Source organism: Salmo trutta, chromosome 34, assembly GCF_901001165.1.
Source record: "Salmo trutta chromosome 34, fSalTru1.1, whole genome shotgun sequence".
Taxonomy (NCBI): domain Eukaryota; kingdom Metazoa; phylum Chordata; class Actinopteri; order Salmoniformes; family Salmonidae; genus Salmo; species Salmo trutta.
In genome coordinates, this window is record NC_042990.1 from 15878156 (window position 1) to 16022334 (window position 144179).

At 42.7% G+C, this 144179-nt stretch overlaps 3 protein-coding genes across 4 annotated transcripts; 1 reads left to right on the top strand and 2 right to left on the bottom strand.

Moving 5' to 3' along the window:
- Positions 1 to 23006: 23006 nt before the first annotated feature.
- On the bottom strand, positions 23007 to 37176 carry polr3gla (RNA polymerase III subunit GL a). The gene is made up of 8 exons (XM_029731996.1): positions 36966 to 37176; positions 36349 to 36484; positions 35853 to 35982; positions 34969 to 35037; positions 34539 to 34595; positions 25084 to 25154; positions 24828 to 24947; positions 23007 to 23806 (listed from the first exon to the last, which is right to left on the bottom strand). Exons 2-8 carry the CDS (start codon positions 36466 to 36468, stop codon positions 23720 to 23722), a joined length of 654 nt encoding a protein of 217 aa, XP_029587856.1. The 5' UTR covers positions 36469 to 36484; positions 36966 to 37176; the 3' UTR covers positions 23007 to 23719.
- Positions 37177 to 37695: 519 nt separating this feature from the next.
- LOC115173688 (transcriptional repressor p66-beta) lies at positions 37696 to 87938 on the bottom strand. 2 transcript variants are annotated; one of them, XM_029731994.1, is made up of 11 exons: positions 87555 to 87937; positions 59026 to 59400; positions 58432 to 58561; positions 58093 to 58224; positions 57338 to 57466; positions 56453 to 56620; positions 55763 to 56147; positions 55197 to 55399; positions 52030 to 52140; positions 46276 to 46516; positions 37696 to 42512 (listed from the first exon to the last, which is right to left on the bottom strand). In XM_029731994.1, exons 2-11 carry the CDS (start codon positions 59397 to 59399, stop codon positions 42376 to 42378), a joined length of 2010 nt encoding a protein of 669 aa, XP_029587854.1. In that variant the 5' UTR covers position 59400; positions 87555 to 87937; the 3' UTR covers positions 37696 to 42375. The 2 variants fall into 2 exon arrangements, with proteins under 2 accessions (XP_029587854.1, XP_029587855.1); XM_029731995.1 differs by having other exon boundaries at positions 42376 to 42512; positions 46300 to 46516; positions 87555 to 87938.
- A 22327-nt stretch (positions 87939 to 110265) lies between these two features.
- LOC115173691 (gonadotropin-releasing hormone II receptor-like) lies at positions 110266 to 132305 on the top strand. The gene is made up of 4 exons (XM_029731997.1): positions 110266 to 110539; positions 122294 to 122837; positions 130218 to 130419; positions 130737 to 132305. Exons 2-4 carry the CDS (start codon positions 122295 to 122297, stop codon positions 131153 to 131155), a joined length of 1164 nt encoding a protein of 387 aa, XP_029587857.1. The 5' UTR covers positions 110266 to 110539; position 122294; the 3' UTR covers positions 131156 to 132305.
- Positions 132306 to 144179: the final 11874 nt, after the last annotated feature.

The window sequence follows — 144179 nt, forward strand, 5'->3', positions numbered from 1 at the left end:
GATAAATGCGTAGGCCTACTTGGCATGCTGGCTTTACATTACATCACAGTTCGGTTCTACAAGTTTGACTATTGAACATTGTAAATACTGACCCAAGACTACCCCTCAGGCCTTTTTCACTTGTAACAATTAACTTGACAAATTAGTGAGGTAGTCCTACTGTATGTAGACTACATGACACACATGATATTTGATGGGTAGGTGAATGTTAACTTGACAACCATTTTGACATGGGCATTAGATAACTAGAGTCACAGTGTGACACAGAAGAGCGAGTATAGGGTAACTGTTTTCCTCTTATGCAAGCATGGCCCCTTTCATTCCCATTATGGCCCAGTCTGACTCCGAAATAGGAAACTGAGCAGGTCAGTGTAAATGCTGAAAAAGGAGAGCTGATCTGACAGCAGTATAGGATCTCACGCCAGGGATGATCAAAGTCAAAGTAGAGCCTTTTTGTACATATTTTTCACTGATTAAATGGGGAATTACTAATTGAAATATATATGGAATTGTTGGTGAAAAGGAATGGGCTAAAAATGAATTTATCACAGGTTAAAGTTGATTTAAATGTGTAAAGGTTATATTGTTTTAGAAGAATCTAACAAATAAACATCATGTACTGTATGAAGTGATGGAATTTGTATGACCTTCAGAACATTTGCTACAGTACAACAGGCCCTTGCTTGAGGTGAACTCAGCGTATTCCTCTCTGCATATCCTCAACAGAAATGAAGTGAGACCCCATTGGCCGACACGCACTATCACTCAATCTCTGATTGGCTGAAGGGTGTACGCATGTGGCTGCCATGCGAGGACGGCATGCAAGCATCCCGTACACTGATCAGTTCAGGCTCTGGTCTTGAGACATAGCTTTTTTTGTTTGGAGAGAGGCTTTCTTAAGGGCCTCCCTCATGCCACTAAGGGAGTGAACGTTATTTATAATAAGGGTTACATGGAGAAAATCTGTCTTCTCTGAAATGAAAATGGATGGCCCTCCCTTCAGCAAAATATATTTGACCTAAACCCTCTTTGAACGCTTGAAAAAAAACAAGTGATCCTCCTCTGTACCCAAAATAATAATAATTAAAACATAAAGTGGATAGCGGAGAAAGTCTACTGTTTACCCTCACTTCTTGGACAGACCAGAGCCTTGATATGCAGTTTTAGAAAATGTTCTTCATCCTATAAGCATTACATTTCCCTTCTGGAAACAAAGCTAATATTATAAGGAGGATGGGATCCACCCAAATCACTTGGGTTCATGGATCCTTTCACAGCATTATAACGCTGCGTTGAGACAATGACTTATCAATGACCCAAGCCCAGCTCATTTAATCCCTACCATTGTGTCGCTGAGTTGTCATAATGCTTCAGAAAATGTACATTTTCCTAGGGGTGTTGGAAGACACAATATAAGGAACCTTATTTATGTCCCTCTTACTGCCCTGAATTTTTTTATTTAACCTTTATTTAACTAGATACTGCACTTGACACATTTATGAAATTGCTTTCGCAGTTACTAATAAGCATGCACCCATTAAGAAAATTACTGTAAAATTGTTAAATCCCCATGGATTGATGAGGAATTTAACAATTGTATGGTTGAGAGGGATGAGGCAAAATAAATGGCAAATAGGTCTGGCTGTAGAACTCCGCTCCATCATTCATTGACTCAGATGGCCCATTCATCACAAAACCCACTGATATTGCCAACTACTTTAAGGATTTTTTTTATTGGCAAGATTAGCACATTTAGGCATGACATGCCAGGAGCAAACGCTGACACTACCCATCCAAGTATATCTGACCAAATTATGAAAGACAAGAATTGTAGTTTAGAATTCCGTAAAGTGAGGTGAAAAAATGTATGTTGTCTATCAACAACGACAAGCCACTGGGGTTTGAAAACTTGGATAGAAAATTACTGAGGATAATAGTGAACGATATTGCCATATCTTTAATTTAAGCCTACTAGGCCCTCAGGCTTGGAGGGAAGCAAAAGTTATTCCCCTACTGTCACGTCCTGGCCAGTATATAAGGTTAATTGTTTTGTAGTTTGGTCAGGGCGTGGCAGAGGGTATTTGTTTTATGTGGTTCAGGGTGGTGTGTTTGTTCAAAGGGGGGTTTGATTTAGTATTTCCGGGGTTTTGGGTTGATGTTCTATGTTTATGTATTTCTATGTGTAGTCTGGTGAGTGTGTTTCTATGTTGTGCTGATTGGGGTTGGGACTCTCAGTTGAAGGCAGGTGTTGTCTATCTGCCTTTGATTGAGAGTCCCATATATTAGGGTGTGTTTGTGTTTGTTATTCGTGGGTGATTGTTCTGTGTTGAGCTTAGGCTTTGCCAGACTGTTTGTTGTTGTTGTTGTTGTTGTTGTTGTTGTTGTCGTCGTTCGTTCGTTTCGTTTTTGTTATTTTTGTATGTTCATTTTTGTAGTTAAATAAATCATCAAAATGAGCATACACGTACCTGCTGCGTTTTGGTCCTCCTTCACCGACGACAACCGTGACAGAATCACCCACCACCAAAGGACCAAGCAGCAGAGGAAGGAGCAGACGGCGTTCGAGTTGGACTGGCGGGAGAAGTGGACTTGGGAGGAAATTCTGGACGGGGCCGGACCTTGGCATCAGGCTGGGGATTATCAGCGCCCGCAGTGGGAAATTGAGGCAGCCAAGGCGGAGAGGCGATGGTACGAGGCCAGAGACGCGCTGAGGGAGAAGCACGAGAGGCACCCCCAAGAAATCTTTTTGGGGGGCACACGGGTAGTTTGGCTAGGCGAAGGAAGAGCCGGAAGCCAGCTACCCGTGGTTATATGGAGGAGCGTATGGGGTGGAGAGCGCTATGTTTCGCTGAGAAGCGCACTATCTCACCCATACGCACGCACAGTCCGGTGCGAGTTATTCCAGCCCCTCGCAGGTGCCGTGCTAGAGCGGGCATCCAGCCTGGTAGGAGGATGCCTGTGCATCTGGTCGCCGGTACGCCCCCGAGGACCAGGCTACCCAACTCCCGCTCTACGCACGGCTACCATCAGGCCCCTGCACAGCCCAGTCTGCCCTGTACGAGCACCCCGCTCGTACGGGGCTACTAGTTCCATCCAGCCAAGGCGGGTTGTGCAGGAGGTAAGATCTAGACCGGCTGTGCGCCTCCATAGCCCTGGGTTTCCAGCTCCTGTCTCTCGTGCGGACCCGGAAGTGCGTCCACCCAGTCCGACTCGTCCTGTTCCCGCTCCCCGCACTAAACTGCAAGTGCGTAAACCCAGCCTCGCCAGTCAACAGTCGTCGGAGCTGCCCGCCAGTCAACAGTCGTCGGAGCTGCCCGCCAGTCAACAGTCGTCGGAGCTGCCCGCCAGTCAACAGTCGTCGGAGCTGCCCACCAGTCAACAGTCATCGGAGCTGCCCGCCAGTCAACAGTCGTCGGAGCTGCCCGCCAGTCAACAGTCGTCGGAGCTGCCCGCCAGTCAACAGTCGTCGGAGCTGCCCGTCAGTCAACAGTCGTCGGAGCTGCCCGTCAGTCAACAGTCGTCGGAGCTGCCCGCCAGTCAACAGTCGCCGGAGTGGTCAGACTGCGCTGAACTGCCGGAGTGGCCAGACTGCGCTGAACTGCCGGAGTGGCCAGACTGCGCTGAACTGCCGGAGTGGCCAGACTGCCCTGAACTGCCGGAGTGGCCAGACTGCCCTGAACTGCCGGAGTGGCCAGACTGCCCTGAACTGCCGGGGTGGCCAGACTGCCCTGAACTGCCGGGGTGGCCAGACTGCCCTGAACTGCCGGGGTGGCCAGACTGCCCTGAACTGCCGGGGTGGCCAGACTGCCCTGAACTGCCGGAGTGGCCAGACTGCCCTGAACTGCCGGAGTGGCCAGACTGCCCAGACTGTCCCGAGTTGCCAGACTGCCCAGACTGTCCCGAGTTGCCAGACTGCCCAGACTGTCCCGAGTTGCCAGACTGCCCAGACTGTCCCGAGTTGCCAGACTGCCCAGACTGTCCCGAGTTGCCAGACTGCCCAGACTGTCCCGAGCTGCCAGACTGCCCAGACTGTCCCGAGCTGCCAGACTGCCCAGACTGTCCCGAGCTGCCAGACTGCCCAGACTGTCCCGAGCTGCCAGACTGCCCAGACTGTCCCGAGCTGCCAGACTGCCCAGACTGTCCCGAGCTGCCAGACTGCCCAGACTGCCCAGACTGTCCCGAGCTGCCAGACTGCCCTGACAGCCTGGAACGGCCTGAGCCGGAGCCACCTCCAAAAATAGGTGGGTTGGGGAGGGGGGGTGTAGCACAGTGCCGTCGTTGACGGCAGCCACCCTCCCTTCCCTCCCTTTAGTAAGGGGGAATTTTTCTTTTGGGTATTGTTTGGGGTTATTTTTTTTTTTGTTAAGGTGCTTCCGGGGTAGCATCTTTAACTTCTTACATCTACACGTTCCGCTAGCGGAACGTCTGCTCCAATATCCAATGATGGGCGGGGCGCGAAATTCAAACTCCTCTAAATCCGAAAACTTACACTTTTCAAACATATGACTATGTTACAGCTATTTAAAGACAAGACTCTCCTTTATCTAACCAAACTGTCCGATTTCAAAAAGGCTTTACAGCGAAAGCAAAACATTAGATTATGTCAGCAGAGTACCCAGCCAGGAATAATCACACAGCCATTTTTCAAGCTAGCATATCATGTCACATAAACCCAAACCATATCTAAATGCAGCACTAACCTTTGATGATCTTCATCAGATGACACACCTAGGACATTGTGTTATACAATACATGCATGTCTGTTCAATCAAGTTCATATTTATATCAAAAACCAGCTTTTTACATTAGCATGTGACGTTCAGAACTAGCATTCCCACCGAACACTTCCGGTGATTTTACTAAATTACTCACGATAAACGTTCACAAAAAGCATAACAATTATTTTAAGAATTATAGATACAGAACTCCTCTATGCACTCGATATGTCCGATTTTAAAATAGCTTTTCGGATGAAGCACATTTTGCAATAATGTAAGTACATAGCCCGGCGTTACAGGGCTAGCTATTTAGACACCCACCCAGTGTAGCCTTCACCAAAATCACATTTCCTATAAGAAAAATGTTCTTACCTTGCTTGTTCTTCATCAGAATACACTGCCAGGACTTCTACTTCAATAACAAATGTAGGTTTGGTCCCAAATAATCCATCGTTATATCCAAACAGCGACGTTTTGTTCGTGCGTTCTAGACACTATCCCAACGCTAAATCTCGGCCACGAGCATGACGCAAAATATGACAAAAAATTTCGAAATATTCCATTACCGTACTTCGAAGCATGTCAACCGCTGTTTAAAACCAATATTTATGCAATTTATCTCGTAGAGAAGCGATAATATTCCGACCGGGAATCTGCCTGTCTGTAAACTGAGGAAAAAACCAAAAGCCGGGGGCGGGGCGTGTCACGCGCCTAAGGCTTAGTCCATTGACTGACCACTCAGCATTTGCTCTCGTGTGCTTCAGCCAGGGCTTTGAATGACATCATTCCTGTTTTTCCCGGGCTGTGAGACTCCATTGTTGACGTGAGAATTGTCACGTAAGAGCAGAGATCCTTTGTAAACGACAGAGATAATAAAGAAGGGCAAGAAATGTTCAGACAGGGTACTTCCTGAACAGAAGCATCTCAGGTTTTTGCCTGCCATAGGAGTTCTGTTATACTCACAGACACCATTCAAACAGTTTCAGAAACTTTGGAGTGTTTTCTCTCCAAAGCTAATAATTATATGCATATTCCAGTTTCTGGGCAGGACTAATAATCAGATTAAATCGGGTACGTTTTTTATCCAGCCGTGAAATTACTGCCCCCTAGATGTAACAGGTTAAGGGGGGGGTACTGTCACGTCCTGGCCAGTATATAAGGTTAATTGTTTTGTAGTTTGGTCAGGGCGTGGCAGAGGGTATTTGTTTTATGTGGTTCAGGGTGGTGTGTTTGTTCAAAGGGGGGTTTGATTTAGTATTTCCGGGGTTTTGGGTTGATGTTCTATGTTTATGTATTTCTATGTGTAGTCTGGTGAGTGTGTTTCTATGTTGTGCTGATTGGGGTTGGGACTCTCAGTTGAAGGCAGGTGTTGTCTATCTGCCTTTGATTGAGAGTCCCATATATTAGGGTGTGTTTGTGTTTGTTATTCGTGGGTGATTGTTCTGTGTTGAGCTTAGGCTTTGCCAGACTGTTTGTTGTTGTCGTTTGTTCGTTCGTTTCGTTTTTGTTATTTTTGTATGTTCATTTTTGTAGTTAAATAAATCATCAAAATGAGCATACACGTACCTGCTGCGTTTTGGTCCTCCTTCACCGACGACAACCGTGACACCTACCTAAGGATAGTAAAGCCCCCTTTACAGGCTCAAATAGCCAACCAATCAGCCTGTTACCAACCCTTTGTAAACTTTTGGAAATAATGTGTGTTTGACCAGATACAATGCTATTTTACAGTAAACAAATTGACAACAGACTTTCAGCACGCTTATAGGGAAGGACATTCAAAAAGCACAACACTTACACAAATTATTGATGATTGGCTGAGAGAAATTGATGATAAAAAGATCGTGGGGGCTGTTGTGTTAGACTTCAGTGCGGCTTTTGACATTATTGATCATAGCCTGTTGCTGGAAAAACGTATGTGTTATATGGCTTTACACCCCCTGCTATACTGTGGATAAAAAGTTATCTGTCTAACAGAACACAGAGGTTGTTCTTTAATGGAAGCCTCTCCAACAAAATCCAGGGAGAATCAGGAATTCGCCAGGGCAGCTGTCTAGGCCCCTTACTTTTTTCAGTCTTTATTAACGACATGCCCTGGCTTTGAGTAAAGCCAGTCTATGTATGCGGATGATTCGACACTATACACGTCAGCTACCACAGCGACTGAAATTACTTCAACACTTAACAAAGAGCTGCAGTTAGTGGTGTCAAGGAATAAGTTAGACCTAAATATTTCAAAAACTAAAAGCATTGTATTTGGGACAAATCATTCACTAAACCTCAACTAAATATTGTAATGAATAATGTGGTAATTGAGAAAGTTGAGGAGACAACTGCTTGGAGTAACCCTGGATTGTAAACTCTCATGGTCAAAACATATTGATACAACAGTACCTAGGATTAGGAGAAGTCTGTTCATAATAAAGCGTTACTCTGCATTCTTAACAGCACTATCAACAAGGCAGGTCCTACAGGCCCTAGTTTTGTCGCACCTAGACTACTGTTCAGCCGTGTGGTCATGCGCCACAAAGAGGGACTTAGGAAAATTGCAATTGGCTCAGAACAGGGCAGCACGGCTGGCCCTTGGAAGTACACAGAGACCTAACATTAATAATATGCATGTCAATCTCTCCTGGCTCTCAAAGTGGAGGAGAGATTGACTTCATCACTACTTGTATTTGTGGGAGGTATTGACTAGTTGAATGCACCAAGATGCCTGTTTGAACTACTGGCACACAGCTCGGACACCCATGCATACCACATAAGACATGCCACCAGAGGTCTCTTTATAGTCCTCAAGTCCAGAACAGACTATAGGAGGCGCACAGTTCTACATAGAGCCATGACTACATGGAACTCTATTCCACATCAAGTAACTCATGCAAGCAGTTAAATTAGATTTAAAAAACAGATAAAAATACACCTTATGGAACAGCGGGGACTGTGAAGCAACACAAACATAGGCACAGACACATGCATACAAACACATGATAACATATGCACTATACACACATGGATGTTGTGTTGTAGATATGTGGTAGTAGAGTATGGGCCTGTAGGCACATACGTAATATGTTGTGAAATCTGTTGTGAATGTATTATAATGTTTTAAAAAATGTATAACTGCCTTAATTTTGCTGGACCCCAGGAAGAGTAGCTGTTGCCTTGGCAGTAGCTAATGGGATCCATAATAAATACAAATACATGACAATGCAGGAATTCTGACAGCACACAGGGCTGCAGGCCAAAGGTTGTGGGTTTGCAGACCACTGTGGACAAGAGTAGGGGTTGAAAGATCTATTTACAGCCATCTTATTAGCAGGTCCGAGAAAAAAATGACTAATAAAAATGTCATGCAATTTTACTTCATTTTTCACATTAGCAGATTATTTTTTTTATATCAGGCAAAACACCAAAATTACAGGTTAAGAATGGACAGAGATAGGCCTATGTGTTCATCTTATCATATTTCTCCAATGACAAATCAGTGTCTTGTTTGCAAAGAAACTGACCCTGTTTACAAATAATTAAATCTGAGACATCATTAGGAATCTGAGCATGGCATTTTCAAAAGTTAGGCCTACCTTTCCACCCCAGACAGAGTGGGCCTACCGACGCAGCAAAAATGTAAGCTTTAACTGCTGGCTACTCTTCTTCTGTGGCTTAACCCAACGAGAGAAGATCACAAGTATTTTCCTAAAAGCTGTCTGAGTTTAAACATCTTCTATTGTACAGAAAGTGAATAGCTTAATCAATTGATAATGACAGAATGAGATTACTTCCCAAGCAAAGTAAATGTTTTGTCTCCTCAGCTATAGAAGGTTGTAGCTCAGCCTCTAAATGTCAAAGAAACGAAACAATGATGTCCCCATGTGCATCGCCGTCAAGTCTTTTCGAAGTATTTTACATCTTGTTTCTAGCATAAAGCATCGCGGACCAAAGTGCTGTTATAGATAACTTTATATAAATCGGATCCATTTTATTTTCTTATGCCATTTTCTTGAATAAAAAGTAGGCCTATGTAGGCCTATCTACCCTCGCAATTCGTGTCTTGGTTTTAACTTAACAGCCCTTCACTGACACAGAGTTAGGCAATTTAAGAGTGCATGTTGGGTGGAGGAATTGACCGACAAATCTATGGATATAGCAGCCTATAGCCTACTTTTGTCTGTCAAACAGGTAGGCCTACCTCTTATTTCTTAAATAGGAATAAATAGGCTCCAACACAAAGCTCACTAAATTGTTAGTGAATTTTGCCTACTAGAACTTCGGCCACATGAGCTGTCCATTTCCGACTGATTGTGCTTCAAGTTTCAACACCACAGCGTAAATTACTAAAATCTGGTTATTGTGAGGTCAATAGCTCTGATAAATAGGCCGACATCATGGGCAAGGAACATAATGTTTTTAATAAAATCAATTCTAGTTGTAGCAAACTATCAAAGTTGACCTCAGGTCCTCATCTTCATGCTCTCCTTCTCAAACTGAACAGAACATACAGTACCAGTCACAAGTTTGGACACACCAACTCATTCAAGGGTTTTTCTTTATTTTAGTATTTTCTACTACATTGCAGAATAATAGTGAAGACATCAAAACTATGAAATTACACATATGGAATCATGTAGTAACCAAAAAAGTGTTAAACAAATCAAAATATATTTCATATTTTCATTCTTAAAAGTAGCCACTCTTTGCCTTGATGACAGCTTAGCATTCTCTCAATGAGCTTCAAGAGGTAGTCATCTGGAATACTTTTCCAACAGTTTTGAAGGAGTTCCCACATATGCTTAGCACTTGTTGGCTGCTTTTCCTTCACTCTGCTGTCCAACTTATTCCAAACCATTTCAATTGGGTTGAGGTCGGGTGATTGTGGAGGCCAGGTCACCTGATGCAGCACTCCATCATTCTCCTTGTTGGTCAAATAGCCCTTACACAGCTTGGAGGTGTGTTTTGGGTCATTGTCCTGTTGAAAAACAAATGATCGTCCCACTAAGAGCAAACCAGATGGGATGGTGTATCGCTGCAGAATGCTGTGGTAGCCATGCTGGTTAAGTGTGCCTTAAATTCTAAATAAATCACTGACAGTGTCACCACCCCCACACCATCACACCTCCTCCTCCATGCTTCACGGTGGGAACCACACATGCAGAGATCATCTGTTCACTTACTCTGTGTCTCACAAAGGCACGGAGGTTGGAACCAAAAATCTCAAATTTGGACTCATCAGATCAAAGAACAGATTTCCACCGATCTAATGTCCATTGCTCATGTTTCTTGGCCCAAGAAAGTCTCTTCTTATTATTGGTGTCTTTTAGTAGTGGTTTCTTTGCAGCAATTCAACCATGAAGGCCTGATTCACGCAATCTCCTCTGAACAGTTGATGTTGAGATGTGTCTGTTACTTGAACTCTGTGAAGCATTTATTTGGGCTGCAATCTGAGGTGCAGTTAATTGCTGATTTCTGAGGCTGGTAACTCTAATGAAATTATCCTCCGCAGTAGAGGTAACTCTGGGTCTTCCTTTCCTGTGGCGGTCCTCATAATAGCCAGTTTCATCATAGCACTTATTGTTTTTTGCGACTGCACTTTAAGAAATGTTCAAAGTTCTTGATATTTTCCGTATTGACTGAAAGTAATAATGGACGGTCATTTCTCTTTGCTTATATGAGCAGTCCTTGGCATAATATGGACTTGGTATTTTACCAAATAGGGCTATCTTCTGTATACCAACCCTATCTTGTCACAACACAACTGATTGGCTCTAACGCATTAAGAAGGAAAGACATTCCACAAATTAACTTTAAACAAGGCACACCTTTTAATTGAAATGCATTCCAGGTGACTACCTCATGAAGCTGGTTGAGAGAATGCCAAGAGTGTGCAAAAATGTCGTCAAGGCAAAGGGTGGTTACTTTGAAGAATCTCCATGATTGAGTGGACACAAATCCGTCAGTTATATGGGCCAAGTCTCCTAGCATATGCTCTATCTATAGACAGGTTAGCTTACAACGCCACAAAAGAAATGTGAGTGCTTCAATGGGGCAGAAGGCCGTGTGTTGTGATTCTGGATGGCCTGATAGCTAGCAACAATGACAAGAAGCTGCCATGTGGGGAATCTTAGGTGGCCCGTTTCAGCTAGTTTTATATTGTTGTTGATACCATGTCTTGTTTTAAGTTGTTTTGACTGATGTCATGTATACGCTAATATGACAAACATTTTCTAGCTAGCCAACTAACAACTGTAGCAATGCATTTGAGAGACAAGTGCTCATTGTGCAAGTGTATTTGTTTTCAATTAACATTGTAGACGAAATATACATGTTGTTAACAATCTAAGCCAATCCTGTCCGTTTTGCTCCATAGTTACGCATGCGTTGGTGTTTTTGTTAAACAACCAACCTGTCTATGGCATAACACAGAACTCGTCTGAAACCATACTCTGATGTGGCCCATTTACTTTACTGTGCCCACTGTAGTAAATTGTGAAGTTGGCAAAGTTAAATAATTAGGCTAAACATATGTAGTGAGTACTTTTTTTCTACTCTGTGTGACATGCCATGGCAAAATGGAGTTTAATGAAGAGGGAGAAAAGATATTTGCTCCAGTCATGAATCTCTTGACCATGAGTCTCTTTTCACTCTCAACGGGTGTGGAAATCACAGTTAAATAGTTACATAAGCAAGTCTTCAAATGCTATTAAAGGTAACATAAGACATTTTGTTACAACAAATGACTGCTGAAATCAAAGCATTTGTTCATCTTTTGACATCTCTTTCACTCTTGAACCACTACAATATATCCCGCAGCAGTAACCATATGTCTTCTTTAATGTATTCTTTGTTTAACGCAGATAGAAGGTGCTTTCATGGTCAAGTACAGTGCTAACTTACACATAGTCATGAGACTCAGGCTGCGTTAAATCGGTTTGATCCGCTAACACAGCAAAACTGTAAAAGAGAAAACGCAACACAAGGACTGGTGAGAGATATAACAGGATGAGGGCTGGTGGAATTTGAGATACTGCAGTCACATGTCTTAAATGATGTGATGTACAGTACATGCCCTCTGCAGAAGTAAGAGAAAGTACCTGCTATTCCGCCCACCCCACAACACACAGACATAATCTGTAGCTGCTTGCCTGGTTAAACTCTATGGGGCCAGTTTCGCACAGACACAGATTAAGCCTATTCCTGGACAAAAATTGATGTTCAGTGGAGAATGTCTAGATAAGCTTTTTATTCCAGGACTAAACTACACTAGGCTTAATCCATGTATGGGAAACTGGCTATTAACACATTTTCTGTCTGGATCATAGTAATGAAAGAGTCTATCTATGACCAGAATACACTTGGTTCTCCTTTAAGAAAATGTGAAGATAGAATCAAAACATCTTGGGCAAGATCGTTAATGAATGTGCACAGAGTGTGTGTGCGTGTGTCCTGCGTGCATGTGGTGTATGTGTGCACATGTTTGTGTGTGGACGTGCAGAGGCCTGCAGAGCAAGACTGAGCAAACACAGGCCTCCCACACTCGGTGAGGGATCGGAATGTGCTGTTTACCTGAAGCTTCAGCACACCAGGTGAAAAAGAGCAAAACAAGAGACACCACGAGGTTAACTCCCCTCGCAAAGTCTAGCTCCGCCCTAGTCATCTGATAATGACCTCACTGTACTGCTTGATTGTTGATAGCGTTGCAAAACAAGCTAGTCAACTGTAATGCAACTGCATTTCAATGTCCTTTTCCATTCATTTGGGATTGAGTCACATACTGCTAGCTGGACTGCCACAACAGATGATTTAGAAAATAGACATATCCTGAAAATACACCACTTTAAAGATTTCTAAATGTCCCTTTAAAATCATACTCCAGTCGCCATATCAGCTAATTTATCACCTGATTTTCTAAACAAAAGGCACATCTCAATAGGTGGTCCAGGTATCCTCATGGTCCAGGTATCCTGTTCTCTATTTGTTCATTATTGTTCCTCAAGCAAGAGGGGATGCCGATTACATCACAAATCCCCATGAGACCAACTCCTTGAATGCCCTATTCCTTGAAGCTTGCAGTTGTGTCTAAAACACACAATTTTGCTCAAAATTATATAATTTTTTTACCCTTTAGTATGTGTACTTTACTGTATTTATACATGGGATATCACTTTTCAACAGTAAAAGTTCAGAAATTGCTGGAGGACGTCTTTAAGCTCTAAACAGCATTGCATGTGCCAGAGAGTTCCCTTACCTACAAAAGTGCCTTGTAACTCGCAGAGAAATGCCCTTCTCACAATACCATGACACGGCCCCTCTGACCTAGACTAATAATAGCATCAGCATCAATCATGGCCTGCTGAGCTCTGCTGGTTGTGGCAGTACGGAGCGCGGATGTCCCCGCTGTCACACCATGGGTCAGGGTTGAGTTGCCTCAGTGTCAACTTGTTGACATGGGCTTGGCAAAGGAACGGAATAACGATATGTCGCTCATTGGCCCTCTTAATGGTAGAGAGAAGCTTTAATGAAAGGAATAAAGAGGTTACAGAGCATGGAGGGTTTTGGCAGGACGTCAGGGAAACAGGCCTGGAAGTCCCATGCCACTGTTCTGTAAAATTGTAATGGAAGCAACTATAGGTTTTGAATTAGCCATTTGAGGCAACAAAGATAGATTGATATGATAGTAGACAGACAGATAAAAAGGTTTCCATTGAAAAAAGGGTAGACTATACATTCATTTGTTTGAATGACTACATTACATTACAGGAATTGTTTCAGGACACAGATTTGTCAATGTGGAAGCTGCTCAGATGCAGCTGCTAAGTTTTTGTTCTGTACGGCAGGACATCAGAAAAGAAAAACTGGAATCCTCCCAAAGGAAAGGTCAGGGATTGGGTGACTAGAACTCTATAAATCACTCAGACAGAGTGTGATGTCGTCAAGGCCTCGACAGAAGAAAACCAGTCCCTTTAGCCACACACTACTGACCTTGCGTTGTTTCCGAGTATTTCACTCTGTTATGGCTAACGGCTAAATTTCAGCATATTGTTGTTTTGTTTTTCCATGTACTCATCCAAAATAATTTATATGGCTATGGCCTGCTTTGTTGTCATGGATACTGCATATGCTCACTGATGCCAATGGCTGTAAACTGCTTATGATTTGGTTTGATAAGATGGAGTATGCTTCACTTCGCTATGTGTCACGTAACAACCCTTCAAAAGGCAATGGCACATCAATCTTCAGAGGTCTGACCCTCAAAATAAAGTTACACTTACGTCGATATCATTGTACTTCCAGTCTCTTCCTATTAAAGATGACAGGCAATGGTTCTTTAGCTTAGTCCTACATCCATTACATTACATTCATAACCCTAGAGCAATGTGAAATGTCCAGATCCACCTCAAAAAGGTACAGTATATAAAATATGTCAATGATTTCAAATGAGTACGCATTACACAGCACTAAAGATGATAGACAACACGGTGCCTTGATAGGTCTATGCCTTATAGGTGGCAATAACATCAGCATTGACTTCCTCATTCATAAGCATTAAAGGTAATGATCTGCTGCTCTTGAGGAAGTATACTGCCATCAATGAAAGTTCTATCGAGGGCACAGGCACACACACAGGTGGTGTTGACAGCTAGTAGGGCTTCATCTCTCCCAGGTTGTTCCCATGGCCGACTGTTAATGCATAGAGTAATTGGTTGAAAACACGAAGGCGAAAAGTCATCATGAGAACTGGGGACAAGGCCTTCATAGGATCAGTGATTCCTCTATAAAGAACATTAAAACCTTTGATGTTGATAATATAGTAAGTAAGAAACTGGATCAGTACAACATAGTAATGTAATAACCTATAAATAAAGGCTATGTTATTAGATATCCAAAACAGAGGAAATATGAGAAACATAAGAAAAGGGGAAAGTGTCAAACCAGTTTTACGTCATATGCCCTGTTTATAACAACAATGAGGTATTTGATTAGAAATGTGATATATTTTATCTTTAATTCAACCTTGGCAAGAGTAAACACTAATATTTTCTTTGCTTGTTGAAATAAGAGCGTGCAGTCTCAGGGTAGCAAGCCCATGTCAATGACATAATCCTGAGGAAGCAAAAGCTGTAAAACAAACCAACATAGGATGCACAATATTGACCCTCCCACAGTCAGGGTCCATACGGAAAGGAAACGCAATTAAATGGCTTGTTCTGCACTGTGGGCGAAACAGGAAGTGGTTTGTTGGCCTGTAGTCTCGTGGCAGTCAGGAGACATGAACACGTCACACCAAATCAGCATCAGCAGGAGAAGACTTACCACGTCTGCCCCTTTAACAGCATAAACTGATTACAGGACATAAACATTATAATCCAACGGTGGCTTGATGGCTTTCACATGCACCTCAAACCCTATTTTTAGATTTGTTTATTACACTTAGTTCAGTTTATGTTACAGCGTAAGTCAAGTCGGAAGAAACGTGCGTTAAATCACCAGTGGCTGTGTTCATAAAATGGCTGAGGTCACGGCGTTCCTTTTTTTAATTTTTTAAACCAGTCACAAGACAGAGTCTATCAGATTAAAAAGACATTGGCTGTGAGCCAAATATACCCAACAAGAGATACTTTTTTGTCAGCCCCGCAAAACTTCAGATTGATGTTTTTTGAAGCCATGACATCATAAGAGAAAGCAAAACTTTAAGTTGATTGGGAAATGAGCTGATGCCTCTTGACAAGCATCTCTCTGATTTTAATCACTATATAAAAAAGACATGGCACTGGCCGCCAATTATTTCTATCCTCACAGTTAGAGTATCAAACAATTGATGGCACAAATTGGTTCACTGTCATTTGGAGCTGTTGCTCCGGGCCCATATGGGGATAACTTTGCTGTGGCCAAAGTAGAAGGCCTCATATTTTAAGCGCAGTGCTAGACATCCAAGTCAGCCTTGTGGCCTGAGGTATAAGAATGTAGGGCTCAACTATGAGGTCAGGAGTTTGAGTGCAGAGTTTCTATAGGTATGCCTTAGCTTCCCTGTGGCTCAGTTGGTAGAGCATGGTGTTTGCAATGCCAGCATGGTGTGTGCAATGCCAGGGTTGTGGGTTTGAATCCCACGGGGGGCCAGTAGAAAATAATAATGCATAAAATGCAATATATGAAATGTATGCATTCACTACTGTAAGTTGCTCTGGATAAGAGTGTCTGCTAAATGACTAAAATGTAAAGCTGAATTCATAGTTCACAGCCAGAGCTGCAATAGTACGGTAGCCCATTAGGACATAAATAAGAGCATCATTAAATTGACTCGGACAAGGGTAGTAATGGTCTGGCAGACAATTGCGGCTGTTTCAAGCTTTTCTCTCCATTCCTACTGCTAGATTAGGGAAGAACAGATTAATGGACAGAGCAGCAAGAACCTACACAATGGCGTCAGTAAACTTAGGTTTGGGCACACTTCGTAGGGATCACATTGCTGTTATCCTCCTGTCGTCGTCCTCCTCTTCCTCTCTCCTTCTGCTCAGCTCTCCCTGGCTGGAGTGACACCATGGGAAGTGGTGACATGTGCATCCTCTCTTCACTCTCATTGGTCCAATCCTATTTTTTTTTTTTACTTACTGCATTCTAGCAGTGCCCCTATATGTATCCCCTCTTCCATCCTCTACTTTCATCTGTCTTGTTTTAGTAGTGTGGTGGAAACCTGCGCCATGTTGTGTTACCTAAAAGGCGGGGTCAGAGTTTGGTGACCTGGAGGTGATGACGTAGAATGAGAAGGCTGAAATCGGATAAGCCCATCCGGTTATCCCGCATGCTACCAGGACTGGCTTAGCCTCTAATGGTGGAAGAAGCATCCAATTGGGCCACTGCCAGCGCAGTGATTGGATGACCAGCAGTGATGATGCTCAAAAAAGATGGTGGTTTTATTGGATGGCCACCTGTGAAAAGAGCCTCTGGGAGCCAAAGGATGAGCTGCGAGACTAGCTGTGGCATGTGCGTGAGTCTGTGCACTTGACCTGGCTGAGAAATCTTGGAAAGTACAGGCACTGGGAAATATAAGTACTAACGTTACACTAACACGCCATCTTTGAATGTACAAAAAGTCCACTATTAACCTTATGGTTGTGAATGTGGGCAAACATACTGGTTAGTGTTCTGCATTTACACTAATGACGAGCAGCTACTCAGTTCTTCTTCTTCCGTTCCTCAACCTAAACGACCATTACCTCAGTTCAAATCAGTCAATCTCCACTGTTTTAACCATTGTAACAAACCGCATCTGCCTTGGTCAAAACTAGTCTCTCATTACAGTGGATACAGATGAGGGTAGTCAAGGCTAAAATCTTATTGATTAGTGATGAGCTCCTCCAAGCATGACAGGTGCTTGGGAACCTAACCCGCTTGTGTTACTCAGCAGAACTCAGCTGGGTCAGCCAGGCAGAAAACAAAACCTCTAAACAGGCTAACAGGCAGAACTAGCCTATAACAAAAGGGTTTCTTTGCTAAGTCACATACAGACTGGATTTAACCTTAATTGGGGTTGAGGCCATTTCCAGTAATGCTAATGTAAAGATATTCCCTTAATGTTAATACTTAACTGTAATTACCTAGTATTTACATTTCTATGTCTTTGGGTGTCATTGAAAACACAATGAGGACCAACCAATTCTGTTGAAATAGTTGAAGTAGCTATTTACACAACATTTCTGCAGTCCTACCAATTGGGGTTTGATATATGAAACACTAAGCATGTGATTAGGCCAATAAATATAGACAGTTTACAAAACATTAAGAACTCCTTCCTAATATTGAGTCAGACCAGAACAGCCTCAATTCGTCGGGGCATGGACTCTACAAGGTGTCGAAAGCGTTTCCACAGGGATGCTGGCCCATGTTGACTCCAATGCTTCCCACAGTTGTATCAAGTTGTCTGGATGTCCTTTGGGAGGTCGACCATTCTTGATACTCACAGGAAACTGTTAAGCGTGTAAAACCCAGCAGTGTTGCGGTTCTTGACACAAACCGGTGTGCCTGGCACCTACTACCATTCCCCGATCAAAGGCACTTAAATATTTTGTCTTGCCCACCCTCTGAATGGCACACACACAATCCGTCTCAATTGCCTCAAGGCTTAAACACCCTTCTTTAACCTGTCTCCCCCCTTCATCTACACTGATTGAAGTAGATTTAATAAGTGACATCAATAAGGGATCATAGCTTTCACCTGGATTCACCTGGTCAGTCCATGTCATGGAAAGAACATGTTTTGGATACTCTGTGTATGATACCAGACATTCAAACAGCTCTTGCCCTGGCATGGTGTAGTCTCAGTTTGTGCCACTACTCCAATGCTACAATAGGAGGTAGAAATACAGGGTGTCCTTTCATGTTGTCCAGGATTTCATGTAGATCTTTTGTGCCAAAAAACAAAACACACACACATCGGATTGCCCTTGTCAGTCTCATTATCAATGATTGTGCCCACTGTTTAACAATAGAGACATTCACCCTAACCGCCATAAAGTTGATGGTAGCTTATGAACACCTGTGCACTGCCACACACACAAACATACGGTGTGCTGAAGAAACATGAAGGACACAATAACAAACTTCTTCAATGTAACAAATAATTCAAGTGAACCTCAACTACAGCTAGAGTTGGTTGCTCCTTCGTCCTTGTACAGACATATCTACAGATATTGTAGCAAATGCATTTCTTTTGATTACATATGATGGTTATTACTTTAAGTAAAGAAAGAGCAACATGTGTTGCATAACCTCACATTGTTTCCATGGTTGGCAGAGAAAGTGAGATAAACAACAAGTTCCCCTCCTATGAACTGTTTTGAACATGGTTCAGAAGAGTATACTGCCCCCATGCAGATCATGGTGGAATTGCACCATCAGATACAGATTTGAATAAACAAGCATTGTACAAAGCTACTACATCTGATCAGAGGATGCAAAAATGGGTTGTCTTAGTCACTTGCTAAGGAAAGCAGTTGTGATAGAAAAGATAAGGAAGCATTGCAGCCACACAATATTGTGCCATATCCTTAGGAAAACACAATGACACATTGAATAAAACAGTCAGATGCATTGCACTATCACTCTCTTAACAAGCACTTTCCATTGCTTGTCCCTATACACAAGTTTGATGAGTCTATTTGTCTAAGAGTTCATTTTCTCTGCAGACACCCACCCATCAAAGGTTTCAGTAGAGTACACAGCACACAATGTTCTAGCTATAATCTCTCCCATCATAAACAAAAGGCAAACCGCAATAGCACTTCCGCACTTAAAGAGATATTGCCCACCTTTTTTTTTTTAGCATGCCTTATTGGACTGTTAGGCTTGCATCAATAACCACCAATTCTTTTCACAAATGTTTTAAGACAGCACCCAAACATAAACCCAGTAGAAGACACTGACAAAATGGACTAGAATGGTAGGGGACAGAGGGGAAGAGGGACTAACCTGTGTACGGTTCAAACACTAGGTTGTGTGCCCTTGTAAAAACCGGAGTGTGTCGCTTGTTGTGAAAAGGGGTGCCAGCACTATGGCCACAGGCCATTCCACTCCATAAGGCTGACATTCTTGTAGGCAGTTCTAATGTAGGGGCTGTCGAGAGCTGTAAATTGTCGCCTGCTTGGCCAGACACTAGAATCCTCTCTGGTTACGTCCCATGACCCTGATTCAAGGGGGAGCAGCATGGCTCAATTCCAGAAAGTGGGATACCCATGGAAGGAGTGTGGTGAACAAGTCCATGGTCATGTTCATTGGGGACACGCAACAGAAAATATTTTGCCACGGAAAACAAACGTTTGTGTTGCTCTCAACAGCCCAGGTACTCCCTTTCTGTTTGGTGCCAAATTAACACAACCTTGTTTTGAAGGAGCATTCTGCAATTTTGACGACAAACTCTTCAGAATCAGTCAAGAGGCTGTTTGTTTGCATGTACTCGTCTATTTAGGTTAAATCTGAAATTGGGTAATAATGTAATCAAATAGAATCTCTTCTGTATTGACAGTGGATAAAATGCACAATAAAGTGATGAAACTGAATTGGTGACATTTAATCATAAACTCTATGACATTATTTCCCTCAATCAAAAGAGTTACATGAGTCAAAGATGAGAACAGTTTAATCCCCAGCAGTATTATAACTGCAGAACCAACTCAGCGAAGATCATAGAATCAGTTTTATGTAATACATTTTTCACCTTTGCATGCACAGAGCCCCTGATAAAGCGGTGTTTCACCCTAAAACAAATGGTGTCCAGAACAATCCTGTGCAATCTATAGACAACTGTGCGTGGGCCACACATGTATAGTATACCGTCTTCCCTCGAAGAAAAACACGTTGCACAACGAAGAGTCATTTGGCAGAAAGAGCAGATGAGATATGCAGGTGTGTAAACAGAACTCATGGCGGTGTGACCAACCGACAAAGGAGCACCGTCACTCCTGTGTATGTGACAGTAGGCGGGGCTGCCACCACGAATAGAAAGGCCCACAGAGCTTTGCCTTTGTTTACCGCTGGCTGTGGCTCTATGGTTCCCATACTGAACTTATGAATGTGAAGGCCGCCCGCTCAAGCTCTATGCTTTGAGTTGCCAACAACAGGAGGGGACATCTTTGCTCGGGGGTTAGGTCCGTGTATGCGAAGTCACAAATGAGCGAACATGCTTAATGATGTGAAACTCATCCTATAACATTACTCAATTTAGGCTGCGCTTTTCAGACGTAACCTGAACTGAAAGCCAAGTAGACTGCTGCAACTATTACTTTGGAGGAACTGTACTCCTTAGCTCAGGCTAAACCACATAACCATAGGCAATACAATGCTAAGTTAACCATATCTGAAGCAACATGTGTTGCTCAACTGGTTAGTTCATGCAAACTTGTGAGGAAGTTGTGCTGTTTACATGTCTTTCCACACCTTGGATGAAAGGATGAATTAGGCAAGTCAGTTAAGAACAAATAGTTATTTACAATGACGCCCTCGCCCCGGCCAATCCCTGACGACGCTGGGCCAATTGTGCGCAGCCCTGTGGGACTCCCAATCACAGCCGGTTGTGATACAGCCTGAATTCGAACCAGGGTGTCTGTAGTGACACCTCAAGCACTGAGATGCAGTGCCTTAGACAGCTGCGCCACTTGGGAGCCCACATTGCTACTGCAGGACTACTGTAAATGTTTAAGTCCACACCCGAAACATTTGGTCTACTTAAAAGGGACACAAGATGAACTTGCCAATACCATTTTTATGTCTATGTGTCCAGTACGAAGGAAGTTGAGGTAGTTTTGCGAGCCAATGCGCAATGGCTGGAAGTCTATGGGTATCTGCTTTATACGGCAGCCAGGGGGCTATGCAGAGTGGGCTTACACACACACACACACAAGCGGTCAATTTGTTGCGCACAGCCTATGCTGACTAGTCTTCTGTTCCTAAAAAGGAACTAACCCCAGGTCTAGGTCCCAACACTGTAGCAATGGGTATCACTTCCCTTAGCAACTACATGAAAACATATTTCCCCATTTTCAACGTGCCTTTGAAAAGGAGAAGCCCCGGACCCAGGTTGCCCCTAGAGCCTCTAATGAGGCAATCGCAGTGGGACTGCTTAGATCGCAGATACAACCATGCCAACATGTAAGCTAACACTTTTGCATACATGCACATTTTGCATACGTGCACAACGTGACAAGTGCTATGGCTCATACAAAAATACCAAAGAATATCTTTGGCATTTGGTATACCTCCTTGATTTACACCCAGCAGCAGAGGAGATAGAGTGCAGCTGCAGTAGGCTAGTCTGGATCACGTCAGGTCTGCGTGACGATTATGAATCACACAAGGTCTTAACCCACTTGTCTGCTGAGGACTTTTTCATTTTTATTTATTTCACCTTTATTTAACTAGGCAAGTCAGTTAAGAACAAATTCTTATTTACAATGACGGCCTACCAAAAGGCCTCCTGCAGGGACAGGGGCTGAGACTAAAAATAAAAAAAATATATAAATATAGGACAAAACATATCACAACAAGAGAGACAACACAACACTATATAAAGAGAGACCTAAGACAACAAAATAGCAAGGCAGCAACACATGACAACACAGCATGGTAGCAGCACAAAACATGGTACAAACATTATTGGGGACAGACAACAGCACAAAAAGGTAAAGACAACAATACATCACGCAAAGCAGCCACAACTGTCAGTAAGAGTGTCCATGATTGAGTCTTCGAATGAAGAGATTGAGATAAAACTGTCCAATTTGAGTGTTTGTTGCAGCTCGTTCCAGTCGCTAGCTGCAGCGAACTGAAAAGTGGAGCGACCCACCGATGTGTGTGCTTTGGGGACCTTTAACAGAATGTGGCTGAAAGAACGGGTGTTGTATGGAGGATGAGGGCTGCAGTAGATATCTCAGATAGGGGGGAGTGAGGCCTAAGAGGGTTTTATAAATAAGCATCAACCAGTGGGTCTTGCGACGGTTATACAGAGGAGTGCAGTGATGTGTCCTATAAGGAGCATTGGTGGCAAATCTGATGGCCGAATGGTAAAGCACATTTAGCTGCTCGACAGCACCCTTACCTGCCGATCTATAAATTATGATTAAATGAGTAGTAAACAGACTGCATTGTTTTTTATAATAATAATTATTTGAGGGGACAGCTTATATTTGTCCTGTTACGCACAAGTATGTAACAGAAACTCCCCCTGAGACACCTGCAGGAAGTGGGGTCACAGCCAGGGTCACCATTGTCTAGCGTCCCTAGAGCAATTAGTGGTAAGTGCCTTGCTCAAGGGCACAGCGACAGATTTTTCAACATGTCAGCTTTGGGATTCTAACAACCTTTAAGTTACTGGCCCAACACTTTAACCTTGAGGCTACCTGCCACCCCGTTTAAGTGTTATTGATGTTGTTTGGATAGAGAATTTCTCAAAATCCAATGGTAAGAGAGCAGAAGACTTGGGAGTAAACAAATAAACAATGCCTTTTTTCAAAACTAGTCATGCAATGGAAACTTTCTGCCCTAAGGGTTTTCTTTTCACCGCTGACGGCAACATGTTAAACCCTGTTCAATTAAATGGAGGATCACACTATCTCAAGGGTAGAAATAGAAGAAGAGAAAAAAAACATTCTGGGAGCTCACCACTATAAATTGTCTTTTACTTGGAAATGGTGAATAACTTTTTTTGTTAGCTGCGTAACCTACCAACAACACACAGTGAACATAAACCGCCCCTTGATTTACCTTGGAGTAATATGCCATCTGCTGGTTGATACAAAACACAACTATTTGCTTGGGTTCTTTAAAATGTATTTAAAGAATCAAATTCAACACTTTCAAATGTTCAACTCGCACAACAGAAATTTCACATTACAGAAATACAATATTTAAAATGAACAAAAGGTAATTTTTTGATTAGCTAAGACATTGAAAACTGTAATTAAAAACTTTGATTGTCATACACACTTAAAAAAAAATATATTGTTACACCAAGGAATTGCAAAAGCTAAATTACCTTTCTCTAAACATGCCTTTACTCTAAAAACCCTATCACTGCAATTGCACATTATTTAAACCATAAAATCTATTATTAAAGTTATAAAAGGCAACAATGGCCTGTAAATAAATCTGCTCCCATTACTACCTCAACATAGCTGAAGAAAGGGGAACAGTCAGCATGACTAGTTAGTATCTTTGGGACTTTAAACCACCACATACAACAAGTCTGAGTATTCGCTCTAGACATCTACATTGAGCAACTGTTTCCACCAGCAGTAACCACCTTCCATGTCTTGGACCTAGGTTATCAGATAGCAGCATATTGTTCTTTCCATGTTTTAGACTATACCTGTCATGGCTGAATAGCAGCAGGCCTTCAATGTCTGTTACCATGGCCAATGACTCCACAAGTAATTCAAATACTGTAACTGCGTCCATAGGGAGGATTACTTAAGGCCTCCTCTTCTAGTCTATTTAGTGTTATCAGCACTCTTACAGTCTCAGTAAGTAGCTTCGTCCATGTTGTCATCGCTGTCCCCTCCAAACTCCTCTCCGTTGTCAAAGTAAGACATGATGTAGTCGGTATCCTGGAACGCAGATGAGAAGCAGTGTTTCCATTAGGAAAAACTTGAGACCCACTGTAAGACCAGATTTTAATTTGCAAGGGTGCCCCACTGCCAAATGACACCACATATGGAATCGAGTCGGTTGCAATTAATATTGAGCTATGCAAGGAGTAATGATAGCCTACCAAGTGAACAATGGCTCCATGCACAATGCACATCTCCCTCGGTCCCGCTGGCTTGTCAACATTCTCTGTTTCAGTGTCGCTTCATTTTCCCACTTGTCTGTAGTTTCTTGGTATAGTAGCTACCTAGTTTAATTTGTGCTGTTTTTAGCATGTTTGACATAGCTATTCAACCATACATTAGAGGAAGGCATCTTACTTAATCAAAATACTCCCCCTTTGTGAACTTGTATGACATTTCAGTGAGTCCTCTTTTGGAGAGGTGAGTCTCGCAAAACATCATAGAACACTTATGGCCTGAGTAAATACAGCCATGTCTGTCACAAACTCAATAGCACGGGAAACTGAAGGCCGGATCCAGTTAATAGAATGTGGCAAGTTTGCAAGCTAGAGCACGAGCTCAAGACAGACAGGAATAGTCGACTGATGATTGAAAGACAACCTGAACCAATCTCCATGCATAGCCAATGTGGCTTATAGAAGATATGTATTTTCATCAGGATATTTTCTGCTGGACGATGTGTCCGGCAATGTTTTTATTTTCGGCTTTTATGGGGGGGTTTTTAGCGACCAAAAGACGGCTATTACCAGCTAATGGACCTCTGATGAGAAGGTGGGGATTTTATGGAGCCTAAACACACCTTAAACACCTTTTATGAACTTATATATTTTGTGAATAGCGTTTGAGTAGCTATTATGATAAATGAGTGTTGTTAGCATCAGTGTTACTCGCCGCCCATTATCTCGACTGGCATTTCATCCATTTTTTACCACTATAAAATCCTGACCATAACAATCAGGTTCAAAGAGGAGATGGTTACAAAATGTAATGGGCCGCAACAGTCGCCATTACCCCTTACCTCTTCAAAGTCTTCCTCGTAGTCCTCTTCCTCTGCCTGTTCTTCTTCCTCGCTCGTCTTCTTTTTCTCCCCGTCTTCCTCTTCCTCAGAGTTGACCGCCTCTTCTTTCTTTTCGAGAGTCTGAAGAGTGGTAATTTCCACGAAACATCAAAACCAGAGCAGGGTATATGCAAATCTCCCTTAATTAGGAGTAACTAAAAGGAAGAATGATCTCTAGTCTTTTGAAGAAAGGTTATTAATTTCTGTAGCATCCTACCTCCAGCTTGGTGAGAATCTCCTCTTTTCCCACAAGAGGTTTCTTTGGCTGTTTAACTTGGGGTGGATGTCCTAGAAGAGAAGAATGGAACATGAAGGTTAAGCCAAAAGTAAGTAAATAAAGATGGAGAACAGACATGGCAACAAATGGCACAAGACAGAAGTATGGCCGTAACCACATATGAGAACACATAGGTCAGTACCTCGCAAATTTTTTCTAATAAATGTATCTATATCTATATAAAAATATATATACACACACACACATATATATATATATATATATATATATATATATATATATATATATATGTGTGTATATATAGATATATAGAGATATATATGGTCCGTTTTAGGACCACTATTGTTTTCACTATATATTTTACCTCTTGGGGATGTCATTCGAAAACATAATGTTAAATTTCACTGCTATGCGGATGACACACAGCTGTACATTTCAATGAAACATGGTGAAGCCCCAAAATTGCCCTCACTAGAAGCCTGTGTCTCAGACATAAGGAAGTGGATGGCTGCAAACTTTCTACTCTTAAACTCGGACAAAACAGAGATGCTTGTTCTAGGTCCCAAGAAACAAAGAGATCTTCTGTTGAATCTGACAATTAATCTGGATGGTTGTACAGTCGTCTCAAATAAAACTGTGAAGGACCTCGGCGTTACTCTGGACCCTGATCTCTCTTTTGAAGAACATATCAAGACTGTTTCAAGGACAGCTTTTTTCCATCTACGTAACATTGCAAAAATCAGAAACTTTCTGTCCAAAAATGATGCAGAAAAATTTATCCATGCCTTTGTTACTTCTAGGTTGGACTACTGCAATGCTCTACTCTCCGGCTACCCGGATAAAGCACTAAATAAACTTCAGTTAGTGCTAAATACGGCTGCTAGAATCCTGACTAGAACCAAAAAATGTGATCATATTACTCCAGTGCTAGCCTCCCTACACTGGCTTCCTGTTAAGGCAAGGGCTGATTTCAAGGTTTTACTGCTAACCTACAAAGCATTACATGGGCTTGCTCCTACCTATCTTTCCGATTTGGTCCTGCCGTACATACCTACACGTACGCTACGGTCACAAGACGCGGGCCTCCTAATTGTTCCTAGAATTTCTAAGCAAACAGCTGGAGGCAGGGCTTTCTCCTATAGAGCTCCATTTTTATGGAATAGTCTGCCTACCCATGTGAGAGACACAGACTCAGTCTCAACCTTTAAGTCTTTACTGAAGACATATCTCTTCAGTAGGTCCTATGATTAGGTGTAGTCTGGCCCAGGGGTGTGAAGGTGAACGGAAAGGCTGGAGCAACGAACCGCCCTTGCTGTCTCTGCCTGGCCGGTTTCCCCTCTTTCCATTGGGATTCTCTGCCTCTACCCCTATTACGGGGGCTGAGTCACTGGCTTGCTGGTGTTCTTCCATGCCGTCCCTGGGAGGGGTGCGTCACTTGAGTGGGTTGAGTCACTGACGTGGTCTTCCTGTCTGGGTTGGCGCCACCCCTTGGGCTGTGCCGTGGCGGAGATCTTTGTGGGCTATACTCGGCCTTGTCCCGGGATGGTATGTTGGTGGTTGGAGATATCCCTCCAGTGGTGTGGAGGCTGTGCTTTGGCAAAGTGGGTGGGGTTATATCCTACCTGTTCGGCCCTGTCCGGGGGTTTCATCGGATGGGGCCACAGTGTCTCCTGACCCCTCCTGTCTCAGCCTCCAGTATTTATGCTGCAGTAGTTTATGTGTCGGGGGGCTAGGGTCAGTCTGTCACATCTGGAGTATTTCTCTTGTCTTTTCCGGTGTCCTGTGTGAATTTAAATATGCTCTCTCTAATTCTCTCTTTCTTTCTGTCTCTCTCTCGGAGGACCTGAGCCCTAGGACCATGCCTCAGGACTACCTGGCTTGATGACTCCTTGCTGTCCCCAGTTCACCTGGCCGTGCTGCTGCTCCAGTTCCAACTGATCTGCCCGCAGCTATGGAACCCTGACCTGTTCACCGGACGTGCTACCTGTCCCAGACCTGCTGTCCCAGACCTGCTGGAACCCTGACCTATTCACCGGACGTGCTACCTGTCCCAGACCTGCTGTTTTCAACTCTCTAGAGACAGCAGGAGCGGTAGAGATACTTTCAAAGATCGGCTATGAAAAAGCCAACTGACACTTACTCTTGTGTTACTGACTTGTTGCACCCTCGACAACTACTATGATTATCATTATTTGACCATGCTGGTCATTTATGAACATTTGAACATCTAGGCCATGTGCTGTTATAATCTCCACCCAGCACAGCCAGAAGAGGACTGGCCACCCCTCATAGCCTGGTTCCTCTCTAGGTTTCTTCCTAGGTTTTGGCCTTTCTAGGGAGTTTTTCCTAGCCACCATGCTTCTACACCTGCATTGCTTGCTGTTTGGGGTTTTAGGCTGGGTTTCTGTACAGCACTTTGAGATATCAGCTGATGTAAGAAGGGCTATATAAATAAATTTGATTTGATATCTATACATACACACACATAAAAACACACACATATATATATATATATATATATATATATATATATACACACACACACAGTTGAAGTCGGAAGTTTACATACACTTAGGTTAGAGTCATTATAACTCGTTTTTCAACCACTCCACAAATTTCTTAGTAGTTAGTTTGGCAAGTTGGTTACGACATCAGTTACGTCATTTTCCAACAATTGTTTACAGATTATTTCACTTAAAATTCACTGTACCACAATTCCAGTGGGTCAGAAGTTTACATACACTAAGTTGACTGTGCCTTTAAACAGCTTGGAAAATTCCAGAAAATGATGTCATGGCTTTAGAAGCTTCTGATAGGCTAATTGACATCATTTGAGTCAATTGGAGGTGTACCTGTGGATGAATTTCAAGGCCTACCTTCAAACTCAGTGCCTCTTTGCTTGACATCATGGGAAAATCAAAAGAAATCAGCCAAGACCTCAGAATTTTTTTTTTGTAGATCTCCACAAGTCTGTTTAATTCTTGGAAGCCATTTCCAAACGCCTGAATGTACCACGTTCATCTGTACAAACAATAGTACGCAAGTATAAACACCATGGGACCACGCAGCCGTCATACCGCTTAGGAAGGAGACACGTTCTGTCTCCTAGAGATGAACGTACTTTGGTGCGAAAAGTGCAAATCAATCCCGGAACAACAGCAAAGGATCTTGTGAAGATGCTGGAGGAAACAGGTACAAAAGTATCTATATCCACAGTAAAACGAGTCCTATATAGACATAACCTGAAAGGCCGCTCAGCAAGGAAGAAGCCACTGCTCCAAAACGCCATAAAAAAGCCAGACTACTGTTTGCAACTGCACATGGGGACAAAGATCGTACTTTTTGGATAATTGTCCTCTGGTCTGATGAAACAAAAATTGAACTGTTTGGCCATAATGACCATCATTATGTTTGGAGGAAAAAGGGGGAGGCTTGTAAGCCGAAGAACACCACCCCCACCGTGAAGCACGGAAGTGGCAACATCATGTTGTGGGGGTGCTTTGCTGCAGGAGGGACAAGTGCACCTCACAAAATAGATGGCATCATGAGGGAGGAAAAATATGTGGATTTATTGAAGCAGCATCTCAAGACATCAATCAGGAATTTAAAACTTGGTCGCAAATGGGTCTTCCAAATTGAAAATGACCCCAAGCATACTTCCAAAGTTGTGGCAAAATGGCTTAAGGACAACAAAGTCAAGGTATTGGAATGGCCATCACAAATGGATGAAGTTTGAAACCACCAAGACTCTTCCTAGAGCCGGCCGGCCGGCCAAACTGAGCAATCAGAGGAGAAGTGCCTTGGTCAGGGATGTAACCAAGAACCCGATGGTCACTCTGACAGAGCTCCAGAGTTTCTCTGGAGAATAAGGCTGTAACGTAACAAAAAGTGGAACAAGGGAAGGGGTCTGAATACCTTCCGAATACACTGTATATACTGAGTATAGCTGGATGTCCTTTGGGTAGTGGACCATTCTTGATACACACAGGAAACAGTTGAGCGTGAAAAACCCAGCAGCGTTGCAGTTCTTGACACAAACCAGTGCGTCTGGCACCTACTACCATACCACGTCCAAAGACACTTAAATATTTTGTCTTGCCCATTCAACCTCTGGATGCACACACACAAACAAATTGTTTCAAGGCTTAAATATCCTTCTTTAACCTGTCTCTTCCCCTTCATCTACACGGATTGAAGTGGATTTAACAAGTGACATCAATAAGGGATCATAGCTTTCACCTGGTCAGTCTATGTTTATTGTTTTGTATACTTAGAGTATTTTGTACACAATAAAGAAAATCTATTACGGGTCAACATGAAAATATTTCTCCAAGCATTGATTAAAACTCAGAACGCTTATTTTTTATCTGACAACGTTCTAATCGCGCCTGCCTCTATGTGAACGAGTGGAATCATGAACAGCGGTTTGTTTGTTATGTTCACTGGATTTGCCCTTTTAGGAGAACATTCACCAGTCTCTCAAAAGGCTAACTCCACCCTCTCGTGGCACAGGCCTCACTAGGGCCTGAGACGTGAAACGGACTACCCAAGCCCACAGTCAGCTCAAGTAAACAAGAAGAGATGCTGCTGAAAGTGCGTTTGCGAGATTTCTGAAAAAAGGCCATTTTAAAATCGTCTCGCGACTCCGTTCGTATCTACAGACATCCCCCAAATAAAAACTGACTCTCGCATAATGCACAACTGGTAAATAGTCACTGGTAAATAGCTTGTTAGCCCCGGCCTACTAACTGCTAGCTTATTAGCCCCGGCCTGCTAACTGTCTGAATCACAGTGTCCCCAGCCAGCCAACCACTCACTGGACCCATATGATCACTTGGCTACGCATGCTTCTCTCTAATATCAATACGCCTCGTCCATTACTGTCCTGGTTAGTGATTACTGTCTTATTTCACTGTCGAGCCTCTAGCCCTGCTCAATATGCCTTAACCAACCATGTTGTTCCACCTTCTACATATGTGATGACATCACCTGTTTTAAACGTCTCTAGAGACTATATCTCTCTCATCATTACTCAATGCCTACGTTTACCTCCAATGTACTCACATCCTGCCTTACCTTTGTCTGTACACTATGCCTTGAATCTATGGTATCGTGCCCAGAAACCTGCTCCTTTTACTCTCTGTTCCGAATGTGCTAGACGGCCAGTTCGTATAGCCTTTAGCCGTACCCTTATCCTACTTCTCCTCTGTTCCTCTGGTGATGTAGAGGTTAATCCAGGTCCTGCAGTGCCTAGCTCCACTCCCACTCCCCAGGTGCTCTCATTTGTTGACTTCTGTAACCGTAAAAGCCTTGGTTTCATGCATGTTAACATTAGATGCCTACTACCTAAGTTTGTTTTACTCACTGCTTTAGCACACTCTGCCAACCCGGATGTCTTAGCCATGTCTGAATCCTTTCTTAGGAAAACCACCAAAAACCCTGAAATCTCCATCCCTAACTATAACATCTTCCGCCAAGATAGAACTGTCAAAGGGGGCGGTGTTGCAATCTACTGCAGAGAGAGCCTGCAGAGTTCTGTTTTACTATCCAGGTCTGTACCCAAACAATTCGAGCTTCTACTTCTAAAAATTCACCTTTCCAGAAACAAGTCTCTCACTGTTGCCGCTTGCTACAGACCACCCTCTGCCCCCAGCTGTGCCCTCGACACCATATGTGAATTGATTGCCCCTCATCTATCTTCTGAGCTCGTGCTACTAGGTGACCTAAACTGGGACATGCTTAACACCCCGGCCATCCTACAATCTAAGCTTGATGCCCTCAATCTTACACAAATTATCAATGAATCTACCAGGTACAACCCCAAATTCGTAAACACGGGCACCCTCATAGATATCATCCTAACTAACTCGCCCTCCAAATACACCTCTGCTGTTTTCAATCAAGATCTCAGCGATCACTGCCTCATTGCCTGCATCCGTAATGGGTCTGCGATCAAACGACCACCCCTCATCACTGTCAAACGCTCCCTAAAACACTTCTGCGAGCAGGCCTTTCTAATCGACCTGGCCGGGGTATCCTGGAATGACACTGACCTCATCCCATCAGTTGAGGATGCCTGGTTATTCGTGTCTGGCTACAGTGGTGCCTGGTTATTCTTTAAAAGTGCCTTCCTCACCATCTTAAATAAGCATGCCCCATTCAAAAAATGTAGAACTAGGAATAGATATAGTCCTTGGTTCACTCCAGACCTGTCTGCCCTTGATCAGCACAAAAACATCCTGTGGCGTTCTGCATTAGCATCGAATTGCCCCCGTGATATGCAACTATGGAACAAATATACACAGGCAGTTAGGAAAGCTAAGGCTAGGTTTTTCAAACAGAAATTTGCATCCTGTAGTACTAACTCAAAAAAGTTCTGGGACACTGTAAAGTCCATGGAGAATTAGAGCACCTCCTCCCATCTGCCCACTGCTCTGAGGCTAGGAAACACTGTTACCACCGATAAATCCAGTATAATTGAGAATTTCAATAAGCATTTCTCTACAGCTGGCCATGCTTTCCACCTGGCTACCCCGGTCAACTACCCAGCACCCTCCACAGCAACTTGCCCAAGCCTCCCCCATTTCTCCTTCACCCAAATCCAGACAGCTGATGTTCTAAAAAAGCTGCAAAATCTGGACCCCTACATATCAGCTGGGCTAGACAATCTGGACCCTCTCTTTCTAAAATTATCTGCCGAAATTGTTGCAACCCCTATTACTAGCCTGTTCAACCTCTCTTTCGTATCGTCTGAGATTCCCAAAGATTGGAAAGCTGCCGCGGTCATCCCCCTCTTCAAAGGGGGTGACACTCTAGACCCAAACTGCTACAAACCTATATCTATCCTACCCTGTCTTTCTAAGATCTTCGAAAGCCAAGTTAACAAACAGATTACCGACCATTTCGAATCCCACCGTACCTTCTCCGCTATGCAATCTGGATTCAGAGCTGGTCATGGGTGCACCTTAGCCACGCTCAAGGTCCTAAACGATATCATAACCGCCATCGATAAGAGACATTACTGTGAAGCCGTATTCATCGACCTGGCCAAGGCTTTCGACTCTGTCAATCACCACATTCTTAATGGCAGACTCGACAGCCTTGGATTCTCAAATGATTGCCTCGCCTGGTTTACCAACTACTTCTCTGATAGAGTTCAGTGTGTCAAATCGGAGGGCCTGTGGTCCGGACCTCTGGCAGTCTCTATGGGTGTGCCACAGGGTTCAATTCTCGGGCCGACTCTCTTCTCTGTATACATCAATGATGTCGCTCTTGCTGCTGGTGATTCTCTGATCCACCTCTACGCAGACGACACCATTCTGTATACTTCTGGCCACTCTTTGGACACTGTGTTAACTAACCTCCAGACGAGCGTCAATGCCATACAACTCTCCTTCCATGGCCTCCAACTGCTCTTAAATGCGCAAGTAAAACTAAATGCATGCTATTCAATCGATCACTGCCTGCACCTGCCCGCCCAGACGGCTCTGACTTAGAATATGTGCACAACTACAAATACCTAGGCTTCTGGTTAGACTGTAAACTCTCCTTCCAGACTCACATTAAGCATCTCCAATCCCAAATTAAATCTAGAATCGGCTTCCTATATCGCAACAATGCATCCTTCACTCATGCTGCCAAACATACCCTCGTAAAACTGACCATCCTACCGATCCTCCACTTCGGTGATGTCATCTATAAAATAGCCTCCAACACTCTACTCAACAAATTGGATGCAGTCTATCACAGTGCCATCCGTTTTGTCACCAAAGCCCCAAATACTACCCACCACTGCGACCTGTACGCTCTCGTTGGTTGGCCTTTGCTTCATACTCGTCGCCAAACCCACTGGCTACAGGTTATCTACAAGTCTCTGCTAGGTAAAGCCCCGCCTTATCTCAGCTCACTGGTCACCATAGCAGCACCCACCTGCAGCACGTGCTCCAGAAGGTATATCTCACTGGTCACCCCCAAAGCCAATTCCCCCTTTGGTCGCCTTTCCTTCCAGTTCTCTGCTGCCAATGACTGGAACGAACTGCAAAAATAACTGAAGCTGGAGATTCATATCTCCCTCACTAGCTTTAAGCACCAGCTGTCAGAGCAGCTCACAGATCACTGCACCTGAACATAGCCCATCTGTAAACAGCCCATCTATCTACCTCATCCCCATACTGTATTTATTTATTTTTCTTGCTCCTTTGCACCCCAGTATCTCTACTTGCACATTCATCTTCTGCACATCTACCATTCTAGTGTTTATTTGCTATATTGTAATTACTTCGCCACCATGGCCTATTTATTGCCTTAACTCCCTTATCTTACCTCATTTGCACTCACTGTATATAGACTTTTTGTTTTCTTTTTTTCTACTGTATTATTGACTGTATGTTTTGTTTATTCCATGTGTAACTCTGTGTTGTTTTATGTGTCGAATTGCTATGCTTTATCTTGGCCAGTTCGCAGTTGCAAATGAGAACTTGTTCTCAACTAGCCTACCTGGTTAAATAAAGGTGAAATATAAAATATATTTTTTAAATGTCAGTCAGTTAGGTGGCTAGCTGCCGGCAGAGACTTCTATTGCAGTAACGTTGAAGGTCTCTGGCTAGTATTACTTAGCTTCTTACTTCATCCTTCTAACTGGCTAACGTTAAACAGAGCCTACCTCAGCAGGAGCAAACGATACACCAATGCGTTCTCATAATAGGTTTCCTTTACAGAGAGTAGGCTACTGAGACAGACAGTGATGTGGGCATGTGGCACTCAGTGGTGAGGCTGAGGCAGGCTGCAACTCATGCAGGCGGTAGCAGAGGAGAGAGAGGAAGCAAGCAGAGAGAGAAGTTAATACAGTGCTTCCTAAACTTGGGCCTCAGAAAATGTGTACTTATCTTATCCAACAAGATAAGAACTTACAAAAATGATGATATGTTTGAATATGAACATCTCCGCATGGCCTATCTTCCCTATAGGCCTAGATTAACATGCAAACAAAGTTCTAAAATGCCATACGTTTTCATTTCGTCCATGACGCTACATGTCAGTGTTAACAATTTCTCACATAACATTACAATTATAAAACTAATAGGCGATGTGTTTGTAAAACGACTGAGGTGAACTAACCTACAGCAGCCAAGTTGAGAATGGCTGGGGTCATTTTTGCTGTTCACCAAATAGCATTTCAACGTTTTTTTTAACGAACCTCACTAAAACTCAAACCCTGGTACGGCCCTTGACAGAAGGGGTGGGAAGCGGTTCAAAAGTGGCCTATGTTTCGCAAGGAATTCAAAGGCCAAAGTAAGTAGCTAAGGAAATATGTCGATGAAAGTTCACTTATTGAGTATCTGGGGGAAAAAAATCTCAATTGAAAACAATACATGGCTTCCACAAAGTTTGAATTCCACACACAAATCTCAAGGCCTTTCAGACAAAGTACTCACTTTTAGCCAGAGGCTTCCTCACTTTAATGCAAAGCTCTTTAGGTAATCTGCTCCAGTCTGAAACAGAACCATAGAAAATGAGAAACATGTTAACACAGAAAAATACACATCACAAAAAACACACCATAATGGATCTTATTCACAGTATAAGGAACAAATGACACCACAAGATTAAAAATCAGATAAATTCAGACCAGAAATTGACTTGTCTGGCACCATCTGCTGGACATATACCAACACTGCATCAAAAGAAAGCACCAGAAAAATGACTGACAGCCTGGCTAGGCTAGGTTTTGCCACTGAAGACTACTAGCAGCAGGAAAGTGGTACAGAGAACTAAATAGTTAATGAAAGAGACAACTGTTCTGTGATCAGTTGGGTGCAGATTCTAACCCCCAGTATTTCCACAAACCAGCCCATCATCACTCACCTGGGCTCCACTCGATGGCACTGTCCTTGGGCTCTCCGCTCTGGTACTTATCAGAGTAGCGATCAACATCTGCAATGGAAACAGCAGCATAATTACAACTAACAATGTCCTATTCATATAATACCAGCAAGGGAAAACAAGGATAACACTCCATTACAAAACCTTCTATACCATTTGTCTGACATACATTAACATCCGTCATAACTGGGTACTTTTACATGCATTCAATAATCCGATTATTGTGAATACTTTGATAATATAATAGATTGATTTAAACATTTACATGCTTTGCCCTTACAATCCGGTTTACATGGACAGCTAATAAATTGGCTACCTAAAGGGACTTTGAACATTTTTGAAATTTACCAATCAAAAACAAAGGTTGTACTTCAATGATCTTATACATTTTGGGAAGCGTATTTGATTGAGTTCAGACACATACACATTGTATGTGAAAACTATTTCTAAGATGCATACTTTCGAGTCTTACGAAATGATTTCACGCGTGACAAACGACATAACAAAAACTTTAGCTTTAAAAGTTTACAAATAACATTAACCATATGATTTTGGAACTTAGCTCAATCACGGTTAATAATATTCTACGATTTCTCCACCCCTTAAAATGAGACTCGGCAATATGACATTGCAACGAGCAGCACTGCAGATGTTGCAGATGAGCGCGATGCAAGACAATGTACTCACCGGGTATCATAGAGTAGCTGTGCATGTGCAATTCAATAGCTACAACATGATAGCTATGGGACCAAAATGGCAGAGCCTCATGCTTCAATTCCCTTACTTGTTTGCGGAAATTGGCCTGACATTGCTGTTTACTTTGTGCATCGCTAACGCCACCTTCGATCCTGTGTGTGCTGGCTTACCTCTTTTGGGAGCGGCCCGTCTGATGTAGAAGGGCAGGGTCTTGTTGGCAGCCCTCAGCTCCTGTTTCAGAGCCAGCATGTACTCCACCTCCTCTCCTGTCTGCAGGGGCACAGGCTGGACTGGCATGGGCTGAGGTTAAGGAGGGGGAACAGATCAAGGGGCTGGGTTGTTATAGTGCCACAACACTAGCACTAAGCAAAGACATTACTACATTTAAATTACTATACAGTATTTCAAAATACTGCAACCCAGTTAGAGGATGGTAGGCAATATTGTGTGTTTAAACCAGTCAGTGTCCATACAAATCATATTGTACCTCAGAGAGAAAAAATGCCTCTAAGAGAAAAACAAAACATGTATCCATTACATTACTAGTAATATTAGATAACAGTAATTATTTTAATTTTGTGACGCTCAAGACAAGAGCACTATAAGCAACAGTGGCAAGGTGAGTCTAGGCTATGTTACAAGCCCTGACTCCATGTGCACACTCACAGGGAAGAGGGGTGAGGGCTTAAAGGTGGTGGGAGGCAGGCTGTCTCCCCTTCCTATGCCCAAGTCCTCCAGGTTGAAGGTCATCTGACCCCTTCCACGACCCCTGCCTCTTCCAGCCATGGTGATGAGTCTGTAGCTAAATGCATGAAAGAAAACTGATAGTAGACGTAGCCTAACAAACACACATAGCAGCCAGTTTGTGGATATCTAACTAGCATTTGAGACAGGGCTCCCAACACTTGGGCCCCAATTTACCTTTGTTTACAGATTGCTAGTAACTAGTCAGGTAGCTAGCACTCAATAACCACATGGGAGTCCATACAGAATAGGAAAGCTAGTTATAGTAACTAGCATTTCACCCTTGCCCTACTGACTGCTGTATGGGCCTGAGTTCTCGAGAGTTAATTTCACACATGATTACATCACATTTTTTAGCAGGCTAAATATCTAGCTAGCTAGCTGTGATATTTTAACCGCCATCCAGTGACCTCTCCAGTGCAGCATTGTGGTTGTTGTATAGCCAGCTAGCTAACATTAGTATTGGCTGGCATTCAAGCTAGCTATATTTCGCCGCAAAGGGTCATTCTGGCATAGGTATTTTTTCCACTTAACGTTACCTAAATGGTTTGATAGCGATGAAGCTAACAATTAAGCTTGCAGGTTGAGCCTTCTAATAAACTGCAGGCTATTATACATATGTTGCTTTTCCTCTTGACACATATAGCTTATAGTGTAGAACATTCAACATTTTAGGAATAAATCCACACGTGCAGACTGCCGGATGTTTTCCACGGGAGTAAACGTGTGTTCCGTCGGCCTTGAATGTCTCAGGAAACATATTCTGTGAGGAATTGTTCCGCTCTTACTGTCAAGTACTGATATAGAATAATCGTTTCCAATTTAATCTACCATGATACAATTTCCCGTCAAAAATGTGTTAGTGTTTTTTAGCAGTTGTGGTGAGCCATATCATAGAAAAAATGTAGTAATTGTTCATTAATTCATTCTTCTGTCTGGGTAATAAGGAAAAACAGCTCACAAGACATTAATGCTCTTCTCATTCGCCCCAAAATAGCCCGGCCAGTGCTGCCACCAGATGGCGCTATTATTCCTAGCGTCTTTTTTTATTTGCCAAATGGTTTATGTACAATCATTTACGATTGTTTGAGAAAGTGATGGTGTGGTGTTTAGTTCGGAGTGAATTTTAGATTTGCATGTTAGCTTTGTGCTTGTGTTGCTGAAAAGGTTAGACTCCTAAATGGTATGTAATGCCAAATAATTACTTTACATTTCACATCTACCCCTATAGTGACTTCCTTTAACAGAGCACAAGTCACACTACAGAAGTAAATCGTTCCATCCTTTATTAAACATAGCTTGCAAGAGATAAATATTACAAAGTTATTTCCTCCAAAATTAGCTTATTTTTTCAGTCAATGCATAATCATTATTAATCAACTGGCAGTTTTCAAACAGCATCAATATTTTTTTTATTTTTTTTATTTCAAGACAGTTAAATATCAAGTATGTGCAAAAGGTCAGGATTTACATTTGAAATCAAAATAAAACAAAAGGGCTTTTTTTTTTAAAGGATCAAAATTCATTTTAATCTTTTCACCCATTCCCCAATGTCCATTCAATTGATACAGATTGAGTCATTATCAATGTCATTTTTTTCTCACAAATGTAATATACAACATCAACATTATGCAATGTTCAAACTGAGGAATTGCAGTTAATTTTATAATGTATAAAAAGAAAAGCTTTCAACATATTCACATCAAATTTAGAAAATGATTTGCAATAAATCCCCCCTCCCTCCCCTTCAAAAAGTTACCTGTATTTCCAACAATAACTAATATGCCAAGAGTAAATGAAATTATACCAATAAAATAATACATTTGTATAGCCAGGAAATGTGATCAGTCCTCCATCAGAATGACATCACGATTAGTAAACCCCATAACTAACACTGTCCTGATGGGCAGCTTTATCTGCCTTAGAATGTTTTAGACACAACCCCATTATTTTTTAACTCACTTATATGGCAGTCAATATAGAGTATTGTCAGTTTGATAACTCCACGAAAATTCCCCCAAAACAGATGTTGACCAGAACAAAATGGTGATGAGGGCAATATTTCACTCATCTCCAACAGCTCCTAGCACACTAGATTAAAAGGAAATACTTTTTTTTTCTTTTTTTTTGACAATTTATGTTCCAATGGAAAGCATGAGCATTACAAAATGTCACATTTTCATATTCATAGAAATATGGAAGAAAGCAAAGGAAATGTATATATTTTTTTTAAACTTGTCATTTCATACATGGGTAGCCCTGTAGTTCAGTACAGAAATTGAAATCAACAAAACACAGAGAGATCTGTGGATTTGATGACTATCCCAGGGTAGTACTGTCCATCAGCGCTTTGATCCATGCCACGTCCTCACAAATGAAGTTTGCATGGGCTCAACCAAAGTAAGAAATACACTGAACAGCGTTGAGTTTCTAATAGAACATACAACAAACATACGTGAACTTGACATTCTTCACGCTCGAAGCCTGTGGAATGGATCTAACTCCATCAGAACAATCACCACTTTTCCGGCAAACACTACTCACTACAACAACAAAAAAATACATCCAGGGAGAAAATGTGTAAAAAAAATAAAATAATAAGAGAATAATAATCCCATACATTTTGCACATTTGTTACACAATAATACACAGTGATCACAAAACGAAATGACAAGCTTCACTATATTCATGGCTTTTTGTTTGCTTTTCTACACAATATACCTTTTTTTTTTTGAAGGGAGAAAAAAAGCTTATGTACAATAAGTCATTATTACTTCTGACCAAGCAAATATCTTGTCATTTTTATTTCAGTCAATAAAATGTTTGATCATTTTTTTTTTTTTTTCTTGAAAACTTAAAACATTACAAACAAAACAAAAAACTAACTGAATTGAGACATCAGAAATAGAAGAATGACATTTAAAACCCTAAAACATTTGACATAAAAAAAAATAAGATTGTGGTTGAAATTACCAAGGTGTGTGGATTCATCTATTACAGTCTGCAAGAGCGAGAAAGGATTTTCAATATACAAGTCCAGCTTTGTAGCAAAAGGACATAGAAAAAAAACGAGACAGCCAAATGGAATATATGATGGGGTGGGAAAGAAAATGTACCCCGACAAACATTTTTTTAATGACATCCTATACTAACCAACCACAAGAGGGAATTGATTGACAATTGTATAAGCAACAAAAAAAAAACTATTCTGAATGTAAACTTCCATTCACATCTACATATTGCACCTGCCAATCAAACCCAAGGTAGTTTCATAATGACTTGGTGTGTGTTCAGTATAAATAACGAGAACTAGGAAAGGGAACTTGAGATTTCATAGGCCACTGCATGAGTGCACTTGACACACCAAATCAGTGTATCCAGTGGGCAGAGCTTGCATCCAATTTTCAGACTACTCTGCCATAGGACTAAATGTAAGCCCGTCATGTCAGGCCTGCTAAACTGCACACACCCAGTGATAGTAGTGTTAACTATCATGAGATTGATCCAAATCAGTAGATTACCCCATTTCAAAGAATCCATCTTGTTTGGTTCAGCTCCTCATAGCTTCCACTCTAACAGTGTTGGTCATAATCTCACAACCAAACCACACAGGTTGTCAGTGCATAAGAGGGTGAAAAACCCCAAACTCTTTCTTGAGGCCAGTGAACAATACAGGTGAGACATTAAGTGCCAATATTATTGCAGTGTTGCCATTGGGTCTTTCGATGGTCCTTTGGCTTTACTTAAGTCTCTCTATGACCATAGGGATGGTGATGTGCCCTAACCCTTTATTCTATAACCTATTTGACCAAAAACTGACATAATACACTGTTGAGCCAATGGCCTACATGGGAAAATGTTTTATGTCGTTCAACGGTTGACCTAAACTCCTGATACAGTGAGAGGTGAAATTGCAAAGACAGGTTATAGCAGTAAATAATGCAACAATCCTCTAAAAGCCTGACAACTGTGACGCTGAACCTAGCACAAACTAAAAGTCCTGTCTGATCTTCCCAAGACTAGCCATAAACCCCCTATAGCTTCTACACGGAGGCACGTGTAAAAACGTATCTCCTATGCCAGCCAGACAAACCCCAAACTAATTGAAGATCCGCTGGTCTACCTCTCTGAGTAATACTGCACATTTACTGAACACTGCTTTATATGTATTGCATGACGTGTAGCGAACTTGACTTCAAAACCAAACCGAAAATCAAACATAGAAAGTGCTGCTGGTGAAATGTGTGTGGCAGTGGTAAAAGAGTGTTGACAGGCGTGAGACACCATGCTTGTATGACCGATGCCCCAAAGGACAACGGGTGGCAAAAAAAGGATAAAAACAATTTGGTGTTAGTGCCAGCGTTAACAAACCTGTTCAAATCATTAAAAAGATAAGAGGGTTAACCAATTGAATGTCGTTTGATACAGTCCACATGAACACTCTGGACAATGGTCTCTCTCCCGACTCTGTCGTAGACAATCGGATGACATCCGCACCTTGGGGTACCTGGGAATTATAACAGTATTACATTTTTAACCTTTTATTTTTATTTTATTCATAATAAGAAAAGTGCTCCTCGAGAATGAGGCATCTCGTGTGCATTGCCTGAACACGATGATTGATCCATCTCTCCCATTTTCTAGATAAATCCATATCAGTCTCCTTTCTCTCAAGCTAGCCATCAATACATAATCCATATAGATATTTGAATAGTTTCAATCTGTTCACTATTTTTTGATAATTAACGTCTCCTGGGGCAAGTACCTCACAGATACGCAGCCTTTTCTACAGGAGACGGCGCAAAAAAAAGGACAAATCAAGAAACCCTACAACAAGAAAACAAATAACATGCCACTGCCACCTCCAGCTCGAGTCCTCTCCATTTCCCTCACGGTACCACAAGGAACAGTTGGGTTTAGAAAGGTTTGAAGTCTCTGCATACTCTGAAAGTGAAGGCATTGAGGGGCAATGGAGGATCTTGGGGGCAGCTTTCATGACCCCATTTTCAGGCCTGTGCCGAGCAGCAAGATGGGACGATACGCCACAGTCCAAAATGATGGCCACGCTCCTTCTCTATGCAGGCCATGGCCTCCACCGGTGACATGGCAGGTATTTTTTCTCACCGCAAACACCGGATGGACTTTCCTGTGCTTAGTTCATAGATTTTTAATAATCTATCTGCTCCTTTCTGTATTTTCTCGCTCCCATTAATACTGTGCCAAATAAAAATATGAATAGTGCTTCCTGGTTATGATCCGTCATCTTTGCTGGTCGACTCAAAGCAGGGCAGTCAGTCATTGGACCAGTGTCCAGTTAGATCCGGTTCATTCCACATTCGCCCTCTTACATAGCGATATGTCCATCTCTTTTGCTGCGTTGAAACTTCACAAGAATCCAATCCATAACAGAAGAAGGCTTTAAACATTTTGAAAACTAAAGAACCATACATATGGAGTGTAGAAGGGGAGTAACTAAAATACAATTATGCCAAAAGAAAAACAATGATATCCTAAAGCAACCCTGCAATAGTTCCCCCCCCCAAATAAATAAAAGTAAAGGTATGAACTGAAAGGCGCTCTACGTAGCATAACAATAAAAAAGCTTAATAAGAGTAATAGTAACTGAAGCGGTAACAGTTATCATAATAATAATAGTAACAACGGCAATAATAGTAGTACAAATAATTTGAGTCTTCGAAATAATTTTGCTATAGTAAGAAAGTCGAGAAGATGCACTGACAGTTTGGTTGTCTTTTGTCTGGCTGATTGTGTCGTTTCTCAGGCTGATTGTGTCGTTTCTCATGGGTTAGTTTAGGTAGGCACACGGACAGGCACTGCATGCAATGGGGTGGGGGAGGTGGTCTTTTTTTTGTGAGGGCATGGTGGTGGGGGGGTGGAGAAGGTGGCCCTTGGGGCGAAGATTGGGAAGGTGGGGGCAAAGGGCGGGGTTCATTTCTGTCCGTTGATGGACTGTGATATGGAGCGTGGCGGGATCATGTCCAACAGGTACTCCCTCTGGCGGTCAGCTAAGCTGGAGCCCTTGTGGGCCCCAACCCCTCCTTGGTTCAGGTATGCAATGTTCAACCCTGACAGAAAAGGAGAAAGAGATCAAGAATAATAGAGAAGGAGAGAAAGAGTTCAAACAAGAGGTTGAGAGAATGAACAAGGAAAGGGAAGTTAAAAAGGACAGAAAGAGAGAGAGAGGAAAAAGAGAGGAAGAAAGAGGAACACACTCAATAAAACCTTTGTACCCACAACATATTTAAAAATGAAAAATGTTCCAGTCGGCTGTGTCTGTTTTGTCCACCAGGGTTGGGGTCAATTGCAATTTAATTTGAAATTCAAAACGTAATACTTGATTTTACTCATGAAGCGGAGAATTTACATTGAATTCAATTAAAGTTTTAACAATCTTCAAGTTCTGGAATTATAATTGAATTGGAATTAGTGTGTATGAATCGGAATTGTAAAAAAAAAAATTTTTTCAAAGGAATTTAATTTAATATCTGTACATTTCAGTTAATGCACTTAGTATCAAAAATTGACCGCAGGATTTGTTTTTAAATGATTTCAAGTTGTATTTCTATGTCCAGTATAACTACACTGTCTGAACAATGACATGTTCAGCCTAACAGCCTGAGGGAACTTAATTGGAATTAGTGGAATTGTTGGGGAAAATATTGAGTTGGCAATTACATTTTTTTTTATAACCTAACATTGGAACTCGGAGGGATTGAATTTTCTCTGAATTCAAAGACTAACCTGGAATTTGAATTGAGTTTACAGGGAAAGGGAATTTAATTAGAATGAATTAATCCCAACCCTGCTGTCCACCTCACCAGAGATTTCAGAGTTTGTTAGACAATCATAAGGTATGATAATTATTATTGCAATAATTATTTTATTTATGCTCTCAGTATGGCCATCTTTGTGAAAAATGTGTAAAGCCCATCGTGTATCACTCTTAAGCTTTCTTTGAATGCTCAACATTTGGGCATCACCTTCAGGTATAATGCATTGTAAGACCTGTCATAAGCATGTATGACCCCCATATTATCGTCTCATCATCTCATAATGATCCTGACTGAATTAAAAACAGCCATTTGGAAGATGTTTAAAATGTGCTACATAGAAAGACATAACTTATTTTGAGCCTTACACATTATACTGGTCCCTAGGAGAAATCGAACCCACAACCATTTATACACTGAGTGTACAAAACATTAGGGACACCTGCTCTTTCCATGACATAGACTGACCAGGTGAATCCAGGTGAAAGTTATGATCCCTCATTGATGTCACTTGTTAAATCCACTTAAAATCAGTGTAGATGGAAGGGGAGGAGACAGGTTAAAGAAGGATTTCTAAGCCTTCAGACAATTGAGACATGTATTGTGTATGTGTGCCATTCAGAGGGTGAATGGGCAAGACATATATATATACAGACACATATATATATATATATACACACACACACACACACACACACACACACACACACACACAAAACTCATTCCAGGGTTTTTCTTTATTTTTACTATTTTCTACATTGTAGAATAACAGACAAACTATGAAATAACACATGGAATCATGTAGTAACCAAAAAAGTGTTAAACAAATCAATATACATTTTACATTTGAGATTCTTCAAAGTAGCCACCCTTTGCCTTGATGACAGCTTTGCATACTCTTGGTATTCTGTCAACCAGCTTCACCTGGAATGCTTTCCCAACAGTCTTGAAGGAGTTCCCACATATGCTGAGCACTTGTTGGCTGCTTTTCCTTCACTTTGCGGTCCAACTCATCCCAAACCATCTCATTTGGGTTGAGGTCGGGTGATTGTGGAGGCCAGGTCATCTGAAACAGCACTCCATCACTCTCCTTCTTGGTCAAATAGCCCTTACATAGCCTGGAGGTGTGTTGGGTCATTGTCTTGTTGAAAAACAAATGATAGTGGGACTAAGCGCAAACCAGATGGGATGGCGTATCGCTGTAGAATGGTGTGGTAGCCATGCTGGTTAAGTGTGCCTTGAATTCTAAATAAATCACTAACAGTGTCACCAGCAAAGGACCCCCACATCATCACATCTCCTCCTCCATGCTTCACAGTGGGAACCACACATGCGGAGATTATCTGTTCACCTACTCTACGTCTCACAAAGATACGGCGGTTGGAAGCAAAATTCTCAAATTTGGACTCAGACCAAAGGACAGATTTCCACCGGTCTAATGTCCATTGCTCGTGTTTCTTGGCTAAAGGAAAGTCTCTTCTTCATTTTGGTGTCATTTAGTAGTGGTTTCTTTGCAGCAATTCGACCATGAAGGCCTGATTCACGCAGTCTCCTCTGAACAGTTGATGTTGAGCTGTGTCTGTTACTTGAACTCTGTGAAGCATTTATTTGGGCTGCAATTTCTGAGGCTGGTAACTCTAATGAACTTATCCTCTGCAGCAGAGGTAACTCTGGGTCTTCCTTTCATGTGGCGGTCCTCATGAGAGCCAGTTTCATCATAGCGCTTGATAGTTTTTGCGACTGCACTTGAAGAAACTTTCAAAATTCTCCATATTGACTGACCTTCATGTCTTAAAGTAATGATGGACTGTCGTTTTCTTTGCTTATTTAAGCTGTTCATTCCATAATATGGACTTGGTCTTTTACCAAATAGGGCTATCTTCTGTATACCAACTTCACCTTGTCACAACACAACTGATTGGCTCAAACGCATTAAGAAGGAAAGAAATACCACAAATGAACTTTTAACAAGGCACACCTGTTAATTGAAATGCATTCCAGGTGACTACCTTATGAAGCTGGTTGAGAGAATGCAAGAGTGTGCAAACTGTCATCAAGGCAAAGGATGGCTACTTTGAAGAATCTCATATATATTTTGATTTGTTTAACACTTTTGGGTTATTACATGTTTCTATATGTGATATTTAATAGTATTGATGTCTTCACTACCTTTATACAATGTAGAAAATAGTAAAAATAAAGAAAAACCCTGGAATGAGTAGGTGTGTCCATATGTATATATATATTTCACACACATACATACAACATGTAATAGCATTATACAGTGCCTTCAGAAAGTATTCACACCCCTTGACTTTTTCCACATTTTGTTGTGTTACAGCCTGAATATAAAATTGGTTATACTTAGATGTTTGTCACTGGCCTACATACAGTACCTCGTAATGTCAACGTTAAATTATGTTTTTAGAAATGTTTACTAATGTCTTGAGTCAATAATTATTCAACCACTTTGTTATGGCAAGCCTGAATAAGTTCAGGAGTAATACGTTGCTTAACAAGTCACAAATAAGTTGCATGGACTCACTCTGTGTGCCATAATAGTGTTTAAAAATACCTCATCTCTGTACCCCACACATACAGATAATTTTAAGGTCCCTCAGTCGAGCAGTAAATTTTAAACACAGATTCAACCACAAAGACCAGGGAGACTTTATAATGCCTCGCAAAGAAGGGCACCTATTGGTAGATGGGTAAAAACAAAACAAAGCAGATATTGAATATCCTTTTGAACATGGAGAACTTATTAATTACACTTTGGATGGTGTATCAATACACACAGTCACTATAAAGATACAGGTGTCATTCCTAACTCTGTTGCCAGAGAGGAAGCACCGCTCAGGGATTTCAACATGAGGCCAATAGTGACTTTAAAACAGTTACAGAGTTGACTAAAAAAAAAGATAATTGACAAAAAAATTGCAATTAAATCAATTTCAATCCCACTTTGTACAACAACAAAATGTGGAAAAAGTCAAGGGGTGTGAATACTTCCTGAAGGCACTGTATCTGCAGGCTTTATGCCTAATTGAAGTGTTACCATAAGGGGTTCTCAAAAACCCACCGGGGATGTTGTAGATCTGGCGACGGCCATCATGCTGGATCCGACTGCTGCCACCGCCACCACTACCGCTCCCACCTCCTCCTCCGCAGCGCTGCTTCCCCGTCATCCCCAGTAGGCCGCTGGCCACGGAGAGCTGGGATGCCTGGGCGAAGTTGGAGAGGACGCCCCTCGCTGAGCTGGAGAGACCCCTCTGCATGGAGGCCTGAGGCTGGGGAGCCTGAGGGAGCAGAGCAGAGAGAAGGTGGAGGAAATCAGTGACCTCCAGATATATCAGTCCAGTCAAAACGTTTTTTTTTTTTGTAACATTACAATTTAAAACATAACATGATACTGTGCCGGAGAATGGTCTACAAACGCTGCCAACTAAATCAAATCAAATTTTATTGGTCACATACACATGGTTAGCAGATGTTAATGCAAGTGTAGCGAAATTAAATTAAAGCAGGAAGCACCAGTGACTCTGTCTATAAAAAGTGGTCAGATGAAGCCGATTCTAAACTACAGGACTGTTTTGCTATCACAGACTGGAACATGTTCCGGGATTCTACTGATGGCACTGAGGAGTACACCACATCAGTCACCAGCTTCATCAATAAGTGCGTCGAGGACGTCGTCCCCACAATGACTATACGTACATACCCCAACCAGAAGCCATGGATTACAGGCAACATTCACACTGAGCTAAAGGGCAGAGCTGCCGCTTTCAAGGTGCGGGACTCTAACCTGGAAGCTTACAAGAAATCCTGCTATGCCCTGCAACGAACCATCAAACAGGCAAAGCGTCAATACAGGGCTAAGATTGAATCATACTACACCGACTCAGATGCTCGTATTATGTGGCAGGGCTTGCAAACTCTTACAGACTGCAAAGGGAAGTACAGCCGCGAGCTGCCCAGTGACACAAGCCTATCAGACGAGCTAAATCACTTCTATGCTCGCTTCGAGGCAAGCAACACTGAGGCATGCATGAGAGCATCAGCTGTTCCGGATGACTGTGTGATCACGCTCTCCGTAGCCGACGTGAGTAAGACCTTTAAACAGGTCAACATACTCAAGGCTGCGGGGCCAGATGGATTACCAGGACGTGTGTTCCGGGCATGTGCTGACCAACTGGCAGGTGTCTTCACTGACATTTTCAACATGTCCCTGACTGAGTCTGTAAAACAAACATATTTCAAGCAGACCACCATAGTCCCTGTGCCCAAGAACACAAATGCAACCTGCCTAAATGACTACAGACCCATAACACTCATGTCCGTAGCCATGAAGTGCTTTAATGGCTCACATCAACACCATTATCCCAGAAACCCTAGACCCACTCCAATTTGCATACCGCCCAAACAGATCCACAGATGATGCAATCTCTATTGCACTCCACACTGCCCTTTCCCACCTGGACAAAAGGAACACTTATGTGAGAATGCTATTCGTTGACTACAGCTCAGCGTTCAACACCATAGTACTCTCAAAGCTCATCACTAAGCTAAGGATCCTGGGATAAAACACCCCCCTCTGCAACTGGATCCTGGACTTCCTGACGGGCCACCCCCAGGTGGTGAGGGTAGATAGCAACACATCTGCCACGCTAATCCTCAACACTGGAGCCCCCCAGGGGTGCGTGCTTAGTCCCCTCCTGTACTCCCTGTTCACCCAAGACTACACGGCCAGGCACAACATCACTAAGTTTGCAGACGACAACAGTGGTAGGCCTGATCACCGACAACAACGAGACAGCCTATAGGGAGGTCAGAGACCTGGCCGGGTGGTGCCAGAATAACAATCTATCCCTCAAGGTAACCAAGACTAAGGAGATGATTGTGGACTACAGGAAAAGGAGGACCGAGTATGCCCCCATTCTCATCGATGGGTCTTTAGTGTAGCAGGTTGAGAGCTTCAAGTTCCTTGGTGTCCACATCAACAACAAACTAGAATGGTCCAAACACACCAAGACAATCATGAAGAGGGCACGACAAAGCCTATTCCCCCTCAGGAAACTAAAAATATTTGGCATGGGTCCTGACATCTTCAAAAGGTTCTACAGCTGCAACATCGACAGCATCCTGACTGGTTGCATCCCTGCCTGGTACGGCAATTGCTCGGCCTCCGACCGCAAGGCACTACAGAGGGTAGTGCGTACGGCCCAGTACATCACTGGGGCTAAGCTGCCTGCCATCCAGGACCTCTACACCAGGCGGTGTCAGAGGAAGGACCTAAAAATTGTCAAAGACCCCAGCCATCCCAGTCATAGACTGTTCTCTCTACTACCGCATGGCAAGCAGTACCGGAGTGCCAAGTCTAGGACAAAAAGGCTTCTCAACAGTTTTTAGCCCCAAGCCATAAGACTCCTGCACAGGTAATCAAATGGCTACCCAGATTATTTGCATTGTGTGCCCCCCCCCCAGCCCCTCTTTTACGCTGCTGCTACTCTCTGTTGATCATATATGCACAGTCACTTTAACTATACATTCATGTACATACTACCTCAATTGGCCCGACCAACCAGCGCTCCCGCACATTGGCTAACCGTGCTATCTGCATTGTGTCCCGCCACCCACCACTGCTACTCTCTGTTCATCATATATGCATAGTCACTTTAACCATATCTACATGTACATTCTACCTCAATCAGCCTGACTAACCGGTGTCTGTATGTAGCCTCGCTACTTTTATAGCCTCGCTACTGTATAAAGCCTCGCTACTGTTTTCACTGTCTTTTTGCTGTTGTTTTTATTTCTTTACTTACCTATTGTTCACCTAATACATTTCTTGCATTATTGGTATATCCTGTAAGTAAGCATTTCACTGTAAGGTCTACACCTGTTGTATTCGGCGCACGTGACAAACTTTGATTTGAAATGCTTGTGCTTCTAGCTCCGACAGTGCAGTAATATCTAACAAGTAATCTAACAAATCCACAACAACTACCTAATACACATAAATCTAAAGCGATGGAACAAGAATATGTACATATAAATATATGGATGAGCGATGACCGAGCGGCATAGGCAAGATGCAATGGATGGTATAAAACACAGTATATACATACGAGATGAGTAATGTAAGATATGTAAACATTATTAAAGTGACATTATTTAAAGTGACTAGTGATACATCTATTAAAATGGCCAATGACTCAAGTCTGTGTGTAGGCAGCAGCCTCTCTGTGTTAGTGATGGCTGTTTAACAGTCTGATGGCTTTGAGATTGAAAAACAGCTTCAGTCTCTCGGTCCCAGCTTTGATGCACCTGTACTGACCTCGCCTTCTGGATGGTAGCGCGGTGAACAGGCAGTGGCTCGGGTGGCTGTTGTCCTTGATGATCTTTTTGGCCTTTCTGTGACATCGGGTGCTGTAGGTGTCCTGGAGGGCACGTAGTTTACCCCCAGTGATGCGTTGTGCAGACCGTACCACCCTCTAGAGAGCCTTGCGGTTGTGGGCGGTGCAGTTGCCATACCAGGCAGTGATACAGCCCGACAGGATGCTCTCAATTGTGCATGCCCCCACCTCCTCCCTATAGGCTGTCTCGTTGTTGTAATCAAGCGTACTACTGTCGTGTCGTCTGCAAACTTGATGATTGAGTTGGAGGCGTGCATGGCCACGCAGTCATGGGTGAAAAGGGAGTACATGTGGTTGAGCACGCACCATTGTGGGGCCTCAGTGTTGAGGATCAACAAAGTGGGGATGTTGTTTCCTACCTTCACCACCTGGGGGTGGCCCGTCTGGAAGTCCAGGATCCAATTGCACAGGGCGGGGTTGAGACCCAGGGCCTCAAGCTTAATGATGAGCTTGGATGGTACTATGGTGTTGAATGCTGAGCTGTAGTCAATGAACAGCATTCTTACATAGGTATTCCTCTTGTCCAGATGGAATAGGGCAGTGTGCAGTGTGATGGCAATTGCATCATCTGTGGACCTGTTGGGGCGGTATGCAAACTGAAGTGGGTCTAGGGTGGCGGGTAAGGTGGAGGTGATATGATCCTTGACTAGTTTCTCAAAGCACTTCACGATGACAAAAGTGAGTGCTACGGGGTGATAGTCATTTAGTTCAGTTATCTTTGCCACCTTGGGTACAGGAACAATGGTGGCCATCTTGAAGCATGTGGGGACAGCAGACTGGGATGGGGAGCGATTGAATATGTCCGTAAACACACCAACCAGCTGGTCGGCGCATGCTCTGAGGACGCGGCTAGGGATGCCGCCTAGGCCAGCAGCCTTGCGACAATTAAAACATTTAAATGTCTTACTCATGTCGGCCGTGGAGAAGAAGGGGGGTCCGGCAGTCCTTGGTAGCAAGCCATGTCGGTGGCACTGTATTATCCTCAAAGCGGGCAAAGAAGATGTTTAGTTTGTCTGGAAGCAAGACGTTGGTGTCCGTGAAGTGGCTGGTTTTCTTTTTGTAGTCCGTAATTGCCGGTAGACCCTGCCACATACATCTCGTGTCTGAGCCGTTGAATTGTGACTCTACTGTGTCCCTATACCGACATTTCGCTTGTTTGATTGCCTTGGAGGGAATAACTACACTGTTTATATTCTGCCATATTCCCAGTCATCTTTCCATAGTTAAATGAGGTGGTTCACGCTTTCAGTTTTGTGTGAATGCCGCCACCTATCCACGGTTTCTGGTTAGGGTAGGTTTTAATAGTCACAGTGGGTACAACCTCTCCAATGCACTTCCTTATAAACTCACTCACCAAATCAGTGTATAAATGGATGTTATTCTCTGAGGCTGCCCAGAACATTTCCCAGTCCGTGTGATCAAAACAATCTTGAAGCGTGGATTCCGATTGGTCAGACCAGCATTGAATGGTTCTTGTCACAGGTACATCTTGTTTGAGTTTCTATGAGTTTCTACCTATAGGAAGGTAGGAGCAAAATGGAGTCGTGGTCGGATTTGCTGAAGGCAGATAATATGGTTGGCATTTAAATGTAAGGATTTCTAGGTCAGGTGAACAAAATGACTTTAGTTCCTGTATGTTGTTATGATTACAACATGAGTCGTTAATCATGAAGCACACACCCCTGCCCTTCTTCCCAGAGAGATGTTTATTTCTGTCGGCGCGACACATGAAGAAACCCGGTGGCTGTACCGACAACATATCCCGAGAGAGCCATGTTTCCGTGAAAAAGAGAAATGTTACAATCTTTGATGTCTCTCTGGAAGGCAACCCTTGCCCTAATTTCGTCTACCTTGTTGTCTAGAGACTGGACTGGCCAGTAATATACTCGGAAGCGGAGGGTGGTGTGCACGCCTTAGAAGTCTGACCAGGAGGCCACTCCGTAATACCTCTTCTGCAGCGACGTTGTTTTGGGTCGGCCTCTGGGATTAGATCCAATGTCCTGGGTGGTGGTGCGAACAAAGGAGCCGCTTCGGGAAAGTTGTATTCCTGGTTGATATGTTGGTAAGTTGACGTCACTCTTATATCCAATAGTTCTTCCCGGCTGTATGTAATAACACTTAAGATTTTCTGGGCTAACAATGTAAGAAATAATACATAAAAAAACAAAAATACAGCATAGTTTCCTAAGGACTCGAAGCGAGGCGACCATCTCTGTCGGGGCCATCTTGCTATAGATGGTTGACTGGGGGATAAGTGGATCTATGCAAACAGATTGGGGTGGACCAAGGACTCATTTTAAGAAAAACAAACTCCTTTTTGAGGTCTGACAACAGCTGACAAATTAAGGTTTTGCACTTAACTGTCACTTTAAGGTATCTAAGTGTAGGCCCGTTACCTGACGCAGGGCATGATGTCGGATCATGGTCTCGGCCTTGCTGACGTTGGGAACAGTCGGAGCCGTGCTGGGTGAGAGGGCTGCCTGCTGCTGGAGCCTTTGCTCAATCTCCTGTTAAACACGAGGAGAGAAAGAGATAAGGATTGAGACAATGAACAACAGATGGGAAAAAAATTGTGGGACAAGGACGAGGGGGAGAGAAACAGACAAGAAATTAAAGTATAAAAGCACACACACACACACCTGTAAAAAAAGTATTGATGCTTATTATATTTATTTATTTAACAAAGTTATGCAACACCCAATTCCCCTGTGTGAATAAGTAATTGCCCCCTTACACTCAATAACTGGTTGTGCCACGTTTAGCTACAATGACCGCAGCTCCAAATGCTTCCTGTAGTTTTGATCAGTCTCTCGCATCACTGTGGAGGAATGTTGGCCCACTCTTGCATGCAGAACTGCTTTAACTCAGCAACATTTGTTTGTTTTCAAGCATTAACTGCTCGTTTCAAGTCTTGCCACAATATCTCAATTGGGATTAGGTCTGGAATTTGACTAGGCCATTCCGAAACATTGTTTTTTTTTTTTTACAATTTGTTTTAACCATTTTCCTGTAGACTTGATTGTGTGTTTTGGATCATTGTCTTGCTGCTAGAGCCAGCTGTGCTGTAGCTTCAGCTCACAGACAGGTGGCCTGACATTCTCTGATATATAGAATCATTAATGGTTCCTTCTATTAAGGCAATTTGTCCAGGTCCTGAGGAAGCAAAGCATCCCCAAACCATCACACTACCACCACTATACTTGACCGTTGGTATGAGGTTCTTACTGTGGAATGCAGTGTTTGCCAGACATAAATGGTGCCCATCTTGTCCAAAATGTTGACTCAAGTTTGCCAAAAAGCATCTGGAAGCACCTAAATGATCATCAAGACTCTTAGAAGAATGTTATATGGACAGCTGAGTCAAAAGTATAACTTTTTGGACGACATGGGTCCCATTATGCCTGGCGAAAACCAAACACTGCATTCCACAGTAAGAACCTTACACCAACGGTCAAGCAAGGTGGTTGCAGTGTGATGGTTTGGGGATGCTTTTCTTAATTTTTTACCCCTTTTACTCCCCAATTTCGTGGTATCCAATTGGTAGTTTGTCTTGTCTCATCACTCGGGAGAGGCGAAGGTCGAGAGCCGTGAGTCCCCCGAAACAACCCAGCCGAGCCACACTGCTTCTTGACACAATGTCCGCTCAACCCGGAAGCCAGCCGCACCAATGTGTCTGAGGCGACCGTGTCAGCATGCATTGCAACCAGTGTCTGTATGTAGCCACAGGAGTCGCTAGAGCGCGATGGGACAAGATCATCCCTGCCGGCCAAACCCTCCCGTAACCCGGACGACGCTGTGCCAATTGTGCACCGCCCCATGGGTCTCCCGGGCGCAGCCGGCTGCGACAGAGCCTGGACTCGAACCAGGATCTCGATGCAGTGCCTTAGACCACTGCGCCAATCAGGAGGCCCGGGGATGCTTTTCTGCCTCAGGACCTGGACGACTTGCCTTAGAAGGAACCATGAATTCTGCTCTGTATCAGAGAATTCTACAGGAGAATGTCAGGACATCCGTCTGTGAGCTGAAACACAGCTGGGTCATACAGCTAGAAAATGATCCAAAACACACAATCGAGTCAACATGAAAATGGCTAAAAAGCAACAAATTTGATGTTTTGGAATGGCCTAGTCACAGTCCAGACCTAATCCCAATTGAGACTTGAAACGAGCAGTTAATGCTTGAAAACCCACAAATGTCACTGAGTTAAAGCAGTTCTGCATGCAAGTGTGGGCGAAAATTCCTCCACAGCGATGTGAGGGACTGATCAGCAACTACAGGAAGCATTTGGGGGCGGCAGGTAGCCTATTGGTTAGAGCACTGGACTAGTAACTGAAAGGTTGCAAGATCGAATCCCCAAGCTGACAAGGTAAAAATCTTAGCCCACTGTTCCTAGGCCGTCATTGATAATAAGAATTTGTTAACTGACTTGCTTAGTTAAATAAATGTAAAAAAAATATATATATAAAAAGGGCTGTAGTCATTGCAGCTAAAGGTGGCACAACCAGTATTTGAATATATTACTTTTTCACACCGGGAAATTGAGTGTGGCATAACTTTGCTAATTAAAAAAATTAAATAAAGTATATATATTTTTTTGTTATTTGTAAACTCAGGCTCCCTTTATCTAATTCTAGGTTTTGGTTGAAGATCTGATAACATTCAGTATCAAAAATATGCAAAAATAGAGAAAATCCAAAAAAGGGGCAAATACCTTATCACAGCACTGTATCTCTTTAATCCATGCCATTACATGTGAAAAATAAAATCTGGGCACCTATTCATAAATTGGAATGTGGATCTAGGATCAGTTGTCTTTTAGATCAGATTACGGTGCATTTGGAAAGTATTCAGACCCCTTTCCCTTTTCCACATTTTGTTACGTTACAGCCTTATTCTAAAATTGATTTAAAAAAATGTTCTTCATCAATCTACACACAATACCCCATAACGACAAAGCAAAAACAGGTTTTTAGAAACTTTTTCAAATGTATATAAAAAAAAAATCCATAAATATCACATTAGTATTCAGACCCTTTACTCAGTACTTCGTTGAAGCACCTTTGGCAGCGATTACAGCCTCGAGTCTTCTTGGGTATGATGCTACAAACTTGGCACACTTGTATTTGGAGAGTTTCACCCATTCTTCTCTGCAGATCCTGTCAAGCTCTGTCAGGTTGATTAGGGAGAGTCGCTGCACAGCTTTTCAGGTCTCTCCAGAGATGTTTGATCGGGTTCAAGTCCGAGCTTTGGCTGGGCCACTCAAGGACATTCAGAGACTTGTCCCGAAGGCATTCCTGCGTTGTCTTGGCTGTGTGCTGAGTAAAGGGTCTGAATACTTATGTAAATGTGATATCCGTTTTTTATATATACATTTGCTAAACTGTCTAATAACCTGTTTTTGCTTTGTCATTATGGGGCATTATGTGTAGATTGATGAGAAAAAAAAACGATTTAATCAATTTTAGAATAAGGCTGTAATGTAGCAAAATGTGAAAAAAGTAAAGGGGCCTGAATACTTCAAATGCACTGTAGATCAAGCCCTGTTAAAAGGGGTCGAGCTAACCTGCTCCTGCTGCAGGGCCTTGACGAATGCGTTCTTCAGTCTATTGGTGTGCTCCGCCTTCAGGGCCTTCTTCTGATTGGACGTCATGCACTGCTCGCAGAGGATACGCCCGCCCTTCTCCTGCTTCCAGTGGGGTGTGAAGTCGATCCTGCACTGGCCGCAGAAGAAGGGCTCCATGCGCGACAGCGTCCCCCGCAGCTTACCTGATGAGAGGCAGGAGAGAGGCATTTATTAAAGGTTTTGATTCTTGAGGGGGTCAGTTTAAACTAACTGTCCTGTGTTTACAGATTTCTATGAAATATTAGCTATAACTAATTACAAAATAGTTTCCTTCCAAAGTTGTTTCATTATTTTCATAAATGTATGCTTTGGCCACAAATATGAGTATAGGATAAGTTAACAATATTATTTGGGTATGAGTTAACAGAATATGAACTTTAACAAGTTAGATTTTCACTGGACAGTATGGTGAGGCGCAGAATCACTAATCTTGATCATATAATGAGTAGTTATTTGGGATGCAGTGTGATTTGTAGATTTGTAGTGGTGCCTGTCCAGTGGCTCACCCTGGCTGTCGATGACACTCTGCACCACCTCCTCCAGGCCTACCATGTAGATGAACTCGCTGTTGGCTGCCGACGGCAGGAAGTGAAGCAGTGGGGCCGGCGGCTTGGGTGGCGGGATCTCCAGCAGGGTCTTCTCCAGCTGTTTGCGCAAGGCCAGCTTGGCTGCCGCCTGGCTGCTGGCCTGGTCCGCCAGGGAACTCACACCGGAGCTGCCGCCGCCACCTGTGCCGCTCGATATGGTGGAAGGGCTGACAGCGCCCATCCCACTGCCGCCCATCCCCACACCGCCCACACCACCAGCCCCCGCTGCCTGCATGTGGGCCAGGTTCATGTAGATTGCAGAGGAACCCGAACGCTGGGACGCCGCCACCTGCTGGCTGGTGGCCTGTGGTGCATTCAACACACAAGGGAAAAAGGGCACAGTGGAAAGACCGTGAGACAAGTTGAAGTGATTGCTATTATTCACACAGAATGGTCCTCTGGGTGGGTTTTATGACATTTAAACATGCTCAAGGGATGAAGTGGTAGAAGGAATATAGTGTGAACATCCTCCAGCCATGCTTGCAATGATCAAATGCTTTTAAATGCATGACGGGGAGTGACCGAGTGCATACTCATGGGTGAAGGTTAGAGAATCGGAATGCAACCAGTGTTTGCTGAAATGTGGAGAGCAGAGGGGTGGCACCATACCTGCTGGTAGCTGATGTTGCTCATACTGCCCGTGCTGGAGCGGCCCATGCCAGGCTTGGAGGGCATTCTCTGGCCATGTAGCTGGGATGGGTTGGGGGCAATGACCCTCTGTGACATCATCATCGGTGGCAGGGAGGCGTTGGCCCCCGACCTGATGACTGTGTGACCCTGTGGAGAGAGGAGAGGAAAGGTTAGAGGAAATAGAAAGAGAAGGGATGTCCAGCAGGGATGGAGGAGGAAGAGGGACAGGAAAAGGTGAGAAAGTGATAGAGAAGAGGAGAGGGTTAATACAATGGGGAGAATTATGAGGAGAACAATAAAAATGTGGATGCATTTTAATTAATTCCGCAATTGAATTGATCAGGAATCCACATTTGCTACACGGCGTGTGCCATTGAAACAGAGCGAGTTAGTCATCCACAAATGTAATGCTTCTATGAATGGGTATATGTTGTACCGTTTGTGGTAACTAGAGGGCAATAGATACTTGGCCTTATTGTCACAGTTCAGACAGACAGTGAACAGCTTTGATAAAAAGCTGACCTGACCAACCCATGTGCAAGTCAAGAGATCATGTCAATGTCTTCCTAACAATGTCTTCCTAACATAGATGTAAGATATCAACCTAACCAGGAACGATATACTTTTCAAAACACAAACATGATCCAAAGAGTAGTGAAATAGATTTTCCTAAGCATGCACACACAAATTAACATTGAGTATTGATCCTACAGTGTTGGTATATAATGCATAACAAGACGTTCCAACTGAAGGAGCAATAATGCTCTTGGAGCTGTGGATAGCAGGTTTGGCTCAGACCAGAGGTGCAGGTATAGTTACGGTCAGGCTACTGCCAAAATCACTGCAATACACACAGACACACACCTGTGCACTGCGAAAGTTCTGGGGCTCCGGGGTGTGCATGCCAGGGCGCACCGGCAGCTTTCCCATCCCCTGTGAACTGTGGATGGGGGATGGCTGCACTAAAGAGGGGGTATTCTGGACCACTGGTACCTGGATGGGTTGGAATAGAACAGTTAGAATAGACAACAATAAATTACAATAGAGAACATTACACACAGACGTTACAAATCAATTGGTGCAATGTATATCATGTACATATACATCGTATTATCACTTGCTTTGCACGTGGCAGGGTCAGGTCTGGCAGGCGAACACACACGCAAAACTCTCTCTCTCTCTTTCAAAACAGAGACACACACACAGCACACAATAACGTCACTGATCTCTGCTATGTTTACTCCTGCTCTGTGACATTGAGATGGTTAGTCTGTGTGTCAGCACAATCTCACTACTACTTCAAACATGGGACGTAGGTAACACTGCTACCTGCTGAGCCATTCCCATTTCACTAGTATCAGACTGTTTCGGTGCCTGTATTTTGTGGGATATAGTAGCCATTATGATATTTGATGCTGATTTTAGTGATAATGTGTCCCTGATTGTGATTTTTGTTTACCGGTTGATTATCCGGTAAACAGTGAGGTCGCTGGCTAAGGAATTGTAACACCAATATATTGTCACATACTAGGGTGCTGGGTCTCATTTTCTATAACGATATTTCAATCAACATTCTGAAATGAATATGGAATGGTATTAGCGTCAACTCTGGAACTAACCTTCTGCACGACATTCTCCTTCTGGATCTGGCTCTGCCGAAGCTTCTTGAGCAGCACCAGACGGGCCTCCTCCAGACGCAGCTCTTCCCTCAGAGCCTTGATCATCTGCTGCCGCTCCTCGCCAGTCTTCCCCTAGAAAACACACACACACACACACACACACACACACACACACGTTTATGGATAGGACAGTAAAGGGCTGACAGGAAAGGTAGGAGTGCGAGTATGAAGGGCGGCGGGGCAGATTTGAACCATGCCGACTCTGGTATACATGTGTGCCGGGGTCAGAGTCAGTGGCTTTAACCGCTAGACCACAAAGGCCAAGTGGTGACAACGCACCTTGAAGATCTCCAGGTTGGCCTGGTGCAGCCTCTCCTCGGGGTGGGGCGTCCCCCTGGGACTGGATGCCTCGTTGTCCGACAGGATGATCACGTCCGGGGACGGAGTGTGTCGCTCACGGTCCACATCGCTGGAGGTGGGAGAGAGGGGGACCAGCGACAAATGACATCCAACAGAGGATGAATGGTGTACTCTGTTTTGCACTGCATAGAGCTACACTGCATTACCTCCTCTACATGGAGTTACACTGAGTAACACAATACTAAACAGGTTACAACAATATGCATTGTACAATGAATGAATGACATTTTATTTTCATGTCAAATCATCAGTTGGCAACCCATCCCTTATGGGATTAATTGACACAAACCAACATTACAATAATTCACTGTGATAATTCAGTGATAATTCTTCTTCCGGTGTTCTCTGCAGTGTGCATGGCATGAATACATGTATAAGGTGTTTTTGTTTTTAAAATCTGCATAACACACCAACTAAATACACTTCCAAAGTCCACATCTTCGGCACAACTCATTTCCACCCATCACCTGTTCTTCGTCCATTTTAAATCATGATTAATTATATGATTCTTACCCTCTTCTGGCGCTAAAGTCCACTGGTTCGTCCACCATGTTCTCCTTGCCGTTCTTACTCGGCCCTCCGTGGCCACCCAGCCTCCCGTTCATCTTCTCCTCATAGGCCGCCGCCGCGCCCGCCAGCATACTCTGGTGGTGGTGGCTCCCCCCCAGTCCCCCTTTGCCGCCGTCCAGGGACCCGGCTGCCACCGCTGCCCCTTCCAACGCAGCCAGGTCCTTGCGCTTGAGCAGGGCCAGCATCTTGAGGCGCTCCATAGCCTCGTGGCCCTCCATCTTAAGGCGCTTGGCCAGGGCCTCTTCACGCTCCTCGGACGTCTCCAGGCCCCGCTTGAGCAGGTTCAGCCGCAGCGCCTCCTCAGACATCCGCTCCATCCTGGAAACAAAGGAAGGGAGGGAGGAACGTGAGGTTCAATTCAATTCAACCAAATATTTGAAAGCATTTCACACATCACAGATACTTATGAACCATGGTTGAGAAGGGGCCTATGTGAAGATAACACCTCAAAACGAACAGTCTCGCCCTGGAGCTGTGTATTTTATAGTTAAAATAGGGTCTTTGTTGCTCTTTATGTGTGTGTCCATGTAAAAATGAGTGTGTGGTTTTACTATATTCCTGACTGCCCACTGACTAACTACACAATCAGGTGACTCCCTGACAGCATCCAATGAACTAAATACAAAAGCATTACAATTAGATGCCAGTCATATTCACCACTTGATGGCACTAATATTGAAGTCAACATAGATATTTAAAAAAAAGGGATGTTTGAGTCTTTCAAAAGAGGGAAATTGTGAAATATTTGAAAGCCTACAGAATTCTCATCCTCAATGGTGAATCTGTGAGAGTGAACTCTTCCACCTTCAGTGAATGGGGGTGTCCTTATTTTGCTATAGCACCAGATGACATCAGGTGCATTGACCCGTGACTAACTGACAATTATGTTAACAAGTGGATGACGGTTCTTCATGTCATGTCGTTATATTAAAACAAGTTCCTATCCAGCAAATGAATGAATGAGAAGGAACACACAAATAAAATGAATACGTGTTAAACATTGACTTGACATTTTCAAGTAACCTACATTGTGGTGCTCAAGACATCTCTTTAGGGCAGGGATCATCAATTAGATTCAGCCGTGGGCCGATTTTTCCTTAGTGGATGGTCAGGGTGCCGGAACATAGTTGCAAATGATTTGTAGACTGCAAATTGACCGCAAGAAGCCCAAACAGATAATATTTGACTAAAACAATCATTTCAAGCCTTGCTTACATTTGTACATTATTACATATATCTCTCTATTATGCATGGGAATACTTTGGAACAGATTTGCAAAGTTAAATATGACTTGGAGCTGATTTGCTAGTGTTTTTAATAGTCTTAAGTCCAACAATTAAAATAAAAAATACATTTAATTTGTATTTATTTTTCCTCTGAAAACTTAAAATCAAATAAAATCACATGCGAGCCAAATTGTGCGTGGTTACTATGTGGATCACATCAGTGAGGAAGACTTCGGTTGGGTGGCAACCAATGACCTCTAACAAACACGGCTTTGTCATGTGACTGGTTGCTATAAGTAGACTGACTGAACATTTGGTCCAATCAAAAGCCTGTGTCAGGAATGCAAGCTGGAAGTCTAAAAAAGCCTCACACATTGTCACAGTAATTGCATGTTTACTGAATAAGGCAACAATATCAGATTGTACGTTTTACACATACATCTTCATAATGCACATGAAATGAGCCCTCGGTACAGTTACAGTAGAGCCGTAAGATTTAGATTCTAAAGAAAAGGTCCTATAATACACACATAGGAAGAAACATTTCTCCGAGGCAAGTATTAATCCAGATCATACTAGATAGTGTATGATCAATGTGTGTGGAGAACATATGCGCATGAGGTCATGCGCATGAGGTCATACGTGTTTAAGTGCCCGTGAGTTAAATTGTGTGCATACATACAGTCTGCTCCGGTTTGACCATGTGTCACGTACAAACGATCTAAATGATCATGTGTGTGCGTGCCAGTCACACTAAGTTAAGCACGCTTGGGTGGGCTATGGAAGGCCCGAGGACACACACCCACACAGTGTGTGTCGGCTTTTGTCTGCTGGCAACTCCCTATCTGCCCAATACATTTGTATTCCAGTCAGCATAGATAGCAAGCCTGAGATTAAGTGCATTACTATCAGGCGTTGCACTGCATAGTGCTCTGACGTCTGCATCGGTTCCTTGAGATCTTGCTCTGCATAGAGAGGACTTTCTGAGGTAAAAAGACCAACAATAAGCAGACAGTTCAGAACTGAACTTACAAAATGCTTTCCACTGTCTATACGTAGGCAAAACACAAGATAGCTGTCAAAATATATTACAGAAAACATACCAAACCAGACATACAAATATAAAATAAAACAGCACATCAAAGGATAGTATAAAGATGTTGGGAAAAACATGCTGAGTACATTAAAATCTGTGGATGTTTGACTCTGTTATAATCTTCAGATATTTCCAGGATTTTCTACAAAGATACGTTTCCCGTGGCAGCATATATGTATGGATTTCCATTGCAGATACAGCCAATATCTGATGAAAACCCATCCAAATTAAGAAACTGTTTCAATTCATATTCAGACAATGTGCGGGGAGAGCCAAGTTCATTCTCAGTTAACAGATGACAGATGAGGCCTTCAGTGATGCATACATGAGCGCACTGCACCAACAGTCAAACAGTGCTGTAGTAGTACCACCATGGAGGATGACTTGTCTGTAGTCACACATACCACCTCGATGCAGGTGTTCTGTGACACGATGTTTCCCCATCAGAGCATGCGACCATGTGTTGTAACTGTGTTACCCTTTCTGTTCTGGTTTGAAGATGAAAGATTACAAATGTTCATAGGGGAAGCGCCAGGGCCTATCAGTGACATAGTAGCATTATTATGCTACAGAGTTATTACTTTTAAGGGGGTAGATCAGCTTTAATACTGCAGATAGATTCCGCATAATTTACAATCCCCCCCATATATTTTTTTTATATACATTGAACAAAAATATGAACGCAACATGCAACAGTTAACGATTTACTGAGGAAAATCAGTCAATATATATAATTTCATTAGGCCCTAATCTGTGGATTTCACATGACTGGGAATACAGATGGTTACAGATACCTTAAAAAAGAAAGAAAAGGCAGTATCTGGTGTGACCACCTTGCCTTATGCAGCGCAAAAGAACTCCTTCTCATCGAGTTGATCAGGCTGTTGATTGTGGCCTGTGGAATGTTGTCACACTCCTCTTCAATGGCTGTGCGAAGTTGTTGGATAACGACGGGAACACGCTGTCGTAAACGTCGAACCAGAGCATCCCAAACATGCTCAATTAGTGAAATGTCTGGGGAGTATACATTCCATGGAAGAACTGGGACATTTTCAGCTTCCTGAAATTGTGTACAGATCCTTGCGACATGGGGTGGGGTTCATTATAATGCTGTGACATTGTGTTGTGTGACAAAACTACATATTTTAGAGTGTCCTTTTATTGTCCCCAGCACAAGGTGCACCTGTTTAATCTGCTTCATGATATGCCACACCTGTTAGTTAGATGGATTATTTTGGCAAAGGAGAAATGTTCACTAACAGGGATGTAAACAAATTTGTGAACACTATTTTTTGGCTTATGGAACATTTCTGGGATCTTTTATTTCAGCTCATGAAAGCAACACTTTACATGTAGCGTTTATATTTTTGTTCAATGTATCTTCTTTCATTATTATATTCCCCTAACCCCATCACCCCTCCTCTAATTGGAGTAAACTAACGGACAACAATACTTTGACTTTTACTTCCAAAGTATACATATACATGTGACCTTACTTATCCTTCTTTTCCTTTAGTCCTACCCTTCGGCTACCCTTAACACCTCCCATTTATCTCTGAAAACCATCCAGTTTTGATTTCTACTTGCCATACATTTTTCAACTATGCTGTAATGTTTCACAAGTTCTGAACCTTTCGATTGTCATAGTTGCTATAGATTCGAAATCAAATTTTTTGATTTTTACTAAGAGTATTATTAGATTATTGATCGATTGGCTATGGATTTTCGAATCACCCAGCAGTGCTATTTGCAGAGTTAGTTTTAGGTAAATGTTGCTATTTTCAGCCATTCCTGAACCTGTGACCAAAAACAAGCTACATATTGGCAGTACCAAAACAAGTGATCAAATGATTTTGTGTCTTTGCAGCAAAATCTGCAGAGCTGGGATGATTGTATCCTCCATATGCAAAACATTCTATTGGTTGCAAGAATTGTGTATAATAATTTAAATTGAAACACTAAGTTTTGAATCAGGCGTTGTTTTGTGCATAAGTTCATAAACCAAGCACCATGGAATCGGCACATTGAAAATCAATGAAATATTTGGCAACCTGTATGGCGCAGATGTGAATTCTTTGGTCCTTATTAAATGGAACTGGTATACTTTTGTATTTATCACCCAAAACATTTTTATACTAATTTTGGTCTTTAATGTAGGGCTGACAGACAAGTTCCTTTGCTTCTCCCCCTTTGACTTGCCTCCTCCATTTTTGCAGTAATGCTGCAATCAATTGGTTGTAATTTTGGACAGAGCAGACATTTCCATATATTTTTGTTAGCTCGATGTGTGACATAACTCCACCAGTCCCATTTATGATATCATTAAGGAAAAGTAGACATTTTTTTGATCAATTGGAATATTTGAGTTAACCATAATATTTGTTCTGTCTTTTCTGGTGGATGAAACTGAAATTGTAACCAGGTTTCTATGGCTTGTTTTAAAAATAACACATTTTGTACATTATTTCATTTTCAAATAACTGAAAGTGGAGGATGTTGTAATCTGGATAAAGGGAAAAACATTTATTTAAACTTTTTTTTTTTAAACGGGTGAGCCATTCTTACTAATCTACTGGAGAACAAGTTTGGATTTAAGTATAACTTTTGTATGACTGAAGCCTTTTGAACCTCTCTCTATGCTTTAATATTTAAATCATTAAAGCCTCTCCGAATTCATATTCATTATATAAAATAGGCCCATTGAATTTTGTCTGGTTTGCCATTCCAAAATAAATGTAGAATATTTTCTGCTCATATAATTAAAATAAACAAGTTGTTCGGTGTAGGCAGGGCCACATATAGTGCATTCGGAAAGTATTCAGACCCCATCCCCTCATCCACATTTTGTTACGTTAAAGCCTTATTCTAAAATGGGTTAAATAAAAGTTTCCTTAATCTACACACAATACCCCATAATGACAAAGCAAAAACAGGTTTTTATATTTTTTTTGCAAATGTATTACATATAAAACAGAAATACCTTATCTGCATAAGTATTCAGACCCTTCGCTACAAGACTCAATTGAGCTCAGGTGCATCCTGTTTCCATTAATCATCCTTGAAATGTTACTACAACTTGATTGGAGTCGGCCTGTGGTAAATTCAATTGATTGGACATGCTTTCGAAAAGCACACACACCTGTCTATATAAGGTCCCACAGTTGACAGTGCATGTCAGAGCAAAAACCAAGCAATGAGGTCAAAGGACTTGTTCATAGAGCTCCGAGACAGGATTGTGTCGATGACACAAATCTGGGGAAGGGTATCAAAAAATGTATGCGGCATTGAAGGTCCCCAAGAACACAGTGGCCTCCCTGATTCTTAAATGGAAGCAGTTAGGAATCACCAAGACTCTTCCTAGAGCTGGCCGCCCAGCCAAACTGAGCAATCGAGGAAAAGGGCCTTGGTCAGGGAGGTGACCAAGAACCCGATGATAACTCTGACAGAGCTCCAGAGTTCCTCTGTGGAGATGGAAGAACATTCCAGAAGGACAACTATCTCTGCGGCACTCCACCAATCAGGCCTTTATGGTAGAGTGGCCAGACAGAAGCCACTCCTCAGTAAGACACGACAGCCCACTTGGAATTTGCCAAAGGGCACATAAAGACTCTCAGACCATGAGAAACAAGATTCTCTGGTCTGATGAAACCACGATTGATCTCTTTGGCCTGAATGCCAAGCATCACATCTAGAGGAAACCTGGCACCATCCCTACGGTGAAGCATGGTGGTGGCAGCATCAAGCTGTGGGTATGTTTTTCAGCGGCAGGGACTGGGAGACTAGTCAGGATCATGGGAAAGACGAACAGAGCAAAATACAGAGAGAACCTTGATGAAAACCTGCTCCAGGGCGCTCAGGACCTCAGACTGGGGTGAAGTTTCACCTTCCAACAGGACAACGACCCTAAGCACACAGCCAAGACAACGCAGGAGTGACTTTAGGACAAGTCTCTGAATGTCCTTCAGTGGCCCAGCCAGAGCCCGGACATGAACACGATCAAACGTTCTGGATAGACCTGAAAAAAGCTGTGCAGCGACACTCCCCATCCAAGAAGAATGGGGGAAACTCCCTGAATACAGGTGTGCCAAGCATGTAGCGTCATAACCAAAAAGACTTGAGGCTGTAATCGCTGCCAAAGATGCTTCAACAAAGTACTGAGTCAAGGGTCTGAAGATGTATGTAATTGTAGACGTCTTTTTTTTATACATTTGCAAAAATTTCAACAAAAAAAATACAAAATAAAATGATTGATATCGTTTTACAATAAGGTTGTAATGTAACAAAATGTGGAAAAAGTCAAGGGGTCTGAATATTTTCCGAATGCACTGTAAGTAAATAGGTAACCTAGGATATGACTAAATAATTAAATCAGGGAGATTTTTCCACAAAAAGACAGGTATTTACCATTCCGTGGTAGCAAGATCTTATCCATTTTTGATAACCTTCTATAAAAATGTATTGTAGTGAGATCATTTATATGAATACCGAGTATGTCCACCGTCAGACTATATTATTGGTAACTACACAGGAATCTAAAAGTTTTAATTTTTGTGATCTAATACGCAATAATGTACATCATAGTTCAGTTGTAATCCAGAGAGTTTAGAGAAATTATCTAGATCCTCTAGGAGGCTGTGCAGTGATCCAGATTGCAGATTTAAATGAAAACATGAGTCGTCACTCTCCAAAGCAGTTTTGTCTAGCAGCATAGGACAATTGATTGTTTTTAAGCCTTTGATTTCTAGACCCTTGATAATATTGTTGGATCTGATTTGAATAGCTAACATTTTAATGGCCATAATAAATAGATACGCCAACAGTAGACAACCTTGTATAGTACATTTTTTCTGCTGACATTCTGACCTTATTCACCTTGGTGACAGGCACAGAGGTTGCTAGACTGTAACCGCTATGTGTGTTCAGCCATGTTGACGGATGTGGTCTGATTTGCACTTGACCTCACAGAGATGGAGGCGTTTGATGAGGTCCGGTAAGAAGAACACAGTCTCCAGACACACCGTCTGAAGAAGACTGGTGACTGTGTTCCACTGAATCCTTGGTCCTCACAACACATACCAATGGTCTACTTTCTTGTGAAGTATTCCGTTTATAGCCTACCACTTTAGCACTAAGGTTTCAGTCCTGGTGCAAATGAGTCTCACAAAACTTGAAACCAAATAAAGAGCCAGTAGTACCCACCACCAGTAAAGTAATGTCCAAAAGTTAAGGATCTCAAAGACAAAATGGATCCCAATTTGCTGTGATTTCAACTGCCAAAATAGAATAACTTATGCCTCATCTATGCATGGGGCTGTCGCAAATGATTCAACATCAGGTTAACCTACAAACGTGGAGTCAGACTTTGAACAGTGTTACAAAAGGATCTATATTCTTGGGTAGACACAGGTAGCCAGACTGAGCTCTTGAAAACCCAACTCTCAGACCATGCTCGCGGGTCATTGCCAAGTAAAGGGCAATGTGGAGGTCAAGCTCTTCAAGGGCAAGTAGGTTTCACTGGCTTCTCGAAACAGTCACATTCTGTTTTAAGCTATCAGAGAATCAAATGCTCTGACAAAGGTCAAAAGCTTGGCACATTAAATTACTGAAATGTGCATTGTTCGAAGACTCTTTTTCTAGTCCAAAATGTTCTCAACTTCAGCACTGAATCTCGTTAGAAGATTTATTTGGCCCCCAAAAGGGTCACAGTACGCAAACACCTGCCTTGAACTGACCTTTGTAAGACTGAGCCATCAGCATTAGTAGTTCACCTGCACCGTTGTACAGAAACCATCATCTAATTAATCCCAAAGGCCCTACATCTAACTTTACAAAAATGTCATGTAGCGAGCGCCTCAACAATTGGAATTCAAATAAGAGATTTAATTGGCCCCTTTTATCGCTTAATCACTTCCCTATTAGTGGATTATTCCTTGTGATGTCTTTCTATCATTCCCCCTCATCTATAGCATTATCTTATTCTTCTGGTTGGCACCATTAAATCCATTCAGCCTGTCATTCTGTTACATCTCAATATTATCATCTCCACATCTGAAGCGTTCTCTTTAAAAAAAAAAAAAAGAAAAAAAAAAGTGAGGAATCTTTTACGATAACGTAATATCCCCTCCTCAATAATAAGGACTCAGGGAGTGTCGGGGCAGTGCGAGTGCACATTCGCCTCGTTTCATTTTGGATGCCTCAAAAGGCATGATGTGAATCACAGTCTCCATTTCATGTATAAACACCCTTGCAACCTCCATGCCAAGCCACCCACCTCTAATGAGAGACAGAAAATAAAAATTAAAAAAAGAGCACAAGCACGCGCATGGCCAACAATGGCACTGGCCGAGCCAATCAGTGCGGCTTCTGTGGTGCGCGTCAGTCTTGCCCCCACTGTTCCCCCGTCTGTCTTTACATAATATAATGGCTGTTTCAGTCAGCTGCTACACAAACCAGACTCTTTCTCCCCAACCACTCTCCCCTTATCCCTCCGCCTAAACGCCCACCCCTCCCTCCTTTCACAGAAACCTGCACACGCGCATTCCGTGACAGACTCACGGCTTTGGGCACTTTGCCAGCCAACGCAGCAGCAGCTAAGGGAATCGAAAAAGAGAGAGACTGTGCGAGAGGGAGGACAGATAATTTGAGACAAGAACATCATCCCCCTTTACCCCAAATCACCATTTTTCATTTACCCCACCCCCCCTCTCTAGGCAGAGTTCATCACCTCACATTGCCATTGACGTACGTACGTCAATATATATATACTGTCAAGGAGTAGTGTAAACAAAACTCCTTAAAAATTTGGCAAGATAAAAATTATGGGGGAGACAAAATACTGATACCTACATATGTATGTATGTATGTATGTATGTATGTATGTAAGTACGTACGTACGTACGTACGTACGTACGTACGTACGTACTACGTACGTACGTACATACATACATACGTCAACAGTGAAGAGGCGATTCCGGGATGCTGGCCTTCTAGGCAGAGTTGCAAAGAAAAAGCCATATCTCAGACTGGCCAATAAAAAGTAAAGATTAAGATGGGCAAAAGAACACAGACACTGGACAGAGGAACTCTGCCTAGAAGGCCAGCATCCCGGAGTCACCTCTTCACTGTTGACGTTGAGACTGGTGTTTTGCGGGTACTATTTAATGAAGCTGCCAGTTGAGGACTTGTGAGGCATCTGTTTCTCAAACTAGACACTAATGTACTTGTCCTCTTGCTCAGTTGTGCACCGGGGCCTCCCACTCCTCTTTCTATTCTGGTTAGAGCCAGTTTGCGCTGTTCTGTGAAGGGAGTAGTACACAGTGTTGTACGAGTTCTTCAGTTTCTTGGCAATTTCTCACATGGAATAGCCTTCATTTCTCAGAACAAGAATAGACTGACAAATTTCATAAGAAAGTTCTTTGTTTCTGGACATTTTAAGCCTGTAATCGAACCCACAAACGCTGATGCTTCAGATACTCAACTAGTCTAAAGAAGGCCAGTTTCGAAGCTTCTTAAATCAGCACAACAGTTTTCAGCTGGGCTAACATAATTGCAAAAGGGTTTTCTCATGATCAATTAGCCTTTTAAAATGATGAACTTGGATTAGCTAACACAAGGTGCCATTGGAACACAGGAGTGATGGTTGCTGATAACGAGCCTCTGTACGCACGCCTATGTAGATATTCCATTATAAATCAGCCGTTTCCAGCTACAATAGTCATTTACAACATTAACAATGTCTACGCTGTATTTCTGATCAATGATGTCATTTAAAAAAATGGACCAAAAAAAAAAAGGACATTTCTAAGTGACCCCAAACTTTTGAAAGGTAGTATATATAGAAATGTCCTTGTTTTTGAAAGAAAAGCACATTTTTTTGTAAATATACCCTGTCATTCACACACACACACACACACACACACACACACACACACACACACACCGAGCAGTCAGAACCCAGGGACTGTGAGGGGACTGAGAGGGGCATCCTACCCCCAAAATTTGTCACACTGGAACATAACAGACCATTCCAACATAAGGGACTCTTTTGTAACCTCCCCCCCCTCATCCATGCTACACCCTCATCTTCCCCTCTCTGGCATTCTACTACAGCTGTGCCACACCACAAAGAAGTGTGCATAAGTGACTCCTCCCTTCTCCTGCACCCCCCCCCCAAAAAAAATAGAAGTAAGCTTTTTTTTCTCACCTCTCCCCCCTTGTTGTAAAAATAAACACACATGCTTACTTTCTGGGGGCCCCTCGAAGGTACTGACAGCAGAGGGCTTTATTTTTTATTAATGCATTTACATTACACTACCCCATCTAAAAAAGTGTGTGTGCACGTGTGCGTGCATGGTGGGGGATGCTGTGTGAGGAAGAGATAGGTGGGGGGTGGGGGCGAGGACAGAGGAAGATCGAGCAGAAAAAAAATAGAAAAACGCTCGACACGCTACCCTGTCATAATGCCAACCCTTAATTCCCCCCCATCCCCCCACCGACACACACCATTTTCTTTATGTGCACACAACTGCTGCCTGTCGATCAGATCAGAGCACACACACACACAGCAAAATGTCCGCCTGTTTTTTTTGCACCCCAAAAATCCACCACCTCCAGACACCTTAACGTCAAAACATCCACACAATCAATCGTCCTATGCTGCTAGACATAACTGGTTTGGAGAGTTTACCAAACAGGCCACATTCCAGATGGTGGGGTATAACAGTAATAAGGCCATTTGCAACAATACGGTGGAATCCGCAGCGCATTTCACCATGATCTGCATCATGCCAATTTATTTGGCTGACGCAACTCCTGCACCCCACCTTCCCCAACCCAAAACGCTGGTGGCACTGCATCTTTCACCCAGGGCTAGAGAGAGGGAGAGAAAGAGCAGACAGAAATTCTTCACCCCTTTCTGACTCAACTTCACACAAGACTATGAGAGCATCCTCTTTTTCTAATACATATATATAGTTTTTGAACCGTTACGTTCGTCTGATGGTAGGGGTGCTTATCGCAGAGGCACGGGGGGGGGGGGGGGGGGGGTGTTCGCCATCACCACCCTGCCCCCTCATCTCCATCCTGTGATCCTGGCCAAACTCCCAAAAAAATCTCTGGCTCTACCCATCCAGCTCGTCTGATCACCCACCAGCTCAATTGGCTCGATTAATCCTTTTCCTCTTCACCGCATCTGATGCCGAGCAGGCACACAAAATGGCCGCCATCACCATAACACAAGTGGACATTCACCCTTGTGAAATGCTCTGGGGCTGAATCCCTAATCGAGTCAACATATTTGTCATTACAAATCATCTGTATCATCACAGTTATCACCATGGCCTTATAAGTCACTTATGTATGGTGTTCTAAGTAATGTATGCAATTTGTGGTATGGTATCAGAAAGCTTCGGGCTGTGACCCAGTTAGGAGTTATAAAAGCCCGGCCTTGTCACAGGGTCAGACAGGGTGAGCATTGCAAGTCTCTGGGGATGCGGAGTGGCTGCTGGGCACCTTTCTGGAAACGCACAATCCAGTCCTGCTATTCCCCTTGGCCTTGTATGTGGTTTGGAGGGATAGTGCCACGACTATGTACATATGCTGAAATTAAAAGGAGTCTAATTGATTAACTAGCTTGCATAATTAACAAACTTCATTCAAAGTTGTATTATAGTGTTTCATGGAAGTTCATGCGGATGAGGAATAGGCACCTATTTGTTTAAGATTTGGTCGATGAAGTAAAAAGGTAAGTGTTGGCATGAGTCAGCTTCTCTAAGGCTATAGGGCAAACATCTTTCATTTGAGCTCAGCGCCCATGGCCATTGATGGCTGACTAATCTCCAGTTCCACATTCCCAGTTCCAAAGCAGGATAGAGTAACTATAGACATAGGTTGGTGTGCTTGTACCACAGATAAATATAAACCGTCTGAGGAATAACACGGAACATAGAAATACTGGCTTTCCATTGTGATTAATGGATTTCTGAGAGAAATCCTATGAACCTTTCACGAACTGGTGAACATTTGTTAACCAGTTGAACATGGCAATAATGCTATTGGAATAATGACATCATGTGGAGGTCATATCATTTGTCATATGATTTTGGTTGCTGAAAATAGCTTCCTACACGTGACTGGTGTTTAAATTGGCTGTAACCGGCGAGTATCCCTCACTCAGATTTTGAGTTCTTCTGAATTCCACAGGCCGTTTGCGACCCTAGTATCAGCGGATCAGATAAGGCCCTATTTTCATTAGCGTAGCTGTATGCTCTGAACTCCTGAGGGATATTTATGATTAACATTCGGCGGCAGACCCACATTTCTGCACAATGGAGACAAAGTCCAGATTTAAGGCGGTTGAGCTGCCCTGCTCGGGGTTGAAGGTCGTCACGACAAACAGCCAATCCTTTGTGATTAGGAGAGCAGTCCGATGGGGCTCTGCACAGCAGGGCACAGACACTGAACTCGCTTACACAGGCGACAACGCACCAGGCGAGAGTGTGACATCCCCAAGGGCACATAAAGCAGAAATATTACTTCAGCAGCAGACACTGGTTTCATGATCTCATGCTGCAGCCATTCATGCGCCTCATAACGGCGCAGGAGACGTTTGCAGGAGACAAAACACCATATAGGTCAGAAACGCTGGGGTTGCAGAGGTCCTGTTTCCGCCTTTCCCTCCATTTCACTCAATAAGATCTCTTCGGTGTAATAGCATTTGCAGATGAGCCATCTTTTTTTATTTTATAGTGCTTAGAGTTAAGGAAGATGCATTATAGGGGAACTTGAGCTTATCAAATGGTGAGCAGCACCAAAATGCCAGAGATGCGGGTTCATTTGGGGCCAAAGCTTGGTTTCTACAGAGGTTTCCTACAAGAGCTCCATACCCATTCCTTAGTAATTATCTAACCTTGTATTGGTTTCCAGGCTTAGTACCACAAAAATCAACGTTGATGAGTTCATAAAAATAAAAAACAGTAATCTAGTTGATAGAAATCAATACTTTGATTAGTATTGGTCTTACGATTGGAATAAATCTTGATTCAGGTTGGAAAACTACTTGGATTTGCAAATTTTGTAAGCAGAAAACAGTGGAAGCATACAGCGAGAACGTCTAAATCCAATCGTTCAAGAAAACGGAGGGGAGATGTAGACGAGCCCATTTTATTAGTCGCCAAATCTGTTAAAACAGATTATTGACAAATTCACTGGCACACTAAGGCAGGGCAGAGAATTGGAACAATGAGCCAATTAGCTTTACGAGTTGCTGGGAGGTATACCGTTAGCTTGGCTTTTGCACTAAACGTTGTGCAACTACATAGAAAAACAAACTGGTGATGGTAAGTGGGTCAATTGATTGAGCTACAAGATAGAGAGAATAGTTCATACATTTTTTCAATGAAGCAACATTACATGGTATCAATAGCAGCTAATGCTGAATTATTTGATCTCATTTACAAATAAATATACAATCAATTCATCAACACAATAAAATCTAAAAATGTAAAATACATATTTTCTGGAAAGACCATCAGTGCTGTGAGTTTGGTAGACACAGATCACAAATAAAGTTCACATTAGTCGGACAAAAGGCGGCAGTCCATAACTCACATATATTGTGCTCTTTTCGCACAAATGTAGATATATAATGTTACTATGGCCTAGGACTGATCAGTAACACATTTACGTTGTTAGAAAGGGAATTTGAGGTCAACCATATCACAATTGTTGTGCTGATAAAGTTATGTCTGGGAATAGCAAAAAAAACAAGGCACAGCAAAAAAAAATTCAAAGCCAATGGGAGGTCTGGGCAGGGGGCAGCAGCTAAGCTCATTGGTTAATGTACTAATTGGACCTACATCCTGATCAACCCACACACTGGCAGCCCTGACGTATATTACTCAGATGGGGGGCTCTGCTGGGAATATGACCAGAATTTGCATACGGCTAGTTTCTGACACTAATGAGGCCAATTAGGCGGATTGCGCCCATGGCAACAGAGATGTAATTGGTTGGCTTGAACTGCTCAGGAGTTATGAATAAGAGGATGTGGGTTCAAAGTCAATAGTAAGCACTGCAACCGTGAGATGTTGACAGACTTACAACATCTCATTTCATATTGGTGGATTTTGTTTACCCTCAGGTTGAGTAAGCCTATCAAGGGTTAGACTGTGACAGAGAAAATCAGTCTCATCTCAGAAGCAACAACATCCACGTAAAATTGGGGGGGGGGGCTTCCAAATAAATACAGTTGAAGTCGTAAATTTACATAGACTTAGGTTGGAGTCATTAAAACTCGTTTTTCAACCACTCCACAAATGTTTTGTTAACAAACTATAGTTTTGGAAAGTCGGTTAGGACATCTACTTTGTGCATGACAAGTAATTTTCCAACAATTGTTTACAGACAGATTATTTCACTGTATCACAATTCCAGTGGGTCAGAAGTTACACTAAGTTGACAATGCCTTTAAACAGCTTGGAAAATTCCAGAAAATTGTCATGGCTTTAGAAGCTTCTGATAGGCTAATTGACATAATTTGAGTCAATTGGAGGTGTACCTGTGGATGCATTTCAAGGCCTACCTACAAACTCAGTGCCTCTTTGCTTGACATTATGGGAAAATCAAAAGAAATCAGCCAAGACCTCAGAAAAAAATTTGTAGACTTCCACAAGTCTGGTTCATCCTTGGGAGCAATTTCCATACGCCTGAAGGTACCACGTTCTGTACTAACAATAGTACGCAAGTATAAACACCATGGGACCATGCAGCCGTCATAACTCTAAGGGAGGAGATGCATTCTGTCTCCTAGAGATGAACATACTTTGGTGCGAAAAGTGCAAATCAATCCCAGAACAACAGCAAAGGACCTTGTGAAGATGCTGGAGGAAACAGGTACAAAAGTATCTATATCCACAGTAAAACGAGTCCTATATCGACATAACCTGAAAGGTCGCTCAGCAAGGAAGAAGCCACTGCTCCAAAACCGCCATAAAAAAGCCAGACTACGGTTTGCAACTGCACATGGGGACAAAGATCGTACTTTTTGGAGAAATGTCCTCTGGTCTAATTGAAACAAAAATGGAACTGTTTGGCCATAATGACCATCGTTATGTTTGGAGGAAATAGGGGGAGTCTCGCAAGCCGAAGAACACCAGCCCAACTGTGAAATACGGGGGTGGCAGCATCATGTTGTGGGGGTGCTTTGCTGCAGGAGGGACTGGTGCATTTCATAAAATAGATGGCATCATGAGGAAGGAAAATGATGTGGATATATTTGAAGCAACATCTCAAGACATCAGTCAGGAAGTTAAAGTTTGGTCGCAAATGGGTCTTCCAAATGGACAATGACCCCAAGCATACTTCCAAGGTTGTGGCAAAATGGCTTAAGGACAACAAAGTCAAGGTATTGGAGTGGCCATCACAAAGCCCTGACCTCAATCCCATAGACAATTTGTGGGAACTGAAAACGTGTGTGCGAGCAAGGAGGCCTACAAACCTGACTCAGTTACACCAGCTCTGTCAGGAGGAATGGGACAAAATTCACCCAACTTATTGTGGGAAGCTTATTGAAGGCTACCCGAAACATTTGACCCAAGTTAAACAATTTAAAGGCAATGCTACCAAATACTAATTGAGTGCATTTAAACTTCTGACCCACTGGGAATGTGATGAAAGAAATTGAAGCTGAAATAAATAATTCTCTCTACTATTATTCTGACATTTCATATTCTTAAAATAAAGTGGTGATCCTAACTGACCTAAGACAGGCAATTTTTACTAAGATTAAATGTCAGGAATAGTGAAAAACTGAGTTTAAATATATTTGGCTAAGGAGTATGTAAACTTCCGACTTCAACTGTACAAACACATATGTGCACACCTGCACACTAACATAAAATACGAGCATGTCTCCCTCATCTACTGAACACCAAAACACACGTCTCTCCTCCAGGCAGCGAACACACTCGCATCGATACACACCTACGTCTCTCATCCCGCTCGCACTACCCCTGCTCAGCCACAATACTTAAAACACACCCCTGGTCTTCATTAAACAAGACAACAGCTCATTGTGGTCATCGCCATGACAACCGACCCCCTTCTATTTTTAAGCCGTGCCACTAATCAATTCCTGTTCTGCTGTCGCCTGAGGGAGGGAGAGAGAGAGGGGCGGCTAGGAAGGAGGAGGAGGGTGGTGATGGTGAAGAGGGGTGGGGGGTGGGCAGTGGCAGGGGGCAGAGTGGAGGAAGTGTGTGGGGGTGTGAAGTTTGGAGACAAAGAGTCGAGCGCACAAACGCGAGCCCCGAGGTAGCTGACATGGCGGAGCTCGACAGTGGCCTTGAGGGACCATCAGTGGTGAGCAGCAAGCAGTAGCAGCATTATCGAGAAAAGGAATGAATCTTCAACTAGGGCTGTGTTCATCAGTTTTAAACTATTTAGGGAATATTTTTGCAATGTTGTCCCTCCCTCCAGTTCAGTCAGTTTTCTTCCAGTTGTTGCCAAATGAACACAACCCAGGATTTAATTCCAATAAGTCCCCGACAGACGGCAGGGCTGTCTCACAGTCTGGGTTTTTGGAGACTACCATACGGGCGGTAACGGACAAGAACCCAATGGGTCATCATGGTTACCAATCAGAGACCAAATTGGTCCAGGACCCAATAAGTTTAGGTTACATAGCTGAGAACAAATCTAGCTCATCTGAGGCCCTACGACAAAGGCTAGTTTCCCATGTTTCATTTGGGAAAGACATAAATGACATAACCCATGGTCACAAAGATCAGATGGGTCCTGAAGAATGCCCATTAACCTGTTGGGGATAGGGGGCAGTATTTGCACGGCCGGATAAAAAACGTACCCGATTTAATCTGGTTACTACTCCTGCCCAGTAACTAGAATATGCATATAATTGTTTGATTTGGATAGAAAACACCCTAATGTTTCTAAAACTGTTTGAATGGTGTCTGTGAGTATAACAGAACTCATTTGGCAGGCCAAAACCTGAGAAGATTCCAAACAGGAAGCGCTCTCTCTGACTATTTCTTGGCCTTCTTGATGATCTCTATCCAAAACAGGGGATCTCTGGCATAACGTGACATTTTCTAACGCTCCCATAGGCTCTCAGAAGGCGCCAGAACGTTGAATGGTGACTTTGCAGGCCATGGCTGAAAAACAGTAGCGCATTTGGATAGTGGTCGATCTGAGAACAATGAGACTGGGGGCGCGTGCACGAGCCGACACCATGTTTTTATTTTTTCGTCTTTGAACGAAAACAGGGTTTCCCGGTCGGAATATTATCGCTTTTTTACGAGAAAAATCACATAAAAATTGATTTTAAACAGCGTTTGACATGCTTCGAAGTACGGTAATGGAATATGTAGAATTTTTTTGTCACGAAACGCGCCGGGCGCGTCACCCTTCTTTACCCTTCGGATAGTATCTTGAACGCACAAACAAAACGCCGCTATTTGGATATAACTATGGATTATTTGGAACCAAACCAACATTTGTTATTGAAGTAGAAGTCCTGGGAGTGCATTCTGAGGAAGAACAGCAAAGGTAATCCAATTTTTCTAATAGTAAATCTGAGTTTGGTGAGTACCACACTTGGTGGGTGTCAAAATAGCTAGCCCGTGATGGCCGGGCTATCTACTCAGAATATTGCAAAATGTGCTTTCACCGAAAAGCTATTTTAAAATCGGACACCGCGATTGCATAAAGGAGTTCTGTATCTATAATTCTTAAAATAATTGTTATGTTTTTTGTGAACGTTTATCGTGAGTAATTTAGTAAATTCACCGTAAGTGTTCGGTGGGAATGCTAGTCACATGCTAATGTAAAAAGCTGGTTTTTGATATAAATATGAACTTGATTGAACAAAACATGCATGTATTGTATAACATAATGTCCTAGGAGTGTCATCTGATGAAGATCATCAAAGGTTAGTGCTGCATTTAGCTGTGGTTTTGGTGACATTATATGCTAGCTTGAAAAATGGGTGTCTGATTATTTCTGGCTGGGTACTCTGCTGACATAATCTAATGTTTTGCTTTCGTTGTAAAGCCTTTTTGAAATCGGACAGTGTGGTTAGATTAACGAGAGTCTTGTCTTTAAAATTGTGTAAAATAGTCATATGTTTGAGAAATTGAAGTAATAGCATTTCTAAGGTATTTGAATATCGCGCCACAGCTTTCCACTGGCTGTTGAGTAGAGGTTAACAAAATGTGTTGTCTCAAAGACCGGTGAGGGATATTCAGTGCTTGGGGTAGTACGAATGCAAAAAAAAAAGGAAAAAAATAAATAAATTAAAAAAAACTTATCCTAAACACCAATTTCCATAATACAACAAACAGATAGACACATGCCTATACACTGGGATCGAAATGAAATTAGTTACAGTACCTCCAGTTCCAGTAACGTCTCTACATTGAATTTGAGTGTAAACTCATTTCATTAATTTAATTGAACCTGAATGGGAATTCATTCCATTCATTTCAATGGAACCCATCTTTTATTCAGCACTTCCTGGAAAACCATGATACGCTCAAATGAAAAAATGATTGGGTACTGAGGTGTGAATATTTAGATAATGTTTTATAATTTATCAGCTAACATAAAATTTGTATTTTTTTAACAACATTGATACTCCAGCTATGTTTCTACTGAAATATCATGCTGTTTTCTGGTCTATTCAGACCAATGAGTTTCATTTTTGAGTGTTGGTCATATGGTCATGACGTTGTGCTTTTATAGATTATGATTTTGTGTGCATATCAAGCATGGAAACCTTTCATTTTAAGTGGGCATGCTGACATACAGCACTGTGGGGTATACAGTAGGTTAGCAGACGAACTAATTACAATTTTCACTGAGACTGGATTTTCCCTGACCTACCTTACCGTAATGTAACTACATAACAATGACTGGTGACACTGTTTTTGGAGGTACTCTGCCTCCTTAAGGAGGAATTGGAGAGGCAAGGGTAGAACAAAAGATAAGTGCACCAGAAACCACCCCAAGTCATTGGTTCACCACGAAAACAAGTCTGCTCTAATGAATTGAGTTTCGTTCAATGAGAATGTGTGGTTATCCCCACATTTGCGATGAGAATCTGTAGTCTACTCCATCCACCACTTGTATTTGTGGATGTGCCTGTGTTTCTCAGACACAGTACCCTAACTTAATGTCACTATTGGCATAAATGTCTCCTGTTCCTTTAAAAAACAGTCACAATTCTGTTCACTTTTCTTTTTTTATTACCCAGAGTACCCAGCACAGTCAAAACGTGAGAGAGCCAGTCTAAGCCGGTTTGTAACCTCAGGGTATGGAATTATCTCTTAATATGTAGCCGTTAGTGGTCAGGACGTCACACGAAGACAGGGAGAGAGAAAAAGTCAGAGGGAGGGAGGGAGGGAGAGAGGGGGTGGGGGAGGGGCAATGAAGCCCCTGTGCTTTCAGGGCAGAAAGAGGAAAATCTACTTCTTGCGAGACGTTGATTCTAAAACCTGGCACCTTGACAAAATGGGATCATTGCGGAACTTCAGACCACAGGGTGGGGCATTCGTTGTTTAAACAAAAAAAAAGAAAAAGGGGGAAAAAAAATGCTGGAATTTAGGCCATCTGGAGAGACTGAGGTAGCTGAGAGATTTGTAAAATGGGGTTGAATGGGGCAGTGAGGGTATCGATGTCTTCCACGAAATGAGAGGAGAGCAGAGAATAATAGGTACAGTGAAGACATCAACACAGACTGATTTTCTACATTAAACCCTGTGAGCACTAACCCCTTGAATCACACAACTGATACTCTTACGGGAGGGATGCTTCATCAAGTGGAGATAGCGTCAGCGGAGTCACTTGTCTCAACCTAAGAGTAATGGGCACGTATACACTCACACACATACACAAAAGGACAACACAAGATCCCACTATACAGGGCCAGGTGAAAATAGGTTACAGGAAGGAAGAGAGAGAGAAGGAAGGAAGCTACAAAGACGGAGCATATGAAAACATCTTGCTCGTTTCCGATGCCTTCTGTGGGCTGACGCCACTAACTGTACGAACGAAATACATTTGAGGTCTGGCCACAGCCACACAAAGGTGCCCTATTGCAGAAGGTAAACCGTAGTTTTGTAATCATGGTGGGCTGACGCTGCCATAAAGGACACGGATGAGGAAATATCTCAAGGGGTAGAATAGCAATCTGTTCCAGTGCATAAACATGCTCATATGAGAGAGGGAGGGAGAGGGCTGTGGGTGAAGATGACTAGGACATAGCCCTCTGGGACCCCCAACCATTGCAGCTATTTGTTCCATTTCATCACACCGGATTCAACAAATCAAAGGCTGGATTGATTAGTTGAATCAGGTGGTGCTGGAATCAAACACATACGTTGAGAAACGCTGTCCTGAAGGAGAGTCCAAGATGGACGCCATTGATAACAGCACAGTTATTGACAGAAAAATGGAATGCAAGATTCTCCTTCACCTACTGACCTTAGTGTAGAGAACGAAGACAGTGAGAGCAAAGAAATTCAATTATAACTAGACTGGACTTGCGTTCAGTGTTTACCAACCAGTTCTGTTAACACTACTTTACATCTCCGGCTGAATCGTAACAGCATAGACATCACTACAGATACAGTAAATGAAGGGGACAGTGTTTGGGTGACGATAAGGGATACACATGACAGCCAGGACACGTCCCCCTGTGAACATGTGACACAGAGTTCAACACAGGGAAAAAAGGTCAAAAGAGCAAAGCCCTGACAGGATACACGTTCTACAAAAGGTCACAAGGTCAAAGTGGTGTGATGTGTGAATGGCATATTTTGGTAGACACAAAAAACAAAAAAATACATTGTGGAAGGTGACAATTAAATTCACTTCATTTAACAAGACGTGGCACAACATAAAACTGAAATAATATTGTTTTTGTAGGGCGTAACAGTGATTTCTTGTCTAAGCAATTTTCAAAAGGACTTTTTTTCAGATTTGAAATGTACACAGTGCAACAAAAGGAGAGCTACAGTAGTGTAGCACTGCAGCTGCACAATCAACCTTGAGAAAATCTGAGAAGTTACTGCCTGGTGGATCTGGGAAGTGCTATAAGAAGGGAACCATCTTTGCATTGACAGGTGGGAAGTGAGGTACTAATGTCAATCTATAGTGTCACTTCAGTCTGTGTGTCCAATACAGCAGTTCCTGCATACAAAACCTGCATGCATATCACCACCTCTCTTCATCAAACCAAGTCTGAGGGGGTATTGGTACATAATGGTCTTCTCACCTAAATGGAGATGTTACAAGTCTATTAAGCAGTACTTTATACATGCCAATGTAAAAGTTGAATTTTCTTGTAACCTTGTTATCCCTACATCTTCTTCCCCCTGTCAACTCATCTTCACTCGAGTGTCATGCAAATGATCAACGGACCAAGCATAGACACCACTTCTCTCTCAGTCCATCAGCCTTTCATTATCGTTCCTTTTACCAACTCATCCGCTTCATGCCAACCTCCCAGCCTACCTTTGCAGTCCATTCATTTGCATTTTAAGCTCATCTTAACAAAAAAACAGAATTAACCCAACAAGGAACACCCAGAAATGGGGATGTTGTGAAAGCCAACAGAGGCAAACTACTCATCCAGAACAAGGGTGCCAATTAGCCATCATGGTGTCCTACGTGTTTTAACCTTTTGGTCACTGACACAGAGGTCCAACACAACACGGTGGCATTAGGACCCCTGTGGACCTAAAATGTTCTTATGAAAGGAGTCATTTAAAAGGTCTCAGTTTGTCTGATCGAACCAATTAAAGGCTATCCTGTTCACACTACTCATCTGAGCCATGTCATACTGGGCTGGCTTGGTTACGCATCCACCATCTTTGCTGGAACTATACTGGAAAACAAAATATATATTCCAGCACAGCAAGGTTCGGGTTGGCATGGTAGTGAGAAAGGGTATGTGTCAGCCGGGACCTGGTGATTCTTGGTGACCACGTGTTCCACAACTGCGTTTTCCGCTGTAGCTTATCGAGTCGAAACGTTGGGGAGGCCCGCTAATTAAGAGTTGCAGGGAGCCATTCATCTGGGCTGTTTGTTTCTGCGTAGGGTTTAATAAGCCTTGCGTGAAGCCCACTGAACACAGCCACCCCGATTCAGGTGTTAACAAGGATGCGACGCCAAACACACACACACTTAACACGCAAAACCAAGCATTCTTGAGACCCATTCACAAACCAATTACATCCCATGCTGCTAATTAATTAAATTGATACTCTTCTCAGTTTGCTGGTTAAGGTTGCTTTGCCCATTGAAAGAAGGTGCATGATTGACAATAAATAGGCCAATGTAATTTATTTTTACATGAAAAAATGCTATATTTATTTAACCTTTAACTAGGGAAGTCAGTTAAGAACAAATTCTTATTTACAATGACGGCCTACCGGGGAACAGTAGGTTAACTGTCTTGTTCAGAGGCAGAACGACAGATTTTTACCTTGTCAGCTTGGGGATTCGATCCAGCAACCTTTCGGTTACTGGCCCAACACTGTAACCACTAGGTTACCTGCCACCCCAAATACCGGTGTAATATCTGTGGGAAAGTCTAGCCAATTACCTTCCCCTCTCACCTCCGGATTCAAAATGACAGATTTTGGTAAACCAATGGATATGTGTAAGCATGAGAGCCTGCAGCTGCTGGAGATTTCATTTAGTCTACCCATTTTTGATTCAGGACTTTCACTGAACAGAACCCACATTACAAGCAAGGATATCCCACAATGCATGCCTCAACACTCCTCTTTGGGAATGCCTTGGCTCTCACTAAAATTGAAGGCTTACTCATTGGCTTGGACCGGGACTGCTTTTAAATTACAATTATTTCAAGGAACAGCACAGGTTAAATAGGTTAAAACATAACACAAACTATACATGTAATTAACGGGACATCATTAGCTGGGCTGACCTTTCGTGACCCGTAGAAAGGGAGAAAATGGCTAAAAACAACACTGCATTACATTGATCTTCTCAATTCCAAAATTTTCCGTACAAGCTGCAATGTGCACAATCGCAATGTGAATCAACTGCGATATTGTTTGCAAAACATTATTCCTGGGCATCTCAGAAACAAATTATAAGCCTGTGAGGACATTTTTTCACACTCCCGTGGTACACACGTTGCTATGCAAGATAAATCCCTTGTTTATAGTTACACTTTACACGCATTCATTACCATCACACATATCAATTAGCGCCACGTGCCAGCCACCGACAAGGCTTCTCCCCCTCAAAGGAGTTTCACTTGGGCGGATTCTTAAATAAACTAAATTTTCCTGATTAAGAGCTAATTATACAGATTTCTCTCCCCTCGAACAGAGAGCGTTTATTTCTTAATTTCAAATAAGTATGGACCACTAAATGAGCATAGATTTTAATGGGGTGCTAAGGATCCCTCTTCCCATGACTGAAAACACAAGGAAGGAGTCGTTGGACACAGCAGCTTTCAGAAGTTACCACAGGCTGTGTTGGGTATGACAATCCTTTTGCACTGCAAATATTTTTGAGCTCAAAAACATAGGCCGACTTTTGAATGCTGGACAATAACATAGCAACATAGTGTTACCAAAGCTGACTGACTCAACTGCAAATTTGACCTCCTTTAAGTAAAACATTTAAAGGCTACAGTCTTAAAATGTACCCTACCCCCTCATAATCAGCTCTGATAAAAACTTAAGTGGGAAAGCTGCCGGATCATAGCTTCTCCAGACCAATAAGTCGTACACTCATGATATTTTTCAGAGAGCTTTCCTGTACACTCTGTCATAGGAAAGTCTGAGGTAATGGTGTTGTCATGACTCTGTTTTTGTACAGAACCAACAGGGAATGTGAACAGCTGGTGTCAAGGCACACATGCTTTATCTGTGAGAGAGAGAACATCAGTCCCCTGCCCAACCCAGGGCCATTGAGTCAATCTGGACATGCCAACTCAGTGGTAGGGTCATCACACACACACAGGTCTCTTGAAACACAAGCACGGAGTGTCTGAATCAATGGGTGAGTGCAATCAACACCGTATTTTTTCCCCACACCATGAGAGACAAATCCCCTCCCTCTGAAGGTCATGAGATCAATATTAGGATATTCAACATTGAAGCTTCTCCAACACAACATGATCCTTTCATCAGAGGTCGTTGTGACTGCATCCTAAGCACATCAGTGGAGGGCACCTGGTTTATTGTTTTCCAACCACAGGTGCACTGGTCGTTTATTTAGAGGCTGTCACTTTGTTGTGTCTGGGACAAAGGGGGCGTTTAAAAGGGCAGCCCGTCCGTTTTCAAACCTTTTTTCTTTTGACCAAGGTCAACAACCCTGAAGCACGGCCAAGGCCACCTACATTAAGTGCTTTTGTGATCTTTCCCTCCAAAAAATTATAAAGGCCTACATAAAACTGCCCAGTTTGTCCGATATAGGCCTAAAATTTCATTTATAAGCAATGTTATTTGGAACAGATTTGTTCCCAGGAGAGGAAGCGGTTGCTTATCCTTAAAATTAGAATGATGCAGAACCTGATAGTTTCAGAGGATGATAAAAATTCAAATCGGCAAGTTCTACTGAGCCAAGGGACTGGCTGTAGCCATAATGTGTGATCGATCTGAAATATTGCATTGATGATACACATCTACAGAAACCGACCAGTGGAACATTTATCAAGGCAATAGCGGGAACTTTCTTTGTGGAACTGAATCTGTATCAATAGGAACTTGTCAGGGTTGAATCTTGGCACAATGTCGCATCAGAAATGCAGGAGGACGAGTAACAGAGGCCTCATGGGCTTTGCTTCACCAGGCAGTCAGTAGCGATAAGGCACCATGGAAATTAAAGTGTGCACACTGTGTGAAATCCCTTCACGGGCAGCGCCAGTGTACTGGAGCACATCAATTGTGTTAAAGAACCGCAAAGAAATCAAATAAATAAATAACATTGTATGTCACATACTACCTAAACTGGGTAAAACCTTGATGATGAACTATTGATGCTCTAGATCAGGAACAGAATTCAAGAATATGCTACAGCCACCCCAAAAAGACATTTGTAATGGAATCCTCTTCTACCCCATGTAGTTGAGCGTGATCAGGGCCACAGGTCTCGCCATACACATATGGAAAGGAGCATATGGATGGTAGAGTGATACACATTAGAGGACATGGCCATGGATGGTCCATCATTGACAAAGCAGTGCCGTAACCATTCATTCATACTGCTAAACAGTGTTCAACACCAGGGAGTCCCATTCACAGACTGCAGACTTTCATTCATACAGAGAGAGAGAGCGAGAGAGAGAGAGAGGTAGGTAGACAGAGAGAGAGAGAGAGAGAGAGAGAAAGAAAGCTGAGCACTAGATTTTCCAGGGCTCAGAAAGTACTGTACTTTTGGATTACTTGGTAGAATATAGTGTCTGGTGGAAAAGCACAGGTTGAAATACTTATCAAAGAGCATTGTAGGCCTATAAAGACAGGAACATTAAATAAGCAAAAATACAATATTCAGACAACAAGACCCATGATGAAGGATCCATGTTTAGACGTGTTTATCCTTAATTCCTGCATATCTTGGATTGGTATAGATACAGTAGGTTATGCATGTCTTATTTCCATATATGATCTGAAAGAAAAAAATACTTCCTCTTGGCTTCAGAGTTTTAACTCCAAAAGGAACTTGTTCATTGCGCCCAAGTACCCCTGCGTCATTCTGAAGTTGAGATCCCAAAATAGAACAGATATAGGCATAGCCGCGGGAAGTAGTTTGGGGGTGGTGCATTTTTTTTTTGCCCACGCTGAAGATGTCTATATCAGTCTGCTAACACAGGACTAGTAAAGGCCCAGTGCACTACTTTTGTGATTTTTTTTAAAACTAAATGTATTTTAGTATTTACCAGCATTTGTATTTAATTATCTGCACAAATCAGTTAATCTGATAATACTTGTGGAATATAAAAATACTTGCTTGATATATATGTTTTCCAGTTTCTTTAAATACTTCGCAAATGCAACTTATTTCTATGTGAAAACTGAAATGGTCTATTAATTCCTTTACCATTTTAGCAGACACTCTTATCCAGAGCAACTTACACTAGTGAGTGCACAGATTTTTGTACTGGTCCCTGTGGGAATCGAACCCACAACCCTAGCATTGCAAGTGCCATGCTACCAACTGAGCCACATCATCACATCTCATTACAAACCACTTGATGTCTCAATTACTATATTGTGCATTGTTTTTCTTCATGGTGATGGAAAGTCTACAGGTACAAACCTAGATGACCAGCCTATTTACAATACACTAATGTACATTAAGTGGTTTGTAAGGATGGTAAATTAATACAGCACAAAATGTGGTTGTTTCCCATATTATTTGATCAAGCAAAATATTGAATTTGATGTGGTTGTTTTGTGTCTTTGCCCATAAACATTTACATCAAAAGGTACAACGTTGAGGACAGAGTTTGTTTGTTCTGGATCCCATTATAATGACAATCACAGAGAAAGGGACAGGGCAACCACTCTTACAATTACAACTACTGAATCATGCAAGATAATGTTCTTAATTATACAACTACCTTTTTTTGCCAAAGCAGAGAGAAAATGTTTACCCTGTGCTGGAGATGCTTCAAACATATATATATATATATATATAGTAAAAGGCCCAGTGAACTATTTTTGTGAAAAATATGTTATTTTCATGATTATTTTGTATTATTATTTTTTTTTTAATATATTCTGATTATTTAGGGGGGGTGCTTAGCACCCCTAATTCCTGTGGCTATGGATATAGGCTTTATTTGGAACTTTTAAGAATGGTCTCTCCTGTGTTCCAACTAGTCTTCATGAATTCAGCTGAGACTTTTCCTTACATTGTTCTGTAAACTGCAGGCTATAATCAGCCCTACATAGACACTGAGCTCCCGTTGTCAGATTCAATCTTAGAAAGTAATTCAACGAGGGAAGGGTAGAAGAATTTAAATTGAATTCAATCCAAGTCTTTTGGCAATCCCATCGATAGGCTACTAAATATGTTAAAACTACTCTCAGTGGGAACCAAAGTATATATATTCCAACAGATGCCTGGCAAGAGAGTCTACACACGGACTCCCCAAAATGTTGCCAAAGCCGCATAAGGATCAGACAGTTAGGCTTGGCCCAGTTGAGTAGCCTCGGCTCTACCCAGTCTGCCTATCTAAATAAATTAGGCGCTGTCTCACTATTGACTTGTCTGCCGCACCGAGAATAATAGCCGGCCCATATTAGCTATTGATCTGCATTTCTTTCCTAAAGTCATCTAGACATCTACTGCTGCTAATCAGTGGTTGCCCCTTGGTTACAATCAATGCATGCATTCGCGTTAGAATTACATTTCAAGTCTTACGACATGTCATGCGTCAGGCAGCCATTTGAGTGCATATGGAACAAGTTAAGAACGTCCTCACTTACGTATATGGCTGATAGATTTTCGGATTTAAAAAAAATAATTGTACAGCCTCAGCTACAGTGTACCGTAGCCTCATCCACACAGCTCTGTGAAGCTACCACTTTAGTCTTGTGTCTACAACTACCAACCATTACATTGGTCGTACACACGGATATGCTTCATACAAGGTGTTTAAAAGCTAAATATTTGTGTATATTTAGAGGATTTCACCGTGTGCACATGCTTTGCTTGTGTAGCCAGCCGGGCACACGCAGGGCTTTCTCCGCCAATCTGAGTTAACCCCCAGAGACGCGAAATTAAACAATGAAACGGATTTGTTGCCATTGCACGAATCTTTAATATTTCTCTAAACTTTTGTTTCTTTCACATGAGTCATTTATGACAAAGCGCAACATGTATCCAAAAATGCCTATCAAATGATCCCAGACCTTGATTAGTCACTTTGAACCGCTGGTTGTTGGTCGCTTGCATCAATATATGAACCATGTTATTGTATTGTCTGTTTTTGCAGCACTCCCCCCCCCCAAATCACCCCCATAACCTTGGATGCGATTATTACTACCCAATGAGAGTTTACTCCATCAGAAATAATCCAAATACTGCCGCCGCAATTTCAAAAATTATATTCCATCTCAGCTAGGCCTTATCCATATCCTCGGACTCACCTGACTCGACTTGCCCCTCAGGTTCCACAAGCTCGGGGTTCTCTTTCAGATCCTGAAGCGCTGCAGTAGCTCCTCGCGACCAGTCCCCGGCACCGGCAGGCAACACAAAAGCGCTGATTGGGCCTCGGCTAGCGCTCATCCCCTTGGTCTCAGCCCAGACAGACGGGTTATTGGTCGCCGGCTATGTCGAAGGCGCGCCCCTATTATTAAGGTGTGTGTTGTTGTCTATGTCTGGAGGGGAGGGGACAAGAAGCAGTGAAATGATGGTAACTAAAGGGGTTGTTATGCGCGCCGTGTCGGCAGCACAAGGCAAGCTTACTACATTGACAGATAGTGGACAGCCATATGAACTCCCTCTTCATTCGGCGATGGTCATCGACTGAATCTCCGAGGAACAATGCCGTTTCTATGACTCATCTTGAACCTAGTATTTTTTCCACGCATTTTATTTCAATTAACTTGTTGTGTCGCCTTTCTACCAAGAACACTAGATCAACCGCTTAATACGGCAGTAAATCATATGCGCAAAAGCGTAAGATAACTAAATTTGGTGTTATATAATTAATCTATTTTCAAATTGTATATTTTTTACACAATTTAGGATTTGTATAAAAAATACATAGGCTATATAGCCTATATACATATTCTACATATAGGGCTTCCATATACATATTCATACACGACCATGTAACATCAGTAGCCTATCATTTAGGCTACAATAGAAATACACTCAAAATAATCGATTATGAACAATAAGATGCCTTCCACTTGCTGACCTACTTAACAAACTATAACCCAATCGAATGTAAATGTTTCAATATGCATATTTGGAACTAAAATAGGATTGTTAAAGCAGGGATTTGGCTCAGAAGTATTGTTGAACTCCACTTTAGGTCGTCCATACAAGGCAAGCAATATTGTTATTCATTTAAATAATGGTTGCATTGGTTATGCATAGGCTATGTCAGCATTGTATAGCCTTAGCCTGTAATAACCTAAATTCTAGGACTTCGGTGATAGTTTATTGATGGCCGACATGGCTGTGATAATAACCATTACCTATACAGTAGGCTATAGCCATATTGCAGGGGAAAACGTGGAAAAACGTCATTGTGCATGAGCAAGTTGTACTTAAAGCTTAGCCTACTGTATATGGACAGCTCCATATGAACTCAGTGACCGAGTTCAGATTCCCCTTCATTGCACATACAGTTGAAGTCGGAAGTTTACATACACCTTAGCCAAATACATTTAAACTCAGTTTTTCACAATCCCTGACATTTAATCCTAGTAAAAATTGCCTGTCTTAGGTCAGTTAGGATCACCACTTGATTTTAAGAATGTGAAATGTCAGAATTATAGTAGAGAGATTGATTTATTTCAGCTTTTATTTCTTTCATCACATTCCCAGTGGGTCAGAAGTATTTGGTAGCATTGCCTTTAAATTGTTTAACTTGGGTCAAACGTTTTGGGTAGCTTTCCGCAAGCTTCCCACAATAAGTTGGGTGAATTCTGGCCCATTCCTCCTGACAGAGCTGGTGTAACTGAGACAGGTTTGTAGGCCTCCTTGCTCGCACATGCTTTTTCAGTTCTGACCACAAATTTTCTATAGGATTGAGGTCAGGGCTTTGTGATGGCCACTCCAATACCTTGACTTTGTTGTCCTTAAGCCATTTTGCCACAACTTTGGAAGTATGCTTGGGGTCATTGTCCATTTGGAAGACCCATTTGCGACCAAGCTTTAACTTCCTGACTGATGTCTTGAGATGTTGCTTCAAATATATCCACATCATTTTCCTCCCTCATGATGCCATCTATTTTGTGAAGTGCACCAGTCCCTCCTGCAGCAAAGCACCCCCACAACATGATGCTGCCACCCCCGTGCTTCACGGTTGTCATGGTATTCTTCGGCTTGCAAGCCTCCCCTTTTTTCCTCCAAACATAACGATGGTCATTATGGCCAAACAGTTCTATTTTTGTTTCATCAGACCAGATGACATTTCTCCAAAAAGTACGATCTTTGTCCCCATGTGCAGTTGCAAACTGTAGTCTGGCTTTTTTACGGTGGTTTTGGAGTAGTGGCTTCTTCCTTGCTGAGTGGTCTTTCAGGTTATGTCGATACAGGACTCGTTTTACTGTGGATATAGACACTTTTGTACCTGTTTCCTCCAGCATCTTCACAAGGTCCTTTGCTGTTGTTCTGGGATTGATTTGCACTTTTCACACCAAAGTACGTTAATCTCTAGGAGACAGAATGGGTCCCCTTCCTGAGCGGTATGATGGCTGTGTGGTCCCATGGTGTTTATCCTCTTGGCATTCCCCTAGGATAGGGGGCGCCACAGCGCATTTTGAAAAAAATTCGTGCCCATTTTAAACGGCCTACTACTCAAACTCAGAAGCTAGGATATGCATATAATTAATACTTGTGGATAGAAAACACCCTAAAGTTTCTAAAACTGTTTGAATGGTGTCTGTGAGTATAACAGAACTCATATGGCAGTCAAAACCCCGAGACCGATCGTAACAGGATGTGGAATTGTGGACTCAACTTCACATCTTTGCCTATTAATCACACAGTGAGCTATGGTTCATTGAGCACTTCCTATTGCTTCCACAAGATGTCCCCAGTCTTTACAAAGTGGTTTGAGCCTTCTACTGTGGAAACTGAATGAATGACACGCTGTTGAAATTGGTCACAGGAGGAGGGCCATCACCATTATGACGCCGGCGGCCCTGTCTACCCCCTCCTTTCGAAACATTTTGAAACACAATACAATCGTCCCCCTCGAATGTTATTGGCTCTCTTGTTGAAACAGGCCCTGAAGATTTATGTTATACAACGTTTGACATGTTTGAACGAACCTAAATGGGAAAAAAATGTTTTTTTTTCGAAATAGCTGTCCCGCGGCCGACGGAGGTTTTGGATCAGCCTTCAGACGCGCTAACAACAACAAGCTAATGGAACATAAAGAAGTACTTTTTTCGAACGAAAATACATTTGTTGTGGACCTGGGATTCCTGGAAGTGCTTTCTGATGAAGACAACCAAAGGTAAGGGATTATTGACAATAGTATACAAGACTAGATGTGATATGCGATTGTTCCAAGATGGCGCAGAGCTGTATTTAGTATCGCATCCCCTTTTATCGCAAAGTGTGATTACCCCGTAAAGTTATTTTTAAATCTGGTATTACAGGTGCTTTCAAGAGATATTCATCTATAAATCTTAGAATGACAATATTACATTTTAAAAATGTTTTCGAATAGTAATTGAGTAAATTGTAGCACTGTTTCCCCGGATGCATTTGAGGGAAAATAGTTAGTCAACGTTACGTGCCGATGTAAAATGCTGTTTTTACATATAAATATGAACTTTATCGAACAAAAGAATGCATGCATTGTGTAACATGATGTCCTAGGTGTGTCATCTGATGAAGTTTGTAAAAGGTTAGTGCTGCATTTAGCTGTTTTTTGGTTATTTGTGATGCATGTGGTTGGTCGGAAAATGGCTATGTGGCTACTTTTACGATATACTCCTAACATAATCTAATGTTTTGCTTTTCCTGTAAAGCCTTTTTGAAATCGGACAACGTGGGTCGATTCAGGAGAGGTGTATCTATAAAACGATATGAGACAGTCCTATATTTGAAAAAAAATATTATTACATTTCGTTATGCTAATGTCGATAGGAGTTTTTCACTGGATGTCCATCCCGCTTACGGGACGAGACCGTCAAGAGGTTTAAACTTGCGTACTATTGTTTGTACAGATGAACGTGGTACCTTCAGGCATTTGTACATTTCTCCCAAGGATGAACCCGACTTGAGGTCTACAACTTTTTTTCTGAGGTCTTGGCTGATTTCTTTTGATTTTCCCATGATGTCAAGCAAAGAGGCACTGAGTTTGAAAGGAGGCCTTGAAATACATCCACAGGTACACCTCCATTTGACTCAAATTATGTCAATTAGCCTATCAAAAGCTTCTAAAGCCATGACATCATTTTCTGGAATTTTCCAAGCTGTTTAAAGGCATTGTCAACTTAGTGTATGTAAACTTCTGGCCCACTGGAATTGTGATACAGTGAATTATAAGTGAAATCTCTCTGTAAACAATTGTTGGAAAAATTACTTGTGTCATGCACAAAGTAGATGTCCTAAGTGACTTGCCAAAACTATAGTTTGTTAACAAGAAATTTGTGGAGTGGTTGAACAATGAGTTTTAATAACTCCAACCTAAGTGTATGTAAACTTCCAACTTCAACTGTATATTCTGTCAAATGCTACATTTTATTATGACATTGTATATTATTGTAATGGATAAAAATAAGCAGCCATCTAATCAAAACCACTATCCTGTCTTCAAGTGTCAAAATGTGTGTCAACAGCTGAAGCTTGGTGTTTCTTTGGGGCAAGTTAATGGTTAATTCGAGTAATGTTTATGTTGGACAAATATACCCACCCATTTTTACATGCACGTGCAAGTACAGCGTTGCAAAGTGAGGGTATATTACTCTGAACTTTCGAAGTTTACCAGTAAACTACCAGAATTTTGGTATCTTTCAAGGATTTTATTTAATCTATCACAAGACATCTAGTGGCCCTTTTGGGTCCTTCAGATTGTTACAGGTGTGTAATTATCTCGGGCCCTCTCTCTGGTCTTATCACATGTAAAATATATGAAATAATGAAAAAATATTATTTTTAAATAAACAACTGAATGACAAAGCTATAAAATATTATCCTAAATATAAATCATCAACTTAGTAAATACCATTGCTGTTTAATATGAGGGTTTCAGCATTAAATATCCTTTATCATTTTTTACACACTTTTATTTATTTTACTATGTCAATATGTATTTGTTGTCAATGTTTTGGCGTCCAACTGGTGGCAGTTGCGAAAAAGTCAATAGTTGGATGAGTTGCAGAGGCAATTTAAAATATTGCAATTGTTTTTCATTAATTAGGCTATTATCTCTTGAAACTCGTGGACAGTATGGACACAGATATAAAAAATGAATACTCCATATTAATACATTTTATAGAAGTTATTAGTATAAATTATCAACGTGACGATAGATTGCCATATATTTTCTATTAATTACCAATATTACTGAAGATTCTGGTAAACTTTGGTATATTACCCGTAACTCTGCAACCCTATGCAGGCGTGCAGAGCCGCAGTTTTCTTGATATGAATCGCAATTGTGTTGATCTTCACTGTTAAAAATCATTACGTTTGGCAACAGCGGTAACTGAGCCCTCTATGACACGCAAAGGAACACTCGCTTGGCACTTGGCCAACACATGTAACTATACAGTCATGATACTATATGTACAATAGGCCTATCAGGCGATTGTATAAAGTCACAATGACTATGCTACTCATGTAAGTGATGCAAATTTTAGGCTTTACCATCTGTAAATTATGGGTTTCACATTCGTTTTTTTGTTATTTACAATAAACGTTATATTACACTGTATGTAATTAATTATTCACAATTAAATATTAAACTGGGTCACGTTGGTCTTATAACCCGAGCTGGCTTAGCCATGTCATGTAAAATAGAATAATGATGGCAAGGTATAATCATGATATAATCATGATGGCAAGGCCACAGGGTCAGCATTTAAAATCTTGAAGTCAACTTATCCTGCTTTTCAGTTAACCCCAGGAAGAGTAGCCAAGAAAACCTGGTCAGGGAGCTTTGTTCACTGGCTGACATTACTCAATGGGATGAGGTAATGCCTCCAAAACAAGCAGACTCTTGCTCAGGGTTCTTCAGTCCCTATGTACAGTATTGTACAGTGAATATAGGAGCTTCGTCACCCTTTATGGGCAGAATATGATGACGGCGTTGCTGATGTCGATTACTTCTCTCTTTTTGGACTCTCTCATCACCAAAGAATTATGAATCATAAAATTAAGATTACAGGGAAAATCTTCACAGGATATAAAACATTACTTTTCTGCAGTTTGTCAGGGTCAAGTGAACCTTGATAGGGGTCAGTTCCCGGTTATGTCTTCTACTATACATTCAGACAAAATGCTTCCCTTGTTTTCATTATCCAAATTCCCTAGCCACCTGGTCATCTTTCTATCTGCAGTACTGTACGTTTCAAACACATCCAGAACCTTTCCCAGAAGTGACCTACCACTGCTGCCCAAAAATAACCCACAAACACAGGAAGTCAACCTGTTTTCGGTAGCCTGCTTTGTCTTCTAGAGTAAAGCGCTAATTATGCGCAAGGCAGTGGGTTTTCAATGGTAGGTACGTATTACGTACTAGTAGGAACAGAATGCGACATAGTCCCCTGCACCGAACGTCTCGTTAACATCCATGGAGCCGCTGTACTATCAGAGGACCATGCAGGGCACAAAACGTGCAAGCCAGAGTGTTCTTCTCTGGTGCCTGATCTAAATCATTCATGTGAAGGTAGGCACTGCAACTGGACAAGAGATCAACAGAAAACAGAGAAGGCATCTGGAGGGTTGCAGAACCGCAACACTGCAGTAGTCCACCAACTGCATTATGTTACATTATATTCATTGTACCTTGCTTTGAGAGAGGATGCTGTGTGACTTATCTCATGCATTATTTAATCTCAGTGCCTTAATGCACATTGCTTGAGCCAGCAGTGTGATTTAGATATGAACCTTTTGAATACAGTATTTGTCAATTATTGGCCCAACAAAGGCCTTTGTAAAGTTCCATATTTCCCTGCAAAATTTTGTCAAAGTATTCCCCTTGTGAAGCACCTACTTGAACACTACTTCCTCTGTGAAGCTGGCCTGATTATTCAGTGGTGATTTCCTACAATGTGGATCATTCACTGAATTTAGCTATTAAATAGATTACAGATACATTTCAGACATGTCCACTGTAATCCAACAACATGTTTTCTAATGGTTGGCCATTTTTGTGTGGAAAGGAAGAGAGGGGAAGTATTATTTTACATGGCTACATAGAACTTACACCATAAGAGTCATGTCAAATCAATGACTCCTCCAATGAAAGGTGGAAGAACACCTCTTCAAAGTACTTCCAACAGAGACACTGAGTGACTTCCTGACCCCATATGAAAGGATGCGTCACCATTGACGCCAAAGCTCTCCATCACAGGAGGTGGGGATTAAGGGTTATGAAAAGTTATTTTTTGATTACATAACAGGAAATTACAGTTAAATGGGTGAGGGACCTCTCAAAACACTGCAGATACGGAGGGAGGGTGATGCACAGTAGTGTAACCTGGGTCATGTTCATTAGTGGAAAATGTTATCCGCGATTCATATTGGACAAGTCCAGGAAGTCCCTCTTTCAGTCAGTTTTCTTCATTAGGCAGTTTGGTGCCTAATGAACACAACCCTTGCCCTTCCCAACCATTCGGAAGACATAGGCCAGGATTCAGTCTAAGAGAGCAATACAGTTGTTCCTTTTAAACAACCTTTTAAATGACTTTTTAACGTCAGTTATAGTGCAGCTCCATGCATTGTATCCCAGCCATATTCTTTGTTTACAGCACTGGAGATTCCCCTGACATTCCAGTAAAATAGTTTGGTTAATTGGCTATTAAGCGATTAGCATGCATGGCAAAGAAAAACTGTGTCATCTCAAACGTTGATTGATTTATTGCTGATGAGAACTGCAGCCAGTACAGGTACATTCTGCCACTCATATGGCTGTCTGGCAGTTGCTTGACCATGCAGGTAAAAATCATGCTTACATTGGGCCACCAATAACGTCAGGTTGTTCATCCCTCTAAGACGGGTGGGCAATTTCCCTCCTCTTGAGGGCCTGATTGGTGTCACAGTTTTGCCCCAACCCCAGCTAACACACCTGACTCCAATAATCACCTAATCATGATCTTCAGTTTAGAATGCAATTCGATTAATCAGTTGTGTTTGCTAGGGATGGAGAAAAAGTGTGACACCAATCAGGACCTCGAGGACTGGAGTTGCCCACCCCTGCTCTAAGGGACGGGGAGTCTAAAAGAATGTGGTTAAAGATATCTGCTTTGTTATCCCTTCATAGGCATTTTCTCACATCTAATTGATGGACAGATTTCTTTGGCAGCGGCCCCATCGCTATAGATCAAAGCGGGGTTTTGTCGTCACTCAAAAACACTTGTTTGAAAAACAATTGACGCCTTTAAACCCTTGCATTGCCCCGGCTGACATGGAGATATGTTTAAACCATCATTAGATGTGCTGTTTGGCCTAATCTGACATTAACCTCTCGTCGACATACAGTAGGGTAGAAAGAGAAAAACAATCACACAGAGGGAGATCTGATGGAGTATGTAGGTTTCAACTGGCCCCGGTCCAGTCTTTGCCAAAAAAAAAACACTTCATTATGGTTGCCCAAATTCAATCTATAATCCTGCCCCCTCTAAATTTGGTGTGTCAACATGGGGCCCACATTAAATACGGACTCTAAATAGATTACGAGGTTTAACTCCTGATTAAAAACCCATACTACAAAATACGGAAAAGGCAGCAAACACTTTGGTAAGACTGCCGTATGTGAGAGAGAGGAAAAAGTGGTGTTCCAGACAGTAGATACAGTGGACAAGCAGACAGACACACACCATGTGAGAACATAAAACAGTAAAGAAACTTTAACTGAAGAGAAGATATAACTCACATTGACACAATAGTCCAACTGTCTTGTCGATTGTTCCTGAAAGCATTTTCCTCATACTGTAACCTGTTAACCTCTGGATTGCTGGCATCCAAATCAACTCCTAACTGCTTACCCCTAGGCACTCCTGCAGATCTAAAATCATTGAATAAATGTATGGACTGTGCTGAAAATTCCACCCAGGGCAAAGTGAAGCAATTTCCATATTGCTTCAAACCCATCTGATGCTTTCAGATTTACAGGAGTGCCTAGGGACCAATGACATTTTTTTAATGAATGCTTAAACACTAACAGTGATTATTGACGCACTCTCTCTGAAACCATTAACACTTGTAGCCAATACATTTACTAAGTGCGCCAAACAATGCACGTTCTCTGCTTTAAACTCAGTTTGTAATTTTATAACACACCTTTTGCAAAACTGTAAACACAACTCACTGCTTTACACTCAGTTTGCAAATTAATAACACACTTCTAGCAAAACTGTAAACATTGGTCTCTACATTGCTGCACTATTTCGCCAATTGCCTTTCCACATTGACACATGTGAAACACTTTTAGATAATGAGTTCACTTACAAATCAGAGCTTGAGCATTATAAAAACTACTTCTCAGACAGAGTTCAGTGTGTCAAATCGGAGGGCCTGTTGTCCGGACCTCTGGCAGTCTCTATAGGGGTGCCACAGGGTTCTATCCTCGGGCCGACTCTTTTCTCTGTATACATCAATGATGTCGCTCTTGCTGCTGGTGATTCTCTGATCCACCTCTACGCAGACGATACCATTCTGTATACTTCTAGTCCTTCTTTGGACAGTGTGTTAACTAACCTCCAGAACAGTTTCAATGCCATACAACTCTCCTTCCGTGGCCTCCAGCTGCTCTTAAATGCAAAACTAAATGCATGCTCTTCAATTGATCGCTGCCCACACCTGCCCACCCATCCAGCATCACTACTCTAGACGGTTCTGACTTAGAATATATGCGCAACTACAAATACCTAGGTGTCTGGCTAAACTGTAAACTCTCCTTCCAGACTCACATTAAGCATCTCCAATCCAAAATTAAATCTAGAATCGACTTCCTATTTCGCAACAAAGCGAACTCATGCTGCCAAACATACCCTCGTAAAACTGACTATCCTACCGATCCTTGACTTCGGCGATGTCATTTACAAAATAGCCTCCAACACGCTACTCAGCAAATTGGATGCAGTCTATCACAGTGCCATCCATTTTGTCACCAAAGCCCCATATACTACCCACCACTACCCACCTGTATGCTCTCGTTGGCAGGCCCTCGCTTCATATTTGTCGCCAAACCCACTGGCTCCAGGTCATCTATAAGTCTTTGCTAGGTAAAGCCCCGCCTTATCTCAGCTCACTGGTCACTATAGCAGCACCCGCCTGTAGCACGCGCTCCAGCAGGTATATTTCACTGGTCATCCCCAAAGCCAATTTCTCTTTCGGCCACCTTTCCTTCCAGTTCTCTGCTGCCAATGACTGGAACGAACTGCACATAAAAAAAAAATATATAAAAAAAAAATACATTTAAAAAATAATAAATAAATAAATAAATCTCTGAAGCTGGAGACTCATATCTCCCTCACTAGCTTTAAGCACCAGCTGTCAGAGCACCTCACAGATCACGGCACCTGTACATAGCCCATCTGTAAATAGCCCATCCAACTACCTCATCCCCATACTGTTATTCATTTTGCTCCTTTGCACCCCAGTATCTCTACTTGAACACTCATCATCTGCACATCTATCACTCCAGTGTTTAATTGCTACATTGTAATTATTTCACCACTATGGCCTATTTATTGCCTTACCTCCCCTATCCTACCTCATTTGCACACACTGTATATAGACTTTTTCTATTGTATTATTGACTGTATGTTTGTTTATTCCATGTGTAACTCTGTGTTGTTGTTTACGTCGCACTGCTTTGCTTTGTCTTGGCCAGGTCGCAGTTGTAAATGAGAACTTGTTCTAAACTAGCCTACCTGGTTAAATAAAAGGTGAAATTTAAAAAATATATAAAATTATAGGCCACAGGTAAACATTTGATTTGGACAACGATGGAGGCCAATATTGGCCAGAGAGTAAGAGGGGTGAGAACTAGAGGAGGAAGAGGACAACGAGGTGGTGAAGAAGTAAGAGGAGGAAGAGATGAAGTAGGACAGGGGTATCAAGGCACAAGGCGAGACCCAAATGCAGACACAGGAGGCAAATGGTTGGAGTCTTACAATGTTTATTAATCCAAAGGGGTAGGCAAGAGAATGGTCGTGGACAGGCAAAAGGTCAAAACCAGATCAGAGTCCAGGAGGTACAGAGTGGCGGACAGGCGGGTACAAAGTCCAAAAACAGGCAAGGGTCAAAACCGGGAGGACTAGAAAAAGGAGAATGCAAAAAGCAGGAGAACGGGAAAAACGCTGGTTGACTTGGAAACATACAAGACGAACTGGCACAGAGAGACTGGAAAAACAGGGATAAATACACTGGGGAAAATAAGCGACACCTGGAGGCGGGGGGGGGGGACAATCACAAGGACAGGTGAAACAGATCAGGGAGTGACAGTACACCCCCCCCCCCCCCCCCGGTGTTGGCGGTGGAAATCAGCGATGAGGGCTGGGTCCAAGATGTCTTTAGAAAGAACCCAGCACCTCTCTTCCGGGCCATAACCCTCTCAGTCAACCAGGTACTGGAAACCCCTGCCCCGTGGTCGAACCTTTAGGAGGCGTCTCACCGTATACGCTGGCTGGCAACCGATAACCCAGGGGGGAGGGAGGGGCCTGGAGACAAGACAAAGGACAGTGAGACATGCTTAATCCTAGACACATGGAAGGTAGGGTGAATACGGAGGGTACGGGGCAACACAAGACGGACAGCAGTGGAACTCAGGACTCTGGAGATGGGAAAAGGACCAATGAACCGGGAAGACAGCTTGCGGGACTCTACCCAAAGAGGTAAATCCCTAGTGGAAAGCCATACCCTCTGCCCAATGCGGTAGTGGGGAGCTGGGGTCCGGCAATGGTCCGCTTGTCGATGATACCTGGAGTTGGTCTTGAGAATAGCCACCCTGGCTCTTCTCCAGGTACGTCGACTGTGGCGAACAAACATCTGGGCCAAGGGTACGATGAGCTCCTAGTCTTGTTCCGGGAAGAGTGGAGGCAGATACCTCATGGAGCACTCAAAATGGGAGAGTCCTGTGACAGAACTGGGAAGAGTGTTCCGGGCATACTCCACCCAGACCAGTTGACGGCTCCAGGTAGTGGGGTTAGTTGAGACCAGGCACCTTAAGGTGGTCTCCAGGTCTTGGTTGGCTCGCTCTGACTGACCGTTAGTTTTGGGATGGAATCCAGATGACAGACTGGCCGATGACCCAATAATGGTGCAGAATGCCTTCCAGAACTGAGACTAGAACCCTCATCGGAGACCATGTGTACCGGGAGTCCATGGATCTGGAAGACATGATGCAGCATAAGCTGGGCCGTCTCCTTGGCAGAAGGTAGTTTGGGGAGAGGGATGAAATGGGCGGCCTTGGAGAACTGGTCGACTACCGTTAGAATGACAGTGTTGCCATCAGACGGAGGGAGCCCAGTGACAAAATCCAGAGATATGAGACCAGGGACGATGAGGAACCGGTAGTGGCTGCAGGAGGCCAGAAGGAGCTTGCCGTGGAGTCTTGTTTTGAGCACATAGTGCATGTGGTGACGAAGGCAGAGACGTCAGGGACCATTGTGGGCCACCAGAAATGTTGTTGAAGGCAAGCTAGTGTACGAGGACAGGTACGATGCCGTGAATGCCACACTACGGGAGTTTTGACGTAAGTCAAGTAGTTTGCTGGCCGCCTTTCTCCCGGATACCGGAGACTCAAACTTTTCTCACCTTTGCCATGAATTCCTCCAAATGACCGCAAATGGCAGATTGTTGTTCCCAAACTGCCATAGCCCAGGAGAGCGCCCTTCCCAACATTAGCGTAATTATATACGCTATCTTCGATCGGTCTGAAGAAAACGAAGATGGCTGTTGCTCAAAAATAAGCGAGCACTGAGAAAGAAAACCCCGGCAGGTACCAGGATTCCCGAATATCGCTCTGGAGGTGGTAAGCGGGGTTCACGGGAGTCGGGATAGACTGTACCAACTAACCACAGATAGGGGAAAAAATTACTGGGTGATTGTTTTTTTTTAGAGGAGGCAGACAGTCTGAGCTAACTCCCTGATTTGCTCCATAATAGCCTTTAACCCATGGTCGCGGCGTTCCGTCAAGGAACTGAGCCCTTCCAAAAGGCCCTGTTGCAACTCCTGATGTCTCCCAATGGTGGCTCCCTGCAGGGAGACAGCTTGGCAGAGCTGGTCCAAGTTTGCTGGGTCAGGCATGGCCAGTTCGTACTATCAAGGCACAAGGCGAGACCCAAATAGAGACACAGGAGGCAAATGGTTGGAGTCTTACAATGTTTATTAATCCAAAGGGGTAGGCAAGAGAATGATCGTGGACAGGCAAAAGGTCAAACCAGATCAGAGTCCAGGCGAGTACAAAGTCCAGAAACAGGCAAGGGTCAAAACCAGGAGGACTAGAAAAAGGAGAATTCAAAAAAGCAGGAGAACAGGAAAAACACGCTGGTTGACTTGAAAACATACAAGACGAACTGGCACAGAGAGACTGGAAACACAGCGATAAATACACTGGGGAAATTAAGCGACACCTGGAGGGGGTGGAGACAATCACAAGGACAGGTGAAACAGATCAGGGCGTGACAATGGGAGAAGGAGAGGACGGGAAAAGGAAGAGGAAGGGGAGTCAGGAACACAATAACTGATTAAATCAGAGCGACTGTGGTTGACCATGTTGTCAACCATGGGTTGAGCAGGAGGGAGGCTGGGCAACGGGTTCAACCAAATCTGAGCCGTTATACTGTTGCAGAAATGAGAACCGGTAAGTAACTGTAAGTGCTGTAATCTTACTGGTACAGTAATATGTACTGTGCTTTCATAATGAGAAGGATCTATCACTAAACCATTCAAATGTTTTTACAAAACTGCAAAATAACAAGTATCTGGTGGAAGAGGTTGACTGTTCCCCCCCAGAGCAGGAGACCCACATTGTAAATATGGTCATTGCAAATAACTGCATCAGACTCAGAGAACTGCAGGACCACATAATGGCAGATAACACCATATTCCAAAACGTCTATAGTCTCTCTGCACTGTCTCGTCTACTGAAATGCAATAGAATTAGGATGAAGCAGCTGTACAGAGTCCCTTTCGAAAGAAACTCAGACCGTGTAAAACAACTGAGATATGAATATGTGCACATAAGCTATGCTATCTTATTATTGGTGCTGGATCTGAAAGTGTATGGTGCTACATCATATTGACTGATCCCTGTCTTTTTGTACTGTGCTACATTGTTTTGTCCTGTCTCTTTCAGAGACTCATGGAGCTAGAAGCAGATGCTGTGCATCATGAGCTAATATATGTGGACGAGGCAGGTTTCAACCTTGCAAAAACAGAAATATCGTCGACACCGTGCCATCATCAACGTCGCGGGACAACATGGTGGCAACATAACAATGTGTGCGGCTTTTAGTCAAACAGCGTCCTTCACCATCATGAAATCCTAGGCCTATACAACACTGCACACATTATCATATTTCTGGACACCCTCCACAGACTAATCCCTAATGACCAGGGGCCAGAGCAGCCCATGTACGTTATCATCTGGGACAATGTTCGTTTCCACCGGGCTGCTGTGGTCCGCAATTGGTTCACAGGTCAACACCTTTTCATCACACTCAATCTCCCCCCATAATCTCCGTTCTTGAATCCTATTGAAGAATTATTCTCGACGTGGCACTGGAAGGTGTATGATCGCCAGCCCCACCAACATATACCCCTTCTACAGTTAATGGAGGAGGCTTGTGTTACGTGGGGCGGAGCAGGTGAACCCAAATGCAGACTCAGATGGATAGATAACCTATATATATATTGAAAAGCGGGAGAGGTGATGGGGTGCAGTCCAGGGGAATCTCAGGTGGGTAGTAGGCAATCCTGACTGAGGCTTGGGGCAAGGAGATTAGGAACCGGGTAAGCAGGTCTGGAGCAGAATCCAAAGAAGCAGTAGAGCGGGGATCCAGGGCAGGGAAGCAGGACTGAGGAGAAGGGTACCAGAGTCAGAGCAGATGGTACTGTAGCGGAGAGAAAAAGCAGCGTGAGGCTAGGGGAAAAACAGGCACAACAGGATGACAAAATCTATGCAAGAACAAACAACTAGAGATACAGACTGACTGAGTAGAGGTTACGATCTGGCAGCGTGGAAGTGGCAGGGCTGAGTATTTGTAGGGTTCTTGATTATGGAACAGGTTGCAGCTGGTAGGAATCTGCTCTTTTTCCAGCACACCTGTCTCAACTCACACAATCACATACACACGGAGAGAGAGGGAGAGAGTACTGGGGAAGTGGTGGCATATTTAGGGAGGTCCAGGATGAGAAGTAGAGGGCATGGTAGGAGCAGATGTAACAGCTTGTGGAGATCAGGGGTCACACTAGGCCTGGATATGGCACTCAAGGCGATACTTTCTATGCTGCCTAGCTCAAGACAACATTGCATGTGATGTGGATGAAGTCTTCTGGCCAGACCCACAACGAAGGCAAGATGTAGCCTAATATTTTTATGTTCTTTTCTTTCTAGCCCAAATGTTTTTGTTTTCTTCTATTGCGCTTTTGTTGTTTGAGGAGTGTTAGAAAATGTTGAGAAAAAATGTAATTAACTTTTTCCCCTTATATGTATTGACAGTGTGTTATGTTCAGAATCCACATCCATACTTTACACATTTGGATACCTGTGTGCATGTGTGCTAACTACATGTATGACAAAACTTTATTGCAAACTCCTATGCCCTGCACACAGAAAAAGCAAAAGCCACAAGTGTTTTTCATTTATACTATCAGTGCGTAGTTGGTATTTCGTGTGCTTATTCAAATGATGGATGGTGTATACTGTATTGATGCAAAAACAAAATTATTTTAAACGAGTTTGAAGAGTTTTGCAAGAATTGTTTGCTTTTGCAATAGTTGTATAATGTTTTGCTGGTTTGGCGTAAGGTTTTGTGATTAGTGTGTACAGTTTTGTAAAAATAACCTATAGTTTCAAAGATAGTGCCTAAGCAATCAGAAAAACATGTAATGTATCAACCCAGTGCTAGTGACTAGGGGTCGATTCGGGGATTCAAATACATGAACACATTAAAGAGAAGATTCAAGGGGAGTCCTCCATCTAGTGGCCATATTCTGGCATTGCATTCCTTTACATCAATTCCTTCAATCAGTTTTGAGTTTGAGTTACTCAACATGTATTCAGAAAGGGTGTGGATGGTCCTGTCCTCCATATTGTAGGTGTGTTTGTTCAAATGCTTCACAGGGAGATTTTCACAAGATGTCCGCTTCCAGAACACCATTGATGGTTGAAGCTGTATCCACTACTGCTCCAGCCTGCTCCTCCTTAACAATGTGACCAACTCATTAATAGCCTACTGTATAATGTTTGGATATGAATATGGATGTTCTCAGACTGTTATGCAACACACATTAATATGAAAAGAGAACAATGATACACACTTTATTCAACATATCAGGCAAGCTAGTGACCCTGTATTGTCATTGCATCTCAAAGAAACCGAAGTGTAGTCTAATTAGGTTACTTTGTAATTATTAGGTAAATACTATTATTACAGGTGCTTTCAAAGTTACTACCTGTTAAAAAGCTGGGCTGTAAAATTACTTTTAAATAGTACATACACATACGTATATTTAAAAGTATACTTATATAATAAGGCCACGTGCTTTGGTTCATATTTGATATACTATATATTCAATTTTACATTATTAAAGGGAACAATCTGGGATATTTCCTATTGTTCAATGCTTATTTAAATGAATGATATGACCATTGATTATTGAAGAATGCAATAATAGGAATAAATACATCATGGGTTTAGTACAACTGCAGTACCCTATCATAGATCTCATGGATTGTCAGTCCTTGCATTCATTGCTCTGTCTATGCATTTAAGAGTGGTTACATTCCTCATCTTCACACCAAACCATTGGATGAATTAAGCCTGAGCTACTATCTCTTTAATTCTCAGTAACCCTTAAAAAAACACTGGGGATTCTTGTACCCTTTTTATCACTTGAAATATGAGTGGCAGAATCTAAGTTACATCTAACGATGTACTCCAAAATAATTCCATACTCTAACTTCTGTAATATTCTGGAGTAGGGTTTAGGAAACATATTCCTGCTATTCTTTTCCATTACACAAGGAATGCCAAAGTATGAAATCATTGTTCGTGTGAAACAGAGGATCGCACACTATCAATAGCACAGGGCATAGGACCAAGGATCTACTTGTAGTCTGACACACAAGTTATGTAAACAAACAGAGGGTGCATACATTATAACTTTATGAGGGTTACATAACCCTGTCTGCAGGGATGGACTGCATCACAAACTAAAAGAGTTGCTTTCTAACCTATACCACTGTGAATAAAAATAACTTACATGAAGATAATCTGTAAGTGTGGAGAAAGAGATTGCTGACAAGAAATGCAAATGTCATTATTTTCTAATTTAAGGGAAAAAAATTGTGCAAGCAAGCGAGCACTGTCACTAGGTACCGTATGTATGAAAATGGTCAAAATATCTGAGGCCTGGTCTGAAAATGAAATGACATTGTAGGAGACAGGATATCTGGTCAGAATAGTGTACTCACATTCATAAAGTTAATAGGTGAAGGGTAGGTGTAATAACGTGTGAAAAGAAGAACAGTTTAAGACAATTCCAGCATTATAGATGTGACATTTGCACTCAAAATAAAAGCATAAATGAAACGCTTGAACTTGGTGCCGTCCTTTAACTATATCTGGGCTCAGTTTGATTTATAATGTAACAATGCACCCTTCTTTCCCCAAGGTAACCGCCAATCTGACATGGTAAAATAAATGTTCACCTATCCACATCCACATCAGTGATTACCGCAAGGAAGGGAGGAAAGATGGATGTACTTTAAAGGTATTTGTGTGGCCTAGTAGTCAAAGCCGCTGCCTACAGTGCACATATACCACTGCATCGTGGATTTGAATTCATTTTAATTATCAGGCCCACTGCTATTACATTTACATTTCAGTCATTTAGCAGACGCTCTTATCCAGAGCAACTTACAGTAGTGAATGCATACATTTCATGCATTTAAAAAAATATATATAATTTATACTGGCCCCCCATGTGAATCAAACCCACAACCCTGGCATTGCACACACCATACTCTACCAACTGAGCCACAGGGATCTATCTCAACACACTCTCCCCATTGCTCTCTACTTCTTTGCTATCCAATAAATAAAAACATGTGTAAGGAGTGGGACTTGCCCCACTCCTTATAAAAAAGTAAAAGGTATTTGAACAGGGCCCTGAGGCCACTATGTGGCGATTGGAAACCCCCCAAAAATAAAGAGCACACCCAGCTGCACCTTCTGAATATGAACAGCAGAGGTCAGTATTCTCCTTTAACTTACTTAATTCTCTAGTCCAGTGGTTCGCAAACTTTTTGTAGTCCCGCACCCCTCCAAACATCCAACCTCCAGCTGCATACCCCCTCTAGCACCAGGGTCAGCGCACTCTCAAATGTTGTTTTTTGCCATCATTGTAAGCCTGCCACACACACACACTATACAATATATTTATTATACGTAAGAATGAGTGTGAGTTTTGTCACAACCCGGCTCGTGGGAAGTGACAAAGAGCTCTTGTAGGATCAGGGCACAAATAATAATATAATAATAATCAATAATTTTGCTCTTTATTTAGCCATATTACACATAAAACCTTATTTGTTCATCAAAAATTGTGAATAACTCACCACAGGTTAATGAGACAGTCTGTGCCTGTATTTAGTTTTCATACTAGTGGGGCCGAGAATTCACTCTCACATAGGTACGTGGTTGCAAAGGGCATCAGTGTCTTAGCAGCTCAATTTGCCAAGGCAGGATACTCAGAGCGCAGCCCTATCCAGAAATTTGGCAGTGGCTTCTGATTAAATAAAATTTTCACAGAAACGCTTGTTGGAATTTCGATGAGGCTCTCTTGTTCAGATATCGGTAAGTCGACTGGAGGCAGGGCATGAAAGGGATAACGAATCCAGTTGTTTGTGTCATCTGTTTCGTGAAAGTACCTGCGTAATTGAGCACCCAGCTCACTCAGGTGCTTCGCTATATCACATTTGACATTGTCCGTAAACTTGAGTTCATTTTCAAACACAAAAAATCATACAATGATGGAAAGACCTGTGTGTTGCCCTTGTTAATGCAAACAGAGAAGAGTTCCAACTTCTTAATCATAGCCTCAATTTTGTCCCACGCATTGAATATAGTTGCGTGGAATCCCTGTAATCCTAGATTCAGATCATTCAGGCGAGAAGAAAAATCCCCCAGATAGGCCAATCGTGTGAGAAACTTGTCATCATGCAAGCGGTCAGACAAGTGAAAATTATGGTCAGTAAATAAAACTTTAAGCTCGTCTCTCTCAATTAAAAAAAAACGTGTCTATACTTTGGCCCTTGATAACCAGCGCACTTCTGTATGTTGTAAAAGCGTTACATGGTCACTGCCCATATCATTGCATAATGCAGAAAAAACATGAGAGTTCAGGGGCCTTGCTTTAACAAGTTTGGGAATACCTGCTCTAGTCAAACCCTATGGAAGAATCTCAATAGTTTAAAAAGGTTTCCTCTCCCATCTCCTACTCTATTCACAATAAAGCAGTCCCTCTGTAGACTTCAGCCATACTGCTTCACTTGTCCTGTCTTTTCAGATGAAAGAGGAGACATTAGGTCTGCAATGCATTTACAGCTCTGCGGCTCCTTCCAGCCTCTTGTTTCAGTGTAGGCTAGGTGTAGTGTCATATGTGTAGTACCTTGGGGGTTGGGAAAAAAGGCATAAGACAAATGGACAAAAAGAGTTGAATGAACAAAAGTGTAATTAAGAAACTTTATTTAAAAACAACAACTATTGCACTCAGGAAACACTAGTCATACCAATCTATCAGATCTAAGTAGAAACAAAGAAGAGGGATATATTTTTCCAACTTACAAAATCATTCACTAGGCTAGGCCTACTATACCTGTGTAGGGCTACAAAATAATTGTGACTGTATTTTCAAAAGCAGTCAAGTCCACTGATAAACATTGCGAGTAGCCTATAGAGGAAAGTAGAGTGCACATCCAAAGATTCCTTTAAGAAATGCCCAGCCGAAAGTCTCGTTGACTGGTTTAACTGATATATCAATACTGAAAGCTAAAGAAACATTTTATTTGCATGTTGTTAGCATGACAAATAATCTCTATAGTTGCCATCTACACCATTCAGAGCATTTAGCGCTGTTTAACAAAATGCCTAACTCTGGATGGTCTTTTCTGTGGGAACTTGGCGCACTGGAAGTGGCATAATTGGCCTTTATTAATCAGCAACCTTTGAACTTAGAAGACAGCATTTATTACTGATCAGGCTGTCTTGTCCACAGTTGCCATTTAGTTAATCACCTCACAGCAGCTGAACTTGTTTGACCTGCAGGGCGGATGAAAAATGAAAAAGGAAATCACTTTTTAATCAGGAAAATGAAATCTGTGGGTTTGTGCATTGCATGTCTCCTCATCAATTTAAATAACTTTCGTTATGATTATGCCATTAATATATTTCCTGTCTGTTTCTAGTTAGCTCATGTTCTTCTTATTATTCTTCGATGAGGTTTAACGGCAGTTGACATCCAAAGAATGTTGCATTACCGCCGCCTACCAGACTGGAGTATAACTCCCTTATACTTTGCTTGAAAATAAAAAAAATACAATAAACAAATACCCTACCATCTAACCTTACACTCACTAAAACCCCACCACCCTCCTCCACTATTTAAATCTATCTAGTCCTACATCAGGCCAACAGCCTGAAAAGATGGGACAGCACCACTGAACACACCCTGTAACTCTTTTGACATCAAGTCTTGTACACCCAAATACTTCTCTGCAGCTGCCACCACAACCTCCATTTTCTGCCACTTAAATTCCATCCCTGCAGTACAGTTGATAACCATTGCTATAAATGCTAAAAATCCAATCTTACTGAAGCATCTATCACTTGTTGGTCTATCCATCCATACTGGTACAGATCTACTACTCAGACCACTCCTCTCAGGATCTCTCCCCTTTGACCTATTCTTCTCGACTTTCTTCCCTGCCTCAGCATACGACAACTTCTGCAATAATCTAACCCTGGAAACCTCAACCTGCCTCTCTCGCACCGGACATTTCTGATCCCCAGCCCCATAGGCACCCCTACAATTAACACGTACCACTACTTTCCCCAATGCTACACATTCCTTTGTCTCATACCCTACTGCACACTTCTCACACCTAGGAATCTCCCTCCTACACACTGCTGCCACATGCCTATAAACTTGACACCTGTGACAACGTAATGTATTCGACACAAAAGCTTGTACGGGATAAGTTATATATCTTAACATCACTTTGTCGGGCAAAGACTCAACATCAAAACTCAAAAGAACAGACAGCGACTCTTCTGTTTCACCACTAAGCAGAAACACAAACAATTATCACAAGACCACTTTTGGTTACCTTCACCGATTCCACAGCACCTAATTCTGTTTTCACCCACCCTGAAACCACAAATGGATCAGCCAAAAGGCAAGGGTCCACTTTTTCCAAAAATGTCACTCCTACCATCACAGACTCATCTTTATCCTAACCTTCGGTGCAAGCCTCAGGCTCTGAGAATTTCCCCACACCTAACCCCACCAATACTTCGCCCTCATACACTTCCATTTCTCTTACACTTTCTACCATTTTTCTTTTAACAAATCGTGTCCCCTTTTCCCACCATTTTTAACCTATTCAAGCTCACCCTCTTCCTCCCTCTCTCTCTTCTACCTCCTCAGCCTCTCCTTTTCCCTCCATTCCTCATCCATATTCCAAGTATACGTCTCCTTATGATAATACGACACTTCTCCTGACATACATCTTGTTCTTGCCCTCTCAAGGGACGCATTCCTCCCTTCCTGACGACTCCACTTTTTCACTTCCTAGTTAGCTCATGGGGCCGGTAAGTAGCATATAGAGCTTAGAGAGGCGTCAAACTCTCTGGCACATGTATCAATGCACGCACACACAATAACACAAGTAGACAACCACAAGTGGACAATCTGATATAGGCCTATACAGTGGGTATCATAAGTATTCACCCCCTTGGCTTTCTTCACATTTTATTGTTACAAAGTGTGATTAAAACATATTTAATTTTCATTTTTTTGTCAACAATCTACACCTAATACTCTGTAATGTCAAAATGTAAAAAATTATTCTAACATTTCTGAAAAATGTATGAAAAATGAAACACTAACGTAGTGGTTGGAATTTGTGAAGGGTAAAAAGAGATCCTAGATCTGTGCCAAAAGGCAACGTCTTATTCACACATTTTTCTTGATCGAAATAATTATTAATGTCTTTCTTGTCACAAAAAGGGTCTTAAAAACAGTCCTAAAATAGAATAATTGCCTCAAAGACAAATTGAATTATGGATTTTCAGGATGATTTGGATTCTGCAGGCGGTTCTGTTGTTTCCAATGCAGTGAAATATTGACAGGTCAGACGGGAAGTTTTGCCTGAGATGTCATTGGTGCGTGACGAGGAGGATGGGATGGGAAGAGGGGAGGCACAGTGTCAGTGAGATAAATCTCGAATAGCGGACTGTACTGGAGTCTATAAATCTTTGGCAATAGATTTGAACATTTCTTACAGAATAAATCAACCAAGTTTCGTTTTTCTCTGCTACTGATAAGAAAGTTGAATATTAATCCCATATTAATCGCATATGAATTGAGTGCTTCATTTAATGTGTTTTTTTTAAATAGTGAATTTCGATATATATGGATTAACATGTGAAGGTTCTTTAACACGTTTGCGCGAGATGGTTAAAAAGTCGCGCTTCAGCCTTTGGTGCACGGACAGCTCCTCTCTATGCTACCAGGTTGGTCTTTGTCGCAGTGCCATGAACACCCTCTTCTATTCTTTCGGTGTAAGTAGCCTACCCTACAGTGTGCACTGTTTGGAAGTGCACTATATTGTAAGTGCATTAACTCATATTTTGACACCAGTCAGTTTGGACAACTGTGGAATATCGTATTTGGAAGGAGTGAATTCGTGGGACTTGAGTCGGCCCATCGGACTTATTTGGAATTATTGAATTGTTCAATAGTGTTGTGCCAAACTAATCGGGTAAGCATGTGTCTTGATAATCAGAGAATCCTTCAGTAATTTTTGTATCTTGCGTTGCATTTCCTCATATCTAAATACATTTTTTTGGAGTTTGAAATCTTAAGGAGTTGACACTAATAATCACTTATTTCTAGCCTACATATGTTTTTGTCTGCTATATAATTGTCCGCCTGTCAAAGCCTTAGGAACATTATCCATGCCTTTAGCAGGGGAGCTACAGTACCATGGACAGCGGCAGCGCAGCGTATAGAAAATATCAATAAACGTAATTCCCATAGCCTATAGTGAAAGGTCCTATATTAAATAATGCATCTTTATTGACTGTCTCATGTCTAAATGACTTGAAATACACATTTTAGTAACATTCTTTTAGTAACATGTCCAACAAAAAGCGGTATCTTGGCACAATTTACTCAGATATGGGGTAAATTGAACCGCTGAATAGGGTAAGTTCAGCCGCCGACACATTTCTGTACTGAACGAAATATTACCACTACCTTTTTAAAACCATGTCTATCTTTATTTCCCAGACACAATTCAACACAATCACATTAATTTTATTTAGCCTTATAAGCATTTTAAGCATTTTTTGAACACAGGCGTAACACTTAAACACTTTGTACTTTTAAAAAACGTTTTTAACATAGGCCAGGCTGTGTTGTTACCTCAATAGAAAACACTTGAATTTGCTCAACTTGCCTTGGTTCAACCATTGGCTCAATTCACCCCATGGCGATTGGATCAACTAACCCCAAACCAAACATTTTGAACATTTCCGCCCACACAGCTACAAGGATGCACTTTCATGCTAGGTTTAGGATCTCATATTGAAGCTTTAGAGACCCCAACTGATTTATAGAACAATGTTAAAATTATCTAGTTTGGTTTAGATACAAGCAAGCAATAAATTAATTTGACTTGGTGAAAATCTGATATTTTTAGATTTAACATGCGTATCACTTTTTCCATGTGGTTTCTTCTTTCACAGACTCCATGAAATGATGAACTCTTCCTAAATATTTGATCAAATTATTAATTTTGTGTATGGTTTCCTAGAAAACAATGGTGGCTCAATTTACCCCTATTGCTCAACTCAACCCACTCTCCCTTACAGTCAGCCATATCATTTTTTGAAAATGTGAGTAAATGATTTAGTCTCATACCTTTAATAGATGATAATAGTATAGGTGGACACTTTCAAAGCTGTTGGTCCAATATTTCCTTATTGGACCCAATGTAACAAGTTTCATGCCTTCTATGAACAACCCTTAAGCATTTTATTCATACTTTGATTGTCTTGCTAGTATTCAATAGCCATAGGGGTTGTCTTAAAACCCCAATTAGTTCATCACTTACAATTGAACTCATTCATTGGAATTACAGTACATGAATTGGAATGATGCATTCTTTCTATTCTAAGAAGGAATAAGTTACATACAGGTCCAATCATTCTGTCAGGGAACATAAACCTACATTATATTAACCAATATACTGTAGCACAAACAACCAGGAGCTTTAAGTGTGCTGACTGCTGTAAGTGTTCCTACTGTCACACCCTGATATGTTTCACCTGTCTTTGTGCTTGTCTCCACCCACCTCCAGGTGTCGCCCATCTTCCCCATTATCCCCAGTGTATTTATATCTGTGTTCTCTGTTTTTCTGTTGCCAGTTCGTCTTGTCTTGTCAAGCCTACCAGCGTTTTTCCCGTACTCCAGTTTTTTTTCCCAGTACCTGTTTTCTAGGTTTTGACCATTCTGCCTGCCCTGACCCTGAGCCTGTCTGCAGTTCTATACCTTTCGGACTCTGCTCTGGATTACTGACCTCTGCTTGCCCATGACCTGTCGTTTATCTGCCTTTTGTTACTTCGAACTGTCTGCATCTGGGTCTTCTCCTGAGCTGTGATAGTACAAACTGGCCATGACGGACCCAGTCCATTCTGCAATGCCGTCTCCTCCCAAGGAGTCACCATTGGAAGGCACAAGGAGTTGCTTCGTGGTTTTATGGAGGGGTTCCAGACCTTGGCCGAACGCCATGACCGCGCATTGAACACATTGCTGGAGCAATTCTGCGGGTTGTTTGTCAGGCAGCCTACCATGATGGTAACCTCCCAGCCCCTCAGTGACCCAGCTGTTAGCGCAGCCACCCCGGTTTCCCGAGAACCCTGCTTACCTCCCCCAGAATGCTTTGCTGGAGAGTCGAAAACATGTTGGCATTTCTCACTCAGTGTTCTCATCTTCGAGCTGCAGCTCTCCTCCTTTCCTTTGGACTGCTCAAAGATAGTGTACCTCATCATGCTGATGTCTGGGAGGGCTCTCACCTGGGCTATGGCAGTGTGGGAACAACAGTCGACCGTATGCCTCAGTCTGAAGAAGTTTGTGGCAGAGGTGAAGAAGGTTTTCGATTCTCCATTGGAGAAAGGCTGCCCGGAAGATACTCCAGCTTCAGCAAGATTCCCGCAGTGTGGCAGACTATGCGGTGAATTTCCGCATGTTGGAAACTGAGTGCCTGGAACCCGGAATCGCTGTTCGACATGTTCCTGCATGGATTATCAGAGGAAGTTAAGGACGAGCTAGCAGCCCGGAACTACCAACGGATCTCGACTCGCTCATCGCCTTGACCATCCAGATCAATGGGAGGCTACGGGAATGTAGGAAGGAGAGGAGGTCCAATTCCACTCGCCCGCCTGAGGATTCCACCTCGCCTCCGAGGCATCCCGGAAGTCCCCGACGTCTCCGTTGTCGAGAGAACCCGAGGCTACTCGAGTTCCCCAGAGAGTCTCCGAAGTCTGCCAATTCACCTCTTCCCGAGCCGATGCAACTAGGCAGAGCTAGGCTGTCTCCAGCCGAACATTTACACAGCCTTCACACAAAGGGTTGCCAAAGGAACTACTGGTCATTTTGTGTCCTCCTGCCCACTAAAAGATCAGGCTCACCTGTAGGGGCTAGTACTCTGATGGGCCATACGGAGAACTTTTCCTTTCCTCTTACTCACCATCCTGCTGTGGGGAAACCAGTCAAAATCTCTCTGGGTACTCATCGACTCTGGGGCCGATAGAGTTTTATGGATGCTACACTGGCGTCCGAGCTGGGCATCCCCACTCAGCCCTGCTCCATTCCCATGGATGTTAGAGCACTGGACGGGCACTCTATAGGCCGGGTCACCCACAATGCCACTGCCATCAACCAATGAGTGTCAGGGAACCACAACAAGGCTATCCAATTCATGCTAATTACATCTCCTCAGGTTCCCGTGGTATTGGGACTCTCTTGGCTCCAGCAACACAATCCCCTCATTGTCTATACTGCTTGTGCCATCATGGGCTGTAGCCCGTTCTGCCATGCCCATTGCCTGAAGGTAGCTCAGACTGCCCCGGGATGTCTTCCTGTGGGCTTGGAAGTTGCCCCAGACCTCTCCGCCATTCCCGCAGAGTGCCAGAACCTCCGGGAGGTTTTTAGTAAGGGGCCACAACGCTTCCTCTGCACCGACCCTATGACTGTGGCATCGACCTTCTCCCAGGCACCACCTCGGGGACGACTGTACTCTCTGTTGGTTCCGGAGACCAAGGCTATGGAGACCTACATCGAGAATTCCCTAGCTGCAGGGTGTATCCATCTTTCTGCCTCCCCTGCCGGCACAGGATCCTTCTTTGTGGAGAAGAAGGACAAAACTCTGCGTCCGTGCATCTGCGTCCGTGGACCTCAATGACATCACTTTTAAGAACCACTACCCGCTACCACTCATAGCCTCGGGCTTCGAGACGCTCCAGGGGGCCACCATTTTATCCTAGTTGAGCCTGCGGAATGCCTACCACCTGGTGCGGATAAGGAAGGGGACGAGAGGAAGACTCCCTTCAACACGGCCAGTGGTCACTACGAATATCTGTTCATGCCATTTAGTCTTGCCAAAGCTCCAGCGGTGTTCCAGGCCCTCGTTAATGATGTTCTCTGCAACATGTTGAACCGGTTCATCTTTGTCTACCTCGACGACATCCTCGTTTTCTCCCGCTCAGCCCAAGGACACGTGCTCCACGTCCGATAGGTCCTCCAGCGGCTCCTGGAGAATCAGCTCTTTGTGAAAGCGGAGAAGTGCGAATTACATCGCTCCACCTTCCCCTTCCTTGGTTACATCATTGCTGCGGGGAATGTACAGATGGATCCCGGAAAGGTGAGAGCGGTGGTGGATTGGTCCCAGCCTACGTCCAGAGTGCAGCTGCAACATTTCCTGGGATTTTCCAACTTTTATCAACACTTTATCCAGCGTTACAGCACCCTGGCTTACCCACTGTCTGCACTCACCTCTCCCAAGGTTCCATTCACGTGGTCCCCAGCTGCTGACCGGATTTTCTGGGAACTCAAGCACCGCTTCACCACAGCTCACATATTGGTGTATCCTGACCCTTTCCGTCAGTTCGTGGTGGAGGCCGACATTTTGGATGTCGTAGTGGGGGCTGTTCTGTCCCAGTGTTCTGCCCTGGACCTCAAGTTACATCCCTATGCCTTCTTCTCCCATCGTCTTAACACCACAGAGAGGAATTATGATGTGGGGAATCGTGAGCTTCTCGCAGTGAAGATAGCGTTGGAGGAGTGGAGGCACAGGTTGGAGGGCACGGAACATCCTTTCATTGTGTGGACGAATCACAAGAACTTGGAATATCTCCGCACTGCCAAGCGTCTCAATTCCAGGCAAGCTAGGGGGGCCCTGCTTTTCACCCGGTTTAACTTCTCCCTCTCCTACCGACCGGGATCCAATAATGTCAAGCCTACACCCTCGGACCCCGAGACCGTCTTTCCCAGCTCTTGCCTGGCGATGGCACTCAGCTGGGGAATAGAGAATCAGGTCTGCGAGGTGCACCGTCCCCAGCCGAATGGGGGCTCAGATAACCGGATGTTTGTCCCCGACGCTGTCCGCCCCTCGGTCCTGGAGTGGGCCCACTCCTCCAGGCTTGCCAGCCACCCGGGCTCCCATCGGACCCTGGCCTTTGTGCTACAACGCTTTTGGTGGCCTACCGTGGTCCCTGACATCTCCGTGTTTGTCACCGCCTGCACGATCTATGCGCAGAACAAGACTCCTCAGCAAGCTTCGGCTGGTCTCCTTCAATCACTTACTGTCCCTCAACGTCCACCCAGCTCATGGTGCAGCACATCTTCTGGATCATGGACTCCTAGTGGACATGGTCTCTGACCGGATTCCTCAATTCTCGTCCCGATTCTGGAAGGCATTCTGCACACTCATTGGGTCGTCGGCCAGCCTGTCCTCAAGGGTTCCACCCTCCGTCTATCGGCCAGTCGGAGTGAGCCAATCAAGACCTGGAGATGACTCTTCGCTGCCTTGTCTCCACCAACCCTACCCCTGGAGCGAGCAACTCATGTGGGTTGAATACGCCCACAACACCCTCCCCTGCTCTGCCACTGGTCTCTCACCTTTTGAGTGTTCCCTTATCAGCCCCTGCTATTCCCAGAGCAAGAGGTCGGCATACCCTCGGCCCAGATATTCGTCCGCCACTGTCACCGTACCTGGAAGAGAGCCCGGTCGGCTCTTCTCAAGACCACCACAACAACACAGAGTTACACATGGAGTAAAACAAACATACAGTCAATAATACAGTAGAAAAATAAGTCTATATACAATGTGAGCAAATGAGGTGCGATAAGGGAGGTAAAGGCAAAAAAGGCCATGGTGGCAAAGTAAATACAATATAGCAAGTAAAACACTGGAATGGTAGATTTGTAGTGGAAGAAAGTGCAAAATAGAAATAGAAATAATGGCGTGCAAAGGAGCAAAATAAATAAATAAATACAGTAGGGGAAGAGATAGTTGTATGGGATAAATTATAGATGGGCTATGTACAGGTGCAGTGATCTGTGAGCTAACTCACGGTGTGTTTCATAGGCAAAGTGTTGAAGGTGATTCCACAAATCAGATTTCCACTTCCTGCATGGAATCTTCTCAGGTTTTGGCCTGCCATATGAGTTCTGTTATACTCACAGACACCATTCAAACAGTTTTAGAAACGTTAGAGTGTTTTCTATCCAAATCTACTAATTATATGCATATTCTAGTTCAGTGGTTCTTAACCTTGTTGGAGGTACTGACCCCCACCAGTTTCATATGCGCATTCACCGAACCCTTCTTAATTGGAAAAATAAAATTCAAAACATAGGTATATATTTTACTGGTGCACAAAATGAACCGTGCATCAACATCAGTGTTCAAAGAACAAAACCATTAAAACATGATTTTCACACAAAAACAAAAACATAATAATGAATATTTACTGCAAATCAGTGTGACTTCTGCTGTTGCCTTTCAGAGACCAGTTCAGAAATGCGCGGCTTCACCTTGGCAAGTGCCACTCTCATGTCATTTTCGCAACAAAGTCTGTTCCTTTTCTTCGTTTTTATGTCCAGCATCCTCGAAAAGGATTGCTCGCAAAGATAGGTTGTAACAAACGGTATGAAAATCTCCAGAGCTTTCTTAGCAATAACAGGGTACGTTACCATTTGTTGACACCAAAACGTTGAGAGCGTTGTTGTTCTGAAGAGTTGCTGTTGAACCTGGCTCTGCTGAATTTCAATGATTTCATCGAGGTATTCATCATTGACATCTGTTGTCTCAACACTAAACGTGAACGGCTGTCTCACCCATGCTGGATATGATTCTCTTGTAGGGAAGTATCCGTCGAGAGACTTTGCAAGCTCATCTAAATGCGTGGCAATTGCTTGCTTCAGTTCCGCGGGTACAGAAATGTCTCCGATTCCAGATACATCTTCGATCTTACTTACACAGTCATCCAGCAGGGGAAAGTTTGCGAAGTTATCGTTCTCTGTTCGTCGTTTCCATAACGGTAGCTTTTTTTGAAAAGCCTTCAGGTTTTCTTCCGCTTCGATGATGTTGACTCCACCGCCCTGCATCTGTTGATTGAGATGAATGAGAGCTGCGAAGATATCAGCCATGTACGCTAAAATGAGAATGAACTCAGAATTTTTTAAGCAATCTGCGTGACGATGTTGGTGCTCTTGCAAAAACAGGGCTAATTCCACACGCACGGCAAAAACACGATTCAGCACCTGTCCCCGGCATAACCACCGAACGTTAGAATGGTACAGAAGTACCTCGAATTCAGAGCCCATTTCTTTACACAGCTCACTGAAGATGCGGTGCCTCAGAGCACTATTTCGCACATAGTTCACGCATTCCACTAGAGTAGCCTTTTCATCGAATCTGGCTCTCTTCACCTTGAATTCAGCGAGCGTTGTGTTCTTGTATTGTCCATCTCCATGCAGCTTAAGGAAGTGTTCTCTTAGTTTTGCCGGTGCTAGACTAGAATTGCTCAACTTGGCATTGCAAATCATGCAGTTAGGACGCTGACTCTCATCACGTTCCGTTATACATGTGAATCCATATTGTACATATTCGTCCGACCACTTTCTTTTTTTGCTCGACATAGTTAGTATGAAGGGATTAAAATATTAAGAAAGAAATCACACGACGTACCATCACGACAGTCACAATTCGACTACTGAGCGCGCCAAATTCCCTGCAGCACAGATAGGCCAAGCGATGTTGCGTGATCACCTGCAGCCAATGATGGCCAAGCGGGGCGTGTCATCACGAATCATATGAGTCGGGTGTGTGTCTTGACCTCCGCCGAACCCCTGAGACTGACTCACCGAACCCCTGGGGTTCGATCGAACCCAGGTTAAGAACCACTGTTCTAGTTACTGGGCAGGAGTAGTAACCAGATTAAATTGGGTACGTTTTTTATCCGGCCGTGCAAATACTGCCCCCTAGCCCCAACAGGTTAAACAAAACAAGAACCGAACGAACTAACAGTCTTGCAGGCTAAATACAGCAGTGCAACGAACAACCTCCCACAATACCCATAACAAACATACTCCTAAATATAGGACCTTCAATCAGAGGCAACGATAACCAGCTGCCTCCGATTGAAGGCCCCAATCCCAATTACCTAAACATAGATCTAAATACCCTAGAACAGACATAGAACTATACAACATAGAACTAAACCAAAAACCCCGTAATACATAAATCAAACGCCCCTCTACATAAACACACACTCAAAACCATATTAAACAAATACCCCCTGCCACGTCCTGACCAAACTATAATAACAAATAACCCCTTTACTGGTCAGGACGTGACAATAGCAAGTAAAACACTGGAATGGTAGATTTGTAGTGGAAGAAAGTGCAAAGTAGAAATAGAAATAATGGGGTGCAAAGGAGCAAAATAAATAAATAAATACAGTAGGGGAAGAGGTAGTTGTTTGGGCTAAATTATAGATGGGCTATGTACAGGTGCAGTGATCTGTGAGCTGCTCTGACAGCTGGTGCTTAAAGCTAGTGAGGGAGATAAGTGTTTCCAGTTTCAGAGATTTTTGTAGTTTGTTCCAGTCATTGGCAGCAGAGAACTGGAAGGAGGGACAGCCAAAGGAGGAATTGGCTTTGGGGGTGACCAGAGAGATATACCTGCTGGAGCGCGTGCTACAGGTGGGTGCTGCTATGGTAACCAGTGAGCGGAGATAAGGGGAGACTTTACCTAGCAGGGTCTTGTAGATGACCTGGAGCCAGTGGGTTTGGCGACGAGTATGAAGTGAGGGCCAGCCAACGAGAGCGTACAGGTCGCAGTGGTGGGTAGTATATGGGGCTTGCCACTAAGATGTGGCAAGCCCATATACTACCACTAAGAGCTCAGCCTCTGGATGAGCATTTTCCAATTTGCTTACGGCCCTATACAGCTCGTTGAGTGCCGTCTTAGTGCCAGCATCAGTTTGTGGTGGTAAATAAACAGCTACGAAAAATATAGATAAAAACTCTCTTGGTAAATAGTGTGGTCTACAGCTTATTATGAGATACTCTACCTCAGACGAGCAAAACCTTGAGACTTCATTAATATTAGATTTTGTGGACCAGCTGTTATTTACAAATAAACACAGACCTCCACTCTTTGTCTTACCGGAAGCAGCTGTTCTATCTTGCCGATGGACCGAAAACCCATTCAGCTGTATGTTATCCATGTCGTCGTTCAGCCATGACTCGGTGAAACATAAGATATTACAGTTTTTGATGTACCGTTGGTAGGATATTCTTGATAGGAGCTCATCCATTTTGTTATCCAATGATTGCACGTTGGCTAATAGGACTGATGGTATAGGGGGTTGACTCACTCGCCTACGAATTTTCCACCCCCCTTTTTATCCATCTTTTCTTCAATCAAATGATGAGGATTAGGGCCCATTCCCGAAAAGCAGTATATCCTTCGCGTCGGACTCGTTAAAGAAAAAATCTTCGGCCAGTTCGAGGTGAGTAATCGCTATTCTGATGTCCAGAAGTTATTTTGGGTCATAAGTGAAGGTAGCAGCAACATTATGTACAAAATAAGTAGTAAATAAGTCACAACGCAAAAAAATTAACAAAATAGCAGGAGCACGTAAAACGGCAGCCTTCCCCTCCGGCGCCGTTCTTCCAATTCTTCCCACAGCTGTGTCAAGTTGCCTGGATGTCCTTTGGGTGATTGACCAATCTTAATACACATGGAAAACTGTTGAGCATGAAAAAGCCAGCACCATATGCACAAAAACCTTTTTTCTATCATATTTTGTGCACAAATTTGTTTACATCCCTGTTAGTGAGCATTTCTCCTTTGCCAAGATAATCCATCCACATGACAGGCATAGCATGACAGGTGTAGCATATCAAGAAGTTGATCAAAAAGCATGATCATTACACAGGTGCACCTTGTGCTGGGGACAACAAAAAGGCCCCTTTAAAATGTGCAGTTTTGTCACAGATGTCTCACGTTTTGAGGGAGCGTGCAATTGGGATGCTGACTGCAGGAATGTCCACCAGAGCTATTGCCAGAAAATAGAATGTTAATTTCTCACAACCGCAGACCACGTGTAACCACACCAGCCCATGACCTCCACATTCGGCTTCTTCGCCTGCGGGATCATTTGAGACGAGCCACCCGGACAGCTGATGAAACTGTTGGTTTGCACAACCAAATTTATTTTGCACAAACTGTCAGAAACTGTCTCAGGGAAGCTCATCTTTATGCTCGTCATCCTCACCAGGGTCTTGATCTGACTGCAGTTCGGCATCGTAACAGACTTCAGTGGGCAAATGCTCATCTTCGATGGCAACTGGCAAGCTGGAGAAATGTGCTCTTTACGGATGAATACCGGTTCCAACTGTATCGGGCAGATGGCAACGTTTTGCTGATGTCAACGTTGGCAGTGGGGTTATGGTATGGGCAGGCATACGCTACAGACCATGAACACATTTGCATTTAATCGATGGCAATTTGAATGCACAGAGATACGGTGACGAGATCCTGAGGCCCATTGTTGTGTTGATGTGGGGGTGCTTTGCTGGTGACACTGTCTGTGTTTTATTTAGAATTCAATGCACACTTAACCAGCATGGCTACCACAGCATTCTGCAGCAATACACCATACCATGTGGTTTGCGCTTAGTGCGAGCGAAGGAAAAGCAGCCAACAAGTGCTCAGCATATGTGGGAACTCCTTCAAGACTGTTGGAAAAGCATTCCAGGTGAAGCTGGTTAAGGGAATGCCAAGAGTGTGCAAAGCTGTCATCAATGCAAAGGGTGGCCACTTTGAAGAATATAAAATGTAAAATGATTTGTTTAACACTTTTTTGGTTATTACATGATTCCATGTGTTTGTTTCATAGTTTTGATGTCTTCACTATTATTCTACAACGTAGAAAATAGTACAAATAAAGAAAAACCCTTGAATGAGTAGGTGTGTCCAAAACCTTTGACTGGTACTGTATGTATGACCTGCCTAATTCAGAAATTAAGATGGGTGTTTTAAGGAACATTACTAATTAATAATTGATCCACCATTAGCTTAGCAGTTGGTGTCCCATCTATGACATATTATAAATATTGCCTTAGCTATAAAGATTTATCATAATACTGCAGGTGTTAAGGAATATTACTGAGGTGAAAATGTCAAAATAACGGACCCATCATTAGTTTCCTTTGCAGCTGCAAAGGACTAAACTGGAAAACTGTATATCAGCTGCCAAACCGTATATCAGCTGCCAAACCGTATATCAGCTGCCAAACCGCATATCAGCTGCCAAACCATATATGTCAGCTGCCAAACCGTAAATGTCAGCTGCTAAACTGTATATCAGCTGCCAAACCATATATCAGCTGCCAAACCGTATATCATCTGCCAAACCGTATATCAGCTCCCAAACCGTATATCAGCTGCCAAACCGTTTATCAGCTGGCAAACAGTTTATCAGCTGCCAAACCATTTATCAGCTGGAAAACTGTTTATCAGCTGCCAAACCGTTATCAGCTGCCGAACCATTTATCAGCTGCCAAACCGTATATCAGCTTTAGGAGGCTGAAACTGCACTTAGGCAGTAAGCTGGCAGTCTGCCTGTGCTCCTATATTAATTATTAGCGCCAATTAATTATTAGCGCCAAGAGAATGTTGTCCTTGTTGGGCCAATGTTACATTAATTAATGTTTTCACTTACAGCCGTTGAAAATGAACTGGCTGGCAAAATCTGGCACATTTATAGAAATGTTGACTAATGTGCATTGTCCCTTCCAGATAAACCAAATCAAGTAAAGTGAATCACTTTGTACAGTGATTTCTTCCTATGAAAAGCTCATTACAAATGAAAACTATTATGATGATGAGGATATGATGACGATAAGGATGATGATTTTATTCCCTTCTTCCTCCTAGGATGTCAGATGACAGGATGTCGGGCAACTGGTCTCTTTGTTCGGCGACGCCAATGTTTCCAGCAGTGAACTCCTCTTTTAACTCCTCCCTCCCTCCGTCATTCATAGACTGGGAGGCTCCCACCTTCACCGCCGCTGCCCGCGTCCGCGTGGCAGCCACCATGGTCCTCTTTGTGTTCGCTGCCTTCTCCAATCTCTCTGTGCTGATCAGCGTGGCACGGGGCCGCGGGCGCCGCCTGGCCGCCCATCTCCGGCCACTCATTGCCAGCCTGGCCTCTGCAGACCTGGTGATGACGTTCGTGGTGATGCCGCTGGATGCGGCGTGGAACGTCACTGTACAGTGGTACGCCGGTGATGCCATGTGCAAGCTGCTGTGCTTCCTCAAGCTGTTTGCCATGCACTCGTCTGCCTTCATCCTGGTGGTGGTCAGCCTGGATCGCCACCATGCTATTCTGCACCCGCTGGATGCGCTGGACGCCGGACGCAGGAACAAGAGGATGCTGCTCGTTGCCTGGGTCCTCAGCTTGCTCCTGGCCTCCCCACAGGTGGGTGTACATACTGTAGCCACTACATTGTTCTCAGACTACAACATAACAACATGGATATTCATTAGTAAGCCTTGTATTTCTCTCTTATGTTAGGAAGGTAGTGGTCCACTTGAGATTGCTGTTACTAGCCTGCTATCCACACTGATTATCACTCCATTTCATTATGGTTTCACGTCACTGAATCACCTTGCGCACGCATTCAATGAATCATTTGCGCCTATGTCTGTAACGTTTATGCATAACGAATCGGTCGATGACAGGATCACCATCCACAAATGTTGCCCAACAAAAATATTTTGTTGGGCAACATTTGTCCACGTGAGTTGTAGACTAAACATTCCCATATTTTCTTGGAGGACTACTCTCTAGCTGGTCCAAATGCCCTTCTAATGGAACAGGTCCAGTCTGAATCAGTGTATTGGAGCAATAGTGAAATGGAGAGCTATTCCGTTTGGATTCTTGGCTAGTAAGATTGCAGGGCAGCAATCGATCTTAAGTTGTTCACTGTCTTCCTCACACAATAGAGCACACAGTCAGTGATCTGCCAATCAAATTAAATACTATGGGTAGGTGGGTGGTGCATCGTTAGGAAACAATCTCTCAGCAAAATAGAGAGCATTCAGTGTATTCAACTTTAATTCTATAGGACAAGCACACCAGGTCTTGATTGATGGCTTTAGTAATGTGAGTTGAATGGCTTAGAAATGGAAGCAGCTAAAGCAGTTGTCAGCTTGGTAACAAAGTGTTGCTATGATCAAATCAAATGAGGTCACCTGCATATTGATAATAGTCCCACCTCAATCTAAACAGTAGTGCTGTGAATGATATAAGCCTTTACCCACCCTGACAAGTAGGGAGAGAGAGAAGGCAGGGAGGGAGAAAGAGATTGTGTTCACTCAAATGTAAATACTTTATATCCAAAAATATGAGATGTATTGTCAATTGGTCTTTAGAAACAAAGCATGTGGATTTATGCAATTTTACTCATATCAAACCATTTATTTTGTAATATTTTTGTATTTACATGTATTTCATGCCAATAAGCACTGCATTTGATTTGAATTTAAAAAATGTGGGAGTAGATTTTATTCCATGCTCACAGATCAATTTGTTGGCGGAAAAACAGTACTTTGAACACTCCATCAATTACAGTTCATAGTTGAAGGTGTCCTTACACTGCACTAAGAGAAAATAGCTTTCCTTCCCAGCATGGTTAGATTTCCGAGTGTTCCCTCCTTGTTTTTACTGTCACAGAGAGAGAGAGAGTTTCCACAAATCCAATCCCCTTAATGTCAGAGTCTCGTAGAGGTGACCTTTCTAGCTGTAAGTGGATGCGACCTTTGAGGTGCTAGTCAGTAACTGGTGTTCCAAATGAATAGGAAGAAGGGAAAAACACAGAACCTCTGCTGTAGGAAGAGAGACAGAGGGAGAGACACAAGCGGAGGAGCCAGTCGAACATGGAGAAGGGACAGATGTTAGACAGCTCAAAGACAGGAGGTTTGGTGGAGAGTTGTGAGTTGTGGACAGATCAATATGCCCCCATTCCCAACCACATGCACATGCTTGACATGGATGGTCATTCTACAGGAAATGCATGTTCCTGGTTAAGCAATTAAGGCAACCCATCTTATGGTGACTAAACACAGCACTGTTGACTGCGGCTGTGAAGAGTCCATCTAATTTACTACGCACGCAGGCACACACGCACACACTTTACATTATGATCATTTACATTTACTTCATTTAGCAGACGCTCTTATCCAGAGCGACTTACAAATTGGTGCATTCACCTTATGATATCCAGTGGAACATATCAAGTAGATATGTGCCAACTGAAGCCATCTCATTTTGAGTGTTTCCTTGTTCATGCGTACTAATTGACCAATGACTTTCAAGGATTGGTGGAGATGGCAAGCGGTTAAAGTAATTCAGCACAAAGCATGGTTGAATAAATGTTGTTTTCACGTCATTTAGAGATGTGATGATGTTGACTCAACGTGGGAAACGGATTCGATTTGGGTTTTTTTTTCACCCAACTTTTAACCTAAATCCAATGATATGGTCCTTTTTTTTATTTCAAGTTGAATTCATGTTAGTTGACAAGTCTACCAAATGTAAATCCAAAGTAGACTTTGAAATGACGTTTGTGCCCAGTGGGAGGTAACTGCAGGCCGATTTAATTAGCACGTCTGTCACGTCCTGACCAGTATAAAGGATTATTTGTTATTGTAGTTTGGTCAGGACGTGGCAGAGGTTAGTTAGTTTATGTATTCCGGGGTTTTGGGTTTCTTTTCTATGTTTGTGTTTCTATGGGTTTTCTATCTGTTCTGTTTCTATGTTAGTTAATTGGGGTATGGACTCTCAATTGAAGGCAGGTGTTTTCTAGTTGCCTTTGATTGGGAGTCCTATATATTAGGGTGTGTTTGGTCTTGTTGTTTGTGGGTAGTTGTTTTAGCACTGCTATACGTGTGTAGCCTGCTATACTGTTCCTGGCGGTCATTGTTTTCTTGTTTTTGATTCGTGGTGTTCACATTATAATAAATTATGATGAGCACGCAATCCGCTGCATATTGGTCCACTTTTTCCGACAGCGATTTCAACATATCTTCTGACGAAGAGGATCGTGACAACGTCAATAAAGCAGAACAATGGCAAACACCCTCGTCAAAAACAGTGCCAAAAATACAATGGCGAAGTGAAGCTATCCCAGCTGGCAAAACTGGTTGCAGTGATGTTAATCCGACATCTTCTGTGATGTCATGGGTGTATACTATTTTTAAACTAGTCCAGAAGAAACATTTACCTAGGTGTAATATCTCTGACGTTTCGACAACCAGAAAACCAATTTACAATCATATGTCATGATCATAAATTATGTCACCAACTTTTGCCTGCTATGATAGCTATAGATATGAGGAAATTATGATGGAATGTGTTACAAGGGAAGGGAAGCTATTATTATCTGGGTCCCTGTGCCATTGTGTTGTGTGTAATTATAGGAGATTTGTGTGTCTGATAAAGGTGTTTGCATAGCTGACAAAGCCAGAGAAAATATCCTAATTAACATTGATGTGTCACGACTCAGGATATGACCCAGGGATAGAACGGCATGCAGGCTCAGGACAGGCAGAAAGGTCAGAACCTGGAAGACTAGAAAACAAGAACTTGAGAACAGGAAACACGCTGGTAATACCTGACAAAACAAGACGAACTGGCAACAGACAAACAGAAAACAGGAGACAAAGGGCTATGAGACAGAGGTTTAATCCTAGACACATGGAAAGTGGGATGTATACGGAGGGTGCAGAGCACCAGAAGACCAACAGCAGTGGAGCTAAGGATTTTAGAGATTGGGAAAGGGCCGATAAAGAAGGGGAAAGTTTACGGGACTCGACACGGAGGGGCAGATCCTGAGTGGAGAGCCATACCCTCTGCCCGAAATGATAGCGGGGAGCTGGGGTCCGGTGGTGGTCCGCCTGTCACCCCGTACATGGAGGTGGTTGAAGAGCGGACGGGCTCTCTTCCAGGTATGCCGAGAGCGGCGGACGAACATCTGGGCCGAGGGTATGCTGACTTCTGGTAGAGGGTAAGGTATTTTTACCGTGATGTCATTAAGACCCTGGTAGTCGATACACTGGCGCAGAGCCTTGTCCTTCTTCTCGACAAAGAAGAACCCTGAGCCGGTCGGGGAGGCGGAAGGACGAATGAACCCTGCAGCCAGAACCACAACCACTGTGGTTACCTGACACTCGCAGGTTGATGGGAACAGTACTGTCAGTGACCCTGCCAATAGAGCATCCGTCCAACGCTCTGGCTTCGATGGGAATGGAGAGGGGTTGTGTGGAGATGCCCAGCTCCGACACCAGGGTAGCATTCATAAAGCTCCCTTCAGCCCCAGAGTCCATGAGCACCCGGAGAGATTTAGATTTGTCACCCCACAGCAGGATAGCATGGAGAGGAGTACGAGTAATGGGAGATGGGAGACTCCCTGTATGGCCCACCAGCGTACTCATACCTACTGTACTGATGAGCCTGGTATTTTATTGGACAGGTGGATATGTAATGTCCTGAAGTACCACAATACAACTTTTGGAGCTCAGTCTGCGTAAACATTCCTCAGGAGACAATCTAGCCATGCCCAGTTGCAGCCAAAGTAGCTTCTGAGCCGCCTCACTCCTGGATAGTGGAAAATTGAACACCTTCTTTACCTCCGCCATGAAATCCTCCAGACTAAGGCAAATGGTGGATTGTTGCTCCCACACCGCCGTAGCCCATGTGAGCGCCCTCCCGGACATCAGCATTATAAGATGCGCTATCTTCAAACGATCCGAAGGAAACGAAGAGGGCTGTAGCTCGAAGATTAGTGAGCACTGGGAGAAAAACGCCCGGCAGGTTCAAGGATCCCTGGCATAGTGCTCTGTAGGAGGTAAGCGGGGTTCTTGGGAAGCCGGGGTAGGCTGGGGAGAAGCACCGCTGTTATTGGGGTTACTGGGAGTCTGGAAGGTTACCATTGTGGCTTGCTGCCTAGTAGGGAGTCTGCGGAATTGTTCCAACAGTATATTGAAGGCATGGTCATGGCATTCCGCCAAGGTATGAGTCTCTCCACAAGGTTATGAAGTAACTCCTCGTGTCTTCCAATGGTGGCTCCTTGGAGGGAGACAGTGTTGCAGAGCTGGTCCGAGTCAGGCAACAGACAAACCGAAAACGCAGGTATAAATACACAGGGGATAATGGGGAAAAATAGGAGACACCTGGTGGGGGATCGAGACAAGCACAAGACAGGTGAAACAGATCAGGGTGTGACAATGTGTGTGTGTGTACTAGTGCTGGAGGAAGTGTATGTGTTACGGCTGTCGTAGAGAGGGGACCAAAGCGCAGCAAGTGTTAATAATTATTTAATGCTGAGAACACTAGAACAAAGAAACAAAACGAAAGCCAACAGTTCTGTCAGGTCACATATAACAAAACAGAAAACAACTACCCACAAATACAGGTGGGAAAAAGCTGCCTAAGTATGATTCCTAATCAGAGACAACGATAGACAGCTGCCTCTGATTAGGAACCATACTCGGCCCAAAACAAAGAAATACAAAACATAGAATGCCCACCCCACACCCTGACCTAACAAAATAGAGAAAAAAACCCCGTCTCTCTCAGGTCAGGGCGTGACAGTATGACAGTCTGTCATTAATCAAATGATTTACTGAGAATGTGCAAGAATTTGCATTAATAGGAAGTTATCATACAGCAAAAGGAAAAATACAGTTTAAAAGATAAAAACATAGACAGTTAATTTCCTCCATTCCCGATATCTAGGACCAGCTCTTACGGAAAATGTATGAATTTATTGCCATCCTCAACAATAACATGAAGTATTGGCCTAACCATCTCACACTTGTGCTCAGTGTTAAAATAGAGAAGCCGGCAGCCTACTTACTTAGTTGGTGTGGAGCAGCAACTGTTGAGACGGAGTCAGTAGATCAGGTGCAAAAATAGGTGGTATTTATTTACAGTGCAGGTAATGGAGAAAATTTGTGAAAATTTGCTGACAAAAATATATATGTCTAGGAGCAACAACGGCTCAGCTGTGAAGTAATAGGACACACAAGCTCACAGAATGGGACCACTGAGTGCTGAAGCGCGTAGCTCATAAAAATCGTCTCTCCTCAGTTGCAACACTCACAACCAAGTTCAAAACTGCCACTGGGAGCAACGTCAGCACAAGAACTGTTCAGCGGGGGCTTCATGAAATTGGTTTCCATGGCCGAGCAGCTGCACAGAAGCCTAAGATCACCATGCGCAATGCCAAATATCGGCTGGAGTGGTGTAAAGCTCACCACCATTGGACTCTGAAGCAGTGGAAAGGTGTTCTCTGGAGTGATTTATCACACTTCACCATCTGGCAGTCCGACGGACACATCCGTCTCTGGCGGATGCCAGGAGAACACAACCTGCCCTAATGCATAATGCCAACTGTAATGTTTGGTGGAGGCGGAATAATGGTCTGGGACTGTTTTTCATGATTCGGGCTAGGGCCCTTAGTTCCAGTGAAGGGAAACCTTAACACTACACTATACAATAACATTCTAGACAATTCTGTGCTTCCAACTTTGTGGCAACAGTTTGGGGAAGACCCTTTCCTGTTTCAGCATCACAATGCCCCCGTGCACAAAGTGAGGTCCATACAGAAATGGTTTGTCAAGATCAGTGTAGACGAAGTTGACTTGCCTGCACAGAGCCCTGTCTTCAACCCCATCGAACACCTTTGGTATGAACTGTAACGCCGACTGTGAGCCAGGCCTAATCGCCCAACATCAGTGCACAACCTCAGTGCACAACCTCACTAAAGCTCTTGTGGCTGAATGGAAGCAAGTACCCGCAGAAATTTTCCAAAATCTAGTGGAAATCCTTCCCAGAAGAGTGAAGGCTGTTATAGCAGCAATGGGGGGACAAACTCCATATTTTTGGATGAGATGTTCAACGAGCAGGTGTCCACATACTTTCATTCATGTAGTGTATCATAACACTTCTATATTATATCACCTCTGGTGCAGAAATTGTATTGAAAGGAATCATCATTCTAACAGATTAGAATAGATTGATTTTGTAATAGATTTCTGATTAGGTCATTAAATGGCTGCTGCATGTGCGTCATTCCTTTGTAATTATACTTTTCTTCCCTCCACTGACTGAACAAAAATATAAACGCCAAAATGTTACTGAGTTACAGTTCATATAAGGAAATCATTAAATTTAAATAAATTCATTAGGCCCTAATCTATGGATTTCACATGACTGGGCAGGGGCGCAGCCATGAGTAGGCCTGGGAGGGCATAGGCCCACCCACTTGGGAGCCAGGCCCACGCACGGGGGAGCCAGGCCCAGCCAATCAAAATACATTTTTCCCCACAAAGGGGCTTTATTACAGACAGAAATACTCTTTATTTCTGATGGGCGCTACATATCCTCTACCCAGTACAGCCAGAGAATGGGCCCCACCCTCTGAGGGCTTGATTCAATCTGTACAGCAGCAGTTCAGCGCCATAGCGCTATTGGAATTTTAAGGTAATTTCTGATTGAGCCGGCATAGGTAGCGTTTACCGTGAATGCAGTCTCCAAGGATGCAGAAACATTGCCTTTAAATTTCAATCCCTCGATCTCGATTGAATCAAGCCCTGAATCTCATTTGTCTCTAGGTTTCTTCCCTCTTTTGGGAGATTTTCCTTGCCACTGTGCTTTAGTATTCATAGGTCCTGATTACTTTAAAGACCTTTGCGACAACTGTGTGTCAAAAGGGCTCGAGATACATTTTATTGATAGATTGATATACCTTTATCATGATTTCTCACTTCCCCTTTGTCTCTCTTTATCTCATAGCTGTTCATCTTTCGAGCAATCAAAGCAGAGGGAGTGGAATTCACTCAGTGTGTGACGCATGGAAGCTTCCACCATCGCTGGCAAGAGACGGCCTACAACATGTTTCACTTTGTCACGCTTTATGTGTTCCCCCTGTTAGTAATGAGTTTCTGCTACACCCGCATCCTCATCGAGATCAGCCGTCAGATGCACAAAGGCAAAGGTGTGTGTGTGTCTGTCTGTGTGTGTGTTAGTGTAAAAGGTGAAGAGACTGCACACTGCATTCTTTGCTCCCATGTGATATATTTGACTACTGAATGTTTTGACAGCACATACTTGTCATATTTAGGGCCAAAAGTTGTTACTGTCTGATCAGGAAAATCCCATATTTTTGTACATCTAGTACAAATGAATCAATCAACCAGAGGCAAGTCCTGGTCAGGTCACATGGTCAGGAAGACTCAGGGCATCTCAACCTTCACTTTACATAGTACTATTCCATTTCTCCTCACAAACTGTGTATGACTGAAATCACTCCAGGTGGGGCGCCATGCCTGAGGCGAAGTGGCACAGACATGATCCCTAAGGCCCGAATGAAGACCCTGAAGATGACCATCGTGATCGTGGCGTCCTTCGTGATCTGCTGGACGCCCTACTACCTCCTGGGTATCTGGTACTGGTTCCAGCCGGCCATGCTTCAGGAGACGCCCGAGTATGTCCACCACGCCCTTTTCGTCTTCGGCAACCTCAACACATGCTGCGACCCAGTGATATACGGCTTTTTCACGCCCTCCTTCCGGGCTGATCTGGCTGATGTGGTCCACTGCTGCTGCCGCTGCCGATCACAGAACATATCCCCAAGGTCCCTGGACCGCCTGGCGTGTCGGAGGGGCAGGGCAAGCGGTGAGGCAGAGTCTGATAATCCCAGTGGCGACCAGCCAAATGGAAACCTGGGGTAGATATCGGTGGGCCTCTTGTTTAACTGCACTGTAAAAAAAAAAATTGATTTGTTGATTCAACCTACAATTGTAAGACAACCAGCTGCACTAGGATTGTGAGTTTGCTCAACAAAATAGCATTGAAGTTGATTCAATATACAATTGTAAGACAACCAGCTGCAACAGGATTGTGAGGTTGCTCAACATTTGTTCACTTGACTTAGAATTTTATGTTGAGTGAACATATAATTTAACTTGAGAATATATTCTACCTTATTTGCATATTTCCCAGAGACATTTTCATATTTCCCAGCCTTTCGAGTGAATTGTAATTACCACCCATGACTGTATTTGTTACCGACAGAAACATGGTTGTTGTGTTCAATGATTTTCAGTACTGTAGCCGTCACCAAATGAGTGTCTAAGTAAATATGTTATCTTTAAAATTCAACTCTTTATGACAATACATTACACAAATCATAAGGCCTTTCTTTGAGGGCCTAGTTAAACCCTAACACAGTAGTGTGAAACTCCTAATTTACAGGCCACATCAAGGTTACAAGTCACATTATGCTGGTTTGCAAAGTGATGTGTAATCCCTATTGGAATCCAGCCAGAGTGAGGATATCCAACAACTGAAACTTTTAATCACACACAACCTGCATTCAGAATGACTGCGGGGTAGGGAAGATTGATTATTGAGACTACCTAAATCATATAAACTATCTCAGAAAATTCCAACTACTAACAGATAGGATACGTTTAGGAAAATATGTGTGATTTATGTTTGTGTAGCATTAGATGAATCAACCAATCAAAAGTACATGCAAAAACACAGTTATTGAAACAAACAATTCTGAAAATTAACACGCAGGAGAGCATGCTGGGAAATATAATAATGATGGCATCGGTTTGAGTTTCTCAACAAGCTTTTACAAATTCAGCTGACTTCAAGCAGAGATTGTTGAGGTAACACACTAAAACATTAGCTCAAATGATTGTATTTTTGACTCAACTAACAGAATAATGCTGATTAAGCAATTGGTTAAATTGTCTTTTTTACAGTGTGTGGTATAAAGATTATTTGACTCCCTGAACTCTTTAGTGCCCAGACCCAAATTAAGGGTTCTATTCAATCTGTATTGCTGAAGTTCAACATGTCACGTCCTGACCATAGTAAGCTGTTATTTTCTATGGTAGAGTAGGTCAGGGCGTGACAGGGGGGTTTTCTAGTTTAGTTTTTCTATGTTGTTATGTTCCAATTTTTTTATTTCTATGTTGGGTTGTTCTAGTTTTCTATTTCTATGTTGGGCTGTGTTTGGGATAATCTCCAATTAGAAGCAGCTGGTCATTGTTGTCTCTAATTGGAGGTCATATTTAAGTTGGTGTTTGTCCCATCTGGGTTTGTGGGAGATTAATTTTGAGTAGTGTATGTTTCACCTCTGTGTCACGGGTTTTTGTCATTCAGTTTATTTATTTATGTATTGCATAGTTTCACAGTATAAATAGAATGTGGAACGACGCACACGCTGCACTTTGGTCCGCTCATTCCAACGACAACCGTGACACAACATTGCAGTGTGATTGAAATTTAAAGGTATGGTTCCCGCATTAGCATTCACGGTAAACGCTACATATGTCAGCACAATCGGAAATTACCTTTACATTTCTATTGCGCAATCTGTAATGCTTCAGCGATACAGATTGAATAGAGACCTAGGACTACTTAACCAAACACGTGGACAATGGAGACTCCATTGAAAAAGCTTTTTAGTCTTGGTTTGTGCTTAATCTGGATCAGGAAAACTGGCCCTATTTCCTGTGTCACATACAGCTACACAAAGCTGGGATAATTTAAGAAAGGATTCAAGAACATTACCCGTAATACTGAGGGGATCTCGTCAGTTCCACTATGAATGTAAAGACCTCCAGTGTCTTACACAAAAGACTCAAACACTTCCTTTCAACCAGTCTCTGTAAGAATATGTAGTTAACTAGTACCTTCGATTAATAGTCCTTATCTTCACTGAATGACTTTGTACTTTGAGATTGCAGTGAAGACCCTGTTTGCAGTACATGAGATCATATTTACAGAACAGTATAGACTTCCTAGAAAACCGCTCTGCTTCTGACACTAACCAAACAACTCTTATGTACCCAAGGAAGATCATATTTATTATCAAATATTTGGACCACATACTTTGGGACTTTGGCCAGGGAGGACAGAACTTTAGGACCTCTTTAGAATTTCTGTCCTCTGGATCATCTCACTGGAATTACATCAAGATGAACTGGGCACACTTGACATGCATTGTTCAACCAAACACTCATTACAACTAATTCCTGAGTAAGTCTGTCCACAGGCTTCATTTATTTTTTTAAATTGATGTAGTTCTGTCCTTGAGCTGTTCTTGTCTATTAATGTTCTGTATTATGTCATGTTTCATGTTTTGTGTGGACCCCAGGAAGAGTAGCTGCTGCTTTTGCAACAGCTAATGGGGATCCTAATAATATAAAGACAGAAAATGTGTTGTGATAGACTGTAGGCTCAGTGGAACTGTTTCTAATAAATGTTTACCACTTTAGTCAAAGGGAAGACATTTACAATTTAGGTCTCTGTGGAGCCAGTGATGTTATCAGGTAGCCATAGAAAATCAAACTCCAGTGAGTAGGCAACTGGTCATAGTTTAATAAGGAACAAATGTATGTACAAATATTTGTGTTTTCTCAATGTCTGGTGGTGTTCTCAGCCTAATCGTCTTTGTTTACTCATCTGATTTATTCAACTCTTGTCATCATGCCATGCACGGCTAAAATGTTCCACTGTATTTTGTATCTTTGTAGTGACCAATAGGTGCCCTTCTTTGCGAGGCATTGGAAAACCTCCCTGGTCTATGTGGTTGAATCTGTGTTTGAAATTCACTAGTCAACTGAGGGACCTTACAGATAATTAATTGTATGTGTGGGGTACAGAGATGAGGTAGTCATTCAAAAATCCGGTTAAACACTTTTAATGCACACAGTGAGTCCATGCAACTTGTTTTGTGAGTTGCTAAGCTCCTGAACTTATTTACGCTTGCCAAAACAAAAATTTCTAAAAACATAATTAAACTTTGACATTATGGGGTATTGTTTGTAGTCCAGTGACACAAAATCCAAATGTAATCCATTTTCAATTCAGGCTGTAACACAAGAGAATGTGGGAAAAGTCCAGGGCTGTGAATACTTGCTGAAGGAACTGTATGTGCAGGATAATCACAAAAAAACACATTGGCTTAAGTAACCATCTATCTTATGTAATCCTACGAAATGTAACTGGAGTATCTCAGATTTACATACAGAGTAATGTTAAATGCTCTGAGACCAGGTTAGGATAAAGGGCGGGTAGGCTGCAGGCAGGTTGAAGGCAGAGAAAAACATTACCTTAAAAAATCCATAAATGTATAATTCTTGTGCAATTTATATCTATAGGCTACATTGAGGTTTTTCTTTCATTTTAGGCTATCTGGTATTAGTACATAAGCCTAAACTTTAGGGCCTAACTGTACGTATGCCGAATAACCTACACGCCAATCACCAAATTCTTTTGGGAACGGGCAGAAAAAGTTAACATCGATCCACAGAGGCAAAAAGGACAATGTCGGAGTTAAATACAACAAGAGAGAACCTGTGAAATGGAGAGTTGAAAATAAAGAGAAGGGAGGGCCAAAAAAGTAATGTTTGGAAGAGATTTGGTGAAGTGGTAAAAGAGGATGATGGCAGTGCCAGCTATGTTATGTGTGATTGTGAGGGCTATACACATTCAACAAGATGGGGACTTCCAATAGTCCTATAGCACATCAAGGAAACTGTACAGTAGCTTACTGTTCAAATTGGTTAAATGGGAACTGAAATCTGGACACTGAGTGTAGGTCTATAACATCTCACATACATAGCCACGGGTAGTAGGGGTGCTGAGGGTGCTGCAGCACCCCCTGATAAATGACAATAAATATATAATGAACAAAAATATAAACGCAACATGCAACAATTTGATTTTACTGAGTTACAGTTCATATAAGGAAATCAGTCAATTTAAATAAATAAATTAGGCCCTAATCTATGGATTTATGACTGGGAATACAGACATGCATCTGTTGGTCACAGATACCATAATAATAAAAAGGCAGGGACGTGGATCAGAAAACCAGTCAGTATTTGGTGTTGGCCACCATTTGCCTCATGCAGCACGACACATCTCCTTAGCATAGAGTTGATCAGGCTGTTGATTGTGGCCTGTGGAACGTTGTCCCACTCCTCTTCAATGACTGTGCGAAGTTGCTGGATATTTGTGGGAACTGGAACACACGTCGATCCAGAGCATCCCAAGCCTGCTCTATGTCTGGTGAGTATGTAGGCCAGGACATTTTCATTTTCCAGGGATTGTGTACAGATCCTTGCAACACGGGACTGTGTATTATCATGCTGAAACATGAGGTGATGACGGCGGATGAATGGCACGACAATGAGCCTCAGGATTGCGTCACAGTATTTCTGTGCATTCAGCTCTGGTGGACATTCCTGTAGTCAGCATGCCAATCGAACGCTCCCTTAAAACTTGAGACATCTGTGGCATTGTGTTCTGTGACAAAACTGCACATTTTAGAGTGTCCTTTTATTGCCATCGATAAAATGCAGTTGTGATCTTTCTCCACTTCCATTGGTCCTTTGACCAATCAGGTCAGCTCTTTTGCAAATAGTTGGGGAAAATATTATAATTGGTCTGCCTGTGTGAACACAGATTTTTACCGTCTGTCTCGGGTTGCAACTATAATAAGCAACCCATATTTACCACTTTTTATACAGTTACTGTTATGTATAAAAAATATATTTAAAAAAGGTATTCATGAAAAAAGGAGTACACTCTTTTACCAGCTTGTCTTGCTGGAAAATGTGTGATCAAAGACTAATCTACCCTTTAAAACTCTGCGAGTCTTTTCCCATTTTGTTGGTAATTTGCAGGGGGAAATAGTTCCATATTCTCAGCTGAGATAGTGTACTATCAATGAGCAACATTGAATAGTATTGGGGGAAATATTCCTTGGGGGAACAGCGGCTGGGGAAAATGGAGCAATGTTGGATTAATGAGAGACATGACGCAAGTGAAAGTGGCCCAGGAAACGAATAAGTGGCAATTGCATTTGCAGATACACGCCTCAGAGCGACTGAGATGTCATTGTGGGCGCACTGAGTTCACATTAAGTCTCAATCTCAGCCATTCTTATTTTATATTCTCTTCATCTCTCGAAGACTCTCAGGACGTGTTGTGCCACATTATTTTTCATCAGCTCTGTTCCTTTCTTGTTGTGATATTGAACTGTGCTTAGTTTCTGGCTTTGAAAATCAAGTTATGTTAAGCTTCCTGTCTAGTTGGAACATTGAACTTTGTTCAATTTCCTGTCTTGTGACATTGAGCTGTGTTCAGTTCATGGCTTTGTACGACTGTAAGATCAAGCTAAATTCAGTTTCTGGCTTTAAAGATCGAGCTGTGTTCAGTTTCCTGCCTTCTTGTTGGATTGACCTGTTGACCAGTTTCCTGCTTGTTGTGACATTGAGCTGTTCAGTTCATGGTTTGGTAGGGTCCAGCTGTGTTGAGCAGGCATGGTGACCTTCCTCTCTGTTCTATCCAGCTAAAATTCAGTGGCAGGTGCTCTGTAGGAGCACAGAGGCACTTAGCCCCTTAAAGCTCAGAAGCCACTTATTCCTTGATCTCTCTCAGCTGGAGGTGCTGGATTTCTATTTCTAGACCTCTTAACACCTCAGGTTCCCTGTTTCTCAGAGAACTGAACTGGCTCTATAAAACCATGCTTACATAGTACCTTCTAGTGTATAGACGAAGTCCTTCTTTACAGAAGAGGATCCAAAGGGTATCAAAAGCCTTGTGAAAGAGGAGAACAAACACAAGTCAACGTTTACTGAGGGATTGTCTCTTGTTGCCGTTATCTTAAAATGAAAAGTGTGATTAGATCTGTAGTTTAGATTTGGGGTGGCAGGTAGCCTAGTTGTTAGAGCGTTGGGCCAGTAACTGAAAGATTGCTAGACCAAACCTCCGAGCTGACAAGGTAAAAGAAAGTATGTTGTTCTGCCCCTGAACAGTTAACCCACTGTTCCTAGGGCGTCATTGTAAATAATAATTTGTTCTTAACTGACTTGCCTAGTTAAAAAATAAAATAGTGTTGTAAGGAAGCTGTATGGAACATTAACAAAGACAGGCAGATTATGAGTATAGAAGTGTATGGGTCACTTATCCAACACGGAGGGGACTGACATTTGTGACCCGATTCAGGAAACTAGGCGTATGTCGCAAGTCAAGACTTCACAGGAGAGCAGTTTGAATGTAAAAAAAATTTTTTTTATCAAAAGGAGTTTTTTGGCAGAAATGCCTTCTTGAACATGTGAACTTTCATGTGCCTTAATAACAAGCTTGTATGCAATCTGTAAATACGAATACCATTGTTAATTACGAGCCTTGTTGGTTAAGCCACAGAAAAAGTGAGCAACCATCCCAATAGCAATGATTGGCTGAGATAAGGAGTGGGCTGGACATGCCGATAGAGGATTTCGGATTGGTCTGCCATGTTGAGGGCGTCTGTCTATTTGAGCTTGTCTGTCTGTGTTAGTAATCCTGTCGAACGCGGATTTAAAAATATATATATATTGTGTAGTGGAGCTGCATAAGTGTTGCTCTTAATTTTCTGGAGGATCAAGTTTTGAAATCAGTGGAATTAGAGTACGTTAGATAATTAGATGGAGAAAACACCTGTCTCCGGATTACATTTTCAAACGAAGGTCAACCGTGGTATGGCATTCCTGACAGGGAGACGCGTCCATGATGTATGCAGGTAAGATAGCTAGCTAAAGTTAGACTACATTTTCATATATTACATGTTTCTAATTTTGACAGAAAGGGGTTTCATTTCAAGCTAAAGTGTTCTGTTAGCTAGCTAACATTCTCTGGCTGGCTCCCTAGCTGACGTTATTTGTTTCCCAGAGCCGTTTGCTTTTCTAGTTAGTCTAATGTTAGCTAGCTAATGAAAAGTTTCCACTTTGTTCATTGTTGTTTAACTAGCTAACGTTAGCTGGCTGGCTCATTAGCTTATGTTACGTGTATGTGATCTTAAACATTTTATCTAGCTAGGTTCATTGTTTAACGGTAATTAACTCACTTTTGAACATTGCGCTGGTCAGTACAATTCACCTTATTTTAGCACCCAAAAAACGTAATATTTCCAGATCAACTGTAATATCAATACCATTGTAAAGCACAATTTCTCCCCTTTCCAGCAAAATCAACGACGAGACCTTCATGATGCCTGTCTCTGCATGATTGAAGAAGGCAATGAGCTCCGTTGGGTCTTTTTAAAAATGGCGGGTGGGGAAGCGAAACCTACTGCGTGATAGTGAAAGGGGAGATATGTCATGTGAGGAAATGGCTTTTTTTCACCCGATCTGTCCAACGTATCACCTCTAAAATGTAAATAAAACACTATAAAGAGTTTAGATAATGTGTCATTACATACCTACTTGAAGGTTTGTGTTGAATTTGAATCTGGTTTTTAGGGCGACACTAAAATTATCTTCAGAAGTAAACTGCAGCTGTCGCTTTGAGAGTCCTGATGGCTTGCAGTGATGATGCAAAAAATGTATGCATTCAGTTGTACAATTGACTAGGTATCCCCCTTACCCTGCCCCCTTTCTTGTTTTTAATATAGAGAAAGGCTACCCCTGGTGGAAAGAGGCTGTATGGTACAACATTTGTTGCAAATGCGTGCCGTTCGTTACGTAGTGACATGTCACGATGTAACGTAATCAATCAATACACTAAGTTCCTTCAAGTGCAGCCCAAATAAATGCTTCACAGATTTCAAGTAACAGACACATCTCAACATCAACTGTTCAGAGGAGACTACGTGAATCAGGCCTTCATGGTCAAATTGCTGCAAAGAAACCACAACTAAAGGACACCAATAAGAAGAGACTTGCTTGGGCCAAGAAACACGAGCAATGGACATTAGACCGGTGGCAATCTGTCCTTTTGGTCTGACGAGTCCAAATTTGAGATTTTTGGTTCCAACTGCTGTGTCTTTGTGAGACCAGATTAGGTGAACGTATGATCTCCGCATGTGTGCTTCCCACCGTGAAGCATGGAGGAGGTGTGATGGTGTGGGGGTGCTTTGCTGGTGACACTGTCAGTGATTTATTTAGAATTCAAGGCACACTTAACCAGCATGGCTACCACAGCATTCTGCAGCTATACGCCATCCCATCTGGTGTGCACTTAGTCCCACTATAATTTGTTTTTCAACAGGACAATGACCCAAAACACACCTCCAGGCTGTGTAAGGGTTATTTGACTAAGAAGGAGAGTGATGGAGTGCTGCATCAGATGACCTGGCCTCCACAATCACCCGACCTCAATCCAATTGAGATGGTTTGGGATGAGTCGACCGCAGAGTGAAGGAAAAGGAGCCAACAAGTGCTCAGCATATGTGGGAACTCCTTCAAGCTGGTTGGAAAAGCATTTCAGGTGAAGCTGGTTGAGAGAATGCCAAGAGTGCACAAAGCTGTAATCAAGGTAAAGGGTGGCTACTTTTACAAATCTAAAATATATTGTGTGTAATGACTGCTAATATTTGTGTTTGTTTGTTTTATTCCTGCCTATCTGAATAATTAGACTGTAAAGTCATATTCTGGATCCTATAGGTTTTCCTGCCTATAGCGAGGGAATAAGAAACCATCTCCTCCAAGATGTAAATTCCCCTGTGTGGTTCTGGTACCAGTTCCAACCGACATTTTTGCTTATAAATCGTTCTGTGGTCACGTGTTTCATTCGCTCTTCCGATTGTCCATGAACTCCTACAACACATATGCCTGGAATCCTTACATAGTAACGCCGCAGGAGAAAGTGGTTTTGTTAAAAACAAAAACATTATGTTTGTCATGGACAGACAATATTAACCCCCCTGTTGTGTTTGTTTCATGTTAATTAATTAATTCCCGGTCCAAAATGACCGCTCCATTATAGCTGATTATGAATCCATAATAATACTTATATTATTATTTAATGTTGTGTTAGATCTTTTTATCAACTTAAGTTCTTGTGAACATTACAAGTTTTGAACTTCTATTTACTACCTGTAGGCCTCACTGACTTGAGGGCATATAACACATTTTTGAGTAAAAAAAGCATAAAGTATGGATTAATTTGACTATAACAAATACTTAGATTAAACATATTGTGCTATTTATCACAGACTAAAATATAACTTTTCTAGCTACCACTAGAAATTAAAATTGATGTAAACTACAGTGGTTCAATGTTTCCAGGAATAGGCTCAAACTTAGTTTATTCCGCTAGATAACTTGGTACAGTATTCTTCCGTGAAAACCCAACTAGTGCACTGTGTCCTATGACGCCGTAGCTAACTAGCATGCTAGCATCCTGTAACACACGGTTAGCACCAATACTTGGTAACAACAAGCTACCAATGGATCGTCCGTGTCTAGTTCATAACGCAGAAGTAATTAAACGTTGGCTAGCTAACACAAAGTCAGTCCTGCTAGCTACACAAGTGGACTACACATCTCGAATGTTCAGAAAGTTAAGCTAACGTTGCAAAAATCTTATTGACTAAAAATGATACAGCTAGCTGGTAGGGTTAGTCTACAACGCGCCCACTGCTAGCTAGCTATGTTAGAGAATGTAGCTGGCCAGCTAACCTTGTTAGTTCCTCAGAGCTACACCTTTATCTTGATACAAAGACAGCAGATACAACTATGTAGCTAGCTAACAATACACTAATCAAATCATTCCAATGTAATGTAATGAAATGTAATATAAGTTGGCTAGCTAGCTGTGGTGTTATGGTGTTGACGCCGTTTCGAAAACGGCGCGAATGAACAAATACAGCTGGCTAGCTAACCTTGTTAGTTCCTCAGAGCTACACCTTTATCTTGATACAAAGACAGCAGATACAACTATGTAGCTAGCTAACAATACACTAATCAAATCGTTCCAATGTAATGTAATGAAATGTAATATTACCCGCAGAGCGAGGTGCAGCACGACCACTCACTCCAGCATCCGGAAGATAAAGTGATCATCTATCACGACTGGTCTGCCGACGTAACCGTCCGAAGGGGCTACAACAGACTCTTCCGTTGCAACGTCTCCCTAAGGCCCTTCTGCTAGCCCCAGCCCGCTAGCTGTCTCCAGCTCGCCTAGCTACTCACTGGTCCCTATGATCACTCGGCTACAAATGCCTCTCCTTAATGTCAATATACCTTGTCCATTGCTGTTTTGGTTAGTGATTGTCTTATTTCACTGTAGAGTCTCCAGCCCTGCTCAATATGCCTTAGCTAGCCCTTTTGTTCCACCTCCCACACATGCGGTGACCTCACCTGGTTTAAATGGTGTCTCTAGAGACAAAACCTCTCTCATCGTCACTCAATGCCTAGGTTTACCTCCACTGTATTCACATCCTACCATACCCTTGTCTGTACATTATGCCTTTTAATCTATTCTTCCGCGCCCAGAAACCTGCTCCTAATACTCTCTGTTCCGAACGCACGAGACGACCAGTTCTTATAGCCTTTAGCTGTACCCTTATCCTACTTCTCCTCTGTTCCTCTGGTGATGTAGAGGTTAATCCAGGCCCTGCAGCACCTAGCTCTGCTCCCATTCCACAGGCGCTCTCATTTGTTGACTTCTGTACCGTAAAAGCCTTGGTTTCATGCATGTTAACATTAGAAGCCTCCATCCTTTTTTTTATTCACTGCTTTAGCATACTCTGCCAACCCGGATGTCCGAGCCATGTCTGAATCCTGGCTTGGGAAGGCTACCAAAAATGCCAAAGGGCGCGGAGTTGTAATCTACTGCAGAGATAGCCTGCCGAGTTCTGTCATACTATCCAGGTGTGCCCAAACAATTCGAGCTTCTACTTCTAAAAATCCCCCTTTCCAGAAACAAGTCTCTCACAATTGCTGCTTGTTATAGACCACCTTCAGCCCCCAGCTGTGCCCCGGACACCATATGTGAATTTATTTCCCCCATCTATCTTCAGAGCTTGTACTGTTAGGTGACCTAAACTGGGACATGCTTAACATCCTGGCCGTCCTACAATCTAAGCTAGATGCCCTCAATCTCACACAAATTATCAATGAACCTACCAGTTACAATCCAAATCCGTAAACACGGGCACCGTCATAGACATCATCCTGACCAACCTGCCCTCTAAATACACCTCTGCTGTCTTCAACCATGATCTCAGCGATCACTGCCTCATTGCCTGCGTCCTTAATGGGTCTGCGGTTGAACGACCATCCCTCATCATTGTCAAATGCTACCTAAAACAATTTAGCGAGCAGGCCTTTCTAATCGACCTGGCCGGGGTATCCTGGAAAGATATTGACCTCATTCCGTCAGTGGAGGATGCCTGGTTATTCTATAAAAGTGCTTTCATCACAATCTTAAATAACCATTGCCCATTCAAAAAATGTTGAACCAGGAACAGATATAGCCCTTGGTTCACTCCAGACCTGACTGCCCTTGACCAGCACAAAAACATCCTGAGGCGTATAGCATTAGCATCAAATAGCCCCCGCGATATGGAACGTTTCAGGGAAGTTAGGAACCAATATACACAGGCAGTTAGGAAAGCAAAGGCTAGATTTTTCATAAAGAAATGTGCATCCTGTAGCAAACTCCAAAAGGTTCTGGGACACTGTAAAGTCCATGGAGAATAAGAGCACCTCCTCCCAGCTGCCCACTGCACTGAGGCTAGGGAACACTGTCACCACCGATAAATCCACTATAATTGAGAATTTCAACAAGCTTTTTTTCTACAGCTGGCCATGCTTTCCACCTGGCTACCCCTACCCCGGTCAACAGCCCTGCACCCCCCACAGCAACTTACCCAAGCCTCCCCATTTCTCCTTCACCCAAATCCAGATAGCTGATGTTCTGAAAGAGCTGCAAAATCTGGACCCCTACAAATCAGCTGAGCTAGACAATTTGGACCCTCTCTTCCTAAAATTATCCGCCGCAATTGTTTCACTCCTTATTACTAGCCTGTTCGACCTCTCTTTCGTATCGTCTGAGATTCCCAAAGATTAGAAAGCTGCCGTGGTCATCCCCCTCTTCAAAGGAGGGGACACTCTAGACCCAAACTGCTACAGACCTATATCTATCCTACCCTGTCTTTCTAAGGTCTTTGAAAGCCAAGTTAACAAACAGATTACCAACCATTTCGAATCCCACCGTACCTTCTCTGCTATGCAATCTGGTTTCAGAGCTGGTCATGGGTGCACCTCAGCCACGCTCAAGGTCCTAAATGACATCATAACCGCCATCGATAAAAGACAATACTTTGCAGCCGTCTTCATCGACCTAGCCAAGACTTTCGACTCTGTTAATCACCACATTCTTATCGGCAGACTCAACAGCCTTGGTTTCTCAAATGACTGCCTCGCCTGGTTCACCAACTACTTCTCAGACAGAGTTCAGTGTGTCAAATCAGAGGGCCTGACCTCTGGCAGGACCTCTGGCAGGCTCTATGGGTGTGCCACAGGGTTCAATTCTCGGGCTGACTCTCATCTCTGTATACATCAATTATGTCGCTCTTGCTGCTGGTGAGTCTCTGACCCACCTCTACGCAGATGACACTATTCTTTATACTTCTGGCCCTTCTTTGGACACTGTGTCAACTAACCTCCATACGAGCTTCAATGCCATACAACTCTCCTTCCGTGGCCACCATCTGCTCTTAAATGCAAGTAAAACTAAATGCATGCTCTTCAATCGATCGCTGCCAGCACCTGCCCGCCCGTCCAGCATCACTACTCTGGATGGTTCTGACTTGGAATACGTGGACAACTACAAATACCTAGGTGTCTGGTTAGACTGTAAACTCTCCTTCCAGACTCACATTAAGCATCTCCAATCCAAAATTAAATCTAGAATCGGCTTCCTATTTTGCAACAAAGCATCCTTCACTCATGCTGCCAA

What these genes read in the sequence shown, in the direction of transcription:
- LOC115173688 (XM_029731994.1), bottom strand. Translation starts at nt 59,399, where the DNA reads ATGGAGCGGATGTCTGAGGAGGCGCTGCGGCTGAACCTGCTCAAGCGG. An exon ending in GAGTGTCATCGACAGCCAGG is followed by an intron (nt 55,400 to 55,762) that starts GTGAGCCACTGG and finishes GCCTCTCATCAG; the next exon opens with GTAAGCTGCGGGGGACGCTG. An exon ending in AGGCCCTGCAGCAGGAGCAG is followed by an intron (nt 52,141 to 55,196) that starts GTTAGCTCGACC and finishes CGTGTTTAACAG; the next exon opens with GAGATTGAGCAAAGGCTCCA.
- LOC115173691 (XM_029731997.1), top strand. Translation starts at nt 122,295, where the DNA reads ATGTCAGATGACAGGATGTCGGGCAACTGGTCTCTTTGTTCGGCGACG. An exon ending in TGCTCCTGGCCTCCCCACAG is followed by an intron (nt 122,838 to 130,217) that starts GTGGGTGTACAT and finishes TTTATCTCATAG; the next exon opens with CTGTTCATCTTTCGAGCAAT. An exon ending in TCAGATGCACAAAGGCAAAG is followed by an intron (nt 130,420 to 130,736) that starts GTGTGTGTGTGT and finishes AAATCACTCCAG; the next exon opens with GTGGGGCGCCATGCCTGAGG.
- polr3gla (XM_029731996.1), bottom strand. Translation starts at nt 36,468, where the DNA reads ATGGCTGGAAGAGGCAGGGGTCGTGGAAGGGGTCAGATGACCTTCAAC. An exon ending in AGCCCTCACCCCTCTTCCCT is followed by an intron (nt 35,983 to 36,348) that starts GTGAGTGTGCAC and finishes CCTTAACCTCAG; the next exon opens with CCCATGCCAGTCCAGCCTGT. An exon ending in TGCCATCGAGTGGAGCCCAG is followed by an intron (nt 34,596 to 34,968) that starts GTGAGTGATGAT and finishes GTTCTGTTTCAG; the next exon opens with ACTGGAGCAGATTACCTAAA.